We start from the raw sequence: 116,172 nt of genomic DNA on the forward strand, positions 1-116,172 counted from the left end.
TTGTATTCTCCGTTATCGGGCAGTGTTTGCCTTGTCACTGCCGTGGAATATTTCCTGAGGGCTGGTGTTGTTGGTCAACCTTTTTTTGAGGCAGTGTGGCTTTTCTGGAGTGTTGATGGGGCTAACCGTGTTTCTTTGAAGCAAAGGAGGACTTCCTGAGGGCAGACAGGACTGGGAGGTCCACACCACGATGGTAGCAGATTTCACTTGGTCATGCAGAGCTTGCTCTGGTGTTTTTAGGCTGTGGGGTTCTTGCAGGGGGTTGGCGGTGTTGGGCAGCTGTTCCTCAGGAGTGCAGCACCCCCTGGGGGCTGGAGCAGCTATCTGGGTCACTGAGAACCTAAGAGGCTCTTCCCTAGGGCAGCCCAACTCAGAAGGACAGCCTGCAAATGTAGGCGGATCTTTTCACAGTCTGGCCAAGCTTGTTGCAGCTTTTCTGGGCTGCAGGGGCTCCTCCAGGGGGCTGGTGGTGCTGAGCAGCTACTCCACGGGAGTGGTGCACCCCCTGGGGGCTTGGGCGGGTAGCATGGCTGCTGGAAACCCAAGAGGCTCCTCCCCAGGGCAGCCCAACTCAGAAAGACTGTCTGAGATCTTTTCCCGGCTTGGACAAGCTTGTTGCAGCTTTTCTGGGCTGCAGGGGGTCCTGCCTATAGCTGGCAGTCCTATGCAACTGATCCACTAGGTCTCGGCACCCCCTGGGGGCTTGGGCGTGTAGCAGGGCCGCTGGAAACCCAAGAGGCTCCTCCCCAGGGCAGCCCAACTCAGAAAGACCGTCTGAGTTCTTTTCCTGACTCGGCCAGGCTTGTTGCAGCTTTTCTGGGCTGTAGGGGGTTCTGCCTGGAGCTGGCAGTCCTATGCACCTGATCCTCTAGAGCTTGGCACCCCCTGGGGGCTTGGGCGGGTAGCAGGGCTGCTGGAAATCCAAGAGGCTCCTCCCCGGGGCATCCCGACTCAGAAAAACCATCCGAGAATTAGGCAGATCTATTCACGGCCTGGCTAGGCTTGTTCTAGCTTTTCTGGGCTGCAGGCCTTTTCTTGGGGGCTGGTGGTGTTTGGTGCTACTCTGCGGAAGTGTAGCCCCTCCAAAGGGCAAGCAGGCCTGTGCAGGGACAGCCCCTGCGGTGGTAGGCTTCAGGCAATTGTTGAGGCCAGCCCTCCTGGATGGCAGGCAGCCCCAGGTTCGGCGAGAGCGTAGGGTGTGGCGGGGGTGGGGGAGGGGATGCACTGGGAAGCACAGCTTTCAGCTAGCTAGCGGGCCTGTAAGCTTGCTGTGGTGTGTGGGGTATTCTATGGGAACCCACCCCTTCTTCTCTCCCCTCCCCAGCATGGGCGCAGACCAGGCTCTTCTCCCAGGTTCCCTCTGATGAGGCTTTCCACTTCCCCACTCCTAGAGTATTGTTCCCTTCCTCTGTGACAGCTTTGTTTTCTTGTCTCCCAGGCAGTCTCTGCCCCGTCAAATGGTTTCTAGACCTCCCAAGCAGTTTCCGCTCTGCCCCGCCCCCCCAGGCCGTTCCCGGGGACTAAACTCTGGAGCTGAGGACTCGGTGCCCAGCCCCCACCCAGGCGTCTCAATTTTTGGTGACTGTGCCCGTAGTTCAGATGGTCCGTTCGGTTCTTGATCGGCTTTTCCGTACTCCAACTTACTGCTACACTCTTCTCTGCATCTAGAGATTCCTCCGGTTCGTTTGATCTTTCCCCCATGTAGGTGACTTTCCAGGGTGCGGGATCCCTTTCTCCTCCGCAGTTCCCTTTCGGGAGCGCCCGTCCCACTTGGATTCACCTTCTCTCACTCTCCTCTTTTCTCCCGTTCTTCCCAGTAATGTCACGAACTTCTTGCCATTATTGGAGTTTAGGTTCCTCTGCCAGCGATTAGTTGCTGTTCTGTGTGAGTCATTTATTCTGTAGATATGCTTCTTTTGTTGTGTTTGTGGGAGAGGGCGAGCGTGTCCCCCTACTCCTCTGCCATCTTGCCCTCTAATTTCTTCTTTTTAACATGATAGAAAACCTCTATTTTTTACTCAGACAGGAATCTTGCCATCTTGAAAAAGATACTGGTAGAAAAGAATAACTGACAAGGATAGAAAATGAAGAATTTGTTTTTCTCAATAAACTAGTGTATTGAAACAAAATCAGTATTTTGGATCTAAAAAAAATTGTGTGGAATGGTGTAATAAAGGCCAGGGGCAGGTAGAAGAGCTAAGAAATGTATCTTTCACCCCAATGGGCAAGGTATTTCCCCAAGTGCTTGGTGGTAATACTAAAAAGATTGCAAACTGGGGCAGCAGAGTTGAGTGAAATATCCTGAAGCCATCTCAAATGTAAGTATGGAGGTGGGACAGGTGAACTGAGGGAAGCCCCTCTGAATACCCTAAGCTTCACCAGCTGCCCACAGAAAACTGGATGCTGGTCAAATAGAAATATCCAAGGTTTCAGAAAAGGGAGGCCATGCTTGAAAGAAAATGTAACTCTTGGTGACCCAAAGAGTTGACAGCCAGGCTATGAAGTAGGGTGAGCTGTTTCATAACTTGAAAAATGAGTGCCTGCATGGTAAAGTATAAAGAGATCTCCAAAATCTCACTGATGCTAAAACCTCAAGTTCTGATAATTAGAAATCCTGAATCCTGCTCTCAAAGGGGATATTTTAGAGAAATTTATACCAATAAATTTGCAAGAGAATATAAACAAAATTTCTTGAAAAATATACAGTGAAATTGATGTAAGAAAAGTTGGAATACTTAAAGAACATTAAATTAAAACTTAACTTAAAAATGGAGGGGAATTCCCATCATGGCTCAGCGGTAATGAACCTGACTAGTATCCATGAAGATGTGGGTTCAATCCCTGGCTGTGCTCAGTGGGTTAAGGATCAGGCATTGCTGCTAGCTGTGACATAGGTCACAGATGTGGCTTAGATCCCAAGATCCAAGATATGGCTGTGGCATAGGCCAGCAGCTGCAGCTCCAATTCTACCCCAGCCCGGGAACTTAAATATGTCACACCTATGGTCCCTAAAAACAAACAAACAAAAAATGGATGGTTAATGTCAAAAACATACTTTTAAAAAAAGTGTAAAAGAACTTGACAGCAAAAACAATAAAAACAAAAATCTGATTTAAAAATAGGGATTAAGATGGTGGAATAGAAGGAAGAGAGCTCAACTTCTCTCCTAAAAACAACAAAATTCACAACTCAAGGCTGAGCAATCTTCAACCAAATGGACCAGAAACCTTAAAAAATATATCCTACTCCAGAAGACAAAGAGGAGTCCACATCAAGAGGTAGGAGGGGCGATTACACGATATAACCAACCCCATACCTCCTGGGTGGGAAGCTCCACAGACTGAAAACTAACTGGTTCACAGAGACTCACCTACAGGAGTGAGAGTTCTGAGCCCCACATCAAACTCCCACGTGTGGGGATCTGGCACAGGGAGAAAGAGCCCCTGGAGCATCTGGCATTGAAGGCCAGTGGGGCTTGTGTGTAGGAGCTCCACCCAACGGGGGTAAATGGAGACCCCATTCTTAAAAGGTGCACACAGACTTTCACATGAAGTGGGTCCCAGGGCAAAGCAAAGTCTCCATAGGACACTGGGTCAAACCTGACTGAAGTTCTTAGAGGACATCCTGGGAAAACAGGGGTGAATGTGGCTTGTTGTGAGGGAAGGACATCGAAGGCAAAGCTCTTGGGAATATTCACCAGCTGGTTCCTTTCTCTGGAGGTGGCCATTTTGGGAAAATCTGGCCCCACCCATCAGTGCTGAGAAGCCCCAGGCCAAAAAACAATCCAGTGGGATCACAGCCCCACCCCTCAGTAAACAGGCTGCCTAAAGACCTCTCTGGCACACAGTTGCCTCTAATCCCATCCAGAGACTAAGCCCCACCCACCAGAAGGATTAGAATCAGCTCCACCTACCAGTGGGCAGGCATCAGCCCCTCTCATCAGGAAGCCTACAGCAATCCCCCATACTGACTTCAGCCAAAAGGGGGGCAGACACCAGAAGTAAGAGAGGCTACAACTCTATTAAAGGTCACCACACCAAAAACCTATAAAAATGGAAAGACAGAGAACTATAACTCATATGAGGGAGAAAGGAAAAACCCCAGAAAATCAGCTAAGCAATGAGAAGATTCTCAGCCTCCAGGAAAAAGACTTTAGACTGTTGATGCTGAAGATGATGCAAGACATTGGAAATAGACTGGAGGCAAAGATGGATAACATACGGGAAACACTGACCAAAGAGATACAAGATATAAAACTTAAGAAGAGATGCAAAATACAATAGCTGAAATAAAAAATTCACTAGAAGCAGCTAACAGCGGAATACAGGAGGCAGAAGAACGAATAAGCAAGGTGGAGGACAGATTAGTGGAAATTATGGATACAGAACAGAAAAGAGAAAAAAGATTGAAAACAAATGAAGAGAGTCTCAGAGAAATCTGGGACAACGTGAAACGCACCACCATCCGTATTACAGGGGTGCCAGAAGGAGAAGAGAGAAAGAAGGAGACAGAAAAAATATTCCAAGAGGTAATAGCCGAAAAATTCCCTAACATGGGAAAGGAACCACTCACTCAAATCCAGGAAGCACAATGAGTACCACATAAAGTAAACCCAAGGAGGAACACCCCAATACACATATTAATCAAACTGACCAAAATGAAAGACAAAGAGAAAATCTTGAAAGCAGCTAGGGAAAAGAAACAAATAACATACAAGGGAATCCCGATAAGGCTATTGGCAGATTTTTCAGCAGAATCTCTGCAGGCCAGAAGGGAGTGGCATGATATACTTAATGTGATGAAAGGAAAAAAACTTCCAATCAAGATTATGTTACCCAGCAAGGCTCTCATTCAGATTTGAAGGAGAAATCAAAACCTTCACAGATAAGTAAAAGCTGAGAGTATTCAGCAACACTAAACCAGCCTTACAACAAATACTAAAGGAACTTCTCTAAGCAGAAAGGACAAGACAGCAAGAGGAAACAAAAATTCCACAACTGACAAGGCTCACCAGTAAAGGTATATATTCAGTAAAGATACAAAATCATCCATGCACAATTATACCACCAAATTCAGAAAGCATGAGAAGAGGTGGGTACAAATGCAGGACACTGGAAATGAACTTGCAGTTAAGAGAACAAAAATCTCATGTACATATCGACTCATATCAAAACTTCAGAATAACTGCAAGCCAAAAATCTACAATTGATACACAAAAAAAAGAAAAATCAACTCAAATACAACGCTAAAGATAGTTATCAAACCAGAAGAGGAGAGAACAAAAGAAGGGAAGAAAAAAGAGCAACAAAAACAAATCCAAAGCAATTAATAAAATGGCAATAAGAACATACATATCAACAATTACCTTAAATGTTAATGGAATAAATGCCCCAACCAAAAGACGTAGACTGGCTGAATGGATACAAAAACAAGACCCATATATATGCTGTCTTCAAGAGACCCACTTCACTTCTAGGGACACACACAAATTGAAAGTGAGAGGATGGAAGAAAATATTTCATGCAAACGGGGATCAAAAGAAAGCTGGAGTAGCAATATTCATATCAGACAAAATAGACTTTAAAATGAAGAATATTTTCAGGGACAAAGAAGGACATTGCATAATGATCAAAGGATCAATCCAAGAAGATGTTGTAACAATTTTAAATATCTATGCACCCAACACAGGTTCACCACAATATATAAGGCAACTGCTAATAACCTTCAAAGGAGAAATTGACAATAACACAATCATAGTGGGGAACTTTAACACCCCACTTACAGCAATGGACAGATCAACCAGACAAAATCAATAAGGAAACACAGGCCCTGAATGAAACATTAAACCAGATGGACTTAATAGATATTTATAGGACATTTCATCCAAAGCAACAGAACACACATTCTTCTCAAATGCACATGGAACATTCTCTAAGATTGACCATATCTTGGGCTACAAATCCAACCTCAGTAACTTTAAGAAAATTGAAATCATATCAAGCATCTTTGCCAACCACAATGCTATACCACTGGAAATCAACAAGAAAAAAAAAAAACTGCAAAACATTTTCTAAGATTGACCATATCTTGGGCTACAAATCCAACCTCAGTAACTTTAAGAAAATTGAAATCATATTAAGCATCTTTGCCAACCACAATGCTATACCACTGGAAATCAACAACAAGAAAAAAACTGCAAAAAACACAAACACATGGAGACTAAACAACATCCTACTAAACAACCAATGGATCACTGAAGAAATCAAAGGGGAAATTAAAAAATACCTAGCAGCAAATGACAACGAAGATACGACACTCCAAAACCTATGGGATGCAGCAAAAGCCGTTCTAAGAGGAAAGTTTATAGCAATACAAGCCCACCTCAGGAAAAAAGAAAAAGCCCAAATAAACAAGCTAACTTTACATCTAAAGCAGCTTGAGAGAGAAGAACAGACAAGACCTAAAGTTAGTAGAAGGAAAGAAATCTTAAAGATCAGAGCAGAAATCAATGAAATAGAAACAAGGAAAACCATAGAAAAGATCAATGAAACGAAAAGCTGGTTCTTTGAAAAGATCAACAAAATTGATAAACCCCTAGCCAGACTTATCAAGAAAAAAAAAAAAGAGAGGACTCAAATCAGTAAAATTAGAAATGAAAAAGGAGAAGTAACAACGGACATCACAGAAATACAAAGGATCATAAGAGACTACTATATGCAACTATATGACAATAAAATGGAAAACCTAGAAGAAATGGACAAATTCTTAGAAAAGTACAATCTTCCAAGACTAAACCAAGATGAAATAGAAAAGATGAATGGACCAATCACAACAACTGAAATTGAAACTGTGTTTCAAAAACTTCCAACAAACAAAAGTCCAGGACCAAATGGCTTCACAGGTGAATTCTATCAAACATTTAGAGAAGAGCTAACACCTCTCCTTCTGAAACTATTTGAAAAAATTGCAGAGGAAGGGATACTCCCAAACTCATTCTATGAGGCCACCATCACCCTGGTACCAAAACCAGACAAAGACTCCACAACAAAAGAAAACTACAGGCTGATATCACTGATGAACATTGATGCAAAAATCCTTAACAAAATACTAGCAAACCGCATCCAACAATACATTTAAAGGATTGTACATCATGATCAAGTGGGATTTATCTCAGGAATGCAAGGATTCCTCAATATCTGCAAATCCATCAGTGTGATACACCATATTAACAAACTGAAGAATAAAAACCATATGATCCTCTCAATAGACATGGAAAAAGCCTTTGACAAAATCCCACACCCATTTCTGATAAAAACCTCTTCAGAAAGTGGGCATAACAGGAACCTACCTCAACATGATAAAGGCCATTTATGACAAACCCACAGCAAACATCATTCTCAATGGTGAAAAGCTGAAAGAGTGCCCGCTGAGATCAGGAACAAGACAAGGATGTCCACTCTCACCACTACTCTTCAACATAGTTTTGGAAGTCCTAGCCACAGCAATCAGAGAAGTAAAAGAAATAAAAGGAATCCAAATTGGAAAGGAAGAAGTAAAACTATCACTATTTGCAGATAACATGATACTATACCTAGAGAATCCTAAAGACTACCAGAAAACTGTTAGAGCTCATCCACAAATTTCGCAAAGTCACAGGATACAAAATCAATACACAGACATCTATAGTGTTTCTATATACTAACAATGAAAAAGCATAAAAAAAAGTTAGGGATGCAATCCCGTTTACCATCACATCCAAAAGTATAAAAGACCTAGGAGTAAACCTACCTAAAGAGAAAAAAGACCTGTACTCTGAAAACTATAAGACACTGATGAAAGAAATCAAAGAGGACACAAAGAGATGGAAAGACATACCATGCTCATGGATTGGAAGAGTCAATATTATCAAAATGACTATATTACCCCAGGCAATCTACAGATTCAGTGCAATCCCTATCAAATTACCAAGGACATTTTTCACAGAACTCAAAGAAAATATTTTAAAGTTTCTTTGGAAGCACAACAGACCCAGAATAGCCAAAGACATCCTGAAAAAGAAAAATGGAGCTGGAGGCATCAGGCTCCCAGACTTCAGACTATACTACAAAGCAACAGTCATCAAAACCATATGGTACTGGCACAAAGACAGACATATAGATCAGTAGAACAGGATAGAAAGCCCAGAATTAAACCCACGCACCTACAACCAACTAATCTATGACAAAGGAGGCAAGGATATACAATGGAGAAAGGACAGCTTGTTCAATAAGTGGTGCTGGGAAAACTGGACAGCCACATGGAAAAGAATGAAATTAGAACACTCCCTATCACCATACACAAAAATAAACCCAAATGGATTAAATACCCAGATATAAGACCAGACACTATCAAACTCTTAGAGGAAAACATAGGCCAAACACTCTCTGACATAAATGACAGCAACATCTTCTCAGATCCACCTCTTAAGAGTCATGACAGTAAAAACAAAAATAAACAAATGGGACCTACTCAAACTTCAAAGTTTCTGCACAGCAAAGGAAACCCTAAACAAAATGAAAAGACAACCCACAGAATGGGAGAAAATCTTTGCAAGTGAATCAACTGACAAGGCATTCATCTCCAAAATTTATAAACACCTTCTGCAGCTCCATACCAAAAAAAAAAACCAAACAACCCCATCAAAAAATGGGCAGAAGATCTAAACAGACAGTTCTCCAAAGAAGACATACAGATGGCCAAGAAACACATGAAAAGATGTTCAACATCACTCATTAGTAGAGAAATGCAAAGCAAAACCATGATGAGGTACCACCTCACACCAGCCAGAATGGCCATCATCCAAAAGTCTACAAATAATAAGTGCTGGAGAGGGTGTGCAGAAAAAGGAACCCTAGTACACTGTTGGTGGGGTTGTAAATTGGTGCAACCCCTGTGGAAAACAGTATGGAGATGCCTCAGAAAACTAAAAATAGAACTAGGATTTGATCCAGCAATCCCACTCCTGGGCATCTATCCACAGAAAACCACGACTCACAAAGACACATGTACTCCCATGTTCATTGTGGCACTATTTACAATAGCCAAGACATGGAAACAACCAAAATGTCCATCAACAGAGGAGTGGATCAAGAAAAGGAGGTACATATATACAATGGAATATTACTCAGCCATCAAAAGAACGAAATACCAGCATTTTTAGCAACATGGATGGACCTAGAAACTATCATGCTGGAGTTCCCGTCGTGGCGCAGTGGTTAACGAATCCGACTAGGAACCATGAGGTTGCGGGTTCGGTCCCTGCCCTTGCTCAGTGGGTTAACGATCCGGCGTTGCCGTGAGCTGTGGTGTAGGTTGCAGACGCAGCTCGGATTCCGCGTTGCTGTGGCTCTGGCGTAGGCTGGTGGCTACAGCTCTGATTCAACCCCTAGCCTGGGAACCTCCATATGCCGCGGGAGCGGCCCAAGAAATAGCAACAACAACAGCAACAAAAGACAAAAGACAAAAAAAAAAAAAAAGAAAAAGAAACTATCATGCTAAGTGAAGTCAGCCATACAATGAGACACCAACATCAAATGCTTTCACTGACGTGTGGAATCTGAAAAAAGGACAGACTGGACTTCTTTGCAGAACAGAAACTGACTCACAGACTTTGAGAAACTTATGGTTTCCAAAGGAGACAGTTCGGGGGGGGGTTGGGAGATGTGCTGGGGTTGTGGGATGGAAATCCTATAAAATTGGATTGTGATGATCATTGTACAACTATAAATGTAATAAATTCATTGAGTAATAAAAAAAAAAAAATAGAAGCCAGTGCCAGGCAACTAAGAGGGGCAAACCATTCATGTAGTGTTTGGAAGCAGTGGAAATGGTATCCTCAACAGATGGTTCTATAGCATAATTTCGGTTTCAAAACTACACACTTTAGGGAGTTCCTGTCGTGGCACAACAGAAATGAATCTGACTAGGAACCATGAGGTTGCAGGTGCAATCCCTGGCCTCCTTCAGTGGGTTAAGGATCTGGCATTGCTGTGAGCTGTGGTATAGGTTGCAGACCCAGCTCGGATCTGGCATTGCTGTGACTGTAGTGTAGGCCCGCAGCAACAGCTCCAATTAGGTCGCTAGCCGGGGAACCTCCATATGCTGAGAGTGCGGCCCTAAAAAGACAAATACAAGACAAACCAAAAGCCCTGCATACTTGGCTTATCCTGCTCATTTTTTCTAGATTTTTCTCCACAGTTCCAAATGATGTTGTGATATACTTCAACAAATCCTTTTTCCACTGAAATCATCCAGAGTTAATTTCTATTGCTGGAAATAAGAACTTTTCAAGGAAAAATGAAATAATAAAAGCACTCTAATACAGAATAATGAAATAAGGCTCCTTCTAGTTTATAAAAATTTTTGCAATAAGTAGAGGATACTTGGTATTTTTTTAAAAGTCATTGAAAGCAACTTTTTTTTTTTTGAAAGCAACTTTTTTAACACCCTGGATTTCTCTCATGCTCTCAAAGAACAGTGGTTTTTCATAATTAATGTTTTAAAAAGAGAGACAGTTTCAAAATACCCACTGGAAAAAATAAACTTTTCTCAAAAATAATTTATCCAATGAATAGCTGAGATTCTAAAGGAATACCTTAAAATTAAGAAATTGTTAAATAGAAACAAATACTCTCATAGCTAACATTCAAAGAAGTATGTGTCTGTGACTGATACACAACTCAAGAGATAGGTTTAGGGAGATGCTGTCATCTTTTGTGTCACTCTACAAGCTTGCGGACATGCTAAACATCTTACCATTCCTTATCAATTATAAATTTATCAGTCATCAATTTTGTTGAGTCTATTTTATATCTATTCCAAATTTCCACCTACATAAATTCTTCAGGTAATGAGTTTGATAGCTTTACTGTTTGCTATGGGAATTAGTACTTTTATTTTTGGTTTCCTCATTCTTTTACCACAGGATTTTCTAAATAAATATTTGTTCTCTATAAAATATCTTTTGAAGAAATAATGTTTAGACTTGGGTAATTTTTCTTTTTTCTGTTTTTTTTTTTAAGGGCTGCTTCCATGGCATATGGAGAGTCCCAGGCTAGAGGTCAAATCAGAGCTTCAGCTGCTGGCCTGTATCACAGCCACAGCAATGACATATCCAAGTAGTGTCTGTAACCTACACCATGGCCCATGGCAACATTGGATCCTTAACCCACTGAGCGAGGCCCGGGATTGAACCTGCATCTCATGGATACTAGTTAGATTTGTTTCCACTGAGCCATTACAGGAACTCCTAGTAATTTACCAATAAAGATTTTTAAATTTTTATTTATCTTCATCAGTTCAAGCAAAATCTTTTTTTGTTGTTATTCTCTTTTTTTGCTCACAGTTGCTCTTTATCCTCCATTCCTATGCTCATAGTCCTTCCCCATTGGCACCTATTCTGCATTTAAAACAGATATTCTTGGAGTCCCCATTGTGGCTCAGCGGTAACAAACCAGACTAGTACCCATGAGGACACGAGTTCAATCCCTGGCTTCGCTCAGTGGGTCAAAGGATTCAGCGTTGCCATGACCTGTGGTGTAGGTCACATAAGTGGCTCATATCTGGCGTTGCTGCGGCTGTGGCATAGGCTGGCAGCTGCAGCTCAGATTCAACCCCTAGCCTGGGTTCCATATGCTGTGAGTGCTGCCCTAAAGAAAAAAAAAGACAAAAAAATTCTTTAAAAAATACAGAGTTTGTAGAAGATGTACACCTTACCTAAATTGTTTTAACGATTTTTATTGTTTCCATTATAGTTGGTTTACAGTGTTCTGTCAATTTGCTACTTACAGCAAAGTGACCCAGTCACACACACACACACACACAAACATATATATATTCTTTTTCTCACATCATCTTCATCATGCTCATTACAAGTGACTAGATATAGTTCCCTGCGCTATACAGCAGTATACACATTACCTAAATTGTAATGTGATAGGAATTGCATTATTGCCCTTGTAAAGCTGACATTTTAGAGGAGACCGAAAGGCAAGTTCACACATAAAATAAGACAATAATTTCAGGTAATAGTAAATGTAATAAATGAAATGAGTAGGCTGATACAATAGCGACTGAATTACTTTATAAAGACGATCTCTTCTGAGAATATGTTACTTGAACTGAGACCTAAAACATGAAAAGGTACTGTTATGAGGAACATCCAGGCAAGGAAAGCATAGGCTCTGAAACAAGAACAAGCTTAAGATGAGACAAATAGAAGGGACAATTGTGTCTGGAGCACTATGAGTCATAAATGAGGCAGGAAAGAGGCAAGGACTGGCTCACCGAGGCTTGTAGGCTCTTGCCAGGAGCATGAGTTCTATTCTAAGAACAACTGTAAGCCCTTGGAAGATTATAGAAGCAAGGGAGCAATGTGTTTTTATTTAAAAAGATAACTATAGTTGCTGTGAAAAAAATCAGCTGGAGGAATGACCCCAAAAGAAAAGAAAAGAAAAAGAACAGGGAAATTAGTTAAAAGATCATCTTGGTCCATATGAGATATGATGGTTTGCAGAAGGGCAATGGGACTGGAGTTAGAAGCTTCTGGTGCCAGAGAAGCTCATGGACAAAGGAATTTCAAAAAATGTCAAAAATGAGGTTGTATTCAATCATTTCAAATGCTATGGAGCTTAGATATATGAGGACAGAAAAAGGGATACTGGATTTGGCAACTTGGACATTGTTAGTAACAGAAGATAGATTGGAGGTCATTGAAGAATCAATAGAAACTTTTTGTTAAAAATATTAGATTTGACCTTCATTCTCTTTTGGTCCCTTCCAAAATCCTATGAAAATGATAGTTAAGATATAGAGAAAATTCATAAAATCATAGGAAGAAAAAGAAGAGGTTCCATGGCAAATTTTGGAGTTCAGGAAACAAATCAGTTAGGAATGTCAACAGAATGAAGGAAGGTTAATTCAAAGCTAGCAGTGGAGAATGCAGAGCAGTAATCCATTTTTCACCACAAGACCACTGAAAGGATCAAGACCTGGTGGTACTAAATGCCTCTGGAAGTGATGGAGAAAATGAAGTTGGGAGAGGAGAACTAGCAAAAAATCCATTTGCCAGTCAGATCCCCAGACCTGTTCTTGGACTCAAGCAGAAGCCTATAGATTCACTCACTGGAGAGGATACAACAGAAAGGGTCTTTAGCATAGGAAACACAAAGGACAATGGAGGACAGGAATATTACATTGAAAACACACTCCAAGTCTTCTCCCCACAACATTTGGGTCTATACCCTCCAGGAAGGTGATTAGAAGAGTCTTCTCTGGGGATCTAACCAATCATTTTGTTTCCCAGTACAAGAGCTCAAATCAGGTCACCTAATAGGAAAGAACCCAGTCAACAAACCCTCCCCATAATGCCAAGCTTTACAATATATATTCTATGGTCCTCTGTTAAGGACAAAAAACAGTCAATAAAGAATCACCAGACATTACAAAATGCAGAGAGTAAAATAATAGGAAAATAATGCAGCTCAGAGGAAAGAGTCTATACTATACTAGTAAAGACAATTTTTAAATTCTGATAATATTCTTAGATTAAAAAATTGCATTCATAAAATAACTGGTATAGAAGAAGCATTAAGAGAATAATAATGTGGTCTTAGAAATTATAAATAATAGAAATTTATAAACTCAATAAAAAGCTTAGAAGAATATCTTCTAGAAAATAGAATAGACAAAAATATCAAATAAGAGTGAGAAAGGTACCCTTCCAAATATATAGAAGATCAATATATTAGGGGTCATATATAATATTTCCAGGAAGAAACTAAGAATACAAAAGAGATAAAATTAATATTTGGAAAATTTCCCAGAATTGAAAGCTATGTGCAAAGAGCACAACAAAATGTAAGACTCACTGGGAAGTTTCAGAATGCTGGGGCAAACAGGAGATTTATGAGTTTCCAGAGGAAAATTATAAGATCACTAACAATCAAAAATTAAAAATGCACCAGACTTTTCAACACTGGTCTTTAGAAGGAAATGAACCACATCTTCAAAATACTAATAAAAAATTATTTCCAACCAAGAAATTTATATTCAGCCCATATATTAAGTGTGAGGGTACGTTTTTTCAGATATAAAGTTCTTTAAAAAAGAATGCATCCTGAACCCTCCCCTAGAAGGTTATTGTGTGGTGTATTCTTCCAAAATGAGGAAGTATAACCAAGAAAGAGGAAGACACAGACTCCACAAAACTGGAGCCTGAATAAAAGAGAGGGGTAAAAAGCTATCTCCAGCATGATGGTGAAGGCGTCAACCCAGTATGACAACTGTTTGGATGCAGAGGTAGAGCATGCAAATAGCTTGCAAATATTTGGGTTAATGTAGGGTCTGAATTTTTCAGATAAGCATGATGGGGACAAAGACACATGAATTGAGACTGGTAGAGAATTATTATAATGATGAAATATCGAACCATTCTGGATCAGAAGACAAGTGTGTACTAGAGGAGAATGATAGGAATAAGTAACAAAATCAATGGTTTGGAGGCTTCAAAGAGGCAGAGAAAGGTTTTTGAGAGAAAGAACTAGTATAAATGAGCTAGAAGGACAGGTAGTGGAAATCAGAGAGTTTATGGGTGATCAAGCTGTCATAAATGGATACTAGTGATGACAATGGAGGGTGTGGCTTGGGACGGAAATGTGGGGTCAAGTAATGAGAGCCTAGGATGCTGGAATCATCTGCATGCAACTGAAGTCACCCACAAAGATGACCGAAGCAGGGGTATAAAGAAAGCCAAACAAGAACTTAAGCATTCAATGAATGGAGGGAAGGAATCAAGAAAATGACCTATAGGAGTTCCCGTCGTGGTGCAGTGGTTAACGAATCCGACTAGGAACCATGAGGTTGCGGGTTCGGTCCCTGCCCTTGCTCAGTGGGTTAACGATCCGGCGTTGACCTGAGCTGTGGTGTAGTTTGCAGACACGGCTCGGATCTTGCATTGCTGTGGCTCTGGCGTAGGCCGGCGGCTACAGCTCCGATTCGACCCCTAGCCTGGGAATCGGGAGTGGCCCAAGAAATGGCAAAAAAAAGACAAAAAAAAAAAAAAGACCAAAAAAAAAAAAAGAAAAGAAAAGAAAAATGACCTATAGATGTATAGTTGATAGCAGCAGAAGCGGTAGAGGATAACGTATTTAGATGGCAAGAGCTTCATGGGACATCTTTGAAGAACACAGCTACTGCAAATTCTTACCTTGATGCACAAGAGAAATGCCAGAAAACAAAAAACAATCACCCTTACTGAAATAGGATGTCCAGTTCAGTCAAGGAAAGACAATAAAATAGAACTTTCAGAGACTAAGTTGTTGATATAGGGTCGTTTTCTAATCAAAGAACTGGAGTAGAATCTGGCAGAGTCGAGAAGGCAGTCTAAGGTGGGGATATGCAAAGTATGCAGGAGTTTCCAGGGAATAATGTTAGCACTGACTTGTGGTAGTCCCTGAAGTAATTGGGGATATGATGCATGATGGAAGACATTTTGGTTCTCTCAAAGAATCCTAGGCCTTGGTTCAACTAGTGTTCTTTCTACTCAAAGTGTGATTCTGGGACCAGAAGCCTTGGCATTATCTAAGAGATAGTAGAACAGAATCATGTAAGCAATAAGTTCCTATTGTACAGCACAAGGAACTATATCGAATCTCTTAGGATAGACCATGCTGGAAGATAATATAAGAAATACACACATGCATGCATATATATATATATGTATATATGCATGCATGTATGCATATATATATATGTGTGTGTGTGTGTGTGTGTGTGTGTGTGTATGTATGATGGGGTCACCGTGCTGTACAGCAGAAATTGACACACTGAATCAATTATACTTTAAAAGTTAAATAAATATAAAAAAGAAATACAGAATCATAGAAATATAGAATCTGAGTAGACTCAGACTTGAGGAATCAGAATCTGCATTTTAATAAGCTCCCCAGGTGTGTGCAATAAAGTTTGAGAAGCACTGTTCTTGTTATTTACCTCTAAAATATGAGGCACCTCCACTTTCTTCTCTAGTTCCTTGCAGTGGACTCATGAAAGGCTGAAAGTGTTGAGTTCATCATTAACTGTTTCTCTGCAAAATATCATTGTTATGCTACCTCACTGATGACCACTGAACTAGACTGTAAACTTCTTGAAAAGAAGAGCATTCTGTGTATCATTGTTGGCCGATGCTTACTGCAATCGCAAAAACACAAAAGATATTTCCTAAATATTGCTGAAGCCTAGAGTTACTGAAGATCAGAGTACAATAGTGACTGCAAATGTGTACAGGAGAAGACTCTTCCCTAGTGTAAGTGGGCTGAGAGTTGATTAATTTGAAAGGGTAGTTAAAAATAGAAAGCTACAGAAAAGATATATGTCAAATATTTTAAACTTAAAATATACAAACACTCCTACATTTGTATAGTATATTAATCCCTTAAAGAATATTCCATTTAAGGCCAAGGCCTTTTATTTGAGTATGAATGGGTTCCTGAGAAATATGCAACATCTTTCCTGCATAATCCCACTAAAAATGCATCTTCAGACACTTTGTTTTGCTTTCTTTAAGGTGAATTGTAAAGCAATTTGATTTTTGTTTTCTCTTTTATAGTTATTATCCACAAAGAACTCAGCATTTTAAAAAACAATTTGACTTTTTTTCTAGTTTCTTCAAAGAGTTCAACCTTGTTTCCTCAGAAATACTAGCTCCTACCTTTTTGAACTTATATTTTGATGGTTCACATAGTATTTAATTAGTTGTCTATCAACGTAAGGCCAATTCGCTGTCAATATAGGGACTTAAAAGTTTATCATCCATCATCACAATGGAAATTTTGGCATATTGCTTATTTCCTGCTATGGTTAATTGTGTAGTCATGTCACGGCTTTACATTCATCAGGTTGACATGGTCCTCTGGAATGAAGGCAACATACCACATCTTTTGCAGCAAGCAGACTCTTTCCAAGGTAGCTTCAAATTGGGCAAGAGTTCCACAATTTCAAACTCCAGTGCATTCAGATCTCTCAGGTAGATGGTAACCAGGCTCCATAGATAACTTCTTGCTAGCTTTGTTTCAAAACTCAGATTTTGCAAGATAACTAATCTCTCCCTGAAGGGCAAATTTCTAATGAAATGAGTTACAGGAAAACTCAATAATAGCCTGAGGTTCCCAAATCAGGTAAAAAGGACTCTCCCTTTGAATGCATATAATGAAGTCATAATAAAATCAACCTAATCTGAATAGATTTTAGTTGGATCTTACATGACAATTCATGACTAGTGTACAAATGGCACTCAGATTTGTTGTTTTTAAATATGCTTTACTTAGGCTCATTTATAATATATATTTGGGAATTTTTTGTTTTGCTTTGTGAGGTATAACAAACTAAGAGCTCTTGGATGTTCACTCTAGACTAACAAATTGAGAAATAGAAACTGTACATATAAATGGGCTCTAGCAGATATTTTATAATAATATTAGTATTAATAGTAATAAATACCTTTATGTATTAAAGAAATATCTAATATGAATAGGAAGTTATCACCTGCATCATAAAATATAACATCATAACGTCACTCACTGTACTGTTTCAAAATTGCTTGTCTTTCTTTCTTCTCTATAAGACCTCAGCTCAAAGGCAATACAAATCTTACTATGCATACCATAACTTCTGGAACAAAGTTAGACACAAAATAAATGTCAGTTGAGTTAGAACTTGGTATTGTAATAAAGAATGCAGAGTATTTTAATGTAAGTTCGAAGTGCAGACAATGAGAAGATGGGGCAAATCATTCAGAAATATTTTCCTATGTACAAGTGATGCTCTGCCAAATTTAAAACATAAAGCCAATCATACTTTACTTCTTAAATAAGAAGTGCTCTCTACATAAAATGACCAAAAAGAAAAATTGTTAAATCTTCAAAGCATCACTTTTTAAAAAATTTTACTCTGTCATATGCCCAAGGACAGTTATCAGAAATGAGTACAACGTTTTCTAAATATCTAACAAAGAATCTTCTCCATTGCCCATTTTTATGCCATTATTATTAAAGCCTTTTTCTTGAGAAGTATCTGATGACTCTACAATTGGTGCTTAGAAATTCAGTATACAAAATTCACTATTCCCCATTATCAATTATGTATTTTATCCAAAAAATTAAAAAACATAAATAGTTACAATAGTGATAAGCATTTGTTTTATTGTGTTTTCCATGGATAGAAATAAGAGTTTTTGGTGAAAAAATTCATTACAAAGACAGTCTATAATTGAATCAGTAACAAAATTTAGCTTTAAATGTGTCAAGTATTCTGCATTTGAAATTCAATTTCATAAACATTCAAGATTGGTGAATTTTGGTAAGAAGAAAAGACTAGCAGAAAGGGAAAAGACACCTTTTTAACAGATAGCAAGTTAGAGATTTGGGGGTCTTTTAATTGCCTTGGGAAAACACATAGTGTAGTTACTTAAGAAAAGTCTTGAAGACTTAAGTGCTTCAAGTCAAGTGGATTTCAGATTAAAAAATATTTTTAAATTTGCCAAGAAATTGAAGTGTTAAAAATAGTCTTCTCCCTATTCATTTAATTTCATGTTTAAGGAAATATTTTACAGATAAGTGGACAAAATGAAAAAAAAAAAAAAAAAACCAAAACCCAAAAAACTTTACCTGCATTTTTATATAATAAATTCTAGATCTATAAAAAAATTTCCTGGTTTTACACAAAGGCCAAAATTTGACCTTCATTGATCCATTTCTATGTGGTTAAAAAAATACAGTATCAAATCTTTTTCCCTTCCCCCAAAAAACTAGAAGAAATATTTTAAATTGTGAGTGTGTAAATGTAGCTATGCATATTATCAAGCATACAAAACACACAAACATTGCTTTACTTGGAAAATTATTTTCATCATACTGTAAACATTTTCCTCTATATCGGGACATTTCAAAATAGTCTTTGGTATTACTAGTTATTGTGCTTTGAAATGGAAACTTAAGGGATTTCTGTAGCAGTGCTACAGAGACATTTTAAGATATAAATAAGAAAAATGCACTTGGAATAAGTTACAATTAGCTGTTTTTGCATAATTTTCAAAAACTACAGTGTATGCCTAGTCACAGTTTTATGAGAAAGAATATCTCCTTTTTCAACTCCTTAATTTTAAGGAACACTTAATCATTTTGGCTAAAAATCCATTTTTGGAGTGGATCTGATGGATTGCATGATACTAAGCTTGGATGCTCTCCACTTGCTGAAAGGCACATTTTAAAGAATGGATTATATAGAAGTTGGTCCTAGAATAAAAAGAAATACAACAGACGTTAAGTTTTAAGACTCAAAGTTAACTGATAAATAGGATACCACTTATGGTCTCACAGAAACTAAAAGGAGACTTACATAGCAAATGTACATCATTTTTTAAATCTTTCTAATATCTACTATGTCTGATAAAATCTTGTTGTGTTTTGGTGTAGGCAATTGCATTTACACTACCACTGCTCAATTCATAGGTGTTACATAAATGAAGAGTTATACAGAACGAGTTCTTCATCAAGTTTTCAAGTAAAAAATAGTTCATTGAAATAAGAGGCAAACTCTAAAAAACTCTAAGTCATTAAAGTCAGTCTTATAATGCTCTAATATTGCACAACAATATTCAGGTGAGAACTTCCAGGTTCCAGCTAAGCTTTACAGCATACGTTTAAAAACAGAAAAAAAAAAATCTTTCATGAATTCTCAATTCTAGATTCATGAAAAAGTACTAAAACAAGGAATAAAAGAATCACTTGAAGTAAGAAAAAAAAATCATTTTTCTCTTCTCTTCCAGGAAAAAAAAATTATGACTGTCACAAGAAGCATTATAAGAAACTCTAAACAGACAAATGTGACAACTATTATTAGTAACCCACAGACATGCTGATCTGCATAAATCATGCTTTAAGCAATTTTACAACTATTTTGCTCCTAAGAGTATTTAATTCATAGATATATACTTTCTTATCACATGGGTAGACATATATAATGACAAAGTTAAAGACAAAGTCTGATGAATAATATTAATATACTATGTGTCATGCATTATCCCAGATAAGCAACTAGAGCTAATCAAAATAGTACACAAAGGGGTGAATTAATTGCACTGAGGTACCTTCTGGATCTCCCATATCTGTTCTCCAGTGGCAACTGTCTTGTGACCTTTGTAGGCACATGTCTTCAGCTGAACAACACCTTGAGCAGCATGAAGACACAATTCCTTCTGGATGTTATGCCGAATTTCATGTTGAACAGAGTATTCAAAGTACTGAGAAAGGAAGAATGCCATTACTGACAAAATCACCCTCTATCCTCAGTTGCAAAATAAGTGGCATAAAAAGAAATCAGTAATTCACTGAATAATGGAGTCATGTCTACTTCAACAAAATAATACAATAAAATAGAATCAGAGTTTTGGGGGCAGAAGATACTATAGCCTTTCTCTAGCCTATCACCAATAGGTAGTTACTTAACTAAGAAGGTTCTGTCTTCCTCCCCATGTCAGAAATCGGAAGCTATCAAGTAGGATGGAACCTAGAACAGTTACACCACAGAAAAGAGTATGGAAACTTTTAGCAAGCCCATTAACTGCCTCTTCCTCTCCACAAGTGTTCCTTTTCTCTTATTCATCTCAATCAGTGGCATTTTCATTTAAACTTCAAACATTTAAACAGGGTACTCTTCATGCTTCAGTTTCCTCTCCTGTAAAGTGGGTAATTTAATACCCATAGGGTTATGAAGATATATGTAAAACATTTAGACCAGTAAGTGGTACATGGTAAGCATTCAATACGTTTTTAGCTATTGTTACTATTACTCTTCCCACATGTCCAGTTAATTAGCCCCTTAGTTCTACTGAATTTTCCATTCAGATATTATCATCCCACCCATCCTTACTTCCACATCCTCACTTCTCTTATTCAGACGCTCAAAATCCCTATGCAACACTTCTAGCTACCTCCAATTTCTCTTCCTATAATCCAATTCACTCTGTTGCCAGTTAGTCCTTTATAATATTGATTTGATCCCTTATCTTCCCTAAGTGAATTACTACTGTTGCTAAGATAAAGTCCACACTCTAACTGGAACCTGAAATCTTCCACTTTTAATGTTACATCAACTATTGTCCCAATTATACATTATGCTCCTTTCACACAATTCTAACCAATGCAGAACTCCTAACTCTTAAGACTGCATTACTGTGCTTTCCACAGAATATCCTTTAGGGAGTTCCTTTTGTGGTGCAGCGGAAATGAATCCAACTAGTATCCATGAAGATGTGGGTTTGATCCCTGACCTCGGTCAGTGGGTTGGGGATCCAGTGTTGCCATGAGCTGTGGTGTAGGTCACAGATGCAGCTAGGATCCTATGTTGCTGTGGCTGTGGAGTAGGCTGGCAGCTGTAGCTCTGACTAGATTCCTAGCCTGGGAACCTCCATATGCTGTGGGTGCAGCCCTAAAAAGCAAAAAAAAAAAAAAAAAAAAAAAAAAATCCTTTTGGATCCTTTTCTGCCTAGCTACCTCCTTTTGATCCTTCAAATCCAATTTGGAATTCCCACTGTGGCTCAGTGAGTAAAAAACCCGTTTGGTAGCCATGAGGATACAGGTTCAATCCCTGGCCTTGCTCAGTGGGTTAAGGATACGTTGTTGCCATGAGCTTTGGTGTAGGTCTCAAATGCAGCTCGGATCTGCGGGTGTGGCATAGGCTGGCAGCTGCAGCTCCGATTCAACCCCTAACCTGGCAACTTCCATATGCCGCAGGTGCGACTCTAAGAAGAAAAAAAAGCCAATTCCAATATTACCTTCCTGCTTTAATTTCCCCTGAATTTGTCCTATGCACAAAAGTACACTCTTCTCAGGGTTCCCATAGTCTATCGGGGAGAACTTTCATGGCGCTCTAATGGAATTGTATGTGTAGCTAGCTGGCTACACACACAGACCAAAGTCTGGCAATGTATCTAGTAAGAGCATCCATTACAAATCAAATATTTCATAATGTTGACATTCCAAAGATAAAATAAGTGAACATAATTGATTTTCAATAGTGAAATAATTAGTCTTAGCACTAATATTTATTGAGCCTTTATTTTGAGCTAGGCAGGGTCTGTCCAAAACCTTTTCTGTGTATTAGAGTAGGCACTCTACAAACATTAGCTGAATTAATCTTGAGTTTCCCTGGTCTTAGCCTCATGCTTAATTTACCTCCTTCAACAAATATCAGTTATTTTTATAACTGATAGTTCATCAGATGGAGACATTGAAAGAAAATGGATTTAGAGTATGAAAACAGTGCTCTGGCTATACTTCTTTAAGAAAGATAAGCCTTAGGATCTCAAAGATGCTAAGAAAGGCCATCCAGTACTTTACTTCACTCACATTATCTTTTGAAAACCGTTAAAAGGGAAGTTTTATGTACCTTTCAAAAAAATGTTTTCAAACATCATCTTTCCCAGGAAAATGTATGGATAGCCAGTCTAATTCAAATGCCTTTCTCCATACCCCAGATACTTTATCCCAGATCTTATCATCCTGCCTGTAAATGTTGGTTTGGACATAGAGTTTTCCTGAAAGAGTTAGAATCTAAATGGCTTGAGCCTAAAGGAATATCTAGCATGCAGGGGTCACTTCGTCAACTTGAATTAACAAAGGACAGAAAGAGTCTAATCCTTCTAGGAATTAAGTTGTAAAAGACAAGGAAAGGAAACTTAAAAACTAGAAGCAATATTTTAATTTGTTCTCTACCCATAGTGACGTTTGACTTTTCAATCTTAACTGGTAAAGCAGTCAAAGGGTGATATCAAACAAGGAGAATCAAGAATATACCTTTTTCAGAGTATATATTGAAATAATATATGGCCCACAAAAATATGGTTTTAACATGACATTATTTGCTGTAGAATCCAGTTACATAGCCTTTTTGTATAATTTAGCAAAATCACCACACCAACAGTCATGTTACATTATAGATCCTCATAGGAAAGTCTACTTTTTATTTTGAATGGCATTATTCTACTGTTCTCTCATTTGCTTTTCTACTGGATGGGTAGGCAACCTCGAATTGTTTTCAGAGGCAGAGTGAAAATTAAAATACTCTGCAATTTCAATATTAATTTCCAAACTTAATCTAAAAACATTTCACATACCAGTTTACCTGAACATAAAATTAGAAGTTCTGAAAAGCATACAACCATTTACTCATGTTTGTAGGTATAATGAGAAAGGAGGATTTTTAGGGCAGCGCTTACCTGGTTTCCCCCAAGTCCATGACACGTATACAAAATTAATGGTTTGCCTCCTTGATTATTTTCTCCAACATCCAAACATAGAGGCTGACCCACGCTTTTAATCTAAAGGGAAATTTTCAAGTTATAAATTTAAAAAAAAATCTATATGGTTTATGTATTTTTTCAGTTAATCTCAGGAAGTTGTGTTAATAATAACAATATAAAAATCTCAAAAGCAATAAACCAGAAAGTATTTCAGAAATCTTTCCTGAGCCACATAAAAGTTGGTGGCAAGGAGTACACCAAGTAAAAAGGAATAGGAAAATACTCACATATCCAGATATAACAGGATTAAGGTCTGGCACATATGCTTCTGGATAAATATTGTTTAGATACCATGTAAAATTTTTACACTGAAGGCGGCGCTTTATTTCAAATCTTTTTGAAAGATCACCAAATGATTTCTGGTGAAAGAGGAAAGGAGAAGGGAAATGCTTAAAATAGCACTGATAAAGTATATCAAATATTATTATTTATATCTACATTTAGTATACATATATAAAAATTCTGGGCCAAAATGCAAAATGTAATTTAACTCTAGTTACCATCCATTCAGGCAGCAAGAATGCCTGGCTGCTCACTTCTGACTTCAAAGAGATTCAAGGACCATTTCAGTGCCAACTTAGTGCTATTTTATTCTTCCTTTGTGCCACAAACCTTGTGGGACAAAGATCCCTAGAGAAATGCCAAGGGCAAAAAATGGTGGTGGAGCATGTAAAATGGATCCCAGTTTTTCACACAAAAATGGTCTGTAAAGTGAGGTATGAGAAAGCAGTACAGAGAAACAGTGACCATGCATAATGTAATTTATGTCTCTTCTCCAGTCAAGACTACCAAAAAAATGCAGTTGGGAATAATTTTTTCTAGTTTTAAGGGTGTTGCTTAATTCTAACAGTGTCTTCTAATAATATCCTAACAATAGCAACACATTGATAGAAAAAGGCAAATTTTTAATCAATTGTTTTTTAATTTTTCTTTATTTAATAGGACTAAGAAAAATTTTATAAAAAGTACTATTAAATTGAAAAGGTATTTGCCTATACAGCAAAAAAAAATTTAGATTATAGTGGATGCCTAAATATCTGAAAAAGTAAATTCTCAAGCTTATGAGTTAATCTAAGAAAAATATTTTCTCTGCAAACTTCAGTGTTTTGAACCCAGGTGTTTTAGCAAAAACTATGAAATGCTAGAGGACTTTTGGGTAGCTTGAGCATTTAACCTCCTAGATCTATTTGCCCCATGGTTAAAAACAGGGGTTTTGCTGGCTCACTTGACCCTTTGGGGGTGACAGGAGAGCATAAGCTGTATTTAGCATCCACTTGCCTGCCTAGTCAAGTACTTGGGTAGTACACAATCTGCCCAATTTGTTTTGGTGGCTGTGGGTAAAGAGTCAGCAATCCAACCCAATAGTGCTCTGACTTTGCACTGTACTAACATGTTATAGGGAGAAACCAGAAACCAAAGAAAAAGTGAAATGAGGTAGCCAGATGGTTCATTATAACACTCAAAATGTTGATGCCCTTTATCCTAATATATACCTCCTTGCAAATCAGCTCTGTTTGTCTTACAAAGAGATGGAGGCCATTCACTGAAGCATGTCCTTAAACTGTCTAGTTTGTTTACCACATTCAATATTGAAACTTTGGGGAGTCTGTTCTAATGTACTAGGCATGATGATCCTGCAGCGCTTTTATCTAGGACAGGTCAATAACAACCACAGTGCCACACATTTGCTACTACTTATTTCTTTATTTTACAGCTGCTCTGAGAGACAGGCGACTATTTTATCTCAAGACAGGGAAGGAAAAAGAAGAAATGTGGTGGAGCACACACTCCTGTCCCACCAGCCTATCAACCACCCTATGAAGTGCCATTCCCATTTTAAAGTCTTAAGGGGCTTTGCCAAAGTCACCTGTCCAGGAAGTAGTGGAACCAGAACTTGAAGTTAAAAAGGCTTGATCTGCCTGGTTCATTCCCTTGCCGCATTCTAACGCTCTATCCAGTTCAAAATGCCACTTAGCATCTTGATTTAGGTGCTAATCACATCACCTAAAAATAGTTAAAAGCAGTTCCATTTCATCTTATTTTGAGTAAAGTACTGAGCCATGGAAATTGCAAAAACTAGGTATCTTCCATATTAAAAAGGATAACATCAAGTAGAAAGCCTAAATTTTTTAAAAGCAGTTTACTTGACTTCGAAAAGAAAAAAAAAAGAGAGAGAGAGAAAGAGAAAAAAACTGGCAGCAATAAATTATATATTTTTGAGTTAAAAAGCCCAACTTTAAAAATGACTTTTTAAAAATAGTTTATACTTGAGTTGACTCAAACAAGTAAAAGGGCACATGAACCTGTGGATTTTTGTTGTAATATACTTACTTATTTCTAACTTACTTGTTTAACAATTTTTGCTGCGTCTGTGTTTCTCCTGTAAAATATTTCCTTGTATTCATCCATCCAGACTTCTGCAAGGCGAACTTGGTTGCGAGCAATCACCTGAGTGCCTTTTGGAAAGGTATGAGGGCTTTTGCTGCGAAAAACATGTCCAACAACAGAGCAAGGCATAATCTCCAACTGCCCACCACATTGCCACACCTGATAATTAATGATATTTGTTTAAATTTACAGTATTTTAGGAAAATCAAAGTGTTGCTTTTAAGTTCACCTTTAAGACAATAACAAGAAAAAATAAGAGATTTATTACAACTTTACAGTCTCTGTTTCCTGCCAGTTCAACTTAAGTTCTTAAATATAAAGAACTATTTTATTAAATGGTACAGACACACTAGAGGAAAAAAAAATATTTTCAGAAAGTATTTTAACAAAATAGTGATTTTGGATCTCTCAAAAAATAAATTCCATTTTTTTTTTTTTGCAAAGATTATGCAAGGTCTTTAATATTCACAGAGGACCAAAGGCTCTTCTGTACTTCCACAGCAGACTTGGAATAAGTGGGCCCAGACTATTTACCCCTTGCGTATTCGACTTTGTAATCAAGAAGATAAATCCAGATAGTCCTAATTACCAAAGCATGATCTATTAAACTTTTGAAATAGTTGGTCATTATTTAAAAATTCATAAATTTAGAGAAAGAGGGTCAAAAAAAATGTATTTTCATTAACTCAAAATAATATGGCAGGAGTTCCTGCCATGGTGCATCAGAAACGAATCCGACTAGGAACCATGAAGTTGCAGATTTGATTCCTGGCCTTGCTGAGTGGGTTAAGGATCTGGCGTTGCCATGAGCTGTGGCATAGGTCACAGACACTGCTTGAGTCCTGGATTGCTGTGGCTATGGCATAGGCCAGCAGCTCTAGCTCTGATTAGACCCCTAGCTGGGGAACCTCCATATGCCGCAGGTACGGCCATAAAAAGCTAATAATAATAATAATATGGCAGATTGCTAAATCAATACCTTGGCAAGCTAGTCTTCCATAAATAAAAAATCTAAAAGTCATGTTTAATATGTATACTAATATTAGGGCAGTGATCATATTCTCTCTCTCTCAAACAAATGAGAAAGCTTGGTGACATGTTCAGTTCAATAAACTGTGCTTGAGATCCAGCATGTGCTGGGAGTTGGGTATACTCAAATGAATAAAACAAGACCCCTGGCCTTAAGCAGCTCAAACTTGGCTAAGATCATCCCTGCCATTATGTGATGGAGCTAGAGCCAAAACTTCAATCTTCCAACCCCTAGTTCAATTCTTTTTCCACTACATTCCAGACTAAGTGATGAGAAATGAATGACAAAGTCACTGTAGAAAATGAACTCACAAAATCAAATAAGTACATGTGGAGACCATCCAACGCCTTTGCTTTGTTTCTCATATTAACTTTTAATATGTATAGAGGGGGGGAAAAAGCTCATTTAATCCAAAGAGTTAAGTTCAATGTCTTTTAAAATTATACATAAATGTTTTTTCCATCCCAACTCCCTTGATAATCAACCAATTTCCTGAAGCACTAGATTTAATTATATTTATCTTGGCTGGAATTCAGTAGCTACAAGTGCATTAATTGGTGTTATTGCCTGGACACAGGCATTTCACTGATTCCTCTTGTTACACTGGCAGCAATGAATAAATATATTAAGTACCATTTTAAGAGGAAATATATTTATTCTATTCTAACAGTTACATTTTAGAAAGCACAAAAAGACTATACACATCTGTGATGATCTCTGTCAGCAACCAGAAATATACATTTCATTGTTTAATATGTGCATCATATTTATAAACTTACTCTGAAAGACATTTCTATATTTTCACCTCCCCAAATTTCCATTTCTTCATCATAAGTTCCAATATATTCAAAATAGTCTTTTGATATGGAAAAAAGGCCTCCTGCAAAAGTGGGTGTTCTGAAAAATAATCCATTGTCAAACTTTGTTAAATAAAAAAGAAAGAAAAAACCCCACATTTTTAAGAACAATTGAATCAAATTTACAAATAGAGATCACAATTTCAGGACTCTGAAAATTAATAAAATCTAAAAATGCTATCTTCAAACTCAAGTTTGGGGAGACGGGGAGGAAATTTTTGAGTATCCTTATCTAGCAGAGCAAGATTAATGTATCTTCTAACCAAACTTAAGGATTCTTAAATAATGATTATAAGAAAGATATTAGCTCACTTAATTCTACTTCTTACTTGGTTATACCATGTATAAGCAAGTATATAAATAAGTGACATTTCCATTCCTTTCATATAAAATATGTGTGTTTATTTTGTTAGTGTGAATTACCTTGGAGGAAATTACTCTAAAAAGCAAAGAATTCATACATATACAAATAACTGTTTATAAGACTTTGAGAGCAACATCTTACTTGATAGGGTAAGTTTCATCCTTCCTTCTTTGCTTCTCATGATCGGGAAGTGATTCCCAGCCAAAAGAAAGGCTCCAGTCAAAATTCCCACGGTTGTGGTTACTTCCATAAGGAGAAGGTTTGTTGAATTCAAATGTGTTCAGATCTATGGATGCAATATCTGGGCTCACGACAGCAGTGTAGTTCTCAGCTATTCTGGCCAGCAAAGGTTCCAACCAACCATAGAAACACTCACCTGAAGGAACACAATTTTAATTAATTCAGTGAAAACACTCAGGGTTTTTTGTTTTTGCTTTTGTTTTTTGTATTTTGGAAGAGGATTTACAGAGAAAGGAGAATAATAAAGTCATTTGAACATTTATATAGGGGAGATTTCTTAAAGGTTTCTTGTCATGAGATGAGGGTAGATGAAGAAGAGAAAGGCAAGATTGAGAAAAGTTAGGAAATGAATGATTTTTTTTTAAAATCAGAATGGAAGCAAAATGATACTGCTATATTTAAGTTTCAAACTGTGTATTTCTCTTTAAAATGGGCTGTGAATCAAGGATAATTGTTTTTAGGGCCGTACCTGTGGCATATAGAAGTTCCCAGGCTAGGGGTCGAATCAGAGCTACAACTGCTGGCCTGCGCCAGAGCCACAGCAACGCCAGATCTAAGCAGTGTCTGGGACCTATACCACAGCTCACGGCAATGCTGGATCCTTAACCCAGGAACTGAACCCACATCCTCATGGATACTAGTTGGATTCACTTCTGCTGAGCCATGATGGGAACTCCCCAAGGATAAATTTTTGCTGATCAATACCAACTAGCTCCAGAAGTATACAGATTTACTTAAACTAGTCTCCCTGAGTAAGGTATTTTAACTGAAATCTTTTATTTCTCTGACAGGGTCTTAGGAGGAAATAAATCAGGAATAGGAGTATTCTGATTTTGGCAGTTGGAGAAAGACTATCCAAACCTGCCCAGGCCTAGTGAAAGAGTGTGAAGGAGTGGCATGAAAGGTCAGCGCCCTGGTCCCAAGCCAGGCTGTCTCACATCACACACAAGAGTTCAGGAGATGTGGCATGAGCAGTGTTACTCAGGGCTTCCCATCACTAAGTGGAGTCTGGCCGTCATGGTCTAAGAGGACCATTGGACACATTTGTCAGGAGGGGAAGAAAGCCCAGTCTGACATTATTGCAATCTTGGACCAGGAGAGGGCATATTGGAGAAGGAGCCATTTCCTTCTGAAAACACCTCTCTTGGATTACCTTTAGACTTTTCTTAAATTAAAACCGGTATTAACAGAGTACTTGTTGTGAAAGCTCTTAAGAGACTCAAGCAAATCCAAAAGCCCTTCTGTAATGATCGGTGTATGTGCCAATTTGCTTGGTCAAACATAATTTAAGGGCTGACCAATCCAAAGCTAAGCACTCATACAAAGAGTAAAAGTCACTAAAGTTAGAGCTTGAGGAGCTAAGTGACATTTTAGTAATGCCTAATGTGTACATTATTCATTGACTCCAGGGAGTTCCCGTTGTAGCTCAGTGGTAATGAACCCGACTAGGATCCATGAAGACACAGGTTCGACCCTGGCCTCACTCAGTGGGTTAACGATCTGGAGTTGCCGTGAGCTGTGATACAGGGTGCAGACACGACTTGGATCCCATGTTGCTGTGGCTGTGGTGTAGTTCTGATTTGACCCCTAGCCTGGGAACTTCCATAAGCCATGGGTGCAGGCCTAAAAAGCAAACAAAACAAAACACACTGACTGCAAAAATACTTTTTAAATACTTCATTTAAAATCACTGACAGTTGAGGTTCCTGTTGTGGTGCAGTAGAAACAATCCGACTAGGAACCATGAGGTTTTGGGTTTGATCCCTGGCCTCACTAAGTGCATTAAGGATCCCACGTTGCTGTGAACTGTGGTGTAGGTAGCAGACACAGCTTGGTCCTGAGTTTCTGTGGCTTTGGCATAGGCCGGCAGCCGTAGCTCCAATTAGACCCCTAGCCTGGGAACCTCCATATGCTGTGGGTGTGGCCCTAAAAAGCAATAAATAAATAAATAAATAAAAATAAAATCACTGATAGTCAAAAAATTAAAATATAAACAAATCCAGCAGCAACAAAAACAAAAAAGAACTGACAACGTTCATGGGAAAGATACCAGAAGCTGTGAAGGGGTACCCCTAATTTGGCACAAGAAGGAGTGTGTGAATTTAGGGGAAAAAAAACTGAAATATAAAAAGTAAGTGTGGATACAGTTTAATGATAGGGTTGACCACACTTAAACAAAGCTTTCACTCATTTTAAAGTATAGTAATCAGGAACAATACGGAAAAATGCTTTTTTTTTTTTTTTTGACAGAATGAGCATATGAAAAAAAAAAAAAAAATCCAGGCGTGGATAATTTGCTGAGGAAGCTGGTCAATAGAAGACAAAAAATTAAGACACCTTAAACACAAAGGAGGTAAGATCTTTGAATAAGTGAAAGAAATTTCCTACCCAGAGCTGTGATCTGTTTGGGCTGTCATTGCTGTAATCACCAGTTGAAAATGATGTTAAAGAAAATGCAATTACGCATTTAAAGAAAAGGCGTCCTTACCTTTTAAATTAGAGGGAGGGAGAAGTAAAATGTTACAACTATTTCTATACGTATATACTTACAGTGAGCATCTAAAAATGTGAGCGTTTCAGCTGTTGCTACTGTTGCTCCTAGCAACCTTGCAGTGATCAGACCTTTTCTCTCTCTTTGTCTGACTATTTTTACTATAGAAAATTGTTTTATATATTCTTCTAGTTTATCATGTAAGTACTCTGTAAGAAAAAAAAATCAGGATTAACTCATTCCTAAATTTATTTTCATATATAACATATGAAAGCTAATAAACAACAGGACAATGAATCCTCTATATGCTTAATCCTAACAGTTGTACATATCCATCCCTTAAGGTAAAAATTATGTCTTTATTTTAACTCTTTATTGGAAAATTAAAATTATGCATTCAAATCTTAACTTTTGAACTATAATAATGCGTGACATTTTAAGAAATATTTATCCTGTCCGTGCCATATCAATAAAAACAATGTGTTTGGGGGAAGTGAGAAACTTCAAAAGGAATAGACCCCAAGAGTTAAGACTCATTTAAAGGCCAGAGAAAAGAGAGAAAAGAGTAAAAGAAACTGAATTTGGCTAAAAAGACATTTGATTCTTTTTTAAACTGATATTTAAATCTGGAAATTTATAGAAAAAATAATGCCAAGTTTCAAAAAAAAAAAAATTCTCTGATATTTTAGGCAGTGGTCAAAATAATTTAAGACTAAAATTTTGAGTAAAAAGACGGGTAGGAAAATCCAGGGCTACAGCAGTCTGAGAATATTTCTACAAAGAGTAAGCAGAAAATTTTCGAAAGCTCCAGAGTCTCCCAACACAGAATTTTTTCCAGTAAAAATACAAAGGAAGAAGAGAGCATGCAAACCAGGAATGAAGTTAGAAACAGGCAAAATTTTAGTACTGGGTGTTTAATTTCCAATTGGGATGAGATACATACTAACAAGCAAGAGTTAAAACAGTAGATAAAAGAAAAATATTTCAATCAAGTCAGTCAAGAGTTGTTTGTATTTTTCAATAACTTCTTAAGACTGCTTTTTCAACATTACTGATTTTTCATTGCATATATAATGCAGTTCTTCTGGCCTTCTTGGGCCCATAGCACAGACTCAAAAAGATTTGGGAATATTGAGAATGTCATTAAACATCCTGGGTTGATGTTGCTTCTGCCAGATTTCAGAAGCAAGTGTAGGTGACTTTGACTTTATCTGTAATTAGGTTTTTTCCAATTCTCCAGCGATGCAGGTAAGAGAGTTGCTTATTTAAAGCTTAAACACTCATAAAGGAGGTAAGAATTCAGGACCAACTTTTGTAGAAAAATAAGCTCATCTAAACATTGTCTCAGAGTAACTTTTTTAACATCTAAGTACCTCAGAATTAGTTCTCTGAAAGACAAGCAGGATTGTAATTTGTCTTAAAAATATAGTCACAGACATTTCTGCTTTAATTGCAGACTTGTAAAGCAAAAACTTACAAAATAGAAACATTTCATAGGTCTTAATGGGAATTGATTTTTTAAATGGAATCACTACAAATTCCTTCAATAAACTCTCCCACTGTTCATATAAAGAAGTTTCTGATTTACCCACAATTTCTGAACTTACTGTAAATTCTTATCTGCCCTCCAAATTTAGCCGTCATCCATACCCCTCATTTTGTGAAGTTAAAAACACAAAGCCATGAAACCAGATTTCCTGGGTCAACTTATAGCACCATTACTTTTAGCTTTGTGACCGTGGGCAAGTTATTTTACCTTTCCGTACCTCAGTTTCTTTATCTATAAAATGGGGATGAAAGAAAAAAAGTGGGCATGCTAGTGCTAAGTGAAGTCAGACAAATGAGACACCAACATCAAATGCTATCACTGACATGTGGAATCTGAAAAAAATGACACAATCAACTTCTTTGCAGAACAGATACTGACTCACAGACTGAAAAACTTATGGTTTCCAAAGGAGACAGTTTGGGGGATGGGGGGATGCGCTGGGAGTGTGGGATGGAAATCCTATAAAATTGGATTGTAATGATCACTGTACAACTATAAATGTAATAAATTCATTGAGTAATATTTTTAAAAAATGGGCATGCTAGGATTTATCCTCCCGGGGGGATTATTGGGACGATGTGATGAAAGATCACTATCCAAATAAGACATTTAATACAGGGACCAACTAGCACATGGCCTGTGCTCTGAAAATGTTAATTATATTTTGTTTGCTATCATTGGGGTTTAGCTCTCTGTTAATTGATTATCCACATATTTATGCCACTCTTTCTTCAGCAAACTGATATCAGGGACTATAGTTCCTACTTCACAAGCTCCTTTACAATAACTAGGGACACATTTTCTGTAATGGGTACTCATTAATAGCTCTTTGATTCAGTAAGACAAATTACACTACTGTGCAAAGATAGTCCTTACCAAGACAACGTTTCCAAATCTATTGTTGGTTGCTATAAAGAATTATAAAAACTATTCAGATCCTTTGACCAAGTAGTTCTACTTCTCCTAACTTAACCAAAGATAAAATTAAAAAAGAGGAAAAAAATAAGCATAAGGATTTATTGCAATATCATGTACACTAACACTAAAGGGTAAATAAAAGTGAAAGGTTAAGTACAATGTATCTAATTCATCATCATCATTAAAACTAAAGTTTTGGGAGTTCCCTTCGTGGCAAAGCAGAAGCTAATCTGACTAGGAACCATGAGGTTGTGGGTTCGATCCCTGGTCATGCTCAGTGGGTTAAGGATCCGGTGTTGCCGTGAGCTGTGGTGAAGGTCACAGACGCGGCTCGAATCTGGAGTTGCTGTGGCTCTGGCGTAGGCCAGGGGCAACAGCTCTGGTTACACCGCTAGCCTGGGGATCTCCACATGTGGAGGGTGTGGCCCTATAAAGACAAAAAGACCAAAAAAAAAAAAAAAAAAGAAAAAAGAAAAAACTAAAGTTTTGAACGTAACAGAAACAGGCTATTAACAATGTTATGGGAAAATATCCAATTTCAAAACTAGATTTCTGACATAGATATAATTAGATGAACATTATATGTTTAGACAGTGATTAGATTAAAATGATTAAAACAGGAAGATTATAAATGGATGTCATTTTTTATCTGATTTCCTCTAATCCTATTAGTCTTGTTGTGCAATTAAATAATACAGGTTACCTTCAACTCAAAGCTTACTAGAAGTAGTCTAACTGTGCCCCCACTGCCCAACTTCTTCAAAAATCAACAAAATAAAAACCATCTGAGGAAAAAGTTCAATAAACTAAAGAAGAAAAGATTTGTAAAATAGAGTTTGGGATTTTTTTTTTTTTTAAGAAAAAGCATACCACAGGTATGCAGAACTTATTCAGATGTCACTTAAAAGTCCATATACTTTGGTCCAAAAAGATAGAAAGAATTAGAAAAAAATCAGAATCAAGCAATAAGTAAATTAGCTGATTACAATTGGATGATGAAGTAACCCAGGTAAGAGGATTTGAGATTCAAACCAAAGATCTATACGTAGTGTGTAACTTGAATCCAGGGGACCTGAACTAGAAAACTTCCCTATTTGGTGGACAGGTTTCACACCCAAGTCAAAGGTCTCTGGTGAAAAGCAATTTTATTGCATGTAGATGTTAGTTTAGCTTGAGACCATAACCTCAGTTCACTCAGGATATTTTGAAACCATAGGAATATTTAGAATTTTTTGTAGAAATAATTGCTGACGTCATCTGTCAGGAAGCAGGGTTTTGTTTTTTTTCTCATGGTCTACAAAGTAATGATTTACTTCAAAACAGATGGTGCTTTAGATCTGATGGGAGAGCAAATTCCCATTTTATAGATAAAGAAACAACTAGTTAGTGCTGGAGTTCGAATGTGACTTTAAAGAATCTTTTTCCAGGGAGTTCCCATTGTGGCTCGGTGGTAACAAACCCAACTACTATACATGAGGAATAGGGTTCAATCTCTGGCCTTGCTCGGTGGGTTAAGGATCCAGCAATGCTGTGAGCTGTGGTGTAGGTCATAGATGTGGCTCAGATCCCTCGCTGCTGTGGCTGTGGCATAAGCTGGCAGCTGTAGCTCCAATTCAATCCCTAGCCTAGGAACTTCCATACGCAGTGGATGTGGCCCTAAAAAGCAAAAAAAAAAAAAAAAAAAAAAAAAATCTGGTTCCAAATTTGAGCTCATTCAGGAATAAGCTTTGCAAACAATGAAATAATTTTGGAATAATCTATATCTGTTTGATACTTAAAATACTTGCAATGTTTGAAAATTCAGCAAATTAGAGTATTTGTCAGATTATCCTTATGGGTCCAATTTAAAATGTGAAACTCAAGCAACTGACTATTGACTTGTATAATTAAGTGAAAATTCATTAAAGATTTTGGCTAACTTTGTAAATGGTACGTGAATACTTAAAAGAGCCAAAATAAAACAGGATATGGTAACTCTTCCTTTTAATATTTAATTCATGTATTATTTATATTAATTCATCTAGTCTTTAAGACAACCCCAGGAGTTATCATATATTTTCTCAGTTCTAAGCTATACAATTATATACTTATAAGCAATGGCAAGCTAGCTTAATTGATTGTAAGGGTCTTTTATTCTAGTGGTATGTAAACTAATAACGTATCATAAAATAAATTTGATGACATATGGCATTTTTCCCATTTTGCAGATAAATATAAAAAAACTGAGGCATAGGGGTATTAAGTAACTTGTCCAATTACATAGCTGGTTAGGACCATATCTGGGATTCAAACCAGCCTAACTCAAGGCTCAAGTCTGTGCTCTTAACCTCTATGTCTTACAATAAAAGTCTCACATTAAGGACTACAAAGTTATGAATAATGGTGTTTCACACACTTTTTAACTCCAAAATATTTGAATATGGACATCCTTAGATTGTTCTTTCATCCACCCTACATGGATGAAAGAATATAAATGGCGAATAAGAATATAATTTATATTCAAGCTCTGGAATGGCATATAGAGAGTACAATATAACCAAGAGACTTTGGACAACACCACATTGATCTACTCAGGAGACAATCTACTTTGCATGTGCTTTCTTACCATCTACACTAGCATCATCCACCAAAATGATTTCCTTCAGCAGAATGGCAGGTGATGAATAGAGCACACTGTGGACAGTTCTAAGCAGCGTGGACCATGCCTCATTATGAAAAACTATTATGACACTAGTGGTAGGCAGGGGAGGACAGCGCTTAAATTTTTGTTCAATACATCTAGAAAAAGTCAAAGTAGAAGAACAATTATGAATTTTATTAATTTTAGTAATTGTATAGCTGTGAAATAATCATTAGTTAACTTTTAACACAATAGAAATGGTAGTGGATAGTTTCTATGTAAGATGATCAATGCTATATAAAAGCAAATAAATCAAAGCAATATTTTTTTACAAACAGACCATTCACCTAGAGATCATGTCCAGTGATACTGATCACATAATCAAGGATTACAACATGCTATTGTAAGCTTTCTCAATAATATAATTTTAAATACAAGTAACATTTTAAATAAAAATAACTTAGAAGTGAGATAACCTGTAAGAATGGCAAATACTTGTAATTGCTCAAATAAAAGCTAAGTTTTTTTCTTCCTTGTAGAAATTAGGCATTTCTCTTAATATCTGAAATTTTTTTTTTTTTTTTTTGTCTTTTAGGGTCCCACCCATGGCATATGACGGTCCCAGGCTAGGGGTCGAATCAGACCTACAGCTGCCAGCCTATACCACAGCCACAGCAATGCCACATCCGAGCCACGTCTGCAACATACACCACAGCTCATGGCAACAATGGATCCTTACTCCACTGATCAAGGCCAGGGGTTGAACTTGCATATACTAGTTAGATTTGTTTCCGCTGAGCCACAGTGGGAACTCCAATATTTGAAATTTTAAACAATGCAACTTTATTAAATGAATATTCATCTTTGTAGAGATTATCTTAAATTAGATACTTTCCTAAGTATGCAATATTATCTAAGTTTAATCAATTTACTTAACCTGTACTTGAGGAGTTCCCATTGTGGCTCAGCAGTAATGAGCCTGACTAATATCCATGAGGATTTGGGTTCCATACCTGGCCCTCTTCAGTGGGTTAAGGATCCCACATTGCTGTGGCTGTGGGATAGACCAGCAGCTGCAGCTCCAATTCAACCCCTAGCCTGGGAACTTCCATATGTCCCCTGTGTGGCAGAATGACAGACAGAAAGAAAGAAAGAAAAACAAACAAACAAACAAACAAAGGGAGAGAATGAAGTAGAGAGGAAGGAAGGAAGGAAAGAGGAAGAAGAAAGAAAAGAAAGGAAGAAAACTTCAAACAAAAGGGAAAAAATAGCTTGCTATAAAGTTTATTTTCTTATAATGATCATAATTCAGCAAAAACTTATTATGTACCTACCAAATGCCACACGTCATGCTGTGTTAAACATTTTGCTCCATTAAGGAAAGAGAACCTTAGTTGCTTTTGACTGATTAGTGGTACTACCCATTCACTAAAAAACATTAGTTATAAATTGATCTTGAATTTATTTTTATAACAATGTCATCTTCAATAAAAATAATCTTCATAGGAAGGCACTGGGGTGTGGGTGGATGAGACTGGAGATGGCCACAGTCCCTCACCTGCTAAGCTGAGGTGAGGATCAAATGAAATAACATATAGGAGAGGGCTTCAAAACATTGTCAAATCAAACAGAGTGAACCTGCAACAGAAAATATGTGTGTTCTATGGTACAGATAAAAAAATAACTCTCATTTCACTTAAAAACCATAAATAGCTGTACAGTTTTAGATAATAGACTCTGAAATCCTCCCACACAGCCAAAAGCCACTATAATAGTGTGTGAACAATCAGACAGTGCTGTTCAAATCCAAAGATAAGGAAGTGAACCATTCACTTATGGACATAAGCGCCAGGCACACTTCAGTTGCTCTGCCAGGGCCAATGGGAAACCAGAACCCCCAGAACAGTACTAGAATTCTGGGAAAGCCACCCTTAAAAAGACACCCTACAAACTCTTATTAATTACTACTTTTTTGGAGGGGTGCACCCGCAGCATATTCAAGTTCCCAAACTGGGGGTCAAATTGGAGCTGTAGGTGGCTACAGCAACGCCACAGCCATAGCAATGCCAGACCTGAGCAGCATCTGTGACCTACACCACAGCTCACAGCAACATTGGATCCTTAACCCACTGAGCGAGGCCAGGGATCAAAACTGCATCCTTATGGATACTAGTCAGATTCATTTCCATTGAGCCATGACAGGTACTCCATTAATGACTACTTTTATAGCTACACCTCAATACAAGTATGTTTCAGATCCTTTTCTGAGGGAGGTGTTTAGGTTGAAATATTTGGAGTAACAAAAAGGAATTAAATTAGGGATAAAGTACGAGAGGATGTCCATGCCGCCAATTAGGTAAAGAGAAGGAAGGTTCTGCGTGAAAATAATTTTGCTCTCTAGGACCTTCATGATTTTAAAGTGTAACATACATGCATAGGCAGAAGAAAACGACCACATTCATTCTCACTGGGAGATGAAAGCAAATGATTTATACTAAATTGAACCTTGGATAAACTACGAAGTAAAAATAAAGTCCAGGCGTTCCCATTGTGGCTCAGCAGAAACGAATCTGACTAGGATCCATGAGGACACAGTTTCGATCTCTGGCCTTGCTCAGTGGCTTAAGGATCCGGCATTGCCGTGAGCTGTGGCATAGGTCGAAGATGCGGCTTGGATCTGGCATTGTGGTGTAGGTCAGCGGCTACAGCTCCAATTTGACGCCTAGCCTGGGAACCTCCATGTGCCATGGGTGTGGCCCTAAAAATCAAAAAAATAAATAAATGAAGTCCAAGCACAAATTACCTATTTATCTCTCCACTTGAGTTAAAATTACACAGAAACAAATGACTAAATATAAGCTTATATTTTTAATACATAAATTCTTAAGAACCAACAGAAAGGATAAGTAAAAATTACGAAAAACTCCATGCTATAGTATTTCTTTTTTAAGAAAAAACCATACAATTTGTTGTACTACAAGCATTTTGGGGATGGAGCTTTGGGATTAAAAAGAAATTTTCCTTATATTTATTTGCCATGGGACTAATTAATAGGATATTAATCAAGAATTATAAAAAGCTTCTGAAGATTTTAAATGTAAAACTTCACAAAAATTCATATTAATAAAGTGTCATCACTTTAATCTCACAAGGCTTTCCCTCAGTTTAAAGCTAGGCTTTATTTGTTCAGCTGTAAGGACTAACATCAAGTAAAAGTGTAATGTTATATCATTAATTCAAGTGATAATAAAGTTTCACAATATGATTTTATAAACCCATTTATTTTGAAACAATTAGCATGCTCAACTTACACTTTAAATGTTGTTTCACATGTCATTTAAAGTAGTGAAGCTAAAATAACTTGTCAAAGTGATTGCAGATTCCCAGTCAAACCATTTGAAAGGTCTAGCATATAGAAATGTGCTTAAATTATCATTCACAAGACCATCTGGCTTTGGGAGAAACTGGATCTATATGTCTAATGAGCATGTAAAAGATTAGCAGTTCTTCAGAAAATGTGTTCCTTGCTAATAATATAAGTTAAATTTAAAGTATGGAAGTATTAAAACTTCACCAGCTCTTCACAGTTCTAGGTATCCATTCCAGTCCAAAAAAAAAAAAAAGGCTCTTTGTGTTCTTAGCTATTTTGCACTTGTTGATTAACATTATTGAATATTATTGCAGCTTCTCAATGCCATATTGGGCAAAAAAAGACTTGTCTTGAGCTTACTTTGTCACATCAAAAAATAAATATCATGCTTCTTGATTTGTGATGGGGGCTACTTTTCAATCAAGACCTCTCCCCAAATCAGTAAAGTGCCATAGTGCATTTTAACCTACTAACCTATTAAACATAGAAAAGGAACTATACTGTGTTAGAATGGCTAGAACATTTTACAGGCATTTTATTTGTTCACACATTCATTTAAACTGCTAAGTAATTTAACCCTGAATCACACAATTTAGAATAAAGCAACAAAAATCTTATCCACACAACTTCAATACTGAGGGGCTCAGGGCTCATCATTGGAGCAGGTGTTCATCATCATAAATCTAGAAAAATATGAAGGAAGCAATAGACCTAAGTGTACTAAATACTTTTCTTCAGGTTCACTTATAAACATAATTCTGCTATAACTAGAAAGCAAAATATGTAGGCACGGTTGGCTTACAGTTTGTCTATCTTGCACTTTTAATAAATCTATAGGTTGTTTGAAAGTGCTGGAATTCATTTTAGCTATTTCTATTCAAAGAGAGCATTTGAACACTACCTCAAAAATAACAAAAAGGATAACTAAGAACAATGAGACAACTCAGTAGAATCTGGGGAAATCTTAATCAAAATACTGTATACTTGAGATAAACATGTACACAAAGTGACAATAAAAAGCAATGCTGTCCTCTCAGAAGCTAAAGGGAGAAAACTCTGTAAATACATGAATTTATTCAACAAAACTAGAGAAAGAATCACAGTTGCATTAAAAATTAGAACAATATTGTTTCTTAAAGGTTACAAAACACTGCGTGTACTGGGATAAAATTTTAGCACTGAAAGTAGCCATAAAATCTGTGACTTAGCTCATAAAATATCATTATCTATTAGCTCCGAAATCCTGGCACATCTTTTAAATATTTCTATTCTATAGCAATACATAGAGGAACAGCAACAACTCCTCCACCTCCCACAGTTCCCATAAAATTCACCCCATGTTTCCTCCTTAATAGATGAGAAAATTAAAGCATTTAAGAAATAAGGATTTGCTTGTGGTTCTGTGGAGGTCAAATCTAGAATTCAGTTTTCTAATTTCTAAGATGATAATTTGTCACATCTGCAATGCATCACCAAGCACAAATATAAAAAATCTTGCCTCAATAATAAAAATAAAAAATAATTAAAACAGATTAAATAAATGAGATTTGCTGATTCTTGGCCTCAAAGTGGCTAAAGAACAAACACCTTCCTTAGCTAATGCCCTCCCCTGAAAACCCTCATGATAATAAGTAAACAATGAATATTCTTCAACATACTCAGGAGGTCGAGTGTCTGGTCCAAGATCTCGGTGTAAAGAAATCCTGTCACTTGCAAAAGCGTTAAAACAGTGTTTTGCTTCTCCACGTTCTTTTTCCTTCTGCTCTTCAACACTTAAATTGGTTGTCTTGAACGCTTTTCCAGAAGCACCAGGTGCATTAGAATCCTGAGGTGGGCGGTCAAGAACGGGTTTCAATTCTGCTGCTGTATAATATCCTTGCAAACAGGGTCTCTCACCAGCATCAATGTTTTGCCTGACCGGTGCTCCTATTTGCATTTTTGGCATTGCATCTTTAATATTGTTTACAGCTTCTAGCATTAAATCAAGCATCTTGTTTTTATTTTTCATATTTCTTTCCATCCTTGATTCCTCTTTGGAATACTGAACACTTACTTCTCTTTGCATTAAAATCAAAAATATTATAAAGAAAAAAACTACTGCACCAAGCTTCCAGAACTTTTTATGGTAATGTCTTTTGAGGTGTAATTTTACTAGTCGCTTTAGGTGAGCCATTCTGACATTAAAAACTTGTCACTGGACAAATAACACTTATAGTTTCCTCTGTTATGTATATTTTTTATCATAGATTTGCTGGCAGGAAGTTCTACTTAAATTGTAATACCTATAAACAGAAATGGTAGATGGCATTAGTAGCTATTCATTCCTGCAGGCATGGTTCACTTCATTCACTCAGCCAACAACTGAACATAAGCTGTAAACAACGTACTCTTATGGTTAACAAAAATACGAAGATACCTTGCCCTCAAGAAAATTACATTTTTGGAAGAACACAATTGCTATAATTAACTACAATCTAGTGGGTTATAAAATATTAGAGATTTTGCTCTAGTAAAAAATACATTTTTTCTTAACTCTAATACCTACAATGTGATATACATAAACTGATTTTATAAATATACTTTGTGTATTTAAAAGAATCTTAGCTGAATAACCAAGGAGCCAAAGGACTTCATTAAGCTGGTTGTAAAGAAAGGGGTAATCCATAAGAAAGCAAAGGAATACTAACATGCACTGTCAGGCATACAGTAAAATAGTGGCTTTGCGTGGGGGTGGGGGGAAACACATCCATGGCATACAGAAGTTCCCAAGCCAGAGACTGAACCTCCACCACAGCAGTGACATGAGCCATAGTAGTGATGACCCCAGATCTTTAACCTACTACGCCAGCAGGGAACTCCTAAAATAGTGACTTTTATTATTACTATTATTTTTAATTTAAAATTTTTTTTCGTCTTTCTGTCTTTTCTAGGGCCATATGGAGGTTCCCAGGCTAGGGATCTAATCGGAGCTGTAGCCACTGGCCTACGACAGAGCCACAGCAACACAGGATCTGAGCTGCATCTGCGATTTACACCACAGCTCATGGCAACGGCGGATCCTTAACCCATTGAGCGAGGCCAGGGATCGAACCCACAACCTCACGGTTCCTAGTCGGCTTCATTAACCACTGAGCCATGACGGCAACTCCTGACTTTTATTTTTATAAGTTTGCCATCAACCTATGAACTTTTACTTTGACAAAATCAATTAAGATTATAAAGCAGTTTCACCACCAAGTAAACTGTCATGCCCCCAAATTTGCTCACCTGATAGTACTTGTGAATATTACAGAACCAAAAAAGACTGGAAAATTAAGATAATGTATTGTTATATAACACCTCTTTTCAATATACAAATACAAAACTAATACCCAAAAAAAAAAAAAAAAAAAAAAAAAAAAAAAAAAGCAGAAAGCTTCACCTGAAGTGTTTCTAAAGAGGCAAGAGAGAACATTGAGTTATAAAAGCAGTATTTGGTATGATAAACTGCTACTTGCAGTTGATCCTTAGAACAGAGCAGCATGTTTACCAAACCTTGATATGGGCCACCAGGAGCAAAAGAAACAAAAAGAAAAATAGAAACCTGATTATAACCTGAATCACAGTGAGGATGGACTGTCTTTATGAGGCGTAAAAAAATGTAATGTGAAGAGTTGAGTACAAGACTACATACCATGCACCATTGTAGTCAGTCAAGTGATTAGCCAGGGCAAAGGGGCAAGGAAAATGCCTATGCTCCCTAAACCCCAACCATATTTTAAGGAAAATATCATTTATAGAAGTGGAAATTAACACTTTATTGAGCTTCTTTTCCAAAGTTATCAGTAAATTTAAAATAAGAAAACAAAGTTTCAAGATAGATTCTCTTGCCTTTAGCAAGACATTTTAAGCTGAATAAACAAAATAAACAGAACTTGAAAAATTAGTTCTATATGCTGTTTTTAAATGGACTTCTATATTTTTCAGTACAGGATGAGCACTTTGGTTCCAAAAGATATCTCAATTATGATGTTTACTGCCCATAAAAATGAGAGTCCAACATTTCTGAGTTTTGGTTGCTTCAAAAGCCTCATGTAAGGCTTTTTACATTAACATTAACCTCTAAAGCTTTTTACATTGTTTTAAGATATAAGGAGTTTCACAACCACACAACTGTAGTAATGTCAAATGTCGAGCTACTCAATTACCATGAAAGCAAAATACCTTGAAGGTCAGCTTGAAGGAGCAGAGGCCAATACACATGATGGCAGTTTAACAGGCAACCACAAGGCAGTGTGGTATCAGCTATGATGAAGACCAGAAAGCAGCACAGAGGGTAAGGAGATATGTTGTAAAAATTTCCCATGGTGACACCATGAAGCAGAATCTTGAAAGATAAGCAATTTTTAGGCTGGTGGGGAAGAGCAAGGAAAGGGGGGAATGGAAGGTGCAAAGGCATAAAATCAAGAAAAGATGTGGTCAATCCTTGAGTACAGCAGAAGTGGAAGGCACAGGCAGGAGAAGGCAGGAGGTGAAGCAGGAAGGTCATGTAAAGATTGGCTCACAAAATCAATCTGGAATCTACCAATTTTGTCCTGAATGAATGGAAAGTGTTGAATGATTTTTAAAAAGGACATTAATCATAGTTATGTTTTAGAAATACCACAGGTTCCTGAGCACCAGTAAAGGTAAAGAGTTGAGAGGAGCAGGAATAATGGAGGGGACTGACTCAAGAGAGTCCATAAGTGAAATCGAATTGGACTTGATGAGAGAAAGGGAAGAGTGGAAAGTGGATGAGTATGGTGATGGCATCGACAAAGGCAAGGAATATGGGAGGAAGATAGATTTGGGATGGGATGTTCAATTTTGGTCATGACAAATTTGAGATGCTGGTAGGACTTCCAAGGTGAGTTCCCATGAGCAAAAAGACATATGGGACTGAAAATCAGGGAAAACCTCTGTGCTACAGGTGAAAATCTGACAGAGTTCCGGTCATGGCTTATCGGTTAACAAAGCTGACTAGCATCCATGAGGACGTGGGGTTCGATCCCTGGCCTCACTCAGTGGGTTAAGGATCCGGCATTGCCATGAGCTGTGGTGTAGGTCGCAGACATGGCTCAGATCCTATGCTGCTGTGGCTATGGCGTAGGCCGGTGGCTACAGCTCCAATTCCACCCCAGGCCTGGGAACCTCCATGTGCTGTGGGTGCAGTCCTAAAAAGACACACACACGCACACAGATTAAAAAAAAAAAAGCTGACAGTCTTGGGGTACAAAAGAGTTCATATACAATATATAAAGTAAAGAATGCCAGAGAAATAGTTACATTTAAGGGCTGAGGAGGAAAAAGGAGAAACTGGAAAGAGCAAAAGAAATAAGAAAGCAAAACAAAGGAGAATCAAGGGAAAATAGATTGACAGATAAAGTATCTATGTCAAGTGGATACAATCTGTATCTTACCCTTGAGAGATGTTAATTGTTTAACAGTGGATGATCTTAAGTAAACTTCATGAGACATGGCCCAACAAGATTTAGTGCAAAACCAGAAATAAACTTTAGCAGAGACTCCAATAGACTGGTTGTAATCATGACCCGGGCTTAGGATCCAGGACACTTTCAGACTAACAGGGCACCAGTGATATAAGAGGTTCTAGGGAGAAAAGGATGAGCAAAATGTTCCATTTTCACAGGATCATGGTCTCCAACCTATGAAATACAACCTGATCACATTTCTCTCTTCCAATGGTATCACTAGTTCCATATTTCTTTCTAATTCCCCATCCTACCCACAAGTATAATTTCTGACATAAAATGTTCATGCTTGATAAAAGGCAGAAATAAATTAACCCACGTTCAGTCTCCTTTCTGCCTCTGAGACAAAAATATCCTTCTCCAGTGCTATACAGTGATACTAGATTTCTTCAGTAGCCACAGCAGGCTAGATTAGGAATTTGAGAAGGAACGAGCTGGTGTCCTTACAATGTGTTAAAAAATGGTTTTTTTTTAACATATTGTAGGGAGACCTGGGGGTGTATACAGAGTCCTGGGAGTGTATACAGAGAGAAGAGAGAACTAGATCTTTTTACAGTAGTTATGACTTTTCCATAACATTTTATACCAGGAATCACATTGGCGGGTATGGTGGAGAATTAGAAAGAAGGATCGAATAATGAGACAGCAGGAAGAGAGTTCTTTCTCAGGAATAAATTATAAACCAGAGAAGTTCATCAAGAGGGCAATAATCCTATCCAGTATGTATGTTTATCTATCGAAAGAATGGAATCACTCAATTTGGTTTTAGAATTGGGTATCTTTAAGGAAGGAGTCAAGAAAAGCTCTTGAAGGACATGAACAGTGTCTCCCTTACTCATGGTTGTTTATTTGGCACTTACCATGAGCATGGTGACATAATGGACACCCAATAAATGTTTGTTAACCAGAAAAGGGATAAAAGAAAACCAAGATTTCATTTACTATTAGAAATAATGAAAACAATGGTTGACTTTTGTTAAAAGCTGATTTGGTTCCTGATATTTTAACACTTTCTACATAGTTCTCATTTAGCCTTTCCAAAAATCTGGTTAAGTTTACACTACTCTCATTTTACTGACAGACATGAAAAGCCAAAGAGGATTAAGTGGCTTGGCCAAAGTCATTCAGTTTAAGTGGATGAGCAGCATTTCCCCCAACTGTGTTCAAACTCAGGTCTGATGTAACATCTTGAGCTTTTCATTGAAGTTGTCTGAAATAAGTTCCTTAGTAGTCAGACACTGATACCACAAATGTAAAGAGACAAGGGAAAAACCTAGGGGAAAAAACTCCAAACAGCATCATATCACCTCAAGTAAGTTTTTCTGGACAAATGAGTTTAAAAAAAACAAAAACAAAAAATGAGACATTTTGGTGGTTGAGTCTACTAAAGGAGGAACATGATGCTTTGCTTTTATCAGATTATTTCCAAGGGAATAGTTTTCTTTTATCAATTGCTGATTACTTGAACATTCCAACTTAGATCCTCCAGGGGTTATATATGACTTTTCTCTTCTTTGCTGCTAATGTACAATATTAGGCTTCCATTAATGATAAATTACACTCAACATTAAGCATCTCCATCAGTGGTCTTCAACTTTGGATACACATGAGTGGAAATCTCTCTAAAACTGCAATGTGGAGTTCCCGTTGTGGCTCAGCAGGTTAGGGACACAACGAACGTAGTCTCCGTGAGGATGAGGGTTCAATCCCTGACCTTGCTCAGTGGGTTAAGGATCCCACAGTGCTACAGGCTGTGGCGCAGAAGTAATGTTGCTACAGTTGCGGTGTAGGCCAGCAGCTGCAGCTCCAATTCAACCCCTAGACTGGGAACTTCCATAGGCTGCAGGAGTGGTCATAAAAAGGAAAAGAAAAAGAGAGAGAGAGAAAAAAAAAAACTGTAATGGCTTAGGCCATTTACAGAATTTGATTTTACAGAGTTTGATTTTATTTTTATGTATTTATTTGTTTGGTTTTAAGGGTTTTTAAAAATTTATTTTTGACAATTGTGGTTTTTACTGAGAGGAAGGAACTCCCGCTGTTTAGATCACTATGTATTATTAAAAAGAGACTTTTTAAAACTTTTTTGTAGATTTATGAAGTGTACATGATACACAATAAGTAATACATATTTAAAGTATACAAAATTTTTGTTGTTCTGGGATGGTACCTAGGCCCTGCTCTTGTTATTTTAAACCCTGCAGAGAATTCTAAAGGGATGCAAGAGTTAAGAATCAATGGTTTAGGTCGTAAGACTTTGAGCAAAACAAAACTAGCAGCTGATAAAGAAAGTACTGCATCTGACCAAAGTTAACGATGTAATTAATTTCTAATATTCCAAAGACAGGTTTTTTAAAATAGATTTTTGACATAAATTGAGTTATTTTGACATGGAGAGATTAAGATAAAATCCAAAGCAAGAATGACCCAAAGTTTCCTGAAAAGGCTCAGGAATTAATTGCTGATATAAATGAGGCATTGAAGTTATATTCCAAATTATGATGTTGTAAGATCATTTTTTAAATACTTTATTCACATTATAAATATGGAAAAACTGAGACTCTGAACAACAGAAGACATAATTCTAGTTAATTAACTAGTAAAACCGAATTAGAATTCTCAATTCCTATACCTGTTCCTAGACCATGCTACTTGCCAAACTTTAAGGCCACTATAAAAACAGCCAGTGAAACAAAACAATTCTCTCCTAGAATCAACTTCCAATTAGATTATTAAGTTTGAGAATTGAAAAAAAAAAAAGAAAGAAAACAGCACAAAAGCAAACTCAGGATATTTGCACATTAAAAGTGTTGTCTTTGCACATTAGAAGTGTTGTCTTTGCACATTAGAAATGATTAGCAGGAGTTCCCGTCGTGGCGCAGTGGTTAATGAATCCGACTAGGAACCATGAGGTTGCGGGTTCAATCCCTGCCCTTGCTCAGTGGGTCAAGGTTCCAGCGTTGCCGTGAGCTGTTGTGTAGGTCGCAGACGCGACTCGGATCCTTCGTTGCTGTGGCTCTGGCGTAGGCTGGCAGCTACAGCTCCGATTCGACCCCTAGCCTGGGAACCTCCATGTGCCGCAGGATCGGCCCAAGAAATGGCAAAAAGACAAAAAAAAAAGACAAAAAAAAAAAAAAAAAAAGAAATGATTAGCAGACAAATAATTGGTTCTACCTGTACTCTTTCTAAAATCTTTAAACATACCTATCCAAAAGTGGTCAATTGCTATCTATGAAAGATGCTATTCACAGAAGAGAGGGGAATATCATGAAATAGTTTTTAAACCTAGAAAAAAAATTCCAAGGTTTTTAAAATTCTAAATCCCTATATATTTCTAAAATTAGAAAAAAATTAAAATTTGGGTCTTAAAAATATTAATCTATATTTTAGTATATATGTAGATATTACAAAAAGGCATTAATGATAAAGATATCCATAAAATGATACTTTGAAAGGTTAAAACAATATGTACAATTCCAGCAGTCTATGAGACTGAGTTAAAATCAATGAATTGTTCTCAGGGGTAAAAAATATGCTTTTGTCTAAACAGAAAAATAGAAAATCTCATAAATTAAAATAATCTAACTACACAGCTGTGCTCCCAGGTATCTAGACCATGACTTCTCCAACTTCAATATGATAACGAGTCATCTTGGGATATTATTTAAAGGCAGATTCAGATGGGAAATAGCAAGATGAGACCCATCTTTTAGTCAGGGTTGTTCCTCCAGGTGAAAAAGCACACATTGCAAGAATGTTAATTTTTAGTTTAATTTAAAAATTCCAACTAAACAATCTTTCTAAGGCAGAGAAATGCAGAACTTCAACTGCACGAGAAAGTAACATTTAATAAAATAAGAGGACAGTGGTTCTTTCCATTTTTTGGTTCTATATTTTAGACAATAAAGCTTTACAACTCCAGGGATTTAAGGTCTGGTTCCAGTTGAGTTTAATTGGCACAAAGCCTAATTGGTGTATGAAACTTGCTTGCTACTGTGTTAAAGCATGCTGAAAAGGATTAAGAATAACTACCCAAAGCAAGAAATTACAAAATTATACCCCAAAATCACAGCCTACATTGTAGATTAATAAAAGTACAGTCCAGTGAATTAATACTTATTGGATCTTTCCCACACATCATCATCTAGATTTCCTAATTGAATTTCAAAACAAGACAAAACAAAACTTGCCCTGATAATAAACTTTAAGTGCTTGGGCAGAAATTTTAAGTGCCCCTCATCTGTTGGTGAAAACGTTAGGGAATAGGGAAGTGGCAGGAACTCATTTCTGTTTATATTTATTGGTGGAATCAAATTTCATGATGGTTTGCTGCTGTGGTTTGCTAGTTTCGATTATATTTAACTCTACGTTCACATCCTCACTAGCAAATCTTCTTCTTGGGAAGTGACTTGTGGAGTATGACAAGTGACAAACACTGATGCAAAGCAAACTACATTGAGACAGCCACACACAGTAGACACACCTCAAAGATCCCAGCTAAAGACCCAGTCAGGCTGCTCTGGGTGGCTGGAAAATGCCACTAGAAGACAACTAAATGCATAAGATTTTCATAAAGTAGGATGACTTTTGAACAAAGGTATCTTCAGGTTATGAGACAAAAAGCCTGGTGACAGAATTGACTTCCAACAACTGTGAGGCACAGGTTTTAATAAGGAAAAGGGCATGGTCAGGCATCCAATTTCTCAGCCATACCTGGTCAGATAAACATCTCCATTAACTGTATCTTAGGTGAAAGGTTGTAGACAGGATCTTGATTTGTAGGCCAGCCAATTTTTACAGCTTGGAACAAACAAGCAATTGGGGAACTAATCCACGGAGGGGAGGGGGTAAGTGAGGAGGGAGGCTCACATACTATCTCCTGCCACATCCGTACCTATGAATTAATTTGACTTAACAAATAAAAGATATACTACATGGATTATTTATGGCACACTAGAGAGTAGAAGAATTTTAAGGAATGATTCCAGGGATTCCACAGATTATCTTCTTAACTGATTTTCCCCTCCAGGCAGAAGCATTACATTTTGAAAGATTTGTCCATCTAACTATTTACCTTGAAACATAGTTGACGGCTTTGGGATTAGTAAGGAGACAGAAACTTCATAGTGATTTGGACAAGGAAAGTTTAACCTGTTATTAAGAGAGGACTAGAATAATAGGGAATTGGCTTGTAAGTGTTAACAAGAATGCCAAAGAACATGGGAGTAGCAGATATAAGGGGCAACCACTACCCCTAAAGCTGAGTTGAAGGCCCAGGGAAGAACCACCCCCTCATGAGGGCTGAGATGCAGAGATATTAATGGAAATGGCAGAGTATTGGCTCCCTGATGGTGGAAGAGGCACAGGGGTGCCTCACTGGTGACCCTGGCCAGAAATCTGCCCCTGGAGTCCTAGAATAAGCCATTTACAGAGAGGTGTCAAACCCCGGAAGCTGATAGGCACTAACGAAAACTTCTGGCTGCTGATGGAGTTGAAAAGCTGTCCTCTGCAGAAGTCCAACATTTTCATGTGTGTCTTGGGCCCATGTAACTCCAGGCTGTTGCCCATGATAAAAGTTGAGCAGCCTGCTCCCTAGATACCCGGTCTCGTGGGGCTCCCAATGTGTACATGGGTAAGGCTAAAGAGAGAGTATGGGGAGCAGTGACCTAGGCTGGGGATAGGTCCATGATGTCTGCAGCTACAATGTACACCACTGCTGCCCAAGTCAAGCTCTAAAGAAAGTGAAGGGAGCAGGGAGGTGCCAGCTCTAGAGGAAGCTGTGCCATGCACTGGAGAAAATTATGTGGGGCAGTAGAGGAAAAGTACTCTTAGCAAGAACCTGGCTAGTGGGCCACCCTAAAACCAGGAAGAGAAGCCCCTTTCACCTTCAATGTCCTTCCAGTGGTCTCTACTGCAAAGGCTTAGAAGAAATATTTACAGGACCCAGCTCCCTCATTACAAGCAGGGAAAGAGAATGACTTTGGAGCTGAGAAACAATAAACTGATTAAGCAGCACAGCCTACCCTTTTGATTACTCAGCCTCTTTGCCACACATCTGAACTCCTGCACAACAGCAAGACAACTTTATATTCCACCTAACGAGATGCAAGAATCCTTCGTACAAGTGAAGGGGAGACCTCAAAATGAGGAGCTAGAGTGCCAATAGCCCTTGCATCCATTGTTTTGACTGTGTGAGTTACTTCTCAGATTCTGTCACAGTCCCACCTAACATTCTATTACCTAAAGACTAAATTGTAAACTTAATCTCTAACAACTTTATGTAATATTTTTTTAAAAAAGACAATGAGAAGAAAATTGTTAGCATATACAAATAAACACATACATATAAAATGCAAAGGGAAAATGTGCAAATCTCCTACAGTCCTTTATCTAATTGGTCACAAAGCCATAACTGATGCCCATGGCTTGCTTATTCCACTACCCACTCTAAATTTACGCTCCTCAGGCAGTCTGTGCTGTTGACGCTGGCAGAAAAGGCAAATCCATAACCAGAATATTTATTTTAATGAGGATAAATCTCAGCTCCCTCAGTGATGGAAGAAGTCACATAATCAACCTGTCACCTAGAGGCTGGCTGGTGCTCATGGAAACTCATTGTTGCTTTCTCATTGATTAGGGACTCAGCAGCAGGTTAGCCAGGTCAACTTTAGAAAGAAAGAGTCCGTGTTGCTTAGCCCATGCATACATAGCCTCCATTTCTGCCACTGTGCCCACTAGTTGTGGACCCACTGAATAAGCCCTGGGGTGGCTGGGGAGAAAAGCTAACTGACATCCACAAAGTATCTAATTTTGTCCATTTGATTTTTTTTTTTTTTTTTTTTTGGCTTTTTGCTTTTTCTGGGGCCTCTCCCACAGCACATGGAGATTCCCAGGCTAGGCGTTGAATTGGAGCTGTAGCCACTGGGCTACACCACAGCCACAGCAACGTGACATCCAAGCCTCATCTGCCACCTACACCACAACTCACGGCAATGCTGGATCCTTAACCCACTGAGCAAGGCCAGGGATCACACCCACAACCTCATGGTTCCCAGTCGGATTTGTTAACCACTGCGCAGAGACGGGAACTCCTTGTCCACTTGATTAAAGAGTGATAGGTGTCTTATAGTAGGCGTTCAGATGGGACATAAATTTCTTCAGTCTCCCTTTTTTGAAAGGTCCTTCCTCATACCTCTTCCTCAAAATACCTTGCAACCAATCTTCCAACCCTGTTCTTCCCAAGTCCCTAACCATACAGTCAAACCATTAGCAACTGCCCATGGACCATATTACACACACACACACACACACACACACACACACACACACACACACACTTCTGGCCATATCCCATTTCAAATGCAGTATACAAATCATATTCACTGTTCAAAATGCTGCCTCCTGGGAGAATTTTCCTTCTCCACTGTCCTTCACAATGACTCATAAGTGGGGCTGTCCACTTTTTTTTTGGTCTTTTGTCTTTTTAGGGCTGCACCCACAGCATATGGAGGGTCCCAGGCTAGGGGTCAAATTGGAGCTACAGCTGCTGGCCTACACCACACCCACAGAAATGCAGGATCTGAGCCACGTCTGTGACCTACACCACAGCTCACGACAATGCCAGATCCTTAGCCGACTGAGCAAGGCCAGGGATGGAACCTGTGTTCTCATGGATGCCAGTCAGATTTGTTTCCACTGAGCCACGCACGACGGGAACTCCGGGGCTGTCCACTCTTGAATGGTACCAGCATATCCTGAAGACTCCTATTTAAACCAGGCTTGGGGTTTTTCTTCTATCAACTAGATTAAGGAAATCCTCAAGAGGCGAAAGGCATGGGTTGAAGGAACCAAGGCAATACAATAGTTGTTATCAAAGGATTCTGCTCACACAAGTGACTTGTACTTTCCAGATCTGCCCAAGTTCTGTCTCTTACATACTACTGGGGCCCAGGGCAGGCCTCTCCCAAAACATGCCTCAATGGCATTGGTTGTTTTGTTTTGTTTTTTGTCTTTTTTATCTTTTCCAGGGCCTTACCCGTCGCATATGGAGGTTCCCAGGCTAGGGGTCAAACCAGAGCTGTTGCTGCTGGCCAACGCCTCAGCCATAGCAACACCGGATCCAAGCCATGTCTGCGACCTACACCACAGCTCATGGCAATGCTGGATCCTTAACCCACTGAGCAAGGCCAGGGATTGAACCCTGCAACCTTATGGCTCCTAGTCAGATTTGTATCCACTGAGCCAGGAAGAGAACTCTGCATTGGTTATTTTGAATTAAAGTTACTAAAGAAACAGATGATGCGAGAGGGATACTTCGACCCTCCTATCTCCCTGAAAGCAGGAAATAAATCCCTCCTGTGAATGGTGTACTCCCGGCATCTGGAGGTAGAAGGATAATACTATGTTGTTACGCAATCTGAGGTTGGTTGAAGCTGTGGATGCAGATTTGCCAATACAGAGAAACTACATAGATGGAGGGCTGACTATAAATTATACCTAAATTTTCAACTGCTCAGAGGGTAGGTGCCCCTAACTCCCACATTGTTCAGAGGTAAGCTGTATGTTTGGAATCAGCCAACAATTAGGTTTATGATAGTACAGTCACTAAGATCTATCCAACTTCTATACAGGTCAAATAAGTGAGGTAAATGGAGATGTAACTAATATCGCAAGTCTTATTTCAAATCTTTGAAAGTGGCATTAATCTCAACAATTCCTGTAGGGATATGGCATAACTTCTGATTTACTGTGTTATGTGTTAGAAGGGAGAATTCCGAAGTCTTCCATTTAGCTCTCCTACCGTAATGGTCCTAGATCCATGATTTAGAGAGGCAATATAGGGATTCTGCCAGTTATCTACAATGTCTACTCCAATTATGCTTTAAGGAGCTGGGGAAATAAGCACAGGGTGGATCTTTGACCAGCTGGGTGTACCATGAGTCAGGCTGGAGCTAAGACTCCATTTTTTCCTTGGTCCTTGTAAATCCCCATTTTAACTGGCAGGCCACAGTGGTATTTTGGGTCCCCAGAAATAAGAATGAAAGGCCTGATTATTTCCTTTTCCCCAAAGTGCAGTCTCCTAACAAATGGCTGCAGGTTCCTTTGGGGAAGGCTTAGAGAAAGATTTCTGGTATATGCTTGAGGCAGTGATGCAGTGTTCTTCCTCAAGGGGAACTGGCCTCTACTTCAATCTAACGGCTCTGGACCTATGAAGTGACTTAGGTTTGGAAATTGGATGAAAGGTCATAACTCTCAACTGTGTTAACTAAAGTTAACTTTTTAAACTAAACAACTAAAGTTAACTGTTTTGGTATTAGACCTAGAGTTTTTCCTGTTATACACACAAAGTGATAACGCCATCGATTTCATTCATTAGCTGCCCCAAGAAGTCTGATGACTTTACTTTTGACTTAACCACAAAACCATCTGTGAGCCAATGATTTTTGACTACATCTATGTTCCTGCTTTCCATTAATGTACAGGTAATCTACTTTGTCCTTGGTTGTCACATGCTACCACTTGGTTTCTGCTGCTAGGGGATCCCACACTCTCTTCACTGAAATCGGGGAGCCAATCTCAATGGTCTTAAAGGAGAGCAACCACAGATATTTTTTCACTGATACAGGGGTTCCTCTCATTGATTTTCTCAATATCTTTGTGAAAGAAGTATGTACTGGGCCTTGTCATGGAATATAAGTGGAAGAAGAGTGTGAAAGTTGCATATAATAAATCCAAACTTTGATTTTTTTTTGAGGAAGTCTCCAGTCTCACAAATAGTAGACAATGTCCACTCAGTCTCCTTTTGAGGCCTTAAAATATTAAGGGTTAAGGAGCAGAAGAGTAAGACTGCTTGCTCAATTGCCATCATTTTGCATTTACCTTTCTACAGGTTTATGCATAACTTATTTAGTAAATACTTGTCCTCCACCTCTCAACTTGCATTCTCCTCTAGAAAAACTGTCAGCAAACTTTCTGTAAAGAGCCAAATAGTAATTTTTTTTTTTTCTCTGTGGGGCATATGGTCTGTATTGCAATTGCTTGACTCTATTTTTGTGGTGCAAAAGCAGCTACAGACAATACATACATGAAAGGACCTAGCTGGTTCTAATAAAATTTTGTTTACAAAAACAGGTAGTAGACTGAATTTGGTCAAAGGGCTGTAGTTTTCCAATCCCTAGTCTAGAAATTCAAAAGGACTTCTATATCAACACCTATATATTTCCCTATACTTACCCCTTCTCCATTAGCTGCCACATCCCCAGATGTAAAAGACAAAATAACTTTCCACAAATCCCTAACATTATTTTTAATTATGCATAAAAGCAATGTCTGTCTTTAAGATTGGGCTATACATGAGCCTAATTTGAAGTGTACAATGTCCCTCCTCTGATCCAGTTACCACCTGAAATGTCTGCACTACCCACTCCTCACGGTTAAAGTATGAAAAGACCCTATTAGTATGTGTTTCAGTTGGAAGTAAACCAATGTCAGCCTAAACTTTAATTCTTTTTTCAACAGCTGACCTCAAGCAGGATTCATCAGGCCCATAGCTAGACAATTACCACACAGTGAGGCCTATGAGACACATGCTGAATGCCAAGCTCCACAGAGAGAAGGGAGGGTTACTAATTCTGTGGGATTTGTACCTAACTCTTTAGGCAAAGGGGAGAGGCCTTAATGGATTTTAAGCAGTGCGATGACCTAATCAGAACTGATTCCTGAAGCTGTGCTGAATATGAATTTTTTTTTTCCAGGGTGGAGGGGTGGTGGGAAAACCAGAGAGGAGGCTGGAGGCAACTGGGAGACTATTAAGAGTAACCCAGGTGAGAGATGAATAGAAGGGGTTTCACACTCCTTCTTGGGATAGGATTTGGAAGGTAGAGTTAGCTGAACTCAACAAATAAATCAATGAGGAAGCTGGGAAGGTTGTTAAATTGTCAAGTTTGTTAAAGAAGGGTTCTTGATTTGTTGAAAAAGACCAGGTAATGATGAGCTCTCTACTCCAGATCATTTGCAGAGGTAGACCTGGAACTAAAATAATGGAGCAAGAGGCATGAGTACTAAAGGAGGTGATGACAAAGGTCAAAAAGGTGGGTCATATCTGGAAAAACAAAGGTCATGGTCAAAAGCTCAAGAGAGCTATTCACATAAGAAACCCTCTCTGCACTATTAATTTTCCTCCTTAGTGGCCACTTACTACCAGGTGTTCTTCTACCCTTTATTCTTACTCCATTTGGTTCAGAATTATCAATTATGCAAGGTCTCATACTACCTCAGTCTTCATCAGTGAATAACTTCTAGAAATTTGTCCCATAGATATGCTAATATGAAAACAAAATGACAACCCATAAGTTTGCGCATTAAAGCTTTTTTTTGGGGGGGGGCACACTTGCGGCATATGTAGATTCTCAGACTAGGGATCTAGTTGGAGCTACAGCTGCTAGCCTATGCCACAGCCACAGCAATGCTGGATCGGAGCTGCATCTGCGACCTACACCACAGCTCACAGCAACACTGGATCCTTAACCCACTGAGCAAGGCCAGGGATCGAACCTGCAACCTCATGGTTCCTAGTCGGATTCATTTCCGCTGCGCAATGACGGGAACTCCTAAAGCATTTTTTTAATATTAAAAGGTTAAAACATCCTACAACTCTTACCAAAAGGAAACTAGATAAATCAATTGTGATAGTCATATGATGGAATATTATTCCAAGTTAAAAACAAAGCAACAAAAAGATGTTCAGCGTCACTCATTATTAGAGAAATGCAAATCAAAACCACGATGAGGTACCACCTCACACCAGCCAGAATGGCCATCATCCAAAAGTCTACAAATAATAAGTGCTGGAGAGGGTGTGGAGAAAAAGGAACCCTAGTACACTATTGGTGGGATTGTAAATTGGTGCAACCACTGTGGAAAGCAGTATGGAGATTCCTCAGAACACTAAACATAGAACTACCATTTGATCCAGAAATCCCACTCCTGGGCATCTATCCAGAGAAAACCACGACTCACAAAGACACATGTACTCCAGTGTTCATTGCAGCACTATTTACAATAGCCAAAAATGGAAACAACCTAAATGTCCAACAACAGAGGAGTGGATCCAGAAGATGTGGTACATATACACAATGGAATATTACTCAGCCATCAAAAAGAATAAAATACCAGCATTTTTAGCAACATGGATGGACCTAGAAATTATCATGCTAAGTGAAGTCAGCCATACAATGAGACACCAACATCAAATGCTTTCACTGACATGTGGAATCTGAAAAAAGGACAGACGGAACTTCTTTGCAGAACAGATGCTGACTCACAGACAATGAAAAACTTATGGTCTCCGGAGGAGACAGTTTCGGGGGTGGGGGAATGTGCTTGGGCTGTGGGATGGAAATCCTGTGAAATCAGATTGTTATGATCATTATAATAACTACAGATGTGATAAATTCATTTAGTAATAAAAAAAAAGTAATGTAAAAAAAAAACAAAGCAACATCTTATATATGCTGATATGGTGTGAGCTCCACAATACAGTTTAACAAACAAAAAAAGGTTTATTTGCATTTCAAAATCAGAGAAAATATAAGCATATTGTTTGTATTTTTTTTTAAAAAAAAGCACTGGTTGCCTCTAGAGAGGAAAACTGAGTATCATAGGGCAACAGTGAAAGGAAAAGGGCTACTGGGGGCAGAGGGGCATTCCATCTGAATGAGGGAGTAAGTAAACAACAAAAGTCATCATATCTAACAGAAATGTCAGCAAAGAAAAACTCCAGACAACTGCTATGGAAAGGCCTGAAAAGCAATAGTCCAAATTGGAACAAGAGGACAGACAGCTCCAGGAAGGGACCCATAAATCTGATAGGTTTGATAATGTAGGAAAATCTTACTAAGAAGATGTTGGATTACATAGAAATAAAAATCTATATATGGAAAAATTAAACATGCTTTTTTTTAAAAGTGTGTTTATTATTAACTCCGGGATTTCAAAAAATTCTACAAGTAGAAGTTCCCCTTGTGGCTCAGAGGAAATGAACCAGTCTGGTATCCATGAGGACAGAGGTTCCATCTCTGGCCCCACTCAGTGGGTTAAAGGATCCAGCGTTGCTGTGAGCTGTAATGTAGGTGGAAGACGTGGCTTGGATCTTGCACTGTGTGACTGTGGCGTAGGCCAGTGACTGTAGCTCCGATTCGACCCCTAGCCCAGAACTTTCATATGCTGTGGGTGTGGCCCTAAAAAAAAAAAAAAAAGCAAACTCCACAAGTAAAGAACCATGTTTGTAATCGACTTAACTTGGCTCAGTAGTGAACAATATCTACACAATAATAAATACATACTAAAATGCAAACAAAAGAATGTGAAAATCATATTGCAAGATCTACTGGGAAGTTAAGAAAGGAAGAGCAAGGGGTATGTGTGTGAAGAAGCTTGATATTTATCTACCATAATGGGAAGTCAGGAGGCAATGTCAAATATTGATATATTAAGAAATAGCAGTATACGCGTATTATTTCAAAAGGTAAATACTGGAAGAAACATCTGAAAGAGGTGAAAGCAGTTGCCTTTATGTCGCAGGACTGGGGAGATGAGGGGCCACTGTATTTTTGATGCTGTTATAAGATGTTTAATTATCCTATTTAATTTTACTTACATATAAGTCAGGTGAAAGTACAGGATTTGGAATGAGACAGCTTAGATTTGAATATTGACTATGATGTTTCACTAGTCTTGTAAATAAAGGCAAATTACTTACTCTTTCAATTTTCCTATCTTTAAAGTAGGGGAAAAATAATATATACCTCATAAAGCAACTTTGAAAATTAAATGATTAATTCATGTAAGTTGCTTAAAATATACCTGTTATGTAAGTGCTCAACGGTAAAACTGTAAAGACTAATACTTATTAAGACAACGAGTATTAACTACTATTACTTGATAAAAATAACGGCATTAGTAACTAAAATCTCTTTTTAAAAAATATGAGCCACATATTAAGTCTGTCCCTTCTGTAAGGAAACTTTAAAATTTTAAGTTAATTCTCCCAGATACTAAGTAGAATTTTATTTATTTAGGTTACAGTCTTCAATTTAATCCATAGTTGGGGGGAGCGGGCGGGGGTACCTATGAAAAATTCCAGTTATAACAAGAGCTCCACTAGAATCTGAAGGATGAATTTTAGCTAGTTATGCCAAAAGAAGATGAAAGGGAGTTCTAGGTAGGAAAAATGACATTTGCAAAGACCTAGAGGCAGGAGAAATTGGGCAATTAAAAGGTAAAAGGGCTATTAGAACACTTTCTAACACCTTACACAAAAATAAACTTAAAATGGATTAAAGACATAAATATAAGACCAGATACTATAAAACTCTTAGAGGAAAACATAAGCCAAACACTCTCTGACATAAACAACAGTAACATCTTGTCAGATCCACCTCCTAGAATAATGACAATACAAACAAAAATAAACAAATGAGAATTAATTAAACTTAAAAGTTTCTGCACAGCAAAGGAAACCTTAAACAAAATGAAAAGACAACCCACAGAATGGGAGAAGATATTTGCAAGTGAATCAACTGACAAGGGATTCATCTCCAAGATTCATAAACATCTTCTGCAGTTCAATACCAAAAAAACAAACAACCCCATCAAAAAATGGGCAGAAGATCTAAACAGACAGTTCTCCAAAGAAGACATATGGACAGCCAAAAAACACGTGAAAAGATGTTCAACATTACTCATTATTAGAGAAATGCAAATCAAAACCACTCTGAGGTACGTGACCTTATACCGCCCAGAATGGCCATCATCCAAAAGTCTACAAACAATAAGTGCTGGAGAAGATGTGGAGAAAAGGAAACCCTATTACATTACTAGTGGGAATGTAAATTGGTGCAACCACTGTGGAAAACAGGATGGAGATGCCTCAGAAAACTAAAAATAGAACTACCATTTGATCCAGAAATCCCACTCCTGGGCATCTATCTACCCAGAGAAAACCATGACTTGAAAAGACACACATACTCCAATGTTCATTGCAGCACTGTATGCAATAGCTAAGACATGGAAACAACCTAAATGTCCATCAACAGAGGAGCGGATCAAGAAAAGGAGGTACATATACACAATGGAATATTACTCAGCCATTAAAAGGAAAGAAATACCGGCATTTTTAGCAACATGGATGGACCTGGAAATTACTGTGCTGAGTGAAGTCAGGCAGACAGTGAGACACCAACATCAAATGCTATCACTTACATGTGGAGTCCAAAAAAAGGACACAATAAACTTCTCTGCAGAACAGCTACTGATTCACAGACTTTGAAAAACTTATGGTTTCCAAATGAGACAGGTTGGGGGGGTGGGGGAATGCACTGAGGGTTTGGGATGGAAATGCTGTAAAATTTGGTTGTGATGATTGTTGTACAACTATAAAATTCATCGAGTAATTAAAAAAAGAAAAGAAAAAAGAAAAAGAAAAGGGCTAGTAAAGCTAGAACAGAAAGTGATGAGAGAGGTGTGCACTAAGGGATTAAATCATGCCAGGCCTTCAGGCCACATCAACGAGTTTGACTTATCCTAAGGCAATGAAGGGCTTTAAGCAGGGGTTACAAGATCAAATATTTTGAGAATATCCCTTGGCGTACAGAGTGAAGAATCAACTAGAAGGAAGTCAGGAAGAATTCAGATAGACAACAGGGAGGTCACTGCAAAAATCCAAGCAAGAGATGATGATAGTGATAGGAATGGAGGAAAGTAGATGGATTTGAGAAATATTCATTTAAGAGGTAAAACTGATAGAAATTGGAAAAGGGAGACTCCTAATATGGAATCTTTTGCCGCCTTCTTGCCTCCTTTTTTTTTTTTTTTTTTTTTTTTTTGGTGCCTCCTTTTTTTTTTTTTTGGTCTAATCTAATTAAACTATATTCTTTAAGTAAAAGCTGACCTACTGAACTTCTCACCAATACTAATGTACTCAGTTGTAGAATATTTACAAATAAAAGCTGTAAGACATTTCAATCACAAAGTTAACTTTTCACTTCTAAATGGTAAAACCCAGATCTTGGAACAGAACCAAAAGACACAAAAATAACATTGAATTCAAAGCAATGAGATGGAAATAACAGCAACCTAAATTAAATAGCCTAATTAAATACAGTGAAACAAGTTTCCTACTTCCCAGTTTCTGCAGTTGCTGCCCATAAAAAAGCAAATATACTACCTGCCCAATGCCTTTCCCCTTCCTGTGCCACTATTACGCCAATATTTTTACTCCACAATGGTCTCAGAGGAAAGAGAAATTTTATATGCTTTGCAAATGATATAAAGTTCTGTGTTTGCTTGTATGTACACAGATAAAAAAGCAGATTGTATATATTACATATGTAAAGCACATGATAGAAAAACACCACACCTAGCTCAGGTGTATGTGGAAGTGTGTTGGGAAAGGGGGGGTTACAGTTTCCTAAATGAGTTGAGACATCAGTGGACTCTTAACCAAAGAGTTAAGGAAAAGTACTCTTAGTGGTGGATAACAAAAGAAATACACACAGGGGGAAAAAAAAAAAAAAACAATGATTATCTATACATATTTGAAGCAGAGGATAGAGAAGTTCAGGTTTACCTTTTTAAAGAGATCATCACCTCAGGGGTTCTGCTGAGGATGAACTGGAGCTTAACACTGCTGAGATATCAGCTAGCAGGTGGTTGTGGTACCCAAGTCAAAAGTAAAAGTAGGTCAGTAAAAGTAGGAGAGGAATTTGTGGGAAAAAAGCAAAAAAGGTGGAAAACCTTTAGCATATACATTGATCTGATAGTTGTGGAAGCTAAGAAAAGAGTAAAAAATGGCTTCTGGATTTCTGGCATGATACCTGGATGGTGGTACAGATCCATAACCCATTCTCTAAATTCCAAGAGCCAAATGTGTTTTGAAATTCAGAATATTTTGGATGTCAAAAAGGAGATGTGGTTTACACCCCCTATATAACAGTGTACCTGCAGCAGAGCCTAAGACAGTACCAAGTAATCAAACACAGTGCTATTTCTGCAGCAAGACACATCCACCAAGAGGAGTAGATGATAAAGAACTTCCTGACAGTTCACTCAGGTTTTGAAGCAAGTACATTGAAGTTTTGCTGACAAATGAGTTAACCAAAAAATTTTTGGGGTTATCAGAATTTTTTTTTTTTTTTTGGTATTGGGATTGTGGGTAAGAAGGGGTAGAGGTACTAATACCTATAAATAATATACAGGAAGTAAAACAGGTTGGTTTTTGTTGGTCATCATTGCTGTTGCTGTTGTGATGGGATGAAGGTTCTGGTTTTCACATGTATAATCTCAGGTAATTAGACATCTTAAAGATGTCCAGCAGGCAACAGGATGGATGAGATGAGCCAACTAGTTTGGACAGTTTGAAACTGAAACAATTATAAGGAAAATATGTACTTGGGAATATACTCTCTATTTAGTGCCAAAAATAAGAGCCTAACTCAGAGAATGACTGAAGAAGATTCCATCCAATTGTCAGCAGTCACTGATGACCTAGAATTGAGAGTCCTCCTGGTCCCTGCTTTGCCATAAGTTAATGTACTTTGGTCTTTTGCCTTTACTGGCACCAATTTGAAATCAGTGTTGCTACTGGCAGTGTAATAATTGTGTTATGATTACTCAAATTATACAAAACTATTCTCATACTAACTAGATGCATAGTTACATAGGTGATTGAAAATATTTCCCATTCAATCAGATTTTATAATCATAAAAGATCTGTTATACCAAATGTATTTTTATACTTTATGGGCCAGAGAATTGAGCTTCTCTAAAGATATTTGGGCATTGATCATTTTCTAAATACTAAACATATTAATATTTTATTTTGGAGAAAAATTCCTCTTACCGGGAATCCGAAGGCAGGTTAAAATTAAAAGCTTCTACGGAAGCCAGATTCATCCAATCACAGCGTCCAAGCCTACATCCTACAGGTTCTTTAGGGAATCTAATTTCTCAATCTCCCAATTTAGTCTTTTTTGGGGAAGTGGGGGGGGGGGGTAAGTGGTATGATACTTATGTCATTATTTGTTTCATAGTAAAAGAAAAAAATATATTAACAGACTACAAATAACAAACTTGCCTGTTTAATAATTTTTTCAGATTCACCGAGCATTATAACTCAGCCATAAAATTTAGAACTTTTAGTATAGCTGGACAGAATTCTTTTTCTCATACTTTCACTTGACAATTGTTACCATCAAAATCCCCTCAGAAAAAGCTTTCCAATTTTTCCTGTCCCCAAATATACTTTAAGCATACATTATGCTGAGAATCCATTTAAAATACAGTAAGGTTTCATGCAGTCCCTAATGTTTGATTTAGTCAAGTGCCAGGTCCTAGAGTTTTAAACCCTCCAGTAACTGCTTAATAAGGATTATGATATAATTGTATATATTTTTTTAAATACAGTTTGATTTTCTTTCCTGTGAATGCATATGTGTGTGTGTGTGTCTGTGTATACATGTAAGACACAGTAAACTGGTAGAAAAATCAGCCTTAAAACAAAGGTAAATTCAGTAGGATACCACTATTTTCATTGTAGGTTCCAGCCCATTTGTGATCATAAAATCAATGCAGTGTTTTAAGACCAATATTTTTTAAAAGTTAAATAACAGAGAAAATCCATGTTGTAAAGATTGAGTATTGGTTTGTAAACATGGTTTTATTTCTATATACGCACACTTGAATATACTGTGTTGAGGCATAGAATACATTTCTTATTGAGGATTGCAGTCCACAAAAAAGTTTAAAGAACATTGAATGTTAAGGAACTGTGCTTGCCAACCAAAAATCTAGAATGTTGCAAACAGAAGGATGACCCTGGGTTGCTGCCTCATAAAATACACACTTAAGCCAATACAATAAAAGATCAGAAGACTAAATTATGTTGTCTGTGTTGACTCAAAAAATTAACCATGGCTCTGAAATACCAAGAAAGGATTAAAAATCTCAATCCACATGGCATCTTCAATGCACATGTGATCTACAGTGAGCAGAAAAGAATGATGGCCTTACTTGGTCTCCCTGGAGTCAGGCATCATCTGAACCAGTAGAAACTAGGGTAAATCAGAGATGCATAAAGAACAATGGACTATTCTTTAATTATAATGGCCTTACAAACTTTATGAAAGACAAAAAGACAAGTATCCTATGATAAATGATAATATGGGTGGTGGAAATTAAAGATAACATGAGTATTGAGTCAAGCCACTCAAATAATGCCATGCCTACCACTAACTTGCTGGATGAAGTGAAGTTAGAATATCTTTCTCGGCTTCAGTTTATCACAAATTGGATGAGTTGACTGGATATCCAGAGTAAAAAGAGGATCCCCAGAATGCTAGCGCTGATTTGTTTTAAGCCCTCTCTATCTTAGTTTAAAGAAGTATTATTTTTTACTATTTTACAGATAGTTTGAGGCACACTGTTACTCCAGCTAATGCAAATATGTTACATTTCTCCCTAGAATTAAGAGTAAATGTAATTTAATAACATCTGGCCTAATAATCAATGAAGATTAAATGAATACCCTACACTCAGAGAGCAATATCTACATCTAATTTTTAAATAGTTTTTAGCACATTTATTTCTCCATACGGAGGCAAGATTAACAGGGCAGGAAAGGTTCTTTTAAGAAAAGCAGAAAGCACTGGTTGAAAGTATTAATAATTATGTCCTATTGTGTGATATAGTTAGCTTTTTAACTTTGCACCTTAAAAAAAAAAAAACTATATATTTCCTAAGGCTTTTTATGTTAAGTGTGTAATTTAAAATGTATTTTTTTTAATTAGCAAAGATAGAACTAAACGAATCTAGGCAGTGACCTTGTCATTTATTATTAGAAATTTCTATGTAAAAATGCTAGTTAAAAGAAGGTAAAAAGAAAAATGCTTAGTATAAACTCCAGAATGTTTAAACTTAATATGTATGCTAGGCTTCAGATATTAAAAGTTAAAGAAACCTAATCGTAGAGTATTTTAACCTCATATATTTTAGCCACAAGCTCAAAGGAAAAATTATACAGTAAAAGATGCAACAGATTTTTCCACAACCACAACAGAAATTCTCAAATAAATGCAGCAACTTTGTTTTTTAACAATACAATTAGAATTTAAATGTTTTCATTATGTAGCATATAACTTCTACAGCAAGTTATGTTCACTTAATATGGTCTTCTGAAAACCAGAAAAATTGGTAACTCCGGGGGGTTCTAAAAACAGAAAAAGTTATTTGATAAATTTGAAGTCAAGTGTTTGGATAAGTTTTTTTAGAGAATAGGAGGGGCTTTGATGAGTTTTGAGAGAAAAGGAAAGAAATGTGTAAGGTAAGCACCAGTTTCGCCGTCAATTCTTAGGCTTGAGAAAAGCCTAATTAGGCAGGGAAAGGAATTTGGGCCTGGCACACCCAGGTTCAGACGTGGCAGGTTCCTGAAACAAAGTTTTTCTGAACCTTTGAGTCATATGCCACAGGCAAACCAAAGCCGCGATACGCAGGTCGTTAAGGCAACAGGTCCTTTAACGAGATGGTGTGCGGTTGGTGAGTGGCAGTTGGATTTCCTCCTGCCACGAAGAAAATAACTTCTCGATCAAACCGGAAAGTGGGCGCAGCTCTGGCTTAGGGAGCGCACCCGGAAAAGTGCAGAGACCAAACAGAGAGAGAGAGGGATGTCCGCGTCCTGACCACAGAGCGCCTTCCAAACCACTCGGAAATCATTTGAATGGCTCGGGCGGTCGCGGTTTCCAGCCTAAGACTGCCTGGGGTCCGGCTGGGAAAGTTGCCTGGCCAAGCCATGCCCTTCCCGCCGAGGGCTTGCTCCCCACCCCCCACCCGGGCACCCGCACTCGAGCGGGAGAAGACCAGCAACCTGTTAGCCTAAGAAGAGGGGCTGCCGCCCAGAGCCGGGCCCCGCCCCTCCCATCCCCTGCTCCGCGACCCCTGCAGAGACAAGCTCCCGGCCCCCTGGACTTCAGCGTGGGTCCGGCTCTTCTGGCGCCTCCTTTAAAAACCGACAGGGGGCACTGCGGGTGACAGGGGCGACAAGGCGACCCTCGGAGCGCCACTTGCCCCCGGCCTCGGGCGCCCCTTTCGGCCTCTTCGTGGGGCAACTGAAAACCGCTCTCGAGACCATGTCTAACCGGCCACCGGGACCGTCCCTGTCTCCCCGCCACGTGAGCCTCTGCGTCCGTCCGACCCCCACCCCCCAGGCTCCCAGCTCCAGACGCTGCCCAGGGGCTACGGGTCCCCCGTCCGAATCCAGGCTCTGGCTCGCCGGCTTACCTGACGGGTGGGCAGGACAGAGCAAGGCGGCGGGAAGCAGCGGCCCGGCGGGCACTGGACGTGGGCCGGGAGCCAGGTGCAGGTGGCGGCGGCGGCGGCTCCGGTTGCTGTCGCTACAGTTGCCGCTTAGTCCAGCTCCTCCTCCGCCGCCGCCTCCTGCCTTCCCGCTGGGCCTCCGGCGTTGCCAGGAGAGGCCGAACCGAGGCTCCGCTTCCTCTCGGAGTCTCCCAGGTGAGCTCCAGCCTGCGACGTCGGCAGGGGCGAGGCCCCCGTCCCGCGCCTGCGCGCCAGCCTCCCGCCCCGCCCAAGCCCTACCTGAGCGCTCCAGGTGAGGATCGAGGACCACGCGCGGGGCGGGGGCGCGGTCCCTGCTGAAAGCGGCCACCCCGCGGCTCCTCTCTCCGCGCGAGGAGAGTCTGGTTCTCCGCGAGAGGCAAGGCTAGTTCTCCGAAAGAGGCAAGCCTCAGCCCGTCTTACACAGAGGAGTCCTGCGCTGACCTGGTGGCAGGGGTCACCTTGTAATCAGAATACAATCTGGGTCTTTAGGGAACCAGAGGTCTAAATTTCCCTCACACACACTTCCTTTACGTTTCGCCAAAATGAAGGGGTGCGCTGTCCAGAGATCCGGGGGCCCCTTGCCTCCGAGGACCACCTCATGACGGCAGCAACCGTTGGCTTGTAAGGTTTCCACGAGCAGGGTTCAGCAACGTCTGTCACCACTTAGGTTCGTGAGCTATTTGGTCGAGCTTCCTTCCCATGCTGTCTTGATTTCATCACTTGACTCACTTCAGCACAGCTAGTGGTTTCCGTTTTTGCAAGCGCGCGCTCTTGTAGGGGCGCCTCACGTCCAAAGGGGGAGCCTCCCTGTTACAAAGAAGAGCTTCTGGTATTTGGCAGAACCTTGCGAATTTGGGGCGCACCACGCCTTCCTGGGTTGCTACCGAAAGGCAAACCAATTCCCAGATGAGAGGGAAAGCAGCGCCGATAGAGAGAAACCCGCTGTTCTTGTTTGGAAAGACACTCTGGTTTCCAGGAGAGAGCTTGCTTCTCCTGCAGGTTTGCTTAAACCCAACATCTTTTGGAAAGGTCAGAACGCAGACTTTAGGGAGATGGTGGGGTTTGCCATTGTTTGTAAGAGGAAAAAAATTTATTTACCAGTATTTTTCCCCATTATGACAGGTACGACTTTCTGTTTCAGCCTTCCTTCTGCTGTTCTGACAAACATTGACACACCCGAAACCAGGACTTAAAATGACCTTTCTACCTTCCTATGAACTTACTCATTTATTTGGCTCTATCTTCAGTGTACGTAGGAATATAAAAAGAAAAATAGCTGAAATGTTTTAGTGGCATGCTTCATTACTTGGTGGCTAATTTTCCATAAAGTTTAGTTACGGCCTTCCGCCTGCATTTTGACACATATTCTTATGGTTCCTGTTTATTGGTATATTACTGTTATGTGTGACCTAAAATTAAAGTTTAGAAATACTGGTTAGTCCAGTATCAACGTGTGTAGCTTTAGGGTTTGACTAGTCTGACACTGGTTTTAGCATCCACAGTACCATATTTACACTCATGAATTGGATTTAAAGTCAATTAGTTGTTTGTTTTGTATATTACAGTTACTTTGCAAGCATCAAGGAACCGTTATGTGTTTGTGACATTTTAGTATCCATACCTATAAGCAATTTTTAAACTCTCCTTCTCTTCCCACCAAAAATTCAGGAGCTACTTATGGGTGTTAACATACCAACTTGATATATTTGTCCTTAGATCCAGAGCTAAAAAAATACTACCTAAATTCCACACATATACCCCTCCTTTTTAAAAAAAATTCTGCCACTCTCTTTATTTGCCTTTAAATGGCAAAGAGGGTGTTAGTCTTAGGGAGATTTGGGAAAAATCTGAAATGTGTAACCAAGAAATCGATCTCTTATCTTGCATTATCCATCTCTGAATGAGGCAGGAGCCAAAGATTATCAGAGTTTGGATGTCCCACCAAGCAAAGAGCAAGAATTTTCACTGACAGAGCAGGAGAGAGCAGATGGATATAGCAATAGCAATCTGGAATCCAAGGACCGAAATGCATTGACAGCAAGACTGGTGGAATCAAATAACAACTGAAAAGAGAAGCTGGGGGAGACCTATAAAAGAGCAAGCAAATGGGACCAAAATGCTACATGAGGAGTGAGAAAAGAACAGAAAAAATATAAAAATCAGGAGTTACTAAAAATTGACTGCCAGTTTTACAATAGAGACAATTTAAACAAGGAAAGCAATATTTCTGGGTCTGTGTACCTACTAGCATTACATGTACTACTTCATTTCATTCTGAAAGCAAAGTCTTAAAATTAATGAAATTTATTTACTTAATAACATTAAAATGCTGCAGGTCCAGGGGAAAGTATTATTATGTTCAAATGTTTAATGCCCTAAACCCAATCGGATGAAGGGTTTTTGAAAGTACCATCCTATTCAAAATAACGGGATAAAGAATTTGTTTTATAAAGAGGAAATAAGTATTTCATCATAAAATAAAACCCAGGAGACTTAGTGTAGACGTGCTTCTCAGAAACACACTTGTTTTAATACAACATGTTTGGCATAAAAAGGCAGTTAAGATAGAAAACTGAGCAGATTTTACACAGGAAGAAAGATATACATTCCCTCTCTCCTTCCTCTCTCTCCTTCCCTTGCTTTCTCTCTCTCAACACACACACACACACACACGTGTGCACGCGCGCACACACACACACACAGAGGACTAGAACAAAATGCCCATTTATATGGGTATTAAATAATACTCACTGTTTAATAATTTCTGTTAACATTTAAATTAATGCTGAGACCAGTATCTGACACTTAGTAGATGCTCAATAAATACTTCTTAAATGAATAAGTAGATCCATTAAATACCGTGAAAGAAACCAATATGCAGAGTGTTTTGAGCAGAGTGTAAGTCCAAAGAATGCTTTAGCCAAACAGTGTGGAGAGATAATCTGGGCAACTAAGAGTAAGACTAGGAGTCTGAGGGAGAAGCTTTGAATAACAGTAGTTACCAGTTATTACATACTTCTGTTTCACAAGGCACAATGCAAAGAAACATACACCCTATGAGTTACTTACTTCTGGGCTTAGATTTTTTTCTTTCACAAAATAAGGCAATGGTATAATGTGATTGCCAAGTTCCTTTATACACTGATTCATGTTAACACCATGATAATTATTATGCAAAAAAACCCCTCTGATTAAAGTAATAATGATGGAAAACAGAAGAAATGGAAATTACTTAACTGAGATTGAAACTTTCATTCAAAAAAACTATAGTTTTTAATGTAACTAGTAAGATTGTTCAGATTCACAAAGTCCTTTAAATGTTTTCTGTTTGTTAATTGTTTAATTCATGGTTACCCTGGGCTTAGCAATTTTAGCTTCAAATGTGCTCCTGATTTAACCTTTAAAAAACAATTTTCTGTTTTGTGGGAATTGGAGTCTCCAATTCAGGATCCCAAGTTCAAATTGAGAGCTTTGGCTCAAAGACTAAACAGATTGAAATAATTTCTACTGAAAGAATTGAAAGACTATTGATTTAAAATGAGAATGATGCTGGTATCATAGTGAAGAGCCACAAATATGTGGGTATTTTTTTTAAAATTATGATTCAGCATAATTCTACATTGTGCTTAAAATATTGAGTTAAAACAGTGAAAACATGGATTATTTTTAGTTCAAACCCTCTTGGACATTGTCTTGCATGAGGATTGCTTATGATTTTTTTCTTCTGAAAAATATCATCAGAATAGCCATCTGGGGCTTTCAAAGATGTACAAATTTCTTTGAGAGCACTTGCTGTCTTAAACTGCAACAGAACTACGTCTTGTTAATCTTGTATCCTTAATGCTTGGCACATAGTAGGTGTTCAATAAATATTTGATGAGATGGATTGAACAGAGTGCAGAGTTTCAAGCTTTTAAGCATTAGCATAAGAGCAAAAGAAATACTATGCTGAGTCAGGCTATATTCAATCTAGCCAGTTCTAGATTCTGACAATGGCACCAAAGTTTATTTTGTAGGAAAAGACGGTGATAATCCTCCATGATGTTGACCTCAGAGATGTACTCCAGGTATCCCTGACTCACCTGCTCCTCAATTGATCTCTTTTTTTTCTGTAAAATCATTATTTAAATTGTAAAGAAACTCATGCTCATTGCAGAAAAATCAGAAACTACAGGTGAATTTTGAAACATCCAAAATTTCTCCCATGATGGTAACTCAGGGCTAACTACCAGACCCTCTTCCATGGTATTACCTTTCCTTTTTTTTTTTTTTTTTTTTTTTGTATTGGGAAAAGCTAGGGGAGAGGGATGGGAGATATGGAGGGAGACAGACATGTTTTTAAGATAAAAACTAGATCAATTGGCAGTCTTGTTTTGCGTCCAGAGTTTTCTACTTAACATGTCTTTCCACATCAGTAAATTCACTTTTTTACAGCATTATTTTTCAATTTGTGCAGTTTCTTTTTTGTATAGACATATTTAGTCAGTCAATTATTGGACAATGAAATTTATTTCAAAATTTTGCTTTTGCAAACAGTGCTGGGATGATCTTCCTTTTCATCCAGTGATCACTATCTTCATCAGTTGAAACATTTGTCCTGATTTTCGTCTTTTATTAAGCCACTTTCTATCAATCATTTAAGACCCCAAACAAGGATGGTATCATTAGAAGAATCATATCCCAAAGACAAATGGTTGAAAATATTAAAAAGTTAGCATTTTCTATCTGTAAGAATCCTAGTTACCAAACCTTTATGTGAAGGATGCTCATTATATGGAGTTCTCATTATGGTGCAGTGGAAATGAAACTGACTAGTAACTATGAGGATGCCGGTTTGATTCCTGGCCTCGCTCAGTGGGTCAGGGATTTGGCGTTGCCTTGAGCTATGCTATAGATCGCAGATGTGGCTCAGATCTGGTGGATCTAGCGTTGCTGTGGCTGTGGTATAGGCTGGCAGCTATAGCTCTGATAGGACCTCTAGCCTGGGAACTTCCATATGCCATAAATGCGGCCCTAAAAATAAGCAAAAAATAAAGTGATGTTCATTATAATTAAAACCTTATCACTTAAAAAAATTTGGAAGTAGAGTACCACCTGATTTTAGAAAAGTAAGATTTTTTTTTACTGTCTCCCTGTGTCTTTTAATATGATATTGTTCCCTCCCTTCACTGCTCCAAAGGCCCGTTAGCCTGGCTATGGAACCTCCATGATCAGCCCAAATCACCTTGATATTTTTTTAATTCCAGTGCAACGGGCTAAAATAAACTTCTCTTCTCTCTTGGCCCTCATCCCCCTCCTTACTCTGCTGCAATGAAGGGATTGTGGAAATATTACCTGGACATGGTATCATTTATTGCCAAATAGTTTATGATAATTTGTTAAATAACTTAAATCATATAAAACATGGTTGCTCTTTTTGCAAAATAGATCTAAGATGCTACTATACCAAAAGAAATAGCCATCACTGTAATTACGTTGAGAGAAATATTGGTTTTTTTCATGCATACCAGAAGGAAAATTTTGAAGGAAATTATATTTTTCAGTGTCTTCGTTTTTAGTTTGTTAACAGGAAAATAATTTGCTCCTTCCTTACCTATATCTAATCACAGAATCAGAGTGCACCCATTCTCTAGTCCTAAGAGAGTCAGCAGACTTCTAAGACCACAGCCCACTTCACTCCTCTGCAAAGCTTTAGGGACAGGAGTCCCTGACAGGCAGCTGGCATTTGTGGCTACAGACCAAAAAAAATCATTACTAAAAATGTGTTTATTTCTGTTAAAAGAGTTGATGGGCAACTGAGAGAAGGGGAGGGGGGATGGAGTTACTGTATAAAGAAGTTAAAGGGCTTATGATAGAAATGATAAAGAAGGAGAAGAGTAGAGGACAAAAGACTCATCCATGTGGGACATTCTCTGAGGCTTAAGATAATCTTTGGGGATACATTGCTCCCAAGACCTGGTAGTGTGGCTTCATTCCTAGAAGCAGAAAGGGAATAGAAGTAAACCAGGAACAACATCCAGTTTCTTTACCTCTCCCCTTCTCACCCCATTGAAAATTCTATGCAGCTTTGGAATAACTACCTAAACTCTGTGGAAAGACCTTAGCCTTCATCAAGATCCAGTGTGTATTTGACTCACACTAAGATGGTATTCATAGGGCTTCTGCTAGACTAAACCGTGTTTTGCATGCATGAAAAAATGTCACTAAAGGGCAGAAAGAGTTCAGTTATGCATATACACACATCCATTCTTTTTCAGATTTTCCTATTTAGGTTATTGAGTAGAGTTCCCTATGCCATGTAAAAGGCTTTGTTAATTATCTATTTTCGATACAGTAGTATGTATATTGCTAGTCCCAAACTCCTAGTTTATCCCTCCCCATTCCCATAAGTTGGTTTCCAAAATGTGCGAGTCTGTTTCTATTTTGTAAACAAGTTCATTTGTGCTTTTAAAATTAGATTCCACATATAAGTGATATCATATGATATTTACCTTTCTCTGTCTGACTGGCTTAATTTAGTATGATAACATCCAGGTCAAAACATGTTGCTGAAAATGGCATTATTTTGTTCTTTTTTGTGGCTAATATTCCATTGTATATATGTACCACATCTTCTTTTTTTTTAATAATTTTTTTATTTTCCCACTGTACAGCAAGGGGGTCAGGTTATTCTTACATGTATACATTACAATTACATTTTTCCCCCACCCTTTCTTCTGTTGCAACATGAGTATCTAGACAAAGTTCTCAATGCTATTCAGCAGGATCTCCTTGTAAATCTATTCTAAGTTGTGTCTGATAAGCCCAAGCTCCCAATCCCTCCCACTCCCTCCCCCTCCCATCAGGCAGCCACAAGTCTCTTCTCCAAGTCCATGATTTTCTTTTCTGAGGAGATGTTCATTTGTGCTGGATATTAGATTCCAGTTAGAAGTGATATCATATGGTATTTGTCTTTGTCTTTCTGACTCATTTCACTCAGGATGAGATTTTCTAGTTCCATCCATGTTGCTGCAAATGGCATTATGTCATTCTTTTTTATGGCTGAGTAGTATTCCATTGTGTATATATACCACCTCTTCCGAATCCAATCCTCTGTCAATGGACATTTGGGTTGTTTCCATGTCCTGGCTATTGTGAATAGGGCTGCAATGAACATGCGGGTGCACGTGTCTCTTTGAAGGAGAGTTTTGTCTGGATAGATGCCCAAGAGTGGGATTGCCAGGTCATATGGTAGTTCTATGTATAGATTTCTAAGGTATCTCCAAACTGTTCTCCATAGTGGCTGTACCAGTTTACATTTCCACCAACAGTGCAGGAGGGTTCCCTTTTCTCCACAGCCCCTCCAGCACTTGCTATTTGTGGATTTATTAATGATGGCCATTCTGACTGGTGTGAGGTGGTATCTCATGGTAGTTTTGATTTGCATTTCTCTTATAATCAGCGATGTTGAGCATTTTTTCATGTGTTTGTTGGCCATCTGTATATCTTCTTTGGAGAAATGTCTCTTCAGGTCTTTTGCCCATTTTTCCATTGATTGATTGGCTTTTTTGCTGTTGGGTTGTATAAGTTGCTTATATATTCTAGAGATTAAGCCCTTGTCAGTTGCATCATTTGAAACTGTTTTCTCCCCTTCTGTAAGTTGTCTTTTTGTTTTCTTTTGGGTTTCCTTTGCTGTGCAAAAGCTTTTCAGTTTGATGAGGTCCCATGGGTTTATTTTTGCTCTAATTTCTATTGCTTTGGGAGACTGACCTGAGAAAATATTCATGATGTTGATGTCAGAGAGTGTTTTGCCTATGTTTTCTTCTAGGAGTTTGATGGTGTCCTGTCGTATATTTAAGTCTTTCAGCCATTTTGAGTTTATTTTTGTGCATGGTGTGAGGGTGTGTTCTAGTTTCATTGCTCTGCATGTTGCTGTCCAGGTTTCCCAGCAATGCTTGCTGAATAGACTTTCTTTTTCCCGTTTTATGTTCTTGCCTCCCTTGTCAAAGATTAATTGACCATAGGTGTCAGGGTTTATTTCGGGTTCTCTGTTCTGTTCCATTGGTCTGTCTGTCTGTTTTGATACCAGTACCACACTGTTTTGATGACTGTGGCTTTGTAGTATTTTTTGAAGTCTGGGAGAGTTATGCCTCCTGCTTGGTTTTTGTTTCTCAGGATTGCTTTGGCGATTCTGGGTCTTTTGTGGTTCCATATAAATGTTTGGATTGTTTGTTCTAGTTCTGTGAAAAATGTCATGGGTAATCTGATAGGGATTTCATTGAATCTGTAGATTGCTTTGGGTAGTATGGCCATTTTTACAATATTGATTTTCCCAATCCAGGAACATGGAATATCTTTCCATTTCTTTACATCTTCTTTGATTTCTTTGATTAAAGTTTTATAGTTCTCGGCATATAGGTCCTTTACCTCCTTGGTCAGGTGTATTCCGAGGTATTTGATTTTGTGAGGTGCAATTTTAAAAGGTATCGTATTTTTGTATTCCTTTTCTAATGTTTCATTGCTGGTATACAGAAATGCAACTGACTTCTGAATGTTAATCTTATATCCCGCTACTTTGCTGAATTTATTAATCGGTTCAAGGAGTTTTGGGGTTGAGTCCTTAGGGTTTTCTATGTATAGTATCCTGTCATCTGCATACAGTGACAGTTTGATCTCTTCTCTTCCTATATGGATGCCTTTTATTTCTTTTGTTTGTCTAATTGCTGTGGCTAGGACTTCCAAAACTATGTTGAAGAGCAGTGGTGAGAGTTATATGTACCACATCTTCTTTATCCATTCCTCTTGATGGACGTTTAGGTTGCTTCCATGTCTTGTCTATTGTGAATAGCTGCAATGAACATAGGGGTGCATGTATCTTTTTTTTTTGCCAACTCAACTTTATTTATTTATTTTATATATATATATACATATATATATATATTCTTTTCCTCACATTATCATCCATCATGTTCCATCACAAGTGACTAGTGTTCTATACAGCAGGATCTCATTCCTTATCTATTCCAAATGCAATAGTTTGCATCTATTAACCACAAATTCCCAGTTAATCCCTCTCCCACCTCCTCCTCCTTGGCAACCTAACCTGTCGGAATGTCCATCTTTAACAAGTCAACAAATAACAAATGCTAGAGAAGGTGTGGAGAAAAGGGAACACTCCTACATTGTTGGTAGGACTGTTAGTTGGTATAACCACTATGGAAAACAGTATTGATGTACCTCAGAAAACTAAATATAGAACTACCATATGATTCAGCAATCCCACTCTTGGGCATATATCCAGACAAAACTTACATTGAAAAAGATAGGAGTTCCCGTTGTGGCACAGTGGTTAACGAATCCGACTAAGAACCATGAGGTTACGGGTTCGGTCCCTGCCCTTGCTCAGTGGGTTAACGATCCCGCGTTGCTGTGGCTCTGGCGTAGGCCGGTGGCTACAGCTCCGATTCAACCCCTAGCCTGGGAACCTCCATATGCCGCGGGAGCGGCCCAAGAAATAGCAGCAACAACAACAACAACAACAACAGAAGACAAAAAAGACAAAAAAAAAAAAAAAAAGAAAAAGATACAGGCACACATACGTTCATTGCAGCACTATTCACAATAGCCAAGACATGGAAACAACCTAAATATTCATTGACAATGAATGCATGTATCTTTTTGAATTATGGTTTTCTCCACATAGGTGCCCCAGAGTGAGATTGCTGGATCATCTGAAGTTTTTAAGGAACTTCTATACTGTTCTCCATAATGGTTGTACTAATTTACATCCCCACCAAAAAGGTAGGAGGGTTGCCTTTTCTCCACACTCTCTCCAGCCTTTATTGTTTGTAGACTTTTTGATGATGGCCATTCTGACTGGTGTGCAATGATGCCTCACTGTAGTTTTGATTTGCATTTCTCTAATACTTAGTGATATTGAGCATCTTTTCATGTGCTTTTTTGGCCATCTGTATGTCTTCTTTGGAGAAATGTCTGTTTAAATCCTCTGCCCACTTCTTTTTTGTGCATGTGTATTTTTAGGGCAGCACCCACGGTATATGGAAGTTTCCAGGCTAGGGGTGAAATTGAGCTGTAGCTGCCAACCTATGCCAACAGCCACAGCAATGCAGGATCCCAGCCACATCTGTGACCTACACCACAGCTCACTGAAACACCAGATCATTAACCCATTGAGCAAGGCCAGGCATCAAACCCTCATCCTCATGGATACTAGTCAGATTTGTTACCACTGAGCCACAACACGCACTCCTTCTGCCCACTTTTTAATTAGGTCAGTTATTTTTTTTATATTGAGCTATGGGACGTGTTTGTATGTTTTGGAGATTATTCCCTTGTCAGACACTTAATTTGCAAATATTTTCTCGCATTCTATGGCTGGACTTTTTATTTTGTTTATGGCTTCCTTGGTATGCTAAAGCTTTTCAGTTTACTTAGGTCCCATTTGTTTATTTTTTATTTTCTATACTCTAGGAGGTGGATCTGAAAAGATACTGCTGTGATTTATATCAAAGAGTATTCTGCCTATGTTTTCCTCTAAGAGTTTTATAGTATCCAGTCTTATATTTAGGTCTTTAATCCATTTTGAGTTTTTGTGTATGGTGTTAAAGACTGTTCTAATTTCATTATTTTGCATGAAGCTGTCCAGTTTTCCCAGCACCACTATTGAAAAGACTGTTTTTCCTCCATTGTATATTCTTGTCTCCTTTGTCACAGATTAACTGACCATAAGTGCATGGTTTATTTCTGGGCTTTCTATCCTGTTCTATTGATCTATATTTCTGGTTTTCACCCCAGTACCATACTGTTTTGATGACTGTAGCTTTATAGTATAGTCTGAGGTCTAAAAGCCTGATTCCTCTAGCTCCGTTTTTCTTTCTCAGGATGGCTTTGGCTGTTCAGAGTTTTCTGTGTTTCCATACAAATTAAAAAAATTCTTTGTTCTAGTTCTGTGAAAAATGCCACCGATAATTTGATAAGGATTGCTTTGAATCTCAGTTTTGACAATATTGATTCTTCCAATCCAAGAACAGGGCATAACTTTCCATCTGTTTGTGTCATCTTTGATTTCTTTTATCAGCATCAGTTTTCAGAATACAGGTCTTTTGCCTCCTTAGGTAGGTTTATCCCTAGGGATTTTATTCTTTTAGATGAGATGATAAAGGGGATTATTTATTTCTAGAATATAAGAAGAGAAAGTAAGGAAACAATTTTAAAAGGCATCTTGGGGAAGAAGGGCCTTGGACAGCCCTGAACCCTCTTATGTCCTAGGAAGATACAGACAGGGCCCCATTTGTTTTTCAATGTAGGTGAGAAGGGATTTGATAAAGCAATTAACCTCAGGTATAGGCATAGAAAAAAATAATTTTAGATTGAGTTTGTTATATATCTGATTCTGTAGCACCCACTACAAGACCTTCCACAGTAATAGGCATAAAATGATACAAAAGAAATCTATATTGAACGTTCAGCCTCTGTGGGCTTTCTTTTGGTCTCTTATCCTACAAAACTTCATGTTGGTATTGCCATTTCATGTGGAAAGTTTGTTATTCACAGCTCATGTTTCATATAACTTCCTTCAATGATGGTAACAATGATGCACATTCCTTTTTAGGTCTATCCTATACCTCCACTGTACATTTTTCTTTTCTCTGAGACACAATTTCCCTCTCTTGTACCAAACCCCCCAAATAAAAGAGAATGACAGAAAGGAAAACATGAGTGAGTGGGAGGAGACAGTGAAGTAGGAACCCTGAAGTCTGTGGTTTATGTCACCAAAAAAACCCCATAAGTGCTCTGGATGATAAGGAAGTTGCTTTTAATCTGTTGCAATGATTTAATGTTCCTGTACTGAAGAAAAAATTGTGCTTTCTACTTTGACCTAGGATCTGGGGGCAGGGAGAACATTTACTGAGTAATGACTTTGTACCAGGAAATATTCCTACAGTATCACATTTAGTGTCCATAAAATCTCTGTGTAATATTTCAGTTGAGGTGATCTCAATAAATAACTCAAAGATGCACAGCTAATAGAGTGAGAATGTAAGAGCAGGTCTGTCAGATCCAAAAACTACATTATGTCAGGAAAGTTATAAAATTATTTTCTCTTGAATCCAAGGATGAGTAATTTGGCATCTTTATCTTGTCTTTAAGCATTCATTGCTAGTTTCTTTTTTCACAATTTTGTAATTTAATTGTATTGGAGCCCATTACAGACACATTAAATAAATGGAATTGCAGTGTATAGACTGTTTAAAAAATCATTCCAAAAGTGTATATTATAAAACAATTCATTGAAAACATAGTATAAAATAAAAATCCTCATGCAAAAATGTATTTAACAATATCTTAGAAAGTTTTCAAAACAATTTTTCATTTGTAAAGATTGTCAAAAGCCCAAGTCCTAGGACAGCCTGTCAATTGGTTTTATGGAATTTGATCTTTTGTAGCATCACAGAACATAATGAATCAGACTGACTATCCTTGCCATCTTTTTTTTAATTTACAGCATGTAAACACTGCCATAATCTCATAGAAATAAGGAAGTAATGCCCCTGACCACACACAAATAAATGAAGTATAAAGGACTGAAAATTATATTACTTTAAAATATTTTGCTTAGATGTAATAACAGTGATTATATAGCACCCTTTGCTTTTTATTGTTTTTGCCAAGTATTAAACAGGTTCAAAAGAATATTTATTAAATACATGCATTATGTAAAGAATTATAATGCAAAGGATGACTCTCTATGCATCACCTACTTAAAGAATATTATTCTAATATCCCTTGTGAGACCCTATTAGGTCCTAATCCTCAACTTTGAAGTTTGTGTTTATTATTGTCCTGCTTTTCTTTAATTTTGTTTCTATGCCCAAACAAAATACTGGTTAACTTTGTACATTTTTGAAACGTCTATATTATGGAAGTTATTGTATGTGTAATAGTCTGCTACTTAAATTTTTTTTGCTGTGTAGAGAAGATTCATAGTTGTTTTTGCATGTAGCTGTAATTAATTAATTTTCAGACTGTATCAGATTTATTCATCCTGCTCTTGGTGAACATTTGAAAAATCTCCAGGTGCATGTGTGAGAAATAAAGAAATCACAAACAGTGCTGCTAAAAACATTCTTATACTTGCCTTCTGATGCATGTGAAGAGCGTCTCTTGGATAAATATCTAGGAGTAAAATTGCTGATTTATAGAAAATTTACCAAATAATGCCCAGTTGTTTTTCAGAGTGATTGTATACTACATCCATAGGGTTTTGATAACATGCTCTGTTGCAAGACATGTTTCCTTGAAAACTCCATCTTGTCCTTCTTTACTTTATCCCATCTTCTTGTCTTACTTTATCCCATCTTCCTTCTTGGAAAAACAGTCACAGTGCTGGTAAATGACTTAAGCTTAAGAGCAAAGACCTAAAGGCATAAGTGACTTAAGCTTAAGTACTGTTATGTGCCTAGAGGTCAGAGTAAGAGCTTAACCCTTTACCACCTAAGTGGCTTTTTAAATAGTAAAAGAACTTATATAATAGTAAACAAACCCTGTATCATCCACCCATAGCCACTCCTCACTTGATCTCACAATAAAAGCAGTGTGGTTTCTTGAGGCAGGCGCTCTTGGTCCCTGAGACCTTGAGTCCCCCGGTTCCCACCTTTACTTAAGATAAATGTCTCTGTGTCTTGTTTTATGTTAACTATTTTTCCTTAAGTTCCACAGCACCCGTTCTTCAGTCCATCCTGCTGAGCTGGCCCCGGCAATGCTCCTTTACTCAAGTATACATATACATATTCATATAATGATATATATGTAACTTTTTGATATATATGTTCCTTCTTTTCTGCAAATAGTTTTGTATACTAGAAATCTAACAGTATTAGTGCTGGTTTTTCAAAGAACCAAGAATTGTGAAAGTTGTGGTTGATTGGGAATTTTTGTTATTTTTTGCCAGGAAACAAAATATTGAGGAAAAAATGGGAAGAATGTTTTAGTTATGTCTTAACAGATGGAAAAACAAATGTATTTATCTTTCACTTGCCTTCTATTACACTACTGATGTCTTCGTTTCTAGGACTGAAATAGGCATTCACTCTATTCTCAGTCTTGGTCTTTGGTCTAAAGAAGTGCAAGGGCTGATTGCTCACATTCAAAATAATGTGTTATGCAAGAAACCAATTTCAGGGATGGAGGGAAAGCTGTACTTCTTTAGCTATAACTCCTAAAAATCATCAGAATGGCACTGGAAAAGATTTCAATATCTTTTTGCCTCCTCCCTAACTTTTTTGTACATTTTTTTTCTCTTGTAACAGTTCTCCATTTTAAGTTGAAGGGGGTTCATTAACTGCCCAACTGGGTATATTTCAAACACTCTAAAAATTTAGCTTTTACTTAACTAAAATCCTCTAGGTACAATATCACCAGAAGTACTTGCTGCTCATTTTTATCTAACAAGATTTCTTTAATGAGAGCAGACCTATACAAACGTGTTGTTCTTTCGCAGGGACATTTTGTAAAATACCAAGAAAATGTTTTCTTTCTTATTCTCTTTGTGTCAACATTCTCCTTTTCAAAGCTTCATAATGTTATAAGAACTCTAAATTATTTAAATTAGAATGAAGCAAATTATAATATTCTCTTAAAATTCCTTGAGTGGTACCCTCCCAGAACTTGTTGGTTAACTCAGTTGATTAATGTGTGCCTTTGATGGTCTCCTGCACTAGAATGAGAAAGCTGCAAAACCCTATTTTGCAATTAAGGTACAGTGGCCTAGATATTTCAGGATGTGTTCAATCCAAAGGAGCAGTGCACTCACTAATATATTTTACTAATACTAAATGAGCAACCACAGTTATTTATTTAAAAAATCATTGCTATTAATCTAATGAGGAATAATTGGACATTAAATGTTATGATAAGAAGTTTATCACAGGTCTCTACAAAAATCAAATGGAGAGTTACAGAAAGTTTTTGAGATTTCCAAGCAATTATTTGGTCATTGTTTATTGCTTGGTTGATGGAGGACTATTCAGTGCAGAGATGCTTTCTAACCTGCCATCCAATACTGTAATGCAAGCATATCAACCATAAAACAATTAAACGTCTTAAGCTCAAATAATGATAGTAAGAGTGAATAGTCATGAGTCTTTATAATGGGTAGTAAGCATTTTACATATCTTATTTCATTTAATTTGCGCAAAAGTCCTATGAGGTAGGTAGTAATATTACCATGTTACAGGTGAGAAAACCAATATTAGAAAATGTTTTAAGTTACCTAAGGCTACAAAGCTATCAAGCAGCTGGAGCTCCTATCATGGCTCAGTGGTTAATGAACCCAACTAGTATCCATGAGAACACAGGTTTGATCCCTGACCTCGCTCAGTGGGTTAAGGATCTGACATTGCTGTGAGCTGTGGCATAGGTCACAAATGCTGCTCAGGTCTGGCATTGCTGTGGCTGTGGTGCAGGCCAGCAGCTGCAGCTCCGATTCATCCCCTAGCCTGGGAACCTCCATATGCTGTTGGGGTGGCCGTAAAAAAAAAAAAAAAAAAAAAAAAAAAAGCTATTGAGCAGCAGAGTGAGGATTCGCCCCATGCAGGCTGCTACAGAAGCTTGAGTCCTTAATCACTGTGTAATTATAAGTACTCTAATATGTGTTTGTTATTAGTAGCTTCCTTCTCACAGCTAAGAACCCTGATGGTCCAAACACTAGCTTACACTTATATATGAAAGAAATGCCTACTTTGTACACTGTGCTCTCGGGGGTGATACAAGGACTCATGCCCCCCCTCTCCCCAAGGAGCTTACAATGTTGATGGGGGGTGAAATATATACAAATATATACAATCAAAAGCAAAATATGGCAAGTGCCATAAGAGACATTCTGTGGTGATACACAAGGAAAGAAATTCTGTTGGCTAGAAGGAAGTGTCTTTGTAAAGCAGATAATGTGAATCTTTAGATGAGAAGTCAAATAGAAAGTCAGGATTTTGCACAAAGCAGGCCCTGCAGCTAAAACTTAAGACATGCTGTAGGCATACTCTGTTAGGTTTTAAACTGGTTGGGTTAGGACAGGTTATGTATAAAGAAGACCTAAATGTTGGGCTAAAGAATTTGTGCTAAATTATTAGATGAAGGAGACCTTCTGATAGTTTGAAGCAGGAAGAATATCATTCATTGAAAAGACATTTATAGGGTATCAGCATGTGCCAGGCACTGTACTAGATGCTGGGGTGAATAAGACCAGTCCATCCCCTGCCCCCATAGCTCTTACATGCCAATGGGGAAGAAAGGAGCTAATTTTCACTGTCACTGAGAAAAGTGATGACTGTGCCCAAAACAGGTTGTAAAGACTCAGTAGAAAAGAAATTTCATGCTTCAGTTTGTATTTTCTCTATTACCATTTTTTTTTTGTAAAAAAAAAAAAAAAAAAAAGAAAGTTTTATTGAGTTTCCATTGTGGCTCAGCAGTTTAAGGACCCAACATTGTCTCTGTGAGGATGTGGGTTTGATCCTAGGCCTTGCTCAGTTGGCTAAGGGTCCAGTGTAAGTTACAAATGCGGCTCAGATCTGGTGTTGCCATGGCTGTGGCTTAGGCCTCAACTGTAGCTCTGATTCAACCCCTAGCCCAGGAACTTCCATATGCTGCAGATGCAGTCATGAAAAGAAAAAAAAGTTTTGGAAGGCAGCTATGTTTACCAATAAACTACCAGTTTGGGATTAACATATATACACTACTATACATAAAATAGATAAACAAGGACCTACTGTATGGCACAAGGAATTATACTCAATATTTTGTAATAACCTGTAAGGAAAAAGAATTTGAAAAATACATATAGAGAGATAGATATATAGATATATATAGATATGACATAACTGAATCACTTTGCTGTATACCTGAAACTAATACAACGTTGTAAATCAACTATATTTCAATTTAAAAAATTTTTTATGAGTTCCCTTCATGGCTCAGTGAATTAAGAATCCGACTAATATCCATGAGGATATGGGTTCGATCCCTAGCCTCTCTCAGTGAGTTAAAGATCCAACAGATTCTGCAAGCTATACCATAGGTCACAGATGCGTCTCAGATCCTGTGTTCCTGTGGCTGTGGTGTAGGCAGCATCTGCAGCTTGCCTAGCCTGGGAAATTCCATATGCCACAGATGCAGCTGTAAAAACAAAAACAAAAATAAATAAATAAAATTTTAAGTTTTGTTTTAGAATAATTTTAGAATCTGTTAAATTTATTTTGAAATAGTATTATATAATGAGCTTTTTCTATTTTAAAAAGTGCTTACATAACGGATCTGAATTTAATTGAGTATATTCACAGATATGCAAAACATTTTCTTTTTTTAATTACTCAATGAATTTTATTACATTTATAGTTTTTTTGACAGAAGAAATGATTTTTACTTCTTCATGTATTTAACAATTACTTATTGGACAACTATTCTAAGCACTACAGGTCTAGCAGTAGGAAAGGAAAAAACTTGAACACAATATCAGTCAAAAATGTGCTGTGAGGAACGAACTTCAGCAACTTCATCAAAGATGAGGTTTTATGAATTTGCATTACTGTCTTTTCTCAGATTACTTATCCAACCCTTGGCCCCTTTAATATTACATTTATAGTTGTACAACAATCATCACAACCAAATTTTACAGCATTTCCATCCCAAACCCTCAGTGCATTCCCCCACCCCCCCAACCTGTCTCATTTGGAAACCATAAGTTTTTCAAAGTCTGTGAATCAGTAGCTGTTCTGCAGAGAAGTTTATTGTGTCCTTTTTTTGGACTCCACATGTAAGTGATAGCATTTGATGTTGGTGTCTCACTGTCTGCCTGACTTCACTCAGCACAGTAATTTCCAGGTCCATCCATGTTGCTAAAAATGCCGGTATTTCTTTCCTTTTAATGGCTGAGTAATATTCCATTGTGTATATGTACCTCCTTTTCTTGATCCGCTCCTCTGTTGATGGACATTTAGGTTGTTTCCATGTCTTAGCTATTGCATACAGTGCTGCAATGAACATTGGAGTATGTGTGTCTTTTCAAGTCATGGTTTTCTCTGGGTAGATAGATGCCCAGGAGTGGGATTTCTGGATCAAATGGTAGTTCTATTTTTAGTTTTCTGAGGCATCTCCATCCTGTTTTCCACAGTGGTTGCACCAATTTACATTCCCACTAGTAATGTAATAGGGTTTCCTTTTCTCCACATCTTCTCCAGCACTTATTGTTTGTAGACTTTTGGATGATGGCCATTCTGGGCGGTATAAGGTCACGTACCTCAGAGTGGTTTTGATTTGCATTTCTCTAATAATGAGTAATGTTGAACATCTTTTCACGTGTTTTTTGGCTGTCCATATGTCTTCTTTGGAGAACTGTCTGTTTAGATCTTCTGCCCATTTTTTGATGGGGTTGTTTGTTTTTTTGGTATTGAACTGCAGAAGATGTTTATGAATCTTGGAGATGAATCCCTTGTCAGTTGATTCACTTGCAAATATCTTCTCCCATTCTGTGGGTTGTCTTTTCCTTTGGTTTAGGGTGCAAAACGTGTTCTTTTTTTTTTTTTTTCGTCTTTTTTAGGGCCGCACCCTAGGCATATGGAGGTTCCCAGGCTAGGGGTCCAATTGGAGCTGTAGCCACCGGCCTACGCCAGAGCCACAGCAACTCAGAATCCGAGCCGTGTCTGTGACCTACACCACAGCTCACAGCAACGCCAGATCCTTAACCCACTGAGCAAGGCAAGGGGTCGAACCTGCAACCTCGTGGTTCCTAGTCAGGTTTGTTAACCAGTGAGCCACAATGGGAAATCCTGCAAAACATTTTCTTGATAATGATTTCTAATAAAGATTTTGTTTGTTTTTTGTTTTTTGTGTTTTTTTTTTGCTGGTAAAGTATTTCCAAACTCCATCTCTACCACTACTAAAATTGCTATTTGACCATTTAAAGGATATCATTTCATGCCAGAACTCTGTAGGATAAATTTCAGAAAGACTAAAGCTACTTTTTACGGATAAGTTAGTTACACAATACAAACTGTTATTGTGACTAAATAGATATACATGTTGAAGGGATGTCTTTGGACCTTCTAAATCTGATTCTTATCCCTCCGAATATAGCAAATCACAAGGCTCCATTTGAGTTGGAAAATTTTGTAATGACCAAATAATACAAATATAGGAAATTCAGTTTTAAAAGAGGCCAACAGGAAAGCTATATAAACTGACTGTCCAACTATGATCAAACGCCTTCATGAAAAAAACTTTATGGTAAGACCTACTTGTATTAGAACTTTTTATATAGGCTTAGAGATGTAAAACTCAGATGGTTTTGAAACTGAGAAAGTAAAGAAGATTACTGAATTTATCCTGAGGTAATATGTCTCAGGAGAAAATTGTGATAAGGTAAGTACTCCAATACAATCAAGAAGGCATGGGGACAACAATCGATATGCAATAAAGGAGCATTTGTTAGGAGTAAGAAATCAGACTGAAGCCAAACTTTGAAGGAATTTAAATGGAATATACTGATGCATTAAAGCTGTTTCCTTTAAACAACTCAGCACATGATATTGACAGATGTGCAGACATCTGGCAAAACTACATGTTAATTGCCAACATTGTATGTAACTAATATTTACTAGGAAAAATTTCCTCTAAATAATTTTCTTTCATAATTTTCTTTCATCATCAGATAGCCATATACATCTAGCTTTTTTTTTTTTTTTTTTTTTTTGTCTGCGCCTGCAGCATCTGAAATGCCCAAGGCCAGAAATCAAACCTGCTCCACAGCAGTGATAATAACGGATCCCTAACCCACTGAGCCCCAAGGAAAGTCTCACATATAGCATTCTTTTTTTTTTTTTTTTTTAGGGCCACAGCTGCCACAGTTGCAGCAACTCAGGATCTGAGCCCCACCTATGAGATACACCACAGCACATGGCAATGCTGGATTCCCCAACCCACTGAGTGAGGCCAGGGATTGAACTCACATCCTCATGGACACTAGTCTGATTCATTTCTGCTGTGCCACAACAGGAACCCCTAGCACTCCTTTTTTATGTTTTGAAACGTGTACATTTTCTTTCTCTTTTCAGATTCAAAATGTAAAGTTTTATGTTCCCTACTATATCTACTTTAAGAATAGTCTAAATATTAAAAATTGCGTTTGCTTAAATAAACTGTATTCTTGTGAGAAAAAGACATCCTCAGAAAAACCTTCCTCTTTTCATTATTTACATACCAATGATATTTCATTCCACTGTTTAATTGCCCTGAAATTTCACAGCAGCAGAAATTCTACTATACATTATACTTTTGTTATCTGTTAAGAATATCTTTGCTTGCAATTTACCAAAAATGTCTGATTAATAGGACTTAACAAATGAGGTTTATTTTCTCACGTAACAAGGCTAGAAGTAGATGGTTGCTTCCTTTGACTTTTTTACTCAGCAATACAATGAATAACTGACTTCTTTTCTATCTTTCTGTTCCACCATCTTTGGCCTGCTGATTTTTCTTCTCCTGGTTGTCATATCAGGGTCACAAAATGGTCACCAAAATATGCATGGATGGATGAAGGGGCTCCCAGCTACTTGTCTCTTTTTGTCAGAAGGGCAAAAGCTTCCCCAGAAGTCCCTTTGGTGACTGCCCCTTACATTTCAAGGCCACCGTAAGTTTCAAACAGGGCTGGGAAAGCAGGGTAAAAAGCTTCTATGGTTGACTTAGACCATTGTGAGACATTGTTCAAGGATGGATACACAGACATTTCAAAGAAAATCATAAATTATGTCAGTAAAGAAGATAAGTGAATGGATACTTGGTAGGGAGGAAAAGGGGGGTCTGCGTAAATGCCCTAGGCCATTTGGAATCATGTAAAATTCTTAAAGACGGTATTGTGTCTATACCCTTCCTTCATTACAGGACTTTCATCATAACAAAAATAGTTGGCACTAAATCCTGTGTTAAATATAGACATAGATATGATATAGATATATAGTCTATATACTATATACTAAGGTAAAATACCCAAATTTCACTCAGTTGTACTAATAGAAGAGGTACTATACAAAGCCATGGGTTATATATATGTATATAACCTATAGTTATTTATAGTTTTATATACACACACACATATATATACACACACACACACACATATATTTATATTCATAGCTCAGGCTGCTGTAACAGAACACCACAGACTTGGTGACTTAAATAGCAGACATTTATTTCTCATAGTTCTAGAGGCAGTAAGTCCAAGATCAAGGTGCTGCTGGATTCAGTTCCTGGTGAGAATGCATTTCCTGCTGCAGATGGCCTGCAAGCTTCTTGCTGTCTCCTCATATAATGGAAAGGGGGTGCTCTGGTCTTTCTTCCTCTTATTAGGATGCCAGTCTCAATGTGGGGGCCCCATTTCATGACCTCATCTAAACCTGTTACCTCACAAAGACCCTATTTCCAAATATCATCACATCGGAAGTTAGGACTCAACATTATGAATTTTGTGGGAGATACAAACATTCAATCCCTAACATGTATTATGTATGTTATGTACAACATTACGTATATAAATATATGTGATATCACGCATATATGTAGTTTTTGGTTGCAAGTCTTCAAGTACTTATTATACATTTCTGTGCCCCCAAAAATTGTAGACACCAAAAAATACTAGCTGGAAATGGTTCCAGCTTTTAAGGCATTAAACCAGAGATTTGAAAAATAAATAAATAAAGTATAAATACAGATCCAAGCCAAAATAAAATATTGTGTAATTTATATACTAATATCAGCCTTTTACATAGTACCTATTATGTATTTGCAATGTAAAATATTTTACTTTATTTAATCTTTCCAATAACCCTGCTAGGTAGCTATTGACCTCATTTTAAGGATTAGGAACTGAGTTTAAGTAACTCATTCAAGGACCCCTTGTCATAAGCAATGGATCTGAAGTTTGCAGTAGTCTCTTTTTTGCCCTAAAGCCATGTACACATAGTACATACCCCACTACACACTGCTTAATTCATTGAATGAATGAATGCTTTCCTCATTTTATAATGTCACGTTGCGTAACCCTTTTTCATTTCTAGCTTTCTCACTGGTGACTTAGGTAAATAAATGATAGATGAAAACAAGATCAGATTATAAAGAGATGGTAAAATAACGACCGATCTACTTATTAAGAGAGACAATGTTAAGAGTGAGAGGGGAATCAAAGGGTGTAAGAATAACAAAGAGAAAAACCTGGGATTATGAAAGGACCAAAGAGGAGAGGGGAGAGGGGAGAGGGTAGCCAGTGAATACCAACTGGTATTTCTCTGGGCTGTGGATTGATGGAATGGAAGTATCCCACTCTGCATCCCCGCATCCTCTGATCTCTGGCCAAGCATGTGGCTTGGCATTGTACATCTAACAGTTAGCAGGGTTCTGGGAGAGGCCTATGCGAGTGACTGAATTACACTTTCCGGAGCTATTCTTATGTTCTAAGCCTCCCCTGAAGGTCTTTTATGGTTAATCTCAAACCACATAAATATTTAACTCTCCTTTTAGTTACATTCCAGAAGCCTGTTCTCAAACAAGCGTAAGTTAAGACTCTAAATTTCCGTAACCACAAACTGGTATTAATCTGCCCTAATGTCACTGTGTTCCTCCTCTTCAAGTTTGTTTAAAGCATGGCTGTGCAGAAGGTCTTGCCCATTCACAGTTGCCTTTATCCTACTATTCATATAGCAGAGACTCTCAGATAGGAAAAGGAGCTGAAGGTCCTTACCACTCAACCAGTACTTCACCCCACCTCTCCCTGCCTCCACTCCCCTGCCCCTTATTTTTTTAAAACATCCTTCAAAATTGTCTTTAGTTATATTTGAATACTCCTAGTCCAGGAAACTCACCAAGTCTTCAGGTAGTCCTTCTAGCTGTGCCTGGTGGCATGTGGAATTTCCCAGGCCAGGAACTGAAAGCAGTGACCTGAACCCTTGCAGTGACAATGCTGGATCCTCAACCCACTGTGCCACAAAGGAATACCTGGTGAGTGATTTCTTGTTTTGCCCACCAGGATAAGTGATGTATTCGACAGTAATAAAAAGGCCTGATAATGTCAGTGACATTTTTAAACAACAGAGGCTCACTTCTTGCTTAGACTGCGCCTACCACATGTCAGCTTGGCTCTGCCCCAAATCAGTTTTCCATCTGGGATTTGAGCTGACAGAGAAGCCCCTCTGTGGGACATTGCAGATCTCATGGCAGAGGAAACGAGATCATGGGGAGTCCTATGTTGGCCTTTAAAGTTTTCATTAGCTAACATAAGTCACATGGACTCCCCCAGGGAGGGATAGAAAGGAAGAGAGATACCCCAGAGAAAGGCAGCAAATATGTTGAACAATAATGCACTCTATCACATATTTATTGAGCCAAAATCTTTTTCCTGCTAATAGCTAATTTTTGGTCCTTGCTTATTGCCTTTCCTTCCAGTTCCATAAATGTTAAGGAGCTGCAGCCCGTGGTTTCTTTGAGCCGTCTCCTTAAATCACCTCCAGTTCCTTCTTCAACTTGTTCTCTATATTTAGCGGCCTCACCTAATATCCTCTTCAGAGGCTTTTCAACAATCTTAGGTCCCCTGGTGAGAAAAGTGTTGATTTATGCTCCAAAGGAGAGCACCCCCTGACTTACTCCCCTTTAGGATGATTAGTTTGGGCTGGCTGAGGATTCTAGACAAAAAATATATATATTTAAAGGAAGGAAAGTAAAAAATGAAAGAAAGAAAGAAAGAAAGGGAATTGCCTTATATAATTCTTTATCTAATTGCTCTCCAATTTCTTCATCATCTCACACCCTTAATTTCTCACAAACGTCCAGGCCTTTTGGCTGTTATACATCAGAACTTGGAGCTCTTTGAGTACTTCTAGAGAGTAGATGTCACATTCCTGACTGCATTTTAGTTAACTTAGCAATTTGAGGAAAGCTGTAAATGGAAAAAAAAAAAAGTTGCATTGGAAAAATTGCCCACAGCTTCTATTGTTGTATTAGACTGGTTTAGAATGTGGACTGTGGAAACAATTGATCTTAGATCCAACCTAATGCCACCAAATACTACCTATGTGACCTTGGGCAAGTTACTTAACCCTGAACTTTTATTTCCTCATCTAAAGTAATAGAGATGATAATAGTTATCTTCTTGTGGTTGCTAGGAGAATGAGATGACACAGCAGTGGGGTTCAGTAAATATCTGCCCTTGTTACCACACTGGGGACCTAGCACTTACACTTATCTCTGCTGTCACTCAGGGCCAGGTTCTCTAGCATCCCCTAAGTTCACTACATATACCTTCCTCCTTTCCCCAAGATGTCCTCTTGACCTCTTGAAACTTCTCATTTCCACATGGGCATTATTCAAACTTAACCAGCACCTTTCAAAGTATTGGCTAAGAATAAGCTGCATCAGAATCATCTGGAGGATCACTTGGCCCTATTTCAGTCTCACTGACAGAATTAGAATATAGAACTGGTGACTCTGCATTTTCCTAAGTGCCAGGTAATGCTGCCAGTTAAAACAGAATTTTCGGAGTTCCCGTCGTGACGCAGTGGTTAATGAATCTGACTAGGAACCATGAGGTTGTGGGTTCGATCCCTGGCCTCGCTCAGTGGGTTAAGGATCCGGCGTTGCCCTGAGCTGTGGTGTAGGTCGCAGACGCAGCTCGGATCTGGCATTGCTGTGGCTATGGTGTAGGCCGGTGGCTACAGCTCCAATTAGACCCCTAGCCTGGAAACCTCCATATGCTGCGGGAGTGGCCCAAGAAATGGCAAAAAGACAAAAACAAACAAACAAGCAAACAAACAAAAAAACCAGAATTTTCAATAAAATTTGCTGTTCAGCTAAACAATGAATTTTTTTTTAGTATTAGTGTGTCCCATCCAATATTTGGGACTTATAACAAAAAAAAACATTATTTAACTAAAATTTAAAATTAACTGCATGTTCTGTATCTTTCATTGCTAAATCTGATAAGCCTATCCCAGGGATTCTGTTGCTTACTAAATTTGAGGAGCACTGGTTTGAGATGTGGCAAATTTGTCAAATTCAACTTTGTAAGTTCCCCCTAAAGGAAAAAAAAGAAAAAAACCCACAGAAATAATCTAGGTATCCCACAAGTCCCCAAAACAAATATGATAAAGAGCCAGAGTGCAGATTTTTCTTCTTCAGAAAGGTTAGCTTTTGTCCCAGCAGCCACAATAGCAAAAGTAGACAATCCAGCAGCCAGAGAAGACTCCCCATCTTTCTTTTCTCATATTATTTTGTGTATAGATTTGGGTTGGGCTTAACTGTCTCCTCTCTCACCTTTTTTTTTTTCTCTTTTGGCCTTTTTAGGGCCACACCCATGGCATATGGAGGTTCTCAGGCTAGGGGTTGAATCAGAGCTGTGGCCACTGGCCTACACCACAGCCACAGCAATGCGAGGTCCAAGCTGCATCTGCAACCTACACCACAGCTCACAGCAATGCCAGATCCTTAACCCACTAAGCAAGGCCAGGGATCAAACCCACATCCTCATGGATACTACTTGGGTTCGTTAATCTCTGAGCCATCACAGGAACTCCTCTCTTTCTTTTTCTTTGCCTTTTTTTTTGCTCTAACATCCCCATGCTGGCCATCACCTATTCATCTTCCATTGGGCACTTCCTCTTACACTCTCCCAGGAGGTGTCTTGGGTACATGTTCCTCTGAGTGCCCTAACTTCCCAAATATTGGAATACTTACCACCTAGCCATCTTTCTCCCATTATTCAGTCTGGTCTCTCAATTTCACTCCTCTCATGAGAACTTCCTAACTCACCATCCCTTCTCTTTTATGTGCAGCATAGTAATGCATTGTGTTTATATGGTTTGTCTGTAATTACAAAGTCTTTAAAATAAACATTATCTTAGTTGATTTCACAGTAACCCCATAACCTAGGCAGTTGAAGCACTGAGGGTCAGAAAATTAAAGAAAATCTGGGAAGACATTCTAGAGCTTTTAATTCCTAGATCCTTTTCATTCACTGGTCATTTTAAGGTAGTTTTTAAAGTACAGCTGTGTGACCTTGGACAAATTTTTTCTGTTTTTTTTTTTGTTTGTTTGTCTTCCTCCATTTCCTCATTTGTAAACCTAGGTTAACAATAGTACTTATATCTTGGGGCACTTGATTTAATGAGATGATCCAAGTCTTGGCACAGGGACTTTGCGCTGTAAGCACTTGGGAAAATTTTAGCCATTTTTAAAACTATCCTTTGGGCTACTTCCTCTCCAGGCCCAGCACTTCTCAATGTTGTCTTTATAAATAGAGACAGGGGAGTTCCTTTTGTGGTGCAGCGGAAATGAGTCCGACTAGGATCCATGAGGATGTGGGTTCAGTCCCTGGCCTTACTCATGGCAATGCCATGAGTGCCATGGTATAGGTTGCAGACATGGCTTGGATCCCATGTTGCTGTGGCTGTGGTGTAGGCCAACAGCTGTAGCTCCAATTTACTCCCTATCCTGGGAACTTCCATATGCCGTGTGGTCCTGACCAAAAAAAAAAAGAGAGAGAGAGACAGAAAATGAGGAATTTAGACTAAAACTAACAAAAAAGAAGTTCAATGGCTGTGCAAGGAAGCAATGATCTATGCCAAATTTTCTCTCAGCAAATACTTCCTCTTTTATACTAACCCTCTCCTTAAAGTCCCATGATTTTATATGTATATGCAGTCAAAAATATAGCCTTTAAAACTAGACATGGCAGTCTGGAGAGTAACTGCTTGAAATATTAGATCTTTCGTCAAAAGTAGGAACTAGAGGGGTTCCCATTGTGGCCCAGAGGTAACAAACCCAGCTATTATCTGGGAGCACGCAGGTTTCATCCGTGGTCTTGCTCAGTGGGTTAAGGACCTGAGGTTGCCATGAGCTGTGGTGTAGGTCCCAGATTCGGGTCAGATCCTGTGTTGCTGTGACTGTGGCTGTGGCTGGCAGCTGTAGCTCTGATTCAGCCCTTAGCCTGGGAACTTCCATATACCATGGGTGCAGCCCTAAAAAGCAAAAAAAAAAAAAAAAAAAAAAAAAAAAAAAAAAAAAAAAGTAGGAACTAGAGTGTAGTACCAAGAAGATTAATTTTAGTTATTTTCTAGCTTGTCTTTCACATTTATATTAGCTTCCTTCACTTTTCTTTTGTTCCACAGTAATTATGGTATGCAGTGCCAGCTGTTTGGAGCCAAGCCACTTCATCACTATGTTCGTCTTTCTTCTTATTAGAGTCTTTATGTGATAATAGGCAAAATGATATCTTGATATCCCCAATGGATGAGATAAAGTATCCCACACTTGGCTGACCTCAAAGCACTTTTTTTTGGTCACACCCACAGCAGGTGGACGTTCTCAGGCCAGGTAGTGAACCCAAGCCACAGCAGCAATCCAAGCCACTGCAGTGACATCACCAGATCCTTAACCCACTTCTGTGAGAGGGAATTTCTCAAAGCACCTTTTCGCATTGCATCTATTAGGACTCTTTTCTTCAGAAAATACTCAGGCAGTGCTGTTGTGGGTATTGGGAAATAAATGGTGGGTTTTGCACTGGAGTAATGCATGTCAAACTATTGAAAAAGGAAAAGAGAAGCTACCTAGATCAGTAAGTCTCAAGTTAGGGTCACTGTACAGAGCAGAGTTTTTTTCACAACTGGATCAGCACTTGTACTATTATAGTTGCCTTTATCTGTAGAGGCAGCACACAACTATCCCAAAGAAAAACCAACAACCTGCTTCAGGCACAGCAGAGCAGTCTCCTCCAAAAATATTTGTTACAAAAAATTGATATTTGACCCTTTTTGTAAAGTGTAGAAATCATCATCAGTGAGAAAAAATGGAATTTTACAAGACTTTCTTAGTTTATTTTTGGTTTACAGTTCATAGGTTTTTTGGGGGGTGGGGGCACACCCATGGCATATGGAGATTCCCAGGCTAGGATTTGAATCGGAGCTATGAAGGATCCCCACAGCAATGAAGGATCCTAGTTGCATCTTCGACCTGCGCCACAGCTCATGGCAATGCCGGATCCCCGGCCCACTGAGCAAGGCCAGGGATTGAACCCACAGCCTCATGGATACTAGTCAGATTTGTTTCTGCTGTGCCACAATGGGAACTCCCTTTTTTGTTGTTGTTTTTCTTTAGGGCCACACTAGTGGCAGATGGAAGTTCCCCTAGCCTGGGGAGCTACAGCTGCCGGACTCCGTCACAGCCACAGCAACACCAGATCCGAGCCCTTGTCTGAAACCTACACCACAACTCAGGGCAACGCCATATCCTTGACCCAATGAGTGAGGCCAGGGATCAAACCCACATCCTCATGGATACTAGTTGGGTTTGTAACCCAGAGCCACATTGGGAACTTCCTAGATTTTGTAGTTTTGTTTTGAACTATAGTTTTAGAAAGGTAGAGAATAGGTGAATATCATAGTCTTTTGTTTACAAATTCTAAATGGATTCATCAAATTTAGATTAACGTGGCCTAGGGTTTGCTTGCCTTTTGCCACTGAGTTTACAGGTATCATGATCCCTTTACTCCTGTATCTGGAGAACACTGATTTCTTTTTCTTCCAAGATAACAGAGTTTGTCAGCGTCATTGTTCCATTACATCCAAGAGGTCCAAGTATCCTATGTGAGCTCTCCCATGAAAACTGCCTCAGAAACCTTCCATGACTCAAAGGCTCTCTCTTTGAATGGTACAAGGAAGTAAAATTCAAAGTAAGACTTGAGTCATGTCCTAGGGAGAGGTAGGGCTTTATTTGAGTTGAAGCGCAGGCTGTTAAAAAGATAGGGCTTTGGAGTTAAACAAAGTTTTGATCCTGCCTTTGCCAACAAAATGTGTGACCTTGAACAAGCTATTCTGCCTCTCTGAGCCTGGTCTCCGAAACAGGAATTGTGATATGTAATGCTAAGTGTTAATGTAAACATCTGCTCAAGCCTTCAGCGAGTCTCAAATAATGACCCAGAAGGTCTGGTGCCAAGACTTAACATTAAACTTGGATAATAACCTCAGTCCCTTAGTTTCCACATGTGACACTGGAAATGAAAGTAGTAGCAAAACTACCTCCCACAGTAGCTGTGAGAATTAAATAATTACGTAAAATGCTTGAAAGAGTGTCTACACATGGTAAGCCTTATGACCACTTGCTATTATTATGAAGTGTTTAATGATGCAATATAAGCTATTAAATTAGCACACTACTTGGATGGTAGACACCCAGTAAGATGTGTGTCTGTGTGTGTGTGTGTTTATTAAATATAAAGCACTGTGCTAAATGTTGTGAGAGATATACTTGTGTCTTTAGAGAAGACAAAGAAAGAAATGACAGCCTAGTTGTAAGTAATATTCGCAAGTAACCATGACAAAGACAGGTAGTATGTGGTAATATTGCAAGAAAGAACATATAGTTCAGAAATACAAGAGGTCAGGAAGGAAAAAAAGAAAAACTATGATGGAGCTATTCCCTAGAGGCATGGGAGCCTAGGGGAAGGAAAGGGTGTATTTTCCTGGGTGAAAGGAAAAATAATGATGCTTGAATCAGCAATGCAAGGATAAATAGGCTACTGCTGGGTGAACTAATATAAGGAAGACATTCAAAGGCACTGAAGCATGAGAGGGCTGTTGTGTGTTACAGAGAAAAGAAAATCATTCATGATACTTGGGTCATAAGGTGTGAACTTGAGGCCATCACTTGACTAATGGAGATGCAAAGATGAATAAGACACACAAGAAGTCTTTTTGGATGATGCATACTAGAGACTATTTTGTTTTTCATGTTCTTCCTTCCTTGCCTTCCTCCTATCCTTCCTCTCTTTTTTCTTCCTTTGAAATATATTTATTAGTACCTATAATGTGCTAGAGAAATGTGTCCTGCCTTATATCACCACTCACATGACATAGCTTTGTCATGTGAGTGGTGATATTATAAAGATTTTTCCAAGTTACTATGAGCCTCTCACCCACAATGAGGCCCTCTCACCCAATACCTTGTTTGTGTAGTTATCTTCTCTTACTCCCATGTCCCTAAGGGGCAGGGATATTATACAGTTCTTTTTTACAGTTGATGGGGCTATATAAGGAATAGGCGAGCAATAAATACTTGCAGCATGAATGGAATTCAATTCAATGAATTGAATTGCTTTGAGAACTTAAATGCTCTAGAAGGTATCCTCTTCACAACTTGGTGGCAAATTCAGGAATTAAAAATTGGGTTTTGTTTTTGTTTTTAAGGGTCATGTAAGCTTGCAGAGATTCTTTCTCTGTGGTTAATAAATCTACATGCTGATTTCTTTTTTTTTTTTTTTTTTTGCATTGAACATTCAAAAATGAATGTTTTATTGAACTTAAATCAATACCCATCACTGTTCCTATTTTATAAAGTAAACTCCTTGGTTTTTCACATTGTCATTGTGAAATTATTGAAGTGAAAAAATGAAATCATGTCAGATCTACTAGACAAAGAGAATTAAAATGAGGTATAGACTTCGACCTAGCATTTCTACTTCTAGAACTTTATCTGATTTACACATACACATACATGCAAAGAATATATATATATGAATGTTTATTGAAGAATTTTTTCATGGGAAAAAAAGGAAGAATCAAGTAACAACCCTCTATCCTTCAGCAGATATCTGACTAAATAAATCATGGTACTTCCATATAATTATGTTGCAGTTATTAGAAAGAATAATGCAGACCTATATAGGTTTACTTGATTGATCTCTAGGATGTATGTTTAAAAAACACGAAAGAGGGAGTTCCCGTCATGGCGCAGTGGTTAACGAATCCGACTAGGAACCATGAGGTTGCAGGTTCGGTCCCTGCCCTTGCTCAGTGGGTTAACGATCCGGCGTTGCCGTGAGCTGTGGTGTAGGTTGCAGACGCGGCTCGGATCCCGCGTTGCTGTGGCTCTGGTGTAGGCCGGTGGCTACAGCTCCGATTGGACCCCTAACCTGGGAACCTCCATATGCCGCGGGAGCGGCCCAAGAAATAGCAACAACAACAATAACAAAAAGACAAAAAGACCAAAAAAAAAAAAAAAAAAAAACACACAAAAGAGGGAGTTCCCATTGTGACACTCCACATTGGAGTGGGTTACAAACCTGACTGTTATTCATGAGGATGTGGGTTTGATCCCTGGCCTCGATCAGTGGGTTAAGGATTCGGTGTTGCAGAGACCTGTGTTGTAAGTCATAGATGTGGCTCGGATCCCATGTTACTGTGGTTGTGCTGTAGGCCTGCATCTGTAGCTCTGATTTGACCCCTTACCTGGGAACTTCCATACGCTGCAGGTGTGACCCTAAAAAGGAAAAAACATTTTTTAATTGTTTAAAACCTGAAAGAAATAAAGAAAAAAAACTACAAAATAGGTAAAAGAAAATTCCCATTTGTGAGACATATAAATATTTATCTCTGTTTTTTTTTTTTTTTTTTTTTTTTGTCTTTTGTCTTTGTTGTTGTTGTTATTGTTGCTATTTCTTGGGCCGCTCCCGCGGCATATGGAGGTTCCCAGGCTAGAGGTTGAATCGGAGCTGTAGCCACCGGCCTACGCCAGAGCCACAGCAACGTGGGATCCGAACCGCATCTGTGACCTACACCACAGCTCACGGCAACGCCAGATCGTTAACCCACTGAGCAAGGGCAGGGATCGAACCCACAACCTCATGGTTCTTAGTCGGATTCGTTAACCACTGCGCCACGACGGGAACTCCTGTTTTTGTTTTATATATTAATTCATTACTTACAAATGCAATGGGTGCACAGAAAATTTCTGAAAAGATAAGAAAGTACAAATAGTGATTACTCCTGGATGGGGATCTGGACTGCATAGCAGGTATACTTTTCCTTACATTTCCTTTGTATTGTGCATTTTTACCATGTATTTTTCATTTTAAATTATTTAATTGAAAGAAGAAAGCTGGAGTTCCCGCCGTGGTGCAGTGGAAACGAATCCAACTAGAAACTGTGAGGTTGAGGGTTCCATCACTGGCCTTGCTCAGTGGGTTAAAGATCTGGTTGCCATGAGCTGTAGTGTAGGTCTCAGATGAGGCTTGGATCTGGCATTGCTGTGGCTGTGGTGTAGGCCAGCAGCTACAGCTCTGATTTGACCCCTAGCCTGGGAACCTCCATATGCCACGGGTGTGGCCCTAAAAAAAGACAAAAAGACAAAAAAAAAAAAAAAAAAGAAGAAGAAGAAGAAAGCTCCTGGATAGAGTGATTTTTGGTCAATTCTGTAGCAGCTTGTTGGAGACTAAGTAACATACGATCTTTTTTTTTTTTTTAATGGCCATATCTTGGGCTTATGGAAGTTCTTTGGCCAAGGATTGACTCTGAGCTACAGCTGTGACCTATACCACAGCTGAGGCAATGTGGAATACTTTAACCAACTGTGTTGGGCTGGGGATTGAACCCGTGCCTCCATAGCAAATTAAGTAGGTTAACTCAGATTCTTAACCCACTGCACACAGCAGGATCTCTCATACAATCTTGATTTGAATGTCCACACTTATTAAATTAATATTTCTCAGCCCTTGTTTTATTACAAGGTTATTTCCAAATAGGACAAGTATGTATAGGATTAAAGATCTAAAAATAAAAATAAATAGTAATTTACTTTTGTCTTTAAAGAAAACAGGTTTTAGAGTTCCCATCATGGCTCAGCAGAAAAAAATTTGACTAGTATCCATGAGGATGCGGGTTCGGTCCCTGGCCTCACTCTGTGAGTTGGGGATCCGGCATTGCCGTGAGCTGTGGTGTAGGTTGTGGATGCAGCTCGGATCCCACATTGCTGTGGCTGTGGTGTAGGCCAGCAGCTGTAGCTCCAATTTGACCCTGGCTTGGAAACTTCCATATGCCATGGGTGCAGCCCTAAAAAGCAAAAAAAGAAAAAGAAAAAGAAAAAAAAATAGAAAACATATTTTATATACTTTGGGAAAGAGAGAATGGTGTTGTTTTCCAAAAAAAGGAGCAGGGCCCTAAAGAACAATCCATTTGCATTCCTGTGTATCTTTAAACTGAACAAAGAAAAATTATTCTTCCAGACTGTGTAGTAAAATTGCTTTAATTTTCCTATATTCAAAAGGTCAAAAACACCAGAGAGCCTATTGCTCTTCACTTCAACTCCTTTGAGTACTATTTCTCCTTGCTCTGGAACACACTTGGCTCTTGGGAAAAGAGGCCAACTTTTCAGTTTCTGCTTTTCATGGTTTCTGTCCTCCCCTGGGCTTCAGTGCAGGTCACTCACACAGATAAGCATTATGCCCAGAATAAAACTGGCTTTGTTTATCTTGACTAATAAATGAATGGAACCAGTTATTTTCATTGGCTTGGTCTGGAAGGGAACCAAACTAATTTCCACAGACCTTAAATTGGACCTAAACCAAACTCCTTGTCCTCATTAGTAATAAGAGCAATAACGATGAACCCCAGTATAAAAGTAAAAAATTTTACAAAGGTAATACGTATTTACTAACAGGAGAGGAAATTTGGCTAAAACTGACACTGGGGGCTCTGAAAGTTCTGAGAAGATGTACTTTATTTTCATTTCAATGGGTTTGAGGTTTGTCTACAGGTCAAAGGAACCTTTCTTTTGGTTCTAGAGGCTCCAATTTCCTTGTGGTCAGTTCTAATCAAGTTATTCTGCCTTATGCTGATGAGCAGAAAATATTTGTGTGGTACAGATCCTCTGTTTTACTCTGGAAACTCTTAAAACTCACAATCACATTTTCAGGGTTCCTGACAAGTAGGCATACCTTATTTCCCAATTCATTAATGGAGCAGTAAGTTTATTTTATTTTATTTTTTGTCTTTTGTCTTTTGTCCTTTTTAGGGCTGCACCCGAGGCATATGAAGATTCTCAGGCTAGGGGTCTAATCGGAGCTACAGTTGCCTGCCTACACCACAGCTACAGCAATGCCAGATCTGAGCCATGTCTGTGACCTCATGGCAACGCAAGATCCTTAACCCACTGAGCGAGGTCAGGGATCGAAACTGCAACCTCATGGTTCCCAGTCAGATTTATTAATCACTGAGCCGCAACAGGAATTTTTTTTTCTTTTTTTTTTTTTTTTTGCTTTTGCTTTTTAGGGCCACACTCACAAGGCACATGAATGTTCCCAGGGTAGGGGTTGAATCAGAGCTACAGCTGCTGATCTATGCCACAGACACAGCCACAGCAACGCAGGATAAGCTGAGTCTGCAGCCTACACCACAGCTCAGGGCAATGCCAGATCCGTAACCCACTAAGCGAGGCCAGGGATCAAACCAGCAACCTCATGGTTCCTAGTTGGATTCATTTCCGCTGTGCCACAATGGGAGCTCCTGGAGCAGTAAGATTTTGACTTCCACTGTACACACATAATAAATGTTTTTTATCAGTGATCTTCACTCAGTTTATGAAAGTAGTTACTGTCTCTGTCTAAAAGACATAGTTGTCCCCAGTCAAGATTCACAATTGGCCTTTTAATTATACTCCCAACACCGCCCCTAAATATATTCCCATAAAAATAGATAAAAGTACTCTCTTGCTCAAAGATAGAGCCAGTTCCATAGAGTTAATTCCAGGACTACTGTTTTATGATTTGGAAATCGTTCATCAATTTCCTCAGTTGTTAATTTGGGTATAGTAAGAATGGAATGAACTCTTACTGAAAGGATTTGTAAAGAACTTAAATTGTAATTTCTCATAGTAGTGTGTGTGTGTGTGTGTGTGTGTGTGTGTGTGTGTGTGTGTGAGAGAGAGACAGAGAGAGACAGAGAGAGACAGAGAGATTTTAGGGCTGCACCTGCAGCACATGGAGATTCCGAGGCTGTGGGTCAAATAAGAGCTACAGCTGCTGACCTACACCACAGCCACAGCCACGCCAGATCCAAGCTTCGTTTGCTACCTACACCACAGCTCACGGCAATCCCAGATCCTTAACCCACTAAGCAAGGCCAGGGATCGAACCGTGTCCTCATGGATACTAGTTCTGATTCGTTACCGCTGAGCCATAACAGAAATGCCCTATAGCATGGTTTTAATAACCTTAAAGGATAGTTTCTACTTCCCAGGAAAATCACCTGGAAAGAGCCTTTGTGTGACAGGAGGTGGTGAGGTGGGAAAGAGGGGAGAAGCATTAAGAAATGAAGACAATACTAGATATCCTTCTTAAAGAGGAAAAATCATCTGTGAAAAGACAGAAAAATGAGTATAGTTTAGAGATTTTTTAAAAATAATGAAAAAGGCTTGTGTTGCATGAGGCTAGGCACTAATTCAAAGAAGTTGCTAAGAGAACACTCTTGTGAGCCAATAAGTTATTCAAAGGAGAGAAACCCAAAAATTTTAGCTTGAATGAGCTGGAATGTTACCATTTTGCTCTGGAGATTGGACAAGATAGCAAGAGATCCTTCCTAAATTTGTTTTTAAATATAGTATTCCCAATTTTTCAAGGGACCATAAAAATAAGTCCTCCTTTTCCTATTACACTTTCTTAAAAAACGCATTTTCTTCTTTTTCCTTCATACATCTTCAATTTGGACCAGAAGGTACTGGGTTAGGTTTCATTAACAAACATCCTCCAGGAGGATATACATCTAGAAATAGAATTCATACTTTGAACATTTTTCAAAGTGAGTTAAGATACTTCTTAAACTTCTACAAATATTTAAATTCATTTATGTTTATTAAATGGCTAAAAACACAGGTTACTCGTTTTGCAAAGTAAGGTCTCAGCAAATCTATCTCTCAATCTTCCTTACCTTTCTCAGGTGTCCAAACTCACCAAGTGACACCACTTTGTCCCTGCAGACCTCTCCTCCCCTAGTCCAACTTGGTAACTTCAAGGCAGGACATTCAGGTAGGAATCTTATTTACCTCTGTCTTCACACTCTCTAAATGCTTTAGTTTTTTTTTTATTTTGTTTCCTCAGGGCACTTTTAAATGGTGCTCACTTATCTGATGAACTCCTTTCAAAATTAATGACTAATGATAGTTCAGCCCATTTAAAGGTGACCCTTAAAGCCTCAATGGAAAGAAAATCTGTTAAATGAAGGGAATTCAGACTTCTTGTAACAAAGATGTTTTCAGGTAAACATCTCAGTGTCGCCAAGTGGTTTCTGATCACAATTATAAACCTTGGTAGAGATATACGGGAAGAGGCAAGAGTCTGAGCTCATTGAAATTGAGAGGCTTCAGTGGCCAAAGGCTTGATGGCAAGACAATATTCTTTGTTTACTGGAATGGCAGGTGACATTCTTTGTCCACAATAATATACATCCCCCAATTTTTCAACTCCTGCTCACTGTATTGACCTTAGGGGTCTGACTCATCCCTCCCACCACACACCACCAATACAGGTCCCTCTTTCCATCTTACCCCTGTACTTATAGCACACTTTGGGGTTACTTCAGTGTGTAATATTTATCATCCACAACTGCAGCACACCATGTTTTGCAACTTATATTCTTCCCCTATTAATTTTTGTTTTCCCTGGACTTTAACATAGCCCTGCACTATTTTGGTTCCTTAGTCTCCCATGTACCTATTATTTACATATCCTCAAATTTTCTGACACTGCTGTTAAACACCTAGTAAAATCAGACCCATCAGGTGACCTATCTGTACCTTTTGTCATGGAAACAGTCTTCCTGGGGCTGTCTGTCCTTCCTTCTGTGCTTCAGGCTTGCTGCACAGCTGCAGTCCTGGAAATTTCCTCCACTCTTACCCTGAGCATTCCCACCTGTTCTCATTTGCAAACTACCGATTAGAGAGTTGCTGAAACTCAGCCACTGTCCTCTGGTGCAGAATAGAAATGTGGAGACAGAGGGTTTTTTTTTTCTTCTTCTTTTTTTGTGTTTTGTCCTTTTAGGGCTGCACCCTCGGCCTATGGAGGTTCTCAGGCTAGGGGTCTGATCAGAGTTGTTGCTGCCAGCCTACACCAGAGCCACAGCAATGCCAGATCTGAGCCTCGTCTGCAACCTACACCACAGATCATGGCAATGCTGTATCCTTAACCCACTGAGCAAGGCCAGGGGATCAAACCAGCAACCTCATGGTTCCTAGTTGGATTTGTTAACCACTGAGCCACAATGGGGACTCCAAACCCATGGTTTTAAATTAAAATCACTCACCAGTGTCTGGACTCACTGAGGTTCAGGTTCTTCATGCCTCCACACAGAAGGAATTCAGCAAGAGACAAAGTGATAGGCAAGAAATAGATTTATTAAGATAGGACACTTGTGAGAGATGCAAGCTGGCAGGCATGTAAGTTCTTCCCCAAGATCTGGTGGGCTACAGTTTTATCATTCAAGAGCAGTGGCAGTTGGAAAAGACTGCCTCTTCCTCTTTCTTGAGCAGTGGCTCCTCCTTAGTATCCAGTAAGATGTGTATTCAAATGAGCAGAAAGGCGGTCCTCAAATTCCTGCCCTTGGTCTGAATCTGAATGCAGGCCTCATCCCATCCCCCACCCAAAGACTTGAGGCAATTCTCACACCTCCACTAGTCTAGCAAGTCTGCCTTGTTTGATGGCTTTCTTTAGCAATTATTAACTTACAGTGATCTCCCAATGTCCCCTAAGTTTCCCTCTTTATCTAAAGTTCCCTATTGGGACTTCTACAACTACCTGTGCCTACTCCATGTCTATCAGTTTTATAGTTTGGGAGTAGAAAATAGAGCCACAGAAAAGGATCAGGTAGATGCAAGCTTGTATCCTTCAAAATTAATGTTCAGTGGCCCCAGGACTTGTTCTGGTAGACCTCTTCTCTGGTTTTCATTTGTTGGAGGATTTAGATCTGCAGAAGTACTATTATGTTATGTATGTTCCTTGAAGGGTAACCAGGGCTCTGCCCCAAGGCTTCGCAAGTGTTTCTTGACTTTTCCTCCCTTGTCTCTGCATCCCCTCCTTTCCTGATCAGCAACTCTTTGAACTTGCCCTTTGGAACTTGGGGAAGGTCATGGAAGCTGAAGTTTACTCCCTAAAAATAAGAAATGGGGTACACAGAAAAGCTTGTGCTTAGGAGCCCCACAGGGCCCAACTCAGTTTTGGTAGTTTGGATTTCATGCCTTCTTCTTATTTACTCACTCATGTTGAAGAATAAAAGTGTCCTGTTGAGAATGGGGATTTGAGAGGCAAAATTGTCTAGGAATTGCATGTGAAAAAAAACCTTCATTAGTTTTGGTTGTGGTTTGGCACTGTACAGCAATTCAAGGTTGGAAATCCTTTTCCCTCAGAATGTTGAAGGCAGTGCTCCAACTTGAATATGGCCCAGGTTGCTGTTGAGAAGTTCAAAGGAGTCTGATTCTAAATCTTTGTCAAGAGAACTGATATTTCTCTCTGGAAAACAATTAAGGTCTTTTCTTTATCTCTGGTGTTTTAGTGATGAGCCTCAATGTGGATCTTTCTTCATTGTGCTAAACTGTTGATAGATCCCTTTAATCTGAAAATGTATCCTCCAGCTCCAGTTTTATTCTTTACTTTTTTGATAATGTTATCACCTGTGTTTTATTTCTTCCCTACTTATGGAACTCTTATTTAAGCTTCTCGTTTTCTTTTCTTTTCTATCTCATTTCCATCTCTTGACTTTTTTTTTTTTAGTTTCTGAAATGTTTCATCAAAGTTTGTTTCAATCTCTGTTTTTATTTGTACCATTACATTCCTTTTATTTAAAAAGAAAACAACTCTTTTTTCCCCCAATGTTCCTTGTAAATAGCATTCTTGTTTACAAGTACAAAACCTACTTTTGTCTTTGCAGATACTATGTAGAGAGACTTCTCCTGCTGCTACATGAATGGCTTCTAGTATATGATGTCATGGTCGTGAACTTAGACTCTGCAGCCAATTCAAATGACACTACTGCCATTTGACTATGACCAATGACTTTGGTCAAGTTACCTGACCTCTGTTTATCTATTTTCTCAGTAAAAATAGAAGTAATTGATAGGGATGGAGTAGGCACCAGTAGTTATAGAAGTTCCAGTAGAGGCTCATAGATACAGAGGGAAATCTAGGGGACTTGGGAGATCACTGTAAGTTAATAAATTGCTCAAAAAAGCCATCAGAACAAGGCAGGCTTGCTTGACTAATGGAAGTGTGAGTACTGCCTCAGGTCTTTGGGTGGGGGATGGGATGAGGCCTGCATTCGGATTCAGACCAAGAGCAGGAGTTGAGAACCACCCTTCTGCTCATTTGAATACACATCTTACTGGATACTAAGGAGGAGCCACTGCTCAAGAAAGAGGAAGAGGCAGTCTTTTCCAACTGCCACTGCTCTTGAATGATAAAACTGTAGCCCACCAGATCTTGGGGAAGAACTTACATGCCTGCCAGCTTGCATCTCTCACAAGTGTCCTATCTTAATAAATCTATTTCTTGCCTATCACTTTGTCTCTTGCTGAATTCCTTCTGTGTGGAGGCATGAAGAACCTGAACCTCAGTGAGTCCAGACACTGGTGAGTGATTTTAATTTAAAACCATGAGTTTAAGTCCCAATCTGGGTCTAGGCTGGGTTCTAGTCCCAATGTGGGTTCTGGATAGGTTCAGGCCATTAGTGCTGTCAGTTTCATAATGGGACAACTCATTGCGTAGAGTTGTTGGGCGGTGCAATGAGGTTCATATGTACTAAGCACTTAGAACAGTACCTGGGAGCTCCTGGTGCGGCTCAGCAGAAACAAATCTGACTAGTGTTTAAGAGGATGCAGGTTCAATCCCTGGCCTCGCTCAGTGGGTTAAGATCTGGCATTGCTGTGAGCTGTGTGAAGGTTGCACATCCGGCTCAGATCCCACATTGCTGTGCCTGTGTCGTAGGCCAGCGGCTACAGCTCAGATTCGGGCCCTAGCCTGGCAACCTCCATAAGCCATGGGTGTGGGTGCAGGTGCCCCCCCCCGCCAAAAAAATAGAACAGTACCTGGAAAATAGTAGGCCTATAAGATATGTTATTTTATCCACTTCCTCTGAGTTCCTTTTTGTTTTGTTTTCATCTTCATCTTTTGTGTGAGACACTTTCTCCCAGTTCCCCAAGATCCTTGGCTGTGTGTTTATATTTAAGAATGAGGAACTAGAAAGCTGGCTGGAAATTCTGTGTGCCTCAGGGCCTCTGAATTGCCCTGTTGTAAATTTGATTCTCTCAAGCTGTTGTGCTGGAGAAACTGTGTCATGATGGAGAGAGATGCCCTAGGAGCACCAACTGTCAGAGTCACCACATAAAACACCCCAAGTGACAGCCACCTTGCTGAGTCCAGCCAACCTCCAAAGCCAAAGGAAATTATAGACATAGTAAATGATTGTTGTTGATTTATGCTGCTAAGTTACCCAATAACTTAATCTGTGCAGTAGAGAAGTAATACATAAGAGGAGAATAGGCTTGGAATGAGCAAAGGCCCTGCCTTAGACCTTGTGACTTGTAAGTTTCAATTAGATGTTCAGAAATAGCTTCTTAATCTCTATTCTTTGAAAGTCTACTGGACAACATCCTTGTCTGATTCTTTATGACATTAAAACTGTTTATCTTGGAAGTTTCCCAGTGGCACAGTGGGTTAAGGATCCAGTGGTGCCACAGCTGTGGCGCAGGTTGCAACTGCAACTTGGGTTCCGTCTCTGGCCCAGGGAAGTTATACATGCCTAGAGTGTGACCAAAACAAAACATGTTTATCTCTCTATTCAATTCAAAATATGTCTGAGGGTATTAATAGGAGATGCCCCTCTAAGGCATAGTAATCACTTGTTTTCTAGGTATTGAGATAATGCATAATATTAAACCAACTACAACATTGTGTGTTACCTAAATTAACAACACTCTTTTTCTCTTTGCATCTCATCAGTTCTCTCACTCATCTAAATTCATCTAAATTCATTCATGTGCCAGAAACAGGATTTCAGGAAAGAGACTCCTTTGCAAACTCAAAATAGTACTTAAAATGATGGGAAAATAGAGTGATATGAAAATGTCAGATAAATCTTCTCAGAAGTGAAAACAATCCTTTGAGAAGAGATTCCCACGAAAATAAGACTTGAGTTTTAGAGGCAGATAGTTCAGCATTAAATGATGTGCAACGTAATTGCTAGGAGTGTGTTTATTTAAACCATTGTGCAGCTATTACCCTATGAAGAGGGATTTTGGACTTTGAACATCTTGACAGAGTCCTTGTATCTAAAACGTATTTCTTTCAAGTGAAGAGTCGTAGTTTACCTTTCGATGCCCATTTTATTCCCAAGAATGAGATTAAGCGTCCCCTAAAGAAGCCATTGCTACAATGATGGATAAAAGCAGAGCGTAGTCAAGGAGATCTCACAGGAGAGAAGGTAACTAAGCATCCAAATTGAAATGCTTAAATTTAAACAGCTGTAAACCATAACATCAGCTGTTCAGAATGTAACTGTCAAATTCAGCTACACTTACTGAAAATTTTATTCTGTGTTTATTTGAAATGTTTCAAAACTCTGAGTTTAAGATAAACATCTGATTAGGTTAGCAGGAGAAATTTTATCTATTCTAATCTTATTCAATTAGAGGGAATTATGGGGAGCTATTGTAAACTGCCCAGAAGATATTTATTGAAACTACTGTCATCACCATTCACTGGATAAACCTTACCCCTCAGCAGTTAAGTGCTGTGTGTAGGAACACGCAGAAGATGAAAATCTATTCTGTAAGTGAATTATATTCAAGGAAAAGATTTATACCTTTCAAAATCTTACACTGCTCCCCAAATAATTCAGCCACTGTTTTAATAGATCACCTCATTGTGGCCCGGCAATTGTAAACTGTGGTTTTAAACTTGAACTTGCATTAGAATTACTTGGAGGGCTGGATGAGCCACGGATTCTGAGCCCCGCTTCTACTACTTTTACTTTAGTGCGTCTGAAGTGGAGCTTGACAAATTTCATTTCCAACAAGTTGCCACATATTACCAATGCTGCTGGTCCAGGGTCCACACTTTGAGAACCACTGAAATAGTACAATCAGAATCATCATTTTGAGGGCCCTTAAATCCTATGTGTTTGTGTGTTATCAAATATATACACAGAGAGAGCAAAACCACATGTCTCAGGAGTAACTACTTGCATTCTCTGACAGTTTACCTGTGTTCCCCCAAAAAAACATAAGATAAGGTAAAATGAAATTAAGCTGAATATAAGCTCACTGCAGATGGCAAAAACCATAAAACTAGACGGGTGGTCTAAAAATATGATAGTAATCACCTTCATGGTGAAGGCATCATTGTTGTGCACTCACATTAGGTTCTTCCTATCTTATAGCTATATTCGGATGCATGTGTCTATACCCCTCCTTTACCAATGAGGAAACTGGAGGTTAAAGAGGCTAAGACAATGGGATGAACAACCAGCCTGCTGTACCTAGGACTGAAAGGTTTCCCAGGTTGAGGAACTTTCACTGCTCATAGGAGGAGAATCCCCAGCAAACCAGAATTGTTGGTTGCCCTACACAGCAGGTGAACTACAGGTAGCTAAGCTAAGTGGTTGTGGAAGGACATGGCTAGACCTACTGCACTGAAAATTTGAGAACCCTCCATGGCAGCAATCATTTCTTTGTTATAGAGTGGCTTTTTGAGGGCCAACTGAGATTGCCACCTATCCTTAGACCAGAGAGATGTTCATTCTGTGTAATCTGCGAAAACATCAGAGTTTGGACATGCTTCTATGTCTCCATGAGGTTTAAAGGGCAACATTCATATTTATCTAATATAATACCCTAATTTTATTATAGAGGAAACCGAAGCCCATAGAGGGCAAATTGCTTGACCAAGGTGCCATTTAACTTGACTTCTATAAATCACCTTGAGAGTAAAAGTTTATCCTCTAAATTAAAAATCCTTAATGCTTGGCCCAGGTTCAATGGAAAAAGTTTCAAGAATATAAGAGCATGGATCTCTTTTGAGAAGAGAGAATATTTCAAATTGGTGGTACTGAATGAAAAAAAAAAAAAACGTAATCTGTAATGCATGTTTGCTACCTTCTTTCAGAATAGTTAATTAGGATATAGAAGACAAGAAAACAATGGGATGGGTAAAACTCAGAAGATGATTAAGCATAAAGTAAACAGTAACCTATGATATATGTTCAATATAGATGGGTAAGTAGAGCATGTGTGTGTGAATATAGATAGAAAATGATGGAAGGATGAAGTGACATAAGCTATACATCACACACTAAATATATCTGAGTTGTATTGAGCACCACACAGTCACATTACACAAAGTATATGATATTCTATGGTAAGCATTCAGCAAAGTAGCTCTTAAACCAGATGTGAAAGGGAAGGTTCCTATAGGTGATACATGAGCTGAATTCTAAAGGCTCAGAGGAGGTAAGAGCACACTGAGGAGAGGCATTCAGACAGAGTCAGTAAATAGGAGGTTGAATACATATACTCAGTTTTATTTGATTCTCAGGAAATAGTCAATGTCAAGAAGAAAGCACAGACTAGACAAGTACCCAGGGTGGAATTCAAGGGGTTCCCAGACCACTGATGAAATAGATATGACAATTTTTCACAGAACTGGAACAAATAATCAAAAAGTTTATACAGAACCATAAAAGACCCAGAATTGCCAAAAAAAATCCTGAGGAACAAAAACCAAGCAGGAGGTATAACTCTCCCAAACTTTAGGCAATATTACAAAGCCACAGTAATCAAGACAGTGTGGTACGGGTACCAAAACAGACATACAGACCAGTGGAACAAAAGAGAGAACCCAGAAATAAACCCAGACACCTTCAGTCAATTAATCTTCAACAAAGGAGGCAAGAACTTAAAATGGGAAAAGGACAGTCTTTTCAGCAAGTGGTGCTGGGGAAACTGGACAGCTGCATGTAAATCAATGAACGTGGAACACACCCTCACACCATGCACAAAAATAAACTCAAAATGGCTTAAAAACTTATATGTAAGACAAAGCACCATCAAACTCCTAGAAGAGAACATAGGCAAAACATTCTCTGACATCAACCATTCAAATGTTTTCTTAGGTCAGTCTCCCAAGGCAACAGAAACAAAAGCCAAAAAAAAAAAAAGCAAAACCAGTGGGATCTAATCAAACTGACAAGCTTTTGCACGCAAAGGAAACCATAAAAAAAAAATAAAAATAATAAAAAAAAAGACAATCTACAGAATGGGAGAAAATAGTTTCAAATGATGCAACTGACAAGGGTTTAATCTCTAAAATATGCAAACAACTTATACAGCTCAACAGCAAAAACCCAACTCAATTCAAAAATGGGCAAAAGACCTGAATAGACTTTCTCCAAAGAAGATATACAAATGGCCAACAGGCACGTGAAAAAATGCTCAATATCACCAATTATTTGAAAACTGAGGTACCTCCTCATATCAGTCAGAATGGTCATCATTAGCAAGTCAACAAATAACAAATGCTGGAGAGGGTGTGGAGAAAAGAGTACCCTTCTGCACTGTTGGTGGGAGTGTAAATTGGTACAACCACTATAGAAAACGGCATGGAGGTACCTCAGAAAATTAAATATAGAACTACCATATGATCTATCAATCCCATTCTTATATACATATCCAGACAAAACTTTCCTTGAAAAAGATTAGATGCACCCATATATTCATTGCAGTACTATTCACAATACAAAAGACGTGGAAACAGTTTAAATGTCCATTGACAGATGATTGGATTAGGAAGATGTGGTATATATACACAATGGAATACTCAGCCATAAAAAAGAACAAAATAATGTCATTTGCAGCAACATGGATGGAACTAGGGACTCTCATACTTTCTGACTAAGTGGAGTAAGTTAGAAAGACAAATATCATATGATATCACTTATATCTGGAATATAATATATGGCACAAATGAAACTTTCCACAGAAAAGAAAACCATGGACTTGGAGAACAGACTTGTGGTTGCCAAGGCAGAGGGGGAGCGATTGGGATGGACCAGGAATCTGGGGTTAAGAGATGCAAACAGTTGCATTTGGAGTGGATAAGCAGTGAGATCCTGCTCTATAGCACATGGAACTATGTCTAGTCACTTGTGATGGAACATGATGGAGGATAATGTGAGAAAAAGAATGTATCTATATATGTGACTGGGCCACTTTGCTGTACAGTCAAAATTGACAGAACACTGTAAATCAACTATGATGGAAAAATAAAAATCATTATGAAAAAAAGAAATAGATATGACAATATGTAACCTTTGACTTGCTTATACTGAAAAGAGCTCAAAGCATACATAAATGTTATCAGCAAGGTGACTCAGGTTGGGCCCTGGGAATATATATAATGTTTGTATGTATATAATATTTAGCAAATGAAGTCAAAAGAAATTAAAGTTCAGAACTCTTGTATGTTATACAGATGTTTTTATTTTTTTATTTTCATTTTTTTAACGTCAAGTTACTTTATTTTTTTGGGGTTTTTTTAGGGCCACATCCACTGCATGTGGAGGTTCCCAGGCTAAGGGGCAAATTGGAACTGTAGCAGCTGGCCTGTGCCACAGCCAATGCAACACCAGATCCAAGCCTCATCTGCAACCTATACCACAACTCACAGGCAGTGCTAGATCCTTAACCCACTGAGCAAGACCAGGGATCAAATCCGAGTCCTATGGATTCTAGTCAGATTTGTTTCTGCTGAGCCACGACAGGAACTCCAAGGATGTTTTTACTAAGTATTCTAAGGAGTTTTCTTTTAATACAAATAGAATAACTGAAAAAGGTAAAATCTTGACCAGTATTTCTCAAATAGCAAATATTACCATCATTTCTGTAGTTTCATCACCACTGTCTTTATTAAGTGACTCTGCATTGTTCTAAATAATTAACGCATATTACTTAACAAGCAAAACTGTAAGGTAGGTGTGATTAAATTCATTTTACCTGAAAATAAGGTTCACGGAGTGAAGTTTATACAGCTAATGAGTGGCTAACCTGGTATAAGAGCCAGTGTTTCTGACTCCAAAAATCTTACTGTGAAATATATTCTAATCATGGATTTTTTTTGTTTTGTTTTGTTTTGTTTTGCTATTTCTTGGGCCACTCCCACGGCATATGGAGGTTCCCAGGCTAGGGGTCAAATCGGAGCTGTAGCCGCCGGCCTATGCCAGAGCCACAGCAACGCGGGATCCGAGCCGCGTCTGCAACCTACACCACAGCTCATGGCAACGCTGGATCCTTAACCCACTGAGCAAGGGCAGGGACCGAACCCGCAACCTCATGGTTCCCAGTTGGATTCATTAACCACTGCGCCACGACGGGAACTCCAAATCATGGATGTTTTAATAAACTTTAGTTCACATAAATCGATAAAAAAATTCAAGTGTGATAGTAACAGATGTTATTCTGAGTACTTTTGATAATTATATGACACTTTTCTATTCCTCATTAGCCATATACAAGAGGTGAAAAATAAAATTTTAGTGCCAACCCTGCCCACAATATTTAATAGGCAAAGCTGTCTTTGATACTACATATTGCCTATTACGGCCTGATCTACCACCAAAGCCACCGTGAGAATTTATTTGGAATCTTCCTGGTCTTCACATTCTTCGCTATCAATAGAACTCTTTGTTAAAAAATTCTAACTTCTCGCTCTGTGCCTCCATTCTTCTCCCAAGTGCTTTGATCATCTTTACAATCAGTATGCTGAACTCTCAGGTAGATCGCCTATCTCCACTTCCTGGGGTTTTACCTTCTTCCATCTGGAACATATGCCTCTGCTGCCTCATTTTGCCAAAGTTGCTGCTTGTTTTTTTTTTTTTTTTTTTTTTTTTTTTTATGTATGTGGTAGATTAAATGTTTCCTGACCTTGGAGAAGTGACCTTCTGTTGGAGATGCCCTGTGTGTCTAAGCATCGCACTTCCCTCTCACCCCAGTTACAAGCTTTTTATAGCTCCCCCGTGAGAGCTGCATGGGTCCTTCACAACAGTGGAGGGCTAACTATGGGCAGTCTGGAAGACCAGGTCGGGTCCCAGCCCAGCTGGTTGTCAAGCCCTGCTTTGTGCAGAGGCTGCTGACTACTGGTTGGTAGAATTAGATCAGAAGGTGGCTGGCTGTGGAATCCAAGGAAGTCCTGGGGCTAGTGGGCACTCATGGGTGGGTGGAGTCAGGGCCCAGAAGATTCTGGGGTTGTTGCCCACCCACTGGCAGGTGAAGCTAACTTCTGGTGTGAGTGTCAGATTACCTACCGGCAGGTAGAGCTGGGTCCCAGAGTCTGATTGTAAGGCCCAGGGATTTCAGAGATGGTGTCAGATAGATGGGATAGTTCCTGACACAGTTGGGTTGGGACCCAGGGTATCCCAGAGCTAGTATTGGCCTGACAGTGGACAAGGCTGGGGCCCAGCTTGTCCCAGGGCAGGGTCTAGCTTATGGTTTTCTTGTATCTGATCTCTGCCTCCTGGTGGATGAGGCTGATCCAGAGGCTATAATTGACTTCCCAGGGGCAGGGCTGGGGCCCAGGGGATTCTGGAGGCTGGTACCTGCCCACCTGTGGGTGGAGCTGGGTCCTGGGACTTCTGATAGGTAGGGCTGTGTCCAGAAGCAGCTGTGGGCTCAGGAGGTCTCCTGGCAGCCTGTCTGCTGATAAGAAGTTGTGTCCCTGTCCTGTTAGTTACTTGGCCTGAGGTGTCCCAGCACTGGCCCTTACAGGTTTTTGGGTTTGAAAGTAATGAACTAGAGGGAGGATTTCAAGATGGCACCCACCAGCACCAGCGCCCACGCCAGAAAGAGCTCCCAAGATTGGCTGCTGCTAGTGTCTGTGTACCCAGTGTGAACTACAGCCAACCCCTGCCTCTCCAAGAGATTTTCCAAGACCAGAAGGTAAGCCCAGGCATTTATCAAATTACTGTCAAATTTGTCCTGAGTCCTGGAGCATGTGGGATTTGGTTTGGGCCCTTTAAAAGTGAAATTCCCTGCCCTCCCTTGGGACTCCCAGAGGTAAACCCCACTGGCCTTCAAAGTCAAATATTCTGGGGCTCCTCTTTCCTGCACAAGACCCCTGTACTGGGCCCAGAGCCTGACATGGAGCTCAGAACTCTTATTCCTGTGGGAGAACCTTAGGAAAATAATTACTCTCCAGTTTGTGGGTCGCCCACCTCGGGGTATGGGTCTTGATTATATCAATAGTCCGCTGCCTCCTACCCATCTCATTATAGTTTATTCTTTATGGTGTTAGTTGTGGAAGATCTTTTCTGGCAGGTTCTGGTCATTTTCAGTGATGGTTCTCCTGCAAATAGTTGTGATTTTGGTATGCTCATGAGAGGAGGTGAACTCAGGGTTTTTCCACTCTGCTACCTTAGTCAATCTTGAGGCTGGATTCTGGAGCTAAATCTTTCCTCTATTAATATCAAGGGCTAAGATGACAAAGTCAAACCTGCAACTTCTCTCCAGAGTAAGCTCCATATTATTAAGAGGTAACATATTACAACAAAGGAATATATGCTTCCAGTGAAGGAGTTTTAATCATTGACAAGTATCCTTAGGAAAGCTTTTGTGTTTTTCTCCCTTTTAGAGCAGAGAAAGGAGATAGAGGTAAGATGGCAGGATGTGAGGTAGAGAGGGTTTAAAGGAAAGGAAATCTTCTCTTAGGCGCCTCACTTTATTTAATGACTATGGCTCAGGAGTTTTGTGGAAATATTGTTAATGAGTATGGATTATTGTAAATGATAAAATAGCAATTTATTAATCTTAGTCTTTGTGTCTACCTACATATATGTATATGTGTATTATAAATTTACCACTAGGAGTTCCTGTAGTGGCTCAGCAGTTAACGAACCCAACTAGTATCCATGAAGACTTGGGTTCGATCCCTGGCCTCACTTAGTGGGTTAAGGATCGAGCGTTGCTGTGAGCTGTGGCATAGGTCACAAACGCAGCTTAGATCTGGCGTTGCTGTGGTGCAGGCCAGTGGCTATAGCTCCTATTCAGATCCTAGTCTGGGAACCTCCATATGCCCTGGGTGTGGCCCTAACAAGACAAATAAATAAATTACTTAATTTACCACCAAAAATGTCAAGCATCAAGGGGAGCAATTCTCTGTATCGCTAGGTAAGATCACTGTCTGTCAAAGCAAAGGGCCTAAAGTGCTTGGAAATGGAGTTGGGGCGGGGGCAGGTGGTAGTGGTGGTCATGACATAGCAGGAGAAACCCCTCTGATTGATGAAGGGTCCTAAGCTGCATCACTTCCCATAACACACATTCAGCTGAGTGGGTGAAATCTTCAAGTATGCCACCTGACATTCAGCAACTTCAAGGGCCAATTCCACGTAAAGTGTCAAGAAAAATGCCTCTATATCTCACTCACCTGTACATGGCCCAAGGAGCTGGTCTAAATGAAAAGAAACACCTTCCTTCCCATTCTGGAGACTGTTTTCTCTCTTACTTCCTGATCAAAAGAAGTTGGAAAATTGAGAAGACATTTTTTTTCTCCTAGTCTTGGGATAAAATTTTCTGTTACAGAATAATGATAAAAGGAATGAAATGTATTAAGGGCTTTAGAATGAGAGCCAATATATGAAACCTTCTTGGCAGCCTTATATCATACCAGCTGGTTATCCTTTCTGTGACTGGCTTGAAATTAAACCAATCTTCGAAGACTGTACCTCATTGCAGTCTGCAGGATGAGAAAAATCTGGGCTCGTTCATCCCTTAATTCAACATAATTTGTTAGTTATTTCAACAAGTATTTACTGATGGACGTGGAGGTGGCACAGAACCTCCATGTCTTTTTGTTGCATGTTAAAGCAGAAAGTGAGTGGGAGCCTAACTCTGTCAACCAAGATAGAGAAACTAGAAAATTGAAATGGAAAAAGGGTTTGATTTTTATCTTCTAATGTTTTCAGAAGCCTCTATCCCTCCTCCTAGCTGAATTTCCTGATAAAGTTATGGAAGTTTCATTATGCAATGGCCAGGGAATTCCTGGGTCCTTAGACCGCTTGAAGAAGTGATCTGGCCCTGGATCACCATGGTTCCCCCATGCCTGTAGTAGAGCTTACAGTGGGGAGGTTAGGGATCTATTTACTCCCTGAGCTTCAATTCCCTCAGGTTTCCAATG

General features: G+C 38.7%; 1 protein-coding gene across 3 annotated transcripts; it reads right to left on the minus strand.

Moving 5' to 3' along the window:
- Positions 345–67,367, minus strand: GALNT3 (polypeptide N-acetylgalactosaminyltransferase 3). Of its 3 annotated transcripts, XR_002339064.1 has the most exons (13): positions 66,060–66,348; positions 40,881–41,504; positions 35,838–36,010; positions 30,825–30,974; positions 28,176–28,410; positions 27,593–27,710; positions 25,742–25,942; positions 23,623–23,754; positions 23,312–23,413; positions 20,183–20,335; positions 18,702–19,328; positions 12,131–12,135; positions 345–355 (listed from the first exon to the last, which is right to left on the minus strand). XR_002339064.1 is itself a non-coding variant. In XM_021075048.1 (11 exons), exons 2-11 carry the CDS (start codon positions 41,393–41,395, stop codon positions 19,206–19,208), a joined length of 1,902 nt encoding a protein of 633 aa, XP_020930707.1. In that variant the 5' UTR covers positions 41,396–41,504; positions 66,060–66,348; the 3' UTR covers positions 18,211–19,205. The 3 variants fall into 3 exon arrangements, 2 of the variants coding, with proteins under 2 accessions (XP_020930707.1, XP_020930708.1); XM_021075048.1 differs by lacking the exons at positions 345–355; positions 12,131–12,135 and having other exon boundaries at positions 18,211–19,328; XM_021075049.1 differs by lacking the exons at positions 345–355; positions 12,131–12,135; positions 66,060–66,348 and adding an exon at positions 66,375–67,367 and having other exon boundaries at positions 18,220–19,328.

The sequence above is a fragment of the Sus scrofa genome, chromosome 15 (assembly GCF_000003025.6).
Source record: "Sus scrofa isolate TJ Tabasco breed Duroc chromosome 15, Sscrofa11.1, whole genome shotgun sequence".
In the NCBI taxonomy this organism is placed as follows: Eukaryota; Metazoa; Chordata; class Mammalia; order Artiodactyla; family Suidae; genus Sus; species Sus scrofa.

What these genes read in the sequence shown, in the direction of transcription:
- GALNT3 (XM_021075048.1), bottom strand. Translation starts at nt 41,395, where the DNA reads ATGGCTCACCTAAAGCGACTAGTAAAATTACACCTCAAAAGACATTAC. An exon ending in ATATAGAAATGTCTTTCAGA is followed by an intron (nt 25,943 to 27,592) that starts GTAAGTTTATAA and finishes ATTAATTATCAG; the next exon opens with GTGTGGCAATGTGGTGGGCA. An exon ending in AGATATGGGAGATCCAGAAG is followed by an intron (nt 19,329 to 20,182) that starts GTACCTCAGTGC and finishes TTTTTATTCTAG; the next exon opens with GACCAACTTCTATATAATCC.